The 143,372-nt window shown below is 48.4% G+C and overlaps 3 protein-coding genes across 18 annotated transcripts; 2 read left to right on the top strand and 1 right to left on the bottom strand.

The window, feature by feature from the left end:
- The first annotated feature begins 27,969 nt into the window (after window positions 1–27,969).
- GJA5 (gap junction protein alpha 5) lies at window positions 27,970–41,997 on the top strand. Its single transcript, XM_030471615.1, has 2 exons — window positions 27,970–28,390; window positions 39,126–41,997. The coding sequence occupies exon 2, from the start codon at window positions 39,179–39,181 to the stop codon at window positions 40,286–40,288; it is 1,110 nt and encodes a 369-aa protein (XP_030327475.1). The 5' UTR covers window positions 27,970–28,390; window positions 39,126–39,178; the 3' UTR covers window positions 40,289–41,997.
- Window positions 41,998–55,842: 13,845 nt separating this feature from the next.
- ACP6 (acid phosphatase 6, lysophosphatidic) lies at window positions 55,843–63,472 on the top strand. 7 transcript variants are annotated; one of them, XM_030471609.2, is made up of 10 exons: window positions 55,843–56,080; window positions 56,802–56,930; window positions 57,024–57,154; window positions 57,707–57,786; window positions 58,624–58,711; window positions 60,267–60,399; window positions 61,093–61,193; window positions 62,518–62,613; window positions 62,812–62,977; window positions 63,294–63,472. In XM_030471609.2, the coding sequence occupies exons 1-10, from the start codon at window positions 55,907–55,909 to the stop codon at window positions 63,432–63,434; spliced, it is 1,239 nt and encodes a 412-aa protein (XP_030327469.1). In that variant the 5' UTR covers window positions 55,843–55,906; the 3' UTR covers window positions 63,435–63,472. The 7 variants fall into 7 exon arrangements, with proteins under 7 accessions (XP_030327469.1, XP_030327470.1, XP_030327472.1 ...); XM_030471612.1 differs by lacking the exon at window positions 57,707–57,786 and adding an exon at window positions 57,981–58,045 and having other exon boundaries at window positions 55,883–56,080; XM_030471611.1 differs by lacking the exon at window positions 57,707–57,786 and adding an exon at window positions 57,981–58,045 and having other exon boundaries at window positions 55,936–56,080; window positions 57,024–57,304.
- Window positions 63,473–69,275: 5,803 nt separating this feature from the next.
- Window positions 69,276–129,064, bottom strand: BCL9 (BCL9 transcription coactivator). Of its 10 annotated transcripts, XM_030471604.1 has the most exons (10): window positions 98,106–98,260; window positions 97,432–97,525; window positions 84,432–84,514; window positions 81,181–81,486; window positions 79,286–79,602; window positions 78,217–78,406; window positions 77,629–77,728; window positions 74,988–77,217; window positions 72,917–73,177; window positions 69,286–71,568 (listed from the first exon to the last, which is right to left on the bottom strand). In XM_030471604.1, the coding sequence occupies exons 4-10, from the start codon at window positions 81,231–81,233 to the stop codon at window positions 70,451–70,453; spliced, it is 4,269 nt and encodes a 1,422-aa protein (XP_030327464.1). In that variant the 5' UTR covers window positions 81,234–81,486; window positions 84,432–84,514; window positions 97,432–97,525; window positions 98,106–98,260; the 3' UTR covers window positions 69,286–70,450. The 10 variants fall into 10 exon arrangements, with proteins under 10 accessions (XP_030327458.1, XP_030327464.1, XP_030327459.1 ...); XM_030471599.1 differs by lacking the exons at window positions 97,432–97,525; window positions 98,106–98,260 and adding an exon at window positions 128,785–129,064; XM_030471606.1 differs by lacking the exons at window positions 97,432–97,525; window positions 98,106–98,260 and adding an exon at window positions 100,779–100,951.
- Between the last annotated feature and the right edge of the window lie 14,308 nt (window positions 129,065–143,372).

Genomic DNA, 143,372 nt, shown 5'->3' with positions numbered 1-143,372 from the left:
CCACCTACTAAAATCAGCCATTTTAAATCAGCAGGATTGCATATCCTGCACTGAAAGTTGTTTTGGGGTTTGTTGGGGGTTTTTTTGGTTGGGGGGGGAGATGTTGTTTTGGGGTTTTGTTTATTTTAAATAAGCTGCACAGGATGTCTCCGCACTATTTCTGTTGATTTTCTTTCATTCTTGACGCAATGGCTAAGTCCTGGAGGAGAAGAAGAAAACCCATAGTCTGGCATTTTGTAAAGACTATGTAGAAGGGCATAATTACTCTATAATTATCTCATAACTGTAATTACTCACAGGTAACTACAGACCTGTGATAGGATCTCAGTCCTGAACTAAATAATGAAATGGCTAACACAGAACACAGGGAATAAAAGGAGAGAAATATAACTAGGGGCAATCAAGATGGGTTTATAGAAAATTCACCCTACTGAACTGGGGTAATACTTTTCTCTGAGGAAATTGCATGTACCGTTGTTAAATATAACAAAGCTGGTACAATATACTTAGGATCCTGGAAGGCAGTTTCCCCTCTATCACCTGGCAATTCAATTAAACAACTAGCTTGACATAAAAATAAGATAGCAGTCATTAAACAGACTATAAATGACCTATCAGGCTGGTCCCAAGATATAACTGAGAACTAGAAGTGATTGTTTATAGCATGTTTGTACCAAGATCCTGGAGGGTGTTTGGCATCACGGTATTTTTAGTCAATAACCTGGAAGAAAACATCAAACGTTTTGCAAATGTCACTAAGTCCAGGAGAGGGACAAATCATGAAAAAGGGGACCGCTGATCCAGAGTTCCCCCAATGGCACAGTCAGGCAAACACAGAAAGGATTTGCTGTAGCACAAGGAAGGTCATGTCTTGCACGTCCGCAAGGAGATCCGCTGTAGCTCTGCTATGGGGAACTTTGTCCTGGGAAGCAGTGACTCCGGGGTGGACTCTGGGCTCAGGGTAGTTGAGGAGCTGCATATGAGCTCACAGTGCAACGCTGTGCTTGATGGGGCTAACGTGATCCTTGGATGTACACGTAGAGGCAAGGTGTGTAAATACATCACCTCAGTCCTGCCTGATTTATTCTCCAATTTTCATGACAGCCCTCTGCTGTCAAAATCTCCCTGTTACGTGTTCTCCATGACCCCTAATTCAGCAAGTTAGAAAAAAGAGTGCTTATTTTCTGATTCAAAAAGCAGCTTGCTATCTGCCAGCTTGAATGAAGAAGTTACTCCCTGGACTATCTTCTCACCTTGTACTGATCATATGTGATCTTAGATCTACACATGAGCTGCTAGTATGTAATTTTAAGGGCTTAAATATCCTCATCTCTAGTCCAGCTCCCAAAAATAATTTATGACCTGTGAGGTACACCAGAAAGCAGCATCACGAGCAGAAAGTACACCAGAAAGCAGCATCAGTGGGGATGTACAGCATCATCTTGAGCGTTCTTGCTCATAAATTCCAAAGCTGGTCCCATCTATGAGCAATGTGTCATCTCTCAGTCCTGGAAAGATAAGCGCCTGTCTTTGCTGTCCATACAAGGGAATCAGTTCAAAGGATACAGGCAAGACCATGTCGGAAGCAAATGTGAAGTGAGAAGAACTATAATTACTGCAAAGCAGAATGAGAATAGCAAAGAACGCTCAGCAGAAAACAAAGCACTAAAGACACTGCCAGAGCACAATCCACATGTGGCAAAGGAAAGCTCACAGACTTTCCTTTGGAGCCTGCCTCCTTCAAGCTTAATACATATGATGCCCCACAAAGCACTGAGTGCCTTTGTATCAAAAGGTGCCATGCCTCAGCTCTTGAGCTGCTTATAGATTTGGACCTGTCCAGCATGAGGGTGCCAGCAGCCTCCTTTTTGTTACTGAACTGTTTCAACTCTATTGGAGGACAAACACCAACCCCGTCAAGCTGTCAATAAACCTACAAAGACTTGAACAACCAGCCACCAAACACATACCCAGAACAGCCCCCCCCAAAATACAGAGAATCCTGCAAATTCTCATGGATCCTATTTGCTCTGTACATTGTCATGCCTGTCAGAAGCCATGTGACTGTCCTATGACCAGATTTTAATTTAGCTGGAAATTGACAATTGCATTAACAGGTCTCCCTGATGCCAAAGACTTTAGTCACTGATGAATCTCGGGTTCCAAAGGTTGGAACCACTTCATCTCCCGCAAACTATTCCAGTGCTGTTACACTTTTTGAATGTATTGGCTATCCTCCTAAAGCATGGAAAACTGGAACTGTCCTAGAAAACATCTGTCCTGGGAAGACTAAAGGCTGCCCATGAATTAAAGAAAGGGTATTGATTTCTTCTTTTCAAATAAAGATGCCTGGGCAAAAAAAAAAAGCAAGGGGCAATAAAAGCCTTATTCATGGAGCAATAGAACAAAATAAATAATGTAGGATCTCTGTTAGTGCAGGGAAGAGGGCAGGCTCGGGCTGGGACTTCTAGAGACAGTATTTAATCTAGCTTAGAGAGAAGATAAAACTTCTGTAGACTGCCATGGAAGGAGATCTGTGAAAATGCCAAGTGCTTCTGATGATCCAGGCTCGACTCTCCCTTTTTAGGCATGATGTTTAACAGTGACAAAACATGATTGTGCACAGACCACACATCCCTGGCCTGTGGAAACCACTACCACAGACTGGGCCTGAGCTCTGAAGGACTGTGTTTAACCAAGAGCGCTCATGGTTTCAGAAGCTGTGTGTTTGTTACAGAAAGGGGAATGGGTTTCTCGAGAAGGATTTCTATCCAGGCAGCACAGCCTTCATGCACCAGGGAGTGAGTGTTGTTTCTGAGTCATTAACTCAGCTGTTTTGCACAGCAATAAACCCTAGATAAGGAAACAGCCGAGAGCAGCACAGATTGCCAGAGAGGGGTGGGGTAGAGCAGAGGTCCTTGCTTCAGTTCCTGACAAAACTCTTCACTTTTACTTCACACGACTAGATATCCAAATCAGTGCACAGGTCATCCGTGACCAGAGGCAGTCCTGGTACCGTTGGACACAAACCCAGGGAGTAGTGTCGTGGCATGTTTCTGGTAAGGGCCATCAAAGCCAAAAGCTATAAGGACTGGAAAAAACTCTCCTGAGGCGCGACTGTGTGAGCACAGCCACCCCGACCATGTGCTGGCCCGCAGTGATAACATTGTGTGCTGAGGTTGGCATGCAATCCAGGTGAAATCACAAGAGGAAAAGCCTCCCACCCCACACAGCCTCGGCGGTCACATCCACAGCTCCTCACCCACTTACTGCCCCTCGCCACACTCCACCCAGCCAGTCCCGATGTGCCGCCCGGGACACGCTTCCCTGCCTGGCTTTCTTCCACTGTGTTGGGGTAGGGCTGGCTCACAAGTGGCCATTGTGTTTCCAAGGAAGTACTGTTACAGCAAGTACCTGCTCACACCGGCTGCGTACAAAGGCTCGGAGCCTCTGCTGGCACCTATTGCCCAACCGCCATGTGCATCAGCTCTCATCTTTCCCAGCGCTGTTCTCAGAAGTTTCTAATGATATGTTGCACCACTGACTCTTCTACATGCCCGTTCTTGGCCTCTGCCAAAGTCTAAGTCTGTGAGGAATAAGGTGAGAAATTAAATAAAATCCCAGCATCATGGGAATATAGCCTTTCCGCCAAAAAAAAAAGAAAATGTCCATTGAGGGGGGAAGGAAAGAACTCATTCTTGTTTGGCTCAGAAATATAGCAGAATAATTGTTCAAAGTTTAAAGCTTGAAATACATGACAAAGCCATAGACAATGGTATGGCTTGGCTTGGCCAGAGGATAATTAAAGCAACACTGACAAACAATGGTAATTCCTGCTATCGTTGAGCACCTCAGTGGACACTAATGAAGCCTCATCTACTTTGGGATACCACTGCAGCACAATCCAATAAAAAGGTGAACCAGACCCTCGAAGTTCAGGTGGAAGCCTGCATCTAACCCATGCCCTCTTCTCCGTGGGAAGATGGTGCCTCGTTGCTCTCAGTGGGGACTCTGACTTGTCCCACGCTGTACCACCAGATAGCCACTCATGTGTGCCACCACAGACAGTGGAACAGTGCTCTGAGATGAGGGACTAGCGGCAGCTCCTCTTTGAAACGTTGGTGCTCACCTCCACCCACCATCCTCAGTGGTCTTTCAGTGGTGGAGGTGGCTGCCAATGTCCTGGAATGGGAACAAGGTAGATGGTTACATGGGAAACAGGAATGAAAGGGGAGCAATGCTGCTTACTGGAGCAATAGCACTTGAAACTTAAAAGAGGGAGAGTGATGTGGTTTGGCTGTTTGCAGACTGTTTGCACAGGGCAGGGTGAAAATGAGTAATGCCTTGGGTTGCGAGGGGATGCCTTCTGCTCTCACCCTGAGGTCCCAGCTCTCAACCTCATAGCTGCCAACAGTGAGCCATCCTCCAACCGTAATGCCAGAAACAACTGCTGTGATCATCTAGACCCACACCTTCGAAAACTTGGGCCAGAAGGCTCGGCAGAATACATCCCATCTCTGCAAGGGTCCACTTTCTGACAAGAATCCAGCCACAATTTAAAAGCCTCCTGTGGAGGACCTTCCGCAACCCTCAGTGAGTTTTTCTAGTGGTTAATTACAGACAATGTTAAAAACTAATGCTTTCTCTCATATGACTTTTTCTTCCCCCCGTTCCAAATTCCAGTTTTTGGATCTTGTTATCCTTCAAGCCTGCTAGACCACAGAAAATTTGTTCCCCATGTAAGTATATGTAGACAGTGAAAAAAGTTAGCCTTCAGCTTTCCCTTTTCCCTTCAACTCTTCAACCTCTTTCACTGGAAGGCACACTTCCAATTCTGTAACTCCCTCTGGCATTGTCCCTGAAACCTCTCCCATCCAGGAACCACCAACAAAAGCACTAAATAGAGTACATGGGAAGTGACCACGTTAGTGCTAAATGACACGCGTGCTCAGCCTCTCCTAGAGCTATTCATCTTGAAGTTATTTACCGAAAGCTGCATGAATTCCCCCAGCTACAGCATCATCCTGGAATTCTGTCGTCAGATGGTGAGCTGCACACCAGCCCCCACTTCTTCCCTGTCGATGCTTTCTGAGACAATCTTGCCAGCTGATAAACACTGCCTGTATTCCTTATTCTTTGACATGTGACTTACAGCAGTTAATGTTATGCTTGGCCCCTGCTTTCTGAGTGATCCAGACTATTGCAGTAATGTTTGGGGCTTTTGCTAGCTTACTGATTTTTGAGTCATCCCTAACAATCAATGACTATTTTGCAGTCTTTCAGATCATTGATAGTAGAATTCAATAGCATACAGCCACAAATGACCAACTTTACAATGCTTATTCCCCCGTGCAATTACACATCTCTATCCATTTTGAGGATCGACATTTCTTCCTGAAAAATTCTCATGTCTGCATTGCAAGAAACTGGAACAAGAAACATCTCTAAAAGCACTATACCTGCACTATCTATTCCTGGCTCAGCCTACCTTGGGTGATCTGGCCGTAAGTGCTTTAAGGTAAGGTTACCATTTGATACATGTTTCTGTAGGGCCTACCATAAGTGGGCCCCTAATTAAGAAAGAGTAGTCTTCCTCTCTGTCCAGGACAAAAGCAAGCTTACACGCATGCCTAACTTCATCCTGTGTCATGGGAGGTAGTATCAATGCACGCTAAAACACAGGCTTTCTGGTTTTGCAGGGCTGGGCACCAAGAAGATGCACAGCATGCAACAGGGAAGGTGAAATAGGAGGTTAGACAGTCAAAGCTTCTCTTTATACTGTTGTATATATAATATATAAACATATATATACTGTATATACATATTCTTTTAAATTGTTAAACACACAAATATGGGATTGAATTCCCATGCCTGGTTGTGTCAGGGGTAGTACACAAATAAGCAAATATACGGATTCTCCACTTCCAAGGGATTTTTTGAAGATTAACTACTTAACCCCTAATTATAGTGACACTGGCTGGCTGATGAATGAGTTGAGGCAACATCCTTGGCTGTTAAGATTCATGATGAAAAAAGGTGGGTTATTCCATCCCAGGGAGGAGAAGGGCTCGTGGGTCTCACATCTTACTGTGCAGATTTCCCATCTGGGATGAGAGACCCAATTGTCTTTTTCTACAGGAGTGTCTGATCTTTCCTGGTTTATTGTAGGATCACTGTAGGAGAAGGTATGAAATCCAATGGCTTTGCTCAGTGTAAACCAAGGGTCCAAGTGACACAGACCCTTCCTGGAGAGGCACTTTCCTCCACTGTCATAGCTGACTAATGTGAGAACAACCTACTTCCTAGAAAATTTCACTTTAGCTATGAGGACACTTTGGTTTCCTGCATAATCCAAGCAGTTTGCCCATCCATGTCAGATACACACCAGCGAGGAAGCTAGCACACTCCAGCCTGCTCAGGTTTGGTGTTTCTGACTGGAAGCAGAGATGTGGCTATAGGGTGATAGGTTTATAGTCACTGCTGTCAGGAAACACCAGCTCTTGCAACACGCTACTGGATATTAAACTTTTAGTAACCTTCACTTTAGTCTCTTGACTAGGACCAGGAAATAGAGAGCAGTGTCTTACAAACGCTTCCAAAAATCAACAGCCTGCATACTCTCCACCCCAAGGTATAGCTGTGGCCAATGGTGACAGAACATGAAGATATGTAACCCAAAGAACCTCTCCTTCAGAGACCCAAGCTGCAGTACCATTGCATTCAAGCTAGCAAGAGAGGAGGGAATAAACAGCATCCATGACTATTGCATACGGCACTTGCCCGGTGATCCATAAAGTAAAATAGCAAATACATTCCTTTGATCATACTTTCCCTCACATTGCTTTTGGGAATATAGACTTACTCAGACATCTGATACAGAGGATCCAGACCATGCTAGAGGCACAGCTCCCAGATAAATTCAGGATAGTTATCTAGGGGATAAATTCTGCTCTCATTGGATTTGGAGGACCATCAGGACTTGGGAACCCATCATTTGTGTACCTGACCCCACAGAAGCCCTCGGCCTAGCTAGCTGAAAAAAATACAGTATTTATGGAGTGTATTCAATGGTAAGGACACTCCTCCACTGTACAACACGCTGCCAATACTTCTCCAGCCTTTTCCTAATTATTTTCTTCTTTCCATCTTTCTTTTTGTTTTTGACTCTTTCACCTTTCTGCCTTCCCCTGCTTCGGCTTGTCTGGGCTTTCATTTCTTCTTTACCCCATGACTCTTATCTTCAATACCATCTTCCTGGATGATCCACATCAGTAGCACTGGGCACTCCTGTCACTCCTGACTGATGGGCTTCACTCCCCTCACAAGGGCATATACCAGTAGTATTAGGCCTGTATGGAAAAGCAGACATCTCATGATGACTGTTAGATCCTTACTGCTTCATACAGGAAGAGCCTGTTTATAGCCTGGAGCCTATGAAGACTTCTGGAATTTCAAATGCTTTCTCCTTCCATTTTGAGGGCAAGCAGCTGAGGAGACCAAGAATCTTGCCTCCCCTCACAAATATCTTGGCATTCCAGATATCAATCTTACCTTTAGATCCTGCAGCTCAGCAAATGTACTATCATATATCCCAATGTTTACCCAGCCTATGCAATCTGATAGGCCACCTATACTGAAAGGGGTGATTAATGTCTAAGAATGGATGAGAGGTGACCTTCCACATAGCCATGATATATTTTTGGAAGGGCAAGGCAAAGTCAGAAGGGCTTACTAAACCTCTTTGATCATTTAAGCTCCTGGTTACCAAATAACCACCAGTATCCTTTCCATAATCTCATTTATTCTTAGCTACATGAATCCCCATCCCCCTTTCCAGAACATTTGCATCTACTCCTAAGCTACATCTTTCTCCGAGCTACACCATCATCCTTCAGCAGTTCCAGTAACCCATTCTTCAAGTGCTTCCCCTTTCCTGATTGAAGACACATCATGCATCTTGCTTGCTGTACCCTTCTCCCACCTTCCACAGCATCCCAATTGCTTGATATGAGCAACCAGTAGGCCACAGTTTGAAAACTGCTACTTCTAAGCCCCCCGCAAAAGATCTTTAAGAGAATCTACGTAATTCATGGCTTTCTCATAGCTTCTCTCATTCCCCTGTCAGTTGTTACATTCACATCTGCTGCTGCTAACTAGCCTCATTTTTAACAAAGCCCAGATGCAGCTAGAGAATCCTAAGTCTGATACAATATGGAAGTTACAATATCAGAAGTACTCCCCCACTTTCATTATCTCCATGTCTTGCTTTTTATTTTCTCTGTTCTCTTTTTCTTCTCCTCCTTTCTATTTTGCTGGCACAATGAACTGTTACACTAGGTCTGCAGCAAAGGCGAGCTGGTTAGTGCTGACTGCAGGAGCAGCTCAGCTAGTAGTTCACATCCCCTCATTGCTGCACACTGGACAAAGAGTGGAAGTGGCTGGCGCTGGGTGCCTCAGAAGAGCATCAGCAAATACCAGCACCCTTAAGGGAACACCATGTAGGATGCCTTTGGGAAAACACTGACAGTGGGCATGACTTCAGGAGCACATGGATGTCTATATTTTACTAGAATGTGGGCAAAAAAGAAGAAAAAAAGAAAGAAAGAAATCAAGTTCAACACTTTATCCCTTTGACCTACTGGTTTTGGGCAAACTGCTCTGACCTTCAGGCTGGATCACATTCTAGGATGAAATTCACTCAAATCTGACAAGGAAGCTACTTAAAATTTCAAAGAACGACAACCAGACAGCTAGATAAAGTGTGAATGTTAGGTCTTGGTCTTACATGGGGAGACTACCACGAAGACATAAAGGAAACACAGTCCCACTTTTTACCGCCATGACAGTTTAGCCTAAAATTACATACGCTTTATTTCATACACTCCACTGATAGACTGAGCAAGATTCAACATCACAGCTGCCTCCATTTCTACAAACAGTGTATTTAAGAGGTGAGGGTCTAGGTTCTGTTTCTCATCTTCCAAGAAAAGAAGGAAGTTAAATCTGATCATTTAATTCCTGGTCTTAGACACTGATCACAACACGTTCTCCACCAGCCCTGCATTGTGCACCAATTGATCTGGGATGCCTTCTCTGAAAACCTGTACGAGATCAGGCCCTGACAGAGAGATAGGCAGAGGGACAGCTTGCTTATGGATCCCAGTGGACTGAAGCAAGAACTAGATATCAAGTTCCTCAGGCTGTTACCAAATGCAGACTCTGGGGACATTACTGACAGAAACCACAGACCTCCAGGGTGAGGTGGCATTAGCAGTGTAGGCAATATAAGTACTGGTCTCAAGCGCAAACAGTGGGTGCACACTGATACACAAATACCTTAACAGTATTCAGCTGCCTGACTCCCAGCTGGGCGGATAACCAGTATTCATTTCAAGGGGAATTAGGTGTTCACTGTCTTCAAGTTGCGCTCCTGATCCCACCTAGTATGAACAGGGCCAAGAGAGAGAAAAAGAAAAAATGTGGAAAAAATGCAGGAAAATTAATTTTTAAGGCTTTGAAAGAAGCATAAAGGTGAGCAAAGAAATGCAGAAAGAGTCAGTAAGTGCAGTAAGTGGTTAAACACCACTTAGGAGGATGGCAAGCATGAGGGGATAGCAGACAGCCACAAAATGGGGACATACAGGCTCCATATGGGGTGGCTGAAACCTGACAGAGAAGCCATGGAAGGAATATGAAGGTGAAGAATGATAAAGGTGAGGGAGCAGGACTTGGGAGGCAGGGGACTGCAAGCAGCACTGCAGTAACTGAGAACTGAGCCTTTCACTTAAGCAGCATAGGAAAGAAGTCAGGTTTTAGAGGAAAAAATGGTGAGATTTGACAGGACCATATGCAAGACAGAGCTCGGATACAGTAAAATGTGCAGTAATCTGGATGTCACTGTCAGGAAGAATAGCGGAAGCGCTGGGGTGATGAAGAGAGATGGCCTTGGGAAAAGGCCTGGGTTTCCCACACATCAGATTCCAGATGTTGGCAGGGGATGATGGAAGACTGGAGAAATGGGGAGATGCTGGAATAAAGAGATGGTAGTACAAGATGTTGGGCAGAAACAAGAGATGAGAGCAGAGGGGCAGAGCAGTTCAAAAGCACAAGAAAGATCAAAGCTGGGGGGGTGAAAAGTAAGAGACTCCTAAAGGTGGCTGGGACAACACTAGATATTCCTATGAGAACAACTTTGGGATTCTGATATTGAAAATAAACTTCAAGGTATCCAAGCAAGTACTGAAGAGGAAGAATTTGGCAAAGATAATGTGAATACAGGGAATGAGGAAGGAGTTTGTTCCATTCATCAAGTTTGCAGCATGTGGAAGTGATTACAGAAATGATTACAAGATTACTGCTACATAAGGGATACAGGGTAATAACATTCAATGAATAACATAGTATTGAGAAGAACTGTAGCCAAAGAATAAAAAAATACACTGAGAACTGCGTAAGCCTATTTTCTGACGAAGATGGAAAAATAAAACAGCAAGTCAAATTGAAACTGTTCCTAGATTTCACTGGAAGTTTCTGTTGTTAATGATAATTCCTTCCTCTGAGGAAGTCCCTTGTTTCACCTTTCATCATTTGAAATAGTTGAACCAGTGAAGCTGAAATCAAATCTTCAGCCATGAAAAAAGTGAAGGACTTTAGCCCCAAGTTCTTTTGATAAAGCCTTCAGAAGTTTTTCTCCAGCAAGGAATTTTAGCATCAGGAGTTTTCTCTCTGAATGAGGAAGAAAGACACTAAGTCTGGGATTCAGAAGAGAGAAAAAAAACCAACCTAAAAACATTCCTAAACATCCAGATTTCTCACTCAGAAGGAAAATTCTTCCTCCCAGACAGTTCCATGACAAGTTTTGTTGTTCTCCTGTAGTGGCGAGATACTGTACACCATTTTGGCACCGGTTACAGGTTCCAAAAATAACATACCTGCTCAGTAGTTGCTTATTGTTTTATATTCAGGGGTCCTTAGCTCACAGCCATAAAGAGGACCCTCCCAAAGGTATCCCTGCAAGTTGCTTGCCTGTAAAAAACAAAAATAATAATAATTAAAAATAGCTTTAAAGATTGCTGTGGGCCTACAGGTAGCAGTTACATGTTGAAAAATAATACTCTCTTTTAGCGATAATTAAGATTTGCACAAGAACTACTTAGGTGTTTAATACCCCAAGAGAGAGAAATTAGTTATTTCTGGGAAAAAAGAAAGACAACAAAACCCCCGTGCATTCCTTCCCATTATCATAACTCTATTGTTTATAGCTCTGGGTACTAACATACTGCAATCACTTCAGATGGCTTTTATTTCCAACTCCACTAGGTACAGAAAAGTAACAGCTATCCCAACTTCTGCAAACTCCTGCTCTAACACAGAATTCATGTGCTGCTGTGCCAGTCACAACAGCACACCTGGTGCTCCACAGAACTGCATTACTCTGCCCTCACTTTGTCTCAGGTTGGGGCCATTCCTTTGTTACCTTGCTCTGGACCGGAGTCCCACGCTGGTTACTGGCTGCAGGCGATCCAGCCTCCCATGCTCTGCAACGCTTTCTGCAGAGCTGCTCAGGAGATTACACCAGCGATGGCATTTTATCAGCACTGCTACGAGGTGAGCGCAGACATGATAAGGAAGCGTTAAAAGTCAACGAGGTGCCATTGACAAGGATTGAAGCTGGGCTCACGCTTCCCCACCCATCATGTGTGCGCTGATGCTGTGCAGCCCAGTCGCCTTCTCACCAACTGCTGCTTTGGCGGGCAGCATCCTTCACCCTCTCTTTCCTGTAGGCAGCCTCCTGTCTAGCCAGCCAGCTCATCTCCACTGGAAGCTGTCACAGCATCAGGCCTACAGGGAACAAATCTTTTCTTATGAAAGCACCACAGGTTCTCCATAGCAAGCATTAAAGAGATTTTTCGCTGCTCAAACACGCTGATGGAGGGTCAGGCTGGTTGCTTCAGTTCCTCCACACCATTCCCTTCCAGAGAGGAAAGGTCTGTTCCCTGAAGTTACTGCTTTCCCAGGCAAGCATTCACACATGCTACCTGGAGCAAAGCAGAGCCCCCAGCAGCATGCCTGTCATACAGCGCACAGAGATTAGCCCCCTGCACAGGCAAGCACCAAGGCTTGGGAAACTTGCTGTGACTAACAGCTTGATTAGGACCTAAGTCTTTTCCCACCAAGTTTTCAAGGGCAGGCGAAGAAGCTCATAAGAAATGTATAATTTCTTTTGTGCAACTGCAGTCCCTAAGCTGGAACCACAAAAGCAGCCAGCAAGCTGTAGGCTTAACCACATCACAGGGCAATACATGCTGTTAGAGCCAAAACATCCCGGCTCCATCCCTCCTGCCACAGTGACCATTAACTCCACATAGCAACAGCAGAGAGAGCCTAAGTTACCACAGACTTATCAGAGTGTTTCAAAAGAACCTGAAACTCAGGAATCTCTTTCACAACCTACATGACAAGGATCCATACATGTACCAAGGATGCTCCCACTGCCTGAGCAACCACAGCTGAGGCCCAGTAGCCCAAGCAATGCTGCTCTGGAGAGCAACCAACTCACCAGAGCACCACTAACAGACAACCATTACGATAGCTGAAGGACTCCATTATATTCCCATGGGGGCAGGTGTGGTTGTCACAGCTACTCCTTCTCCCAGCTGGTGCTAATGAAGTCCTTGCCAGCAGCCTCAGCGCAGAAGCCTGGGTTTGAAAGAAATTCCCAGATCACCTCCAGAGAGGCCCTGCCTGCACGAGGTTGTGATGCACCAACCATTTAACCGGGTGAGCTGCATCTCACTGTTCTTTCTGGCACCGTGAATTTACATTCAGAGAGAGAGAAGAGAGAGCTGCTGCTTCCTGGTGTACGCTCGCTGGAGAACAGCTTCTGAGATATCCATGCTTTCTGTTTCCCAGTCTTCATAAAGACACCAGGGGCAAGAAGACTCTCTCCCTACTGGTTGAGGCTCAATATGAAACCACATCCCACTGATGCACCTTGCAAGCGGTAGGCAGCACAGACAGAGCTCCCCGCTCGCTCCCGGGAGAGCAACCACATAGGGTTTAGTGCTGAGAGAACAACCTCGGGGCCAGGCCAACCCTCACCATGCCATACCATGCTTTCATTGGCAGGCACTGCTTCCTGTGCTGCGCAAAACGGATCCGAGGCTCCCAAGAGACGCAGGAATACCGTTATAGGGAGATGTTTCTTTCCCAGAAGAAACAGACTGCCAGTACAGGAACTCCACCTAAGGCCACTTAGCTGTGGATGTTGCCCTGTTTATATTTGCACAGGGAGAAAACGTTGTGACAGTATCTGTAATGTGTGTTCCTGTAGGGATGTCTGAAAGCAACAGTCACAGGCTATGTGACTAAGGCCCCACTCAAGTATCTAGTAGATGATATTTCTACACAACCCACTTAATCAGAAGTTATTTCATCATTGTCTGTAATTTCTCTTTCTCCCTCTACCTCTACACCTCTCAGGACAAAGCCTGGGGCAAGGCCATCCTCACCCTTGCTCCTGACAGGCATCCTCAGCTCCTGATTCCTCTGTGCCACCAGTCCCCAAGTGTCTCCGTCACATACCTAGCAAGCTCTTCACAGACCTCATGGATGGTTGTTCAGTGTCTGCTCCCAGCCCTAGGCGAGAGCAGCAAATTTGCTGGTCTGGCAGGCTTCCCCCCAGCATTTTCACAAGCAGGCTCCTTACCTTGTGTGAGCTTGAGGGAGTTCAGTTTGGGGTGACGGGTAGGTCAGCTCTTATCTCATATCTACACACACAAATGTAACCCTTACCAGTTCCCTTTCCAGCTCCAGGAGTTCCTGCCCGGTGGCACAGCAAGGTTCCCCCCCCGCTGAGGCCTTCTAGCAGGAGGCAATCAGTCCCAAAGAACCACAAAGATTTCCTAGGGACCCCCCAGCCTTGACGAAAACCCTGCGGGCATCTCTGACCTTTCTCTTCTGCATCCTTTGATGCAGGTCTCATGGCTAGGGGAAGGAGCAGAGCTACAGCCTCCCCGTGGTGGAGTGGAGCTCTGGGGTGATGCTCAGGGATGACAGGAGCTGAATGAAACCCCCCCACAGACCCTCTAAGATTCAGAGATTATGGAAAGCCACCCTGGCCCCCTTCTCCTTCTGGAAAACATTTTGAGTGCAGCTGGGGCGGATCTTGCTATAGGATCTTGCAGTTTGTTTAAGCAAATATCACTTTTGTCAGTTTTCCAAATGCCTGTTCGCACACAGGCTGTCCTAGCATCTTGCCACGGCTTTAAACACTCGTCTGTGGAGAAATTTTCTGGGAACCTGCGCCTGCATCCTTGCCTTCTGACCACTTTAAGACTAATCACGTAAATATGAACATAAATCTTTCACACCTATGAAGACGTAGGTGTGAAAGATTTTGTTCTCCAAAGCCTTGCAGATGTATGTGACTTAGGGAGCCCTAAGACCACTGCCACCATGTCCCAACCACAGCACATCACACTCAGCTCGAAGTCCAAACTAGCACATCGTATCTATATCCCTCACTGCTGGAGGCTACCACAGGACAAAGACACCAAAACTGAGTGCAGGAGGGTGGGAAGGGACCAGTGGAGAATATAACCGGCAGAGGCAGTTGGTCCCATGTGTTTTCTTTCCTTAAAGATAAAAATTTACCCCAGTCAAATGAAAAATACAGGAACAATGCAGGAATTTTAAAGAGGCACAAGCTGCCACCTGACTCAGCGTCTAGGCAGGATATCGATTAGTGAGGCTATTCTTTATTCCTCTGCTATTGTTTAAGACTGGCCTCCCTCATGACAGCAACAGGCGTGGGAACACAGCAGCTTTGGTGTTAAAAAGCACTTTTATCACCGAGCTGAGTAGAGGGGTCTCTGGGAACCAGAGATGCTGTGTCTGATAGTCGAGGAAACACATTCAAACCAAGAGCCTTATTCTGAGATCTATAAGGCCCTGCTAACAAGTCTGTAGCACACAAACCTGATGCAGCGCATTCCCCAGTCCAGCATTTCTTCTGATTTGTATTCAGGCTCTGGTGAGTTCAGAGAGGTGCAGAAAGAAGACATCTCTGCCTGCTGAAAATTCTTGGATCTTTTCTTGAGCCCCAGTAACTGCTGTGATGGCTGCTCCTAGAGACATACCCACCCTGGTTTTAAACAAGCCAGACTGGATTCTGTAAACGGTGTGGCACTGCACAGAGAACAGGCTCATCGCCCATGTCCTTACCTCTCCTCTTGAGCAGGTTTTGTTAGCCAGGTTGGGCTCCAGCCTGCAACAGCTACCATAATAATGCCAGTAGATGAGGGCATCTCTTCCTTGTTCAACAGAACCGTTTGCTCTCAAGACCAGCAGAAGAGTCTCTTACCAATCATAAGACATCGTCTTTTTGCCCTGTGTTGATCAAACCCCAGAACCTCTCTTTGCAGCAATAAGCCCATGTTTGGGAGATCATGCCTCTCTTGTCAGGGAGCCGGAATGCTTCCTACAACTTTTTCTATGAGGAGTTACATTTAGTTAGGAGCTTGGAGTACTGAATGACCAATATGCCAATGCAGCAGCTTGTACTCCTCCCATGAATTTCACCTGCTGCCACACTGATCAGTCTCCTGGCCATTTCACACTACTCCATCACATGAGTCCAGGCTACCATACCCACATGGCATGGTGCCTCACTGAGCAGGAGAGATGGCTTTTCAGGACTGCCTCAGAAATCCCCTGGCACATGAAAAGAAAGATGTCAATTTAAGAAGCACTTCAACAATTGTTGCCGAACTGGAATGGGAACTCGGAGTCGAGTATCCTCTCAGGAGTCCCAGTCACGGCATAATCTTCCAGAAGGAAGCAAACAAATCCAGAATGCATTTGCCCAGTTTTTAGGAGTCTTTCTTGTTCAGAAAAGCTGTTGTAAGTAAGTGTTGATGCACTTTTCTACCAGGCAAATTCAAGCAACCAAAACCAAAAAAGCTATTCTGACAGACCTGCACCTAGAAAAACAAATAACATGACTTTTTAAACATAGAAGACTCTTCCTCAGTGAGCAACCTGACCCCCCAAATTAGGAATATTATTGATGCCATGGGGCATTTGCACCAATGTATATAATATTACTCACCTAATACATACATAGATACATTTGTGCTAGTTGTGGATTTGGTCGTGTTCTTGTTGCTATCCAGGTCACTACTATATATTTTAAACAGCATCTGTGTTACAATATGCTTTGGGTTATGTCCTTTTATTCATTTTATTCTGTGCTAGACTGGCAAACTACTTTAGTAATTTCCTTCTTTTTACTTGTTCATGATCTTTAACAAAGCTTCCTCCTCAAACCAAGGCCACTTGGCCTCTTATATAGCTTCATCTGAGGAATTCTTGAAAAATACTATGAAAATTTTCTCCTTTTACTACTTTTCTTGATTTGCTGAAGAAATCCTGTGCACTGATATGATTTGCCTGTATAGAAGCTGCTGCACTGCCCTTGACCTGCTACAGACCATCTTCTCCCAGCAACTTATAATCACAGCATAATTCAGGTAGGAAGGAACATCAGGAGGTTTGAATTTCTTGTACTTTAATTTCAACAGCAGAGACCAGCCTTCCTTTTTGACCCCAGTTTCCCCAGCAGTTACTACCAGTAACTTTACTACCAGTACTAGACAGACTAGGAGTCTAGCCCGGGTTGTGGCAAAGCTGAGAAGTGGTATAGCTCAGAGGACAGCCTGTTTTCAGATAGAGCAATTTGGAGGCTGCTGTATGTAATGCAAGAAGCCTGAAACAGACTCAGAGCTCAGAGGGCTTTAAGATGGCCTATGGTATGAGTTTTCTCTGCTGTGTCCCCATTCTCCTTCACTGCAGCTTACAACCTAATCCAGAATTAATTTCTCCATATTAATCACACTTACCACGTCACCACCTATTCCAACAACCAGAAAAGCTGCAGGGCATTTCTGACCATCACCAGCTGGGTTCAGCAACTTGGACAGGAGGTAATAGCAGAAGACTAAAGGAAGGAGGGATCTCAGAAATTTCCATCTTTGGAGATCAATAGCCATCACCAAGGCCAGATGATATTAATGTTGGCATTGCAGAAAATTTCTTCGGCTCCATCTTCTTTTTTCATAGCTGAGCCATCTCACAGCTATGATGTGAGTTCCCATCCAGTCCAGCACCAAGCAGATTGCCTGCACAACGCAGGCCAGATACCACTCCACAGATCACCACTGACCTGTGCATGGATTCCTATAATGTTGTTCAATTTGCTTACACAGCTGCAGGCTATTTCACATTACTTTGGTAATGTGAAAGATCATCTTGTGTCATTCCTGTGCTGGAGTTCCCATGTGAGCCCACTTTTCAGAGTAGAAAATAGTGCTTTTTAACTATATGAAGTGATTTCTCATGGTATCTTTTTTTAATGCAAGGATGATCACACAGTTCTGAGCAGAGAAGGAAAAATTGAAAGGATCACTCAGGTGAAAGGAAAGTTGTATGACCTGGATTGGAAAGAATCTGACTGGAAGGAAAGAGTGGCTTGGGTTTGCCCAGACCTATGAGATAGCAATGGGGAAGAACTTCTCTCAAAGGTTTTGGGGATGGGGCTGTAGGCAGTGCAAGAGAAAGCACTTCATGTGACCAGTACGGGCAGCTACAGGAGCTCCAGGAGAAAGTAACGTTTAAGTCAGGTTTAGATTTACCCTGGATTGTGGCATTTGGGGAGTTCTGCAGCTCTTAGGAACCCGATGCATTAAAGCACCAGCAACTACTCTCAAGGCAACGTTCCTCATGTTTTCCGAACAATTTGGGAGCTGCAAATCAGTGCAGATTTCTCAGCTCAGTAATTGTGATGTTGCTTCAGCATTCTTCCATCAGCATACTTCAAAGCCCTTTAGATTTTCTCCCCAGATGTAGCCATCCATCCTCCTCCAACAAATCTCAGACCTCACTGATTATTACCAATAAAATTATTGATGCTAGAAAGGCTGATGCAGGAAGATGAGGCTATTTAAGAACGCTTTACCATATGTTAGTTGAGTGATACTGCATCATTTCATGCAGCACATCGCAAAACCTCTTTCATCCCTGCTGTGTTAAATTGTTACTTTCCCTGAGAGACAAATGTGGTTCTTCACAAAGCCGTCCTGAGAGGAAAGTAGGGAAAGACTGTGAGAACAGCAGACATCAAGGCTTCCCATTTCCCTATTCTATGCTTCTTGTGAGAGATTTTGCATGGCTTTTAACCATCGCGATTCATATTCTCAAGCGCTCTTTCAGTGGGAACATTCAGTGGTATCACTGGTTGGGTGACAACACTCCTAAATACTGAATTCATTGTCAACAAATGAGTCTTGGGTTCCTCTTGGTCTGAAAGAACCAATTTACTTTTCTCCTCCAACAGGCATAGGATAATTATAGGAAGCCCCCACATCATACCAAGTGAGTATCACATGCAAAAAACATCTATCCTACTAACATGCATTGCTTAGGCATCTCTGTTTCTCACACACACAGAAAACCAATACCCATCATGCCCGACCAGGGGAAAAAAAAAAAAGTGTATTATTTTAATAGCTATTTTTGTCATATCTGAATTGGGGGCAGGGGTAGTTTTTAAAGAAAATAAACTTCTGTTTTCTCATCAAGAAGCCAAACTCTGAGTACAAAACTGCAAGATTCAGCTCAAAGCCAGTGAATTCACAGATACTTCAACTTGTTTCAATCAAGTTTAAATACCTCTTCCTTTTCCACTGTTTTAAGGATAACAATAAACATTAGCAAGCATACACAAACCTGATGACATGACTTACTCAGTCAGATTTTATTTGACCAGGTTTCTGCATGAGCTTACACAAGGGCCTTAGCACAGTGCAAGCCCACATCGGTACCTGCCAATCGCCAAATCAGAGACATGAAACAACATCAACCCACAACTGAAATATCTCGGTACAGGCTGGCAATTTTGCACAATTCATCTTTGCCTCCACTAGCACTAAAAAGAAGAAGCTGCAGCATGTGAAGGACCCAGTGAGAATGCAGGGCCTGCATTTATAGGGAGCGGTCAGCGGTTAGGATCAGAGCCGAGTGCATTACGCTATATATGAGGGGCAGAGGGTGAGAATTTAAATGGAATGAAACGGGAAGCAAAGTGGGGAAAGCCCTATGTTAGGCTATCAGCAGGAACTTCAGTGCTCAGAGAATTTCCTAGTCTCCTTTCTCCATCCCTCATAGCTTTAAACATGAGCATTGACTGCATGGCCTCAGTCGGGAAGCCAGGGCATTGGCTTCCTTGCCTTTGTGGCAGTAGGTGACTAACACACACACCTGCTTCCTCTGCAGGCTGTCACCTCTTCTGGGCAGCGGTGGGCTGTTGGGAGAAGTCAAGCAGGCAGCATCTTACCAGGAAACCCAGGTGTCCAGAAACACAATTGAGATTTGAATCGATCAAATCCTTCACTCTTCCAACAAAACTGAATATAAACCGTTTCCAAGCTTTCCCCTAACAAATAACTCAGGATACCAGGCTGACAAGCGTAGGTGGCCTAATGCATCCCTGTGAGCCTATTTGCCTTTCTGCTGCCACACAGAAGGTGCACCACGAAGGAGCAGGGCTGCCTGCTTCCCTTGTGCTGCTGAAGCTGACTTCATGGCACACTCTGGAAAGGGAAGCCCTTTGTAAGGCACGTTCCCTGCACGCTGCGCACCACAACGTTGCTGGGAGTTAGTCTAGCTTGTGACTTCTCGCAGCAAAAGAAATGTAGTTTTACTCTATGTGCATGTCTGTGCATGCATGTATGCATGCTGAGCACATGGGTATTTGGTCTTCTAATATAAAATGTACCCTTCTGATCTGCTTGGGCCAGCAGTGTCCCTCTGCCCCCTCCATTTGCTGTAATTTGCATTGCTTACAGAAGGCTTCTGAACCCAGCCAACACACATCACAAAACTGGTGAGAAGAACCATTACTCATAAATTTGTGCAATTAATTAAGTTCTTAATTTTAGCCGGGAGGTCGTATCTCAAAATGCTTTCAGACCATCACAAAAGAGAACAAGCTGGCTGAGAGCAGTAAGCACCATCTGAGAATCCTCCCATAGCTCAGGCTGTTTATTTTTCAGTTTCACTCACTATCATCTAAACACATGTCTTTCTTTCCTCAAATCTTTTTACTGTTTCTTCCTTTGAAGCTGACTTCCAGGGAAAGCTCTAGAGATCCTGGCCTTCAGAGCAGATTCAAGTCCTGATTCAAGTCCTGCTCCAGCTATGGAGCAGGCTGAGGTCCTTCTACCCCACAGCAAAGCTAGCTCGCTTTATGATGAGATATGTGCCTGTGCTTCTTTCCACACTGGCAATATTGCTTAAGCAGCCTTTTCCTAAAGCCTCAAGCTTTAGAGCTGGGAGATCTCACAGCAGCACAGCTACCTAACCCCACCATGGGACAGCGAGAGCACATCCCAGGAACTGGGTGCTGGCAGTGGCACTACACAGAATCACAGAGTCATAGAATGGTTTGGGTTGGAAAGGACCTTAAGATCACCCAGTTCCAACCCCCTGCCATGGGCAGGGACACCTCACACTAGACCATGTCGCCCAAGGCTCTGTCCAACCTGGCCTTGAACACTGCCAGGGATGGAGCATTTGCCACTTCTCTGGGCACCCTGTGCCAGCGCCTCAGCACCCTCACAGTAAAGAACTTCTTCCTTATATCTAACCTGAACTTCCCCTGTTTAAGTTTAAACCCATTACCCCTTGTCCATGGCAGCATGTCACAACCTTCTGGGGTGAGAGGTCTCCCAGCATCCGTGTGTCCAGGCTGCTAGTAACCTCTGCCACCCCAAACCATACTGGCTGTTGGTAATAAAAACAGGAGCTTCAACAATCTACAACATTTTCCAGTCTATGACATTTATACACAGAGGGACCTTTACGCACACAAATGGCCCCAAGCCGTATCTATATCAATTTACTCACATGATCAAGTCTTTGCAGGATCCCAGCCTCAGGGACTACCGAGAGTCCAACAAAAGGCTCTCACAGCATACATCTGGGGTTGAAACACTGCTTACTAGAACAAAGTGTGAATTGATACATCGTACAGATGACAGAGATTCCAAATAAGTACAAATAAAATCTCTTCCTTTGCCACACCACCATCGTGTGATTTGCATGTGGCATCCCTTACGGCAGAGGCAACTGAGAGGTATATCAACTAGCTGCCTATGCCTTGGAATTCCCCCAGCAAAGCTGGCCTGGCTGGCAATGGAGGGTGCTTAAGTTCCAGGCTATTAAATCTCATTGAATTCAATGCAACACAAGAATGTAAGTGAAATTAAGTAAATACCTACGGACTCTAATGAACTAGGATGCTGCACTGCTCTGTATGCTGCTTTGGCTGATTTGTTTGCCAAAGATGTATGTGAGAGGGACAAAAATTAGAGAAACCACCTAAAAGCTGTAAGAATACCTTAAATAAATGCAAAATCGTTGCATTTACATTAAAACTGCCAATTTAAGACCCAGTTTCTTAGGCCATCCTGGAGACCGTGCACTCACTTTGACCCTCTTACAAGGATCTAAGCTGGGTAAATTAAAAAGAGATTTTCTACCACTTGCCAATACAAGAGGCATTTTTGCCCTAGGCCTCAGAGAAAACTGTAGCTTTGCATTCCCACTTTTAGTTAAGTTAATGAGGAGAAGGAAGATAATTTTTGAGGTGGGTTCTTCTTCCTTTCATCTGAAAAGCAGTTACTGAGTTGTTCAAAGCTTGTGCGCATAGCTGTGTGGGATCAGCACCTCTCAGCGCCTGACTTTCTAAAGACTCCTACTGCACTATCGAAAGGAGTGCAGTGAGTTCTTCCTATATGCTCCCTGGAAGCAGGTTAGGCAGTTAGCAGAGAGCCCTATGAAAAAGGGATATGGCTTTGCATTAAGCAGAGTTTGTAAATGCTTCTCAGTTACTTGGTTTATTCTCTCCTTGTCTCCTTGCAAACAGTGAAACTCCTTAGGCTCGGGCTGCATGGACACTGTCTGCTTGTGAGTCTAATAGTTTGGCTGTCCATTCTTCTCACCAGACGCATGCCAGCATGTTCTCAGTGACTTAATGGTGCTGCTACTTTGGGGTAGCTGAACGGGGAAGCAGACTGCAGCTGCTTCTGAAGGATATAAATACTTTCTACAGTCAGGGGGCTCCAGCGGTCCTACAGGATCAGGGACACCTGGGCTCTATTCCTGACTCTTCTGCAGACCTGCTGTATTGTTTTGCTCTTTTCAGTAGCTCTAAATTAAGACCTTTTCCTGCCAAATTTGTAATCCTAGGTGCAAGGCTTCCATTTGAAAATCTGAGCCACAATAAAGAATTTGGGGTGCTGGGGCTAGCCTATGAATGCAAGCCCAGGCATTCATTCAATAACAAAATCACACAAAACCCACTGCACTGGTGAACACCACGAATGGCTCACAAGTCCACCTTACTTACACCATTTACCAGTTGGCCATCTGCTCCTTTCAGATATTATTTTATGGCTTTCCTTTGTTTTCACCAAGGCCTAAACAGGAATGAAATTGTGAGTCTTGTCGCTAGCCCTTTTAAATAAATAGCTCTGCCATCGCTCTAATAAGTTTGACAAGTTGGTCCCAGGCCCTGGGCAGGAAGCTAATAAACTTCAAGTTGCTTTTCTATTGTTTTCCTAAAACAATTTGACTTCCTTTCTGATAGCCTCAAATTCCTTCAATAAAAATAGAGTAGCTGGGAGCCAGAGGAAGAGCTGAACTGGAGCCAAGTTGTGCTTACAATGCCGCCTGCGTAAGATCACATTTTTATCCTGATCCACGAAGACTCTTTAAAAGAATAGCAGGCAGACAGCTGCCAGTGCATGTCAGGAGCAGCTCGGGAGCTAGTCTCCCCTAGCATCGGTCCTCCAGGCTTGAGGGAATCTCCAGCCAGAGAGCCAGTGTCAGAGGCTGAGCTCCTGGAAGCTTTACCCTGTCCAGAGTGTCCTCCCTCAGACACGGATCTCTTCTGGGAGCCGAACACTGACAGAGAAGTGAGCTCCACCAAGACCAAGAGGCTGTGCTAAAGCTCACCCTTCAGTCAACGTCACCTGCTCCTCCCTCTACCTGTGCAGGCTCAGCAAAAAGAGGTAAAGGTCTGTTCTTTCTTTCCTTCTCACTTTGGGAAACATATGTATGTATATATGTATACACACATATTTTTGTAAAGCATCAATTCATGTAGCTGGAAGTTTACGGGACAAGATGAATGTCTGGTGATTGGGTAGATGAGGACTCCTTGCTTGAAAATGACTTGCTGATTCTTTGGACAAATCCTTTATGCTCTCCATGGTTTGGTTCCTCCACCTGTAAGGCAAGGAGAGTGTTTATAGGAGCTGTAATTGCATTATCATTTACAAAGCACTTCTCAACTACTCAAGAGATGCTGCAGAGTTGAGAAGTGGAAGCAGTAGCAGTGAGAGAGCCGTGCTGTATTTCCAGCAACATAAAGCTGACAACTAAACGTTTTCTTTGGGATAGATGGTCATTTCTCCTCAGTGAGATGGAATCCTTTTCTTGCTGAAAATTTTATTGGCAAATGAGGCTGACATGCAGTGACATTTCATGCCTTCTTGTTTCTTGTTTCCTCTTTTCTCACTCTGCTGGTTTGGTACTCTGAGCTGGGAAGTGTAAAACATCCATCAATAATGGAATTATTTGGGACTGTTCACTAAATAAGGAACTGTGACTATAAAACTGTTCCCCCTCATTCAGGGGCCCATCGTCATATGCTACTCCTGTTCCCTTGGGCCCAGCCTGTCCTTGGGAATCTGTCTCCTGCTGGAGGATGCCTGGAAGCTGTCTCCAGAGACCTAATGCATAGCAGAGAACTTCCCTCTCCTTCCTGTCTTTCAATCATATCCACGCACTGGGATTTTAGCTAAAACGTTTCACCAGGAAGGTAGCATCCATTGGTGCTTTAAAGAAGGTACTAAAGGTGCCTGCTCAGCACAGGACAATATGAAGAATCAGAGTAAGTACAATGCTGTGGCCAGGCACCAGAGATTAAATACATGCAAGAAGTTTCTATCTATCTCAACTGCTGTTGGGTGGTGTTTTTTTCCAACATTTCCCAATGCGATAAATCTCATATCCTCCCAAAGCACAAAGTCCTCAGTAATGGCAGGAAAGTACAACACATTTTCCCTTCAGACAGCCTCTTGAAGTTCTCAAATCTCAGGACAGCACCTACCTGCATTAGAAACATCCTTCCAGCAAAGCCAGAGGCTCCAAGAACATCTGTTTTATGTGAAGAAGCTCTTTCACATGTGGGCTCTCATCTATACTACTGCATATTTGCAGACCTTCTCTATGCATTGTGTTGGCTTGCTTTTTTTATTTAAATCTCTGACACAGAATGAATCTTCCATTAAATATCCATAGGATCAATGCAAAAAAACTCATCACACAAACTGTGTTTGGGATTTACCTGACTTCTGTGTGAAAGGGAGCAGCTCTGATAAGGCAATAAGGCAAGTACAGGAAATAGAATGAAAAAGGGACCTCTTGGCTTATCGGGTTCAATCCCTTTGAATAACAGGCAAGTACAAAACAAATGGCCTTTTCTAAACTTACTAAGCTCTGTTCTAAATCTCATTAGGTTTCCACTGTCACTTGTGCTACTAGAATGCTCTTCCAGCACCTCCTTCCCTGCTCTGTTGCTTAGAAACCTTCTGATTTCCAACCTAAATTCATTCATGGCCAATTTATATCTATTTATTCTTTTCATTGTCCTTTAGCTTATGTAGCTATCCTCTCTCCCTAGCACTTAGTTTCCCAACCCCCAGTTCCTAAAAGCATTTATAGGCAGCAACTCTCTCCTCTCTTAACCTTTGTTCTGCCACTAAGTAACTAAGCTCCCTTATATTATTCACCCTGCAGGCACATCACACCATGTTTTAATTACTTTGGGTAGCTGCACTAGCATGAAGTTCAGTGCAAAACAATTAAGGCAGAAAAGCTCAAACTGATACTGCATCTATTTTCCAGTCGGCTCATGCATCTCTCTGCAGTCGTTTCTGTGGCTGATAACTAAACATACTCTTGGGCAAGAGACACCCTTCGTCCCTCTGATCACCCTGTTGCCTTTCTCTGCACCTGTTCCAGGCTGAATATCTTGAATGTGGGTGAGCAGCGCTGCACACACTATTCTGGCGGAATCTCACATCCTCTTGGATCACATTCATCTCACTCGCTGCAACTGAAAATACTGCTACGTCCTGAAAGCTCACTTGCCTTTTTCACCCCTGCATAGCATCGCTGGTATCTCCTCCTTTGGCGACCTTCACCCGGGGCTCTTCCCTGTCTCAGTCCTGCCAGCTAGGAACCCCCAGTTGCTAAGAGAGATTTCTGATACTCTCTGAGCAGTAAGTTCCCCTAGCGTGTGACTTTGTGCTTTCCCATTTAACCCCACCTTGATCACCCCAGTTCCACTCTCCTGGTGCTGGAATCCACCTCTGCCCTGACAACACCTCCTGGCTCTGTTCCCTCAGCAGATTTCATCAGCATTTCTACTTTCCGTGCCAAGGTAATTAACACAAATATTAAAAAGATCAGTCCTAAGAGCAATCTTTGAGCAACCTCAGAGATCATTTCCCCTCAACCCATTAGGGAACTGGTGTCTCAATCCTGTCAGCCTCTTACCCGCTTGAGGATTTCTCTAATAATCCCTGTCTTCTTCTTCACCTGAATCTTCTCCACTCATTTGCTTCTTCTGGGACACTTCTGGGACACCTTACCATATGCCTTACTGAAGTCCAGGTAGATAAGGTCCGCTATGTTTCCTTTACCTAGAGGGTCAGGGATCTTACCCCAAGAAAGGTATTTACCTTTAATCGAAAGATGGTACATGTTGCCTTATTTTCCCCTTACCTCCTGGCTTTATTTCTCCTTTCTCTCAAAATCTGTTCCACAGCATCATAAACTGCTGAGATCTGCAAGCTGCACATGGCAAGCTGTCAGCTGTTCTCATTCCCACTGTCTGCGGGAGCATTCTCTTCCACTTGCTCTCCTCACTCAAGTCATACAAGTTTTGCATAGCAGTCTCTTGGGAGGGGAGGAAAAATCCTTCTTCCCAGTTTACCAGTGAGAAAACAGCTATTTCTCTAGCTGTGGAGCTGGAGAAGCTGCCATGACACCTTTGTTTTCCCTTGAAAGGGGTGCAGTAGCAAAGACAAGGGATGGCACATTGAGGGGCTGGCTGAAGTACCCATATAATATCTCTGCTCACCTTTCTATCTTCTGCCTCCCTGTCTGCCTTCACCCATTTCCTTTCTGTGCATCAAAATTCAAACAGTTACCACCATCACCAAAAAAAAGCTTGTAACGGTTACCTCCCGTGCACGATGCATATATCGGACAGAAACCTTCTCCCCTCCCTCATTCATTCAACAGAACTAGACTGTATCTGCTGGATTCAGAGATTAACTCTGTAGGAGAATGAGTATGCCGCACAGGAACAATACCAGCAGAGGAAACACAAAGGAGTGAGCAGTGAGAATCAGACCTGATTACCCTGAGCATACTGCAAAGTGTCAGCCATGCAGGGAGGGATTACATTTCAGACAGCTCACTCGCAGGACCTGCTTCTCTATAGCACGTGAGAAACACTTGACAAGCCTTAGCTAGCCTATCGCAAAGCCATCTGTGAGATAGATCTGTATTATTAACACTTTTTTTTTGGACACTTTATCATGAAGTCCTTGGCAATTTCACTGGCACAAAATCAACAGGACTTTACAAAATAATGCCTTATGGAAATTACTCCAGAAAGATAAAAGAGCACAGCGATATTCTCCTTCCCATGAAACTCCATCACGGATATGCAATTGCGAGGCAGGAGAGAGAGAAATGACTCCAAAAACATTCCCGTTTTCTTTGAAGTCAGAGAAGGCCTTTCATTGAAGTTAGAAATGAAGCAAATGACTGGGGGTTTCTCCATACCAGAAGCTCATTAAGCTGCTATGGGAATTTGCTGTGAACTGTATGTCCTGCACTAACCATCAGCAAGGATTCAGGCCTCTTGAAAAGGAGTTGCAGTCTTAGCTTCAAAGTGAAAGTGTCCACATAGGACAGACCTCCAGAGGTAGCCTCTGCCCAGCACTGTCCCTGCATAGGCTGCCTTTCAATCTTGAGACTAAAGGGGCTAATAAATTAGTGAGAGAACAATGATTACATTAGAAGAGTTGCCAGCCCCATGTTTTAGTCTCTGAACTGCTTTTGCTTCATGATCTACGCTAGCATAGGGGCCACTGGGCAATTTTGTTCTGGATGGAAGATATCTAGCCCAGGAAGGATTGCTGGAAGGACACCCATGAAAGCTTGTGCACAGCAAGCCAGTCCTCAGAGTAGCAGAGTCTTCTGTGCAAATCTCATTCTCCTGACACTGGTTCTTTGAGACCAGCCTTTATCAAACCAGAACGCATCTCTGAATCACCCTCCTCTCTCGGGCCTGATGTGCCGAGATGTGCCTGATGTGCCGAGGAGTCAGAGGCTCGACTTGACACATACATGAGATACAAGGCCTTCAGACAGTGTGCCAAAAGCATTTTTTAGAAAGGCCCAAATGCCCATTTGTGTAGGTGTGGGGAGGTGGTGGTAGGTTGGTGTGTCAAAAACACCTCTCTTGACAGGCAGGTTATTCTCTATTTATCAGTAAAACCCTCTTGGGAAGCATCCAGTGCCCTGTGGGATAAGGCTGCAGCTGTGCTGGTACCCTGACCCAGGCCAGTAGAGCAAGTCCTATGTTATTTGAAGAGGTGGAGGTCTCTGCTCCACATGAACTGGGCTTTGCCAGACTAAGAGCGAATGAGTCAGAAAAATGTCGTTCATTGACGTCTTGCATGCAAAAAGCTTCCCAGGGTCTGGCCGGTGTAACTGTGGGGCAACCCTGTCTCTTTTCATTTAAGGAAGGCTTAGACCACAGCATGTTATCTGGGGGAGGAGGTGCGAGGAACAGTGGTAGCGGCAACTGGAAGGGACAACGCAAAGCCGGCAGCGAGTGAATCCTGTCGGCATGGGGAGGGTGGCACGGAGAGAGACTGGGAATGGAGAGGGTGGTCTTTAAAGGGAAAACAACAGGAAACTAGGTTTGAAAATAGAAAGATTAAGCTGGAGGGTGTGGGAGAGGCAAGAAAATTAGGTGAAGAATGAAGAGGGGGAAAGGCAGAGAGGCAGTGGGGAAGACAAAGTGACACAGAAAGGGGGTGGAGAAAGACAGGGGAAGAGAGAGAACCTACTAAAGGAATAAAACCAAGCAACTGAGAAGAACGAGGAGTCCAACTCAACTGCAGAAAGGAAAAGTGCTAAAGGAAGGAGAGGAGACAGAAGACAAGATACTGGAAATCAGGTAAGTAACCATGAGGGGGAAATAACAGAACTGCAGAAGCATCGATGGCAGATCAAGCTGTTACACTCAAGGGGAAAACAGCATGAGGGGAGAGGAGGACTTGATGAGGCAGGAAAAGAAGGATGGACAAAAATAACTTTAGAAATTTACTTTTTCTTTCAATTTCCCTCCCAAGCATTCCCACTAGTAATGAGATGGGCTTGGGACATTTCAGGAATTAAACTCTTTTTGCCACAGGCAGCTACAGAAATTATGAGGAAGCCTCCCTGCAATGAACATGGATACCGATACATTTCAAAGTACAGGAAAGCAGGATAAGAGCCCCACGTATCCTCAGACAGTATAATGTGCAAATTGCAGTTTCTGTCAGATCCCATTTCAGCATGTTGTCAGGCTGCTCAGGGGAGAGTGGTGAAGGGAACTCTTACCTATGAGAGGCTCTCAGGGTATAAACACTTTATCAAGTGTCTGCGTGAGCTGCCTATATTCCAAAGCATGCAGGATGGTTTCAAAATATTGCAGTTTCTTTCCCTTGAAAGTGTTGCGTCCTGGCTGGTGTGTGACAACGGAGCCTGGGAGTGTAACTCAAACGTAGAGAAGTGCCTTGCTCCTATCTCCCTGTCACCCGTACTGCATGCGCCACGGGGGGAATGCCTTTCTTCTCCATCCCAACACTGCCCAGGGCAGCCTCAAATTGGCACGCAGACCTAAAGGAGCAAACGCCCTCTCCCTCTAGCAGCTGCTGCTTCTTTTCATTTGCCTCATAACTCTTTTTTCCCCTTTTTGCACTTGGAATAATTATTCAATTACATTTCCATAATTTAATACTTTCAGCTTTGCCACCGCATGTTTCAAAGAACAGCCCAGCTTGAAAACACAGTACCCCTATACACGCACCTGGAAGGAAGCAATCACAATGAGTGTAGAGGTTGCCTGCTAATTGTCACCTCTGATCTGTGGTGGCTCCTTCGATTTCCTAAAGGGTCGTTTTACTGGTCATTTGTCATGTCTAATGAGCTTTGTGGCGCACTGATTTTAATGGCTTCGGTAAACTGAGGCAGCGCCTCTGTCCTTGAAATACTGTATAAACCATCAGAGGATCACGTATGAAGCACTTCTGGACAAACCTCATCTAAAAAAGTCATGGGCTGAATAAGCCTTAATCTTTGAACAATTCCTCCATGCTAATAAACCCCTCAAAATACCTTGGTGAAGCAGTATGTGTGAGAGTTTTTCCCTATTGCTGCCTGTGTAATCCTCTCTTTAAGGCTAAAGAATGCATATAACGTGTGCAGATGCATGTGCAGCTAGGAAAGGGTTAACCTGTTATGCAGAAGTCTCACAGTATTCAGTATTTGCACCAGAAGCCATAAAAATCTGCATCTGCTGGTCCCTCCAGAATCTACTCTGAGAAGAGCGCAGGTTTCTAACTTTCTTCCTCCTTTCCTTGGGAGCAGAACAGTAGTTTAGGAGAATTCACGAGGCTTCAGGGTTTAAAATACTCATCAGGTTCCAGTCGCTTGGGAACTATGTTAAGTATTTGTGCTACTATAACTATTTGGGGTTGTTGGGTTTTTTCCACTCAACAGTATATATTATCATAATATTTTAGTATTACGGGCTTTCACATGAAATATTTAAGGCTTGCCTGAAAACAGAGAACTCCATACCCCAGCCTCTCTTCTCTTGTTGACCTTCAGACAGATTTCACACATCCTGCACGTTTGCCCTTGTTTTCTGACTTATCTCGCAGCATTGAAAATAGACGAGAAGGAATGAGTAATTCAGCACTATACTGTGTCATTAGGGAGCACATTTCAGACACTGCTCCACACCTCGGGTGCCGTTGTATGAGGCACAAGGACAGAGGCTTAAAATTAGAAATAGTTCCTGGAAGGCACCAGAGAAACTTCACTCTTTGGGATAATAATTCATAAAGAGGGAGGGGGGAAAATATGAATTTTATGTCTATTGATAAGCAACAGAGAGATCTCTATGAACAATACTCCAGCATGCCAGCTCTTTCCTGAAACAAAGAAATATTCATACCACACAGTAAGTAATGAGCATAGAGATGCACACTTCTAAGTCTCTAGTGTATCTTTAAAGAGGGACCAGTTGTTTTTAATATAAGAACTAAGGGGTTTACACTTACATTTCAGTCTTTCTTCACTATCTTTGTCATTACGGGCATGCCTTGAGAATGGCTGAGAGTTTCCACATGAAACTCCTCTCCCTTAGAAGCAGAAAAGCTGACAGATGCCTTGGTCAGGGCACAGGGTCGCTCGGGAAGTGAAGCAGTCCAGCAGGGTGACTGCTGCAGAGCTCCAGGGTCTTGGGCTGCATTCAGATGTCTGGTGAAGAAAGGAGGGAATAGTGGAATGGGAGAAAAACTGTCTCCAGTTTACAATGAGATAAAGATATCCAAGGGGACCAGGGTTAATTCTTGCTTCTTACTCCAGTTTCCCGGAGTCATGACGGGGCAAATGACTTAAGCCGTGTTTCCTCACAAATGCCCCCTCAGTGGTACCTCTTGCCTTCTGGATATCTGACTTCTACATGTGGTTCAACTGGTGGAAGTGATAAACTCTCCCACTCCAGCATTAACCAGACAGAGCTCTGCTTTGAACATACATATATAGTTCTAAGCAGACTGGAAAGAAAAACCAACCGAGATTAGCAATATCACCAAACAGCTTCCAAAATTAATGAACTTTTTTTTATCCTAATCTCTCATTGCCTTAGTTCCTCAGCTGTGAAGTTGATCTAATACAATCTCCTCACTTCTGTGTGGTAACGATAATAAGTCAGTTAATAATTGTGAAGCAATCAGATACTGTTGTGATGAAAGCCATAGGAAAACCCATGAGGAAACTAATAATTCTCTCTTTAGAACTGGACTTGAATAATGTACAGTAAATGGGGCACAGGCCACCCACTGAACAATGAGGAGAAAACAAAACATTGAATAGTTGCTGTTCAAGAAAGCCCCAGCCAGGCTGGCACAGAACAAGGCAAGCATCCTGTGCAAAGAATGAGGTGACAATGTGAGGATGTGGTTAAAGACTCATAGCTATGAGGCACAGGCACAAAGAGATCGAGTTAAGATTACTGAGAACAGTAACGCTGGCATTTCCTAACTCTCTGCTTCTGGGTTTTGCAAATTTAATATTAGTTGCTTTTAAAGGAGGGGGAAGGGGTGTGCACATATATATATATATACATACACACATTGAGTATATAAAATAATCCACTCACAAGCTACAGCCAGACTTCACCCTGGATGAGAAATTAAATACTTGAGGCAAGGACGCAGCAATGGGGCTGGAGTGTGAAGAGAATCCTACAGATTTATTGAAAGAAGGAAGAAATTACATTTGACAAGGTGGTACTAAGTGGGAAGCAGATAGTCACTGAAAATTTCCCCTTTCTAAAGCTGAAAGCATTAGCAGTCTTGGTGCTGTAGAGAGTTAAGTGGTCAAAACTGCCAAAAAACTTCGGCAAGGCTCTGCAGGGGGAGCTTGACTGTAGGAGAGCAATGGGAAAGCGACAGGCAGGGAGACGCTAGGCAGGGAGGAGGGAAGAAAGGATGTGAAAAGTGAATGAGAGCCCTCTCCCTCTCCCACTACCTCTCCAGTCTGTTTTGTTTCAACACTATAACAAGTTGTATCTCATGCGACGTCTACTACCCAGCCTAAATTCACATGGGCAGGCTTTTTCCTGCTATATCGGGCCCAACGTGATGCCTGCCATCACTGCCACATCTCCTCATACCAGCCTCCCCCACTGACGAAGCAGTGCTTAAGATCAGCTTCTCTCAGCATTGCTCAGGAACAGCTTTACTACAGCACCCCCCAAATTTCTCAGTATGTTTCTGTTTTCCAGAGCTCCCTCTGCCCTGCATGGCTGTTCCCTTTCCCATGTACAGCACTGCCCAATTTATCATCATCTGCACATTCATATAGGATAGCCTCTCCCTGAAAAGATAAAGAAAATGGAAAGAGCACCAAGCTCTGTACTCCTGAACTGGATGCTCTTTATCTTGTTAGTAAAGAAGTAATATCCATTAGCTTCTTTGCAACATTTACATCAGAGAGAGAACTGATGTTTTTTTCCTAGCAAAAGCACATCTGAGCCTTCATTTAGCTTATCCCAAGTTCAGTTTTGTCACGTTTGTTGGGCTCTATAAGGACTCACTTTTCTCTAAGGCAAAGATAGAGAATCCAAAGAGAATTAACGCTCCCTGCATGCTAAGCATAAGCCTGGATACCCCTATCATGTAACTATTTGCTTCAGGCTTTCCAAACACAAGGGGACAAATTCATTCCTCAGCTTGATTTATCTGAGTTCGAGGTCTTTTCTGTTCTTAGTGTCTTGCATCTACATCAGGCAGAGCTTGGCCCTAATATTTGAATATATGAAAGCACAATTTGACCCTGGCCAAGGACAGGGGCAGAAAATAGCATTAGAAATCCTGGATAGACAAATAATAAAAATTCAGCTAACCAGAGTCTGCAGCTTCCACCACCACTTCAGGTGAAAATATTCTACATAATACTGTCATCCGTGTGTGTAACACATCCCTGATGTACACACTTGGAGGTGCTGAGTGATTTCCCTCTGCCTGTGTCTCTGTGTGTCAGGGTTGTGTGTGTGTGCTCAGGAGGTGACAGGTCATTCAACTCCCTTATCTTCTCACCCACTCTCTTTTTTGTGAACGCTGAGATTTTCCACATTTGGAGAGGAGGGGGAGAGCACACCTCGTCAGGGAATAACAAGCTGTCTGCAACTGCAAGCAGGGCCAGTGGTCTGGATACCAGTGTGACCTGTTCAGAAATGACAGTGAACTCAGGAGGAGCAGAGAGATGAGAAGCACTGGATGTCTGTCTTCTAGGACATGAGCTGTTAACACAGAGCTCTGCCTCTCCTGTGAGGTTTGAGCACTGGAGACAGTCACTCTCCCTAATACTGGTTCAGCACAAGACTTTGAATCTGGGGAACTAGAAGGGAACCTATGCAAACATGTCAGGTTTGTTTGGGGTTTTTTTTTTTGTTAAAGCCTATTTAGTCCAGATCCATGTGCAGATCAGAGTTACTAATTTGGCTAAAGAACGGGCCTATTTGAGGCAGAAACTTACCATGAGCACATACACGAATATATATGAAGCCAGAGGGATAGTGCTTGGACAAAATTCCTAACAGGTCATTACTTGCCTGTTGTATACACATATAAAAGAGCCAATTCAGGCTGAGGTGCGCTTCAGCATCGATCTATGTCACAAAGCTGTGAAAAGCCTCTGGAATTCAAAGCATTGCACCCATGCTGGACAGTGTGTTTCTAACTTTATTCATCTTTTAACACTGTAAGCCATGTGCCCCCACAATGTGCTTCTTGACCAGGTCCTGGCAAGAAAAGAGCACTGTATGTGTATGTTGAAAAGGCTGCTTCTTCCTTTTGGGCACTGACTATGGCTGCGGGTTTTGCCAGCAATAACAAGATGTTTGTCCCTTAGAAAAGCACAAAAAAACCCCAAGCAAGAGAACTTCTGGTTCTTCCAGCTGTACCTGCTGTAGAAGGCTAGCAAAACAAGAGGGATTTTGTTCAGGTTACCAAGACAGCACTGTCTTGGGGCACAAGAGAGAAGGGCAGCAGTCTGTAGAAACAAATGTTCTTGTGCTGTAGAACCAGTGTTGTGTCACTATCACCAAGTCCAAGAGGCAGTACTGCATTCAAAAAAGGACACCAGTTTGCAACTTGCAACCCCTGAGCTCTGTCCCCAGACTGCCACTAAAACAGTGACCTTGAACAAGGCGTTTGCCCTTCCTGTACCCCAGAGATCACCATCTGCAAGATAAAGATGGCAGCATCTACTGCTAACAGGGCACTGGAGGTCCTTAAGTGAAGGTAGAGCTGTGTAGCAAAGCAGCATTAAACTAACCTCCACCACAGAGCTGAAAGCATCCTTCCTAAGCACCTACAGACGCAAGTGGCCAGTTTTGCAGTGTAGGGACCACTTGGGTCTGGCTGCAGCCTGACAGTTGTCAGCACAGGGGGAAAGACCTCAGCCCCCATATCGCCCACGGCAGCAGTCTGTTGTGCCACACACTGGCCTGGACCTGGTATGAGGTGACACAGCTGGAGGAAGGCAGGCCACAAGCGATTCTGGGTACTTCACTACACAGGGCTGCCACTTCTCATGTGCCCTATACCTAAAGGAGATGGTTACTTCCCCATTCAGTAGCTCAGAGATGATGGACTTGTTGCATGTCCTCCACACACAGCCCTGTGTCTGGTGTGTAAGCCTCTTCAAAACACCTTGGGCCCCAGACTTCCAGTTCACTGGGACATCCCGTTAACTTTCAGGTACACACTTCCGTGCCCAATTGAGAAAATCACACGTATCAACTGAGCAAAAATAAAATGGCTTTGACTTTGTTTTTTGCCCTCTCCCCGGAAAGCGCACTTCACCACACAAAGGAGCCTTCCTCAGGGACCCTCTCCACACACCCCTGGGACCTGCCAAGAGGTCAGCCCTGTGAGGGAGAGCAAAACCAGTGTCATAATCAGGCTCTCCACTTCATTTTAGAAACATCCTGCAGAGATGGCGACCTCCTGTCACCTTCCTTGTGGGAAAAGTTAGCATGAAGTGTCGAGCTCAGTTATTTATATCACTGCTGATAGTCTTGCCTGCCTTCTGAAGAGGGGAAAAATTTCTTCCTAACAATCCCTGGGGAAATAAACTCATATAAAGAAGATGATTGCACAGGAACAGCCCTCCTGGCTCTCTGCAGTGAATTTCCTCGGTGTTTGTCAATGCACCAGAGAGTCCCACCACACTGAGCACACCGGCCAGAGCAAGCAGCAGCGATGTGAAATGCTCACATGTCCTTCAGAGCATGTGGCATCACCAAGAGGATGATGAGAGCAGCCTCGAGAGCAGCAGATGCTTCCCCTCCCACAGAAAAAGGTAGCTCAAAAAGGGACTGGTGGAGAGCAGCCCGTGGCTGGCACACCAGCGGGTGCCGACCCCGCTGAGGTATTTTTATCATGGAATTTGGCAGTCACAAGGCAGCCTGGAGCTGAGCGGAGTGCACGCCTGGCCTGCAGTGTGATGCTCTGTTTTCCACAGCTTTAGTAGCGTTCCAGGTGATGATTAAGCCAGGAGGGCCACGTCGATGGATTAGTGCCAGGCTGCACTGGGCTTTGTCACATACGCATTTCCCAGTGCCAAGATCCCATGACTGCGCACATCCAGCAGAAAGCTCTCTAGCCAGAAGCACGGCCAGGCAGTGGCACAGCCCACAACTCCGCATGAATATGCATGGCTGCTGTCAAGACAGTGCTGAGACCCCACAAAGATACCCAGAGGTGTTTTTTGCCAAGTCACACCAGAGTGAGACAAGATTTGTCTGATTGAGTCCAAAGAAGGAAAACAAAAGGCCGCAGATGCTCACATGCTGAGAGGTCAAAGCATGTGAGGACAACAGTAGTCTGGGAATGAGGAAAGGGAACTATATGGAAAATTCCCAAGACTAGTAAAGCCATGAGGAGAAAGGCTAGGTCAGAGGCAGTCCTGCATAGCCAGAAAAAGCTGTTGGGAGATGACAACAATCTTTCTTTGCTTGCTGGCAGCAGAGAGAGATGCTTTCTTCTGTTGCTCTAGAAGGCCCTTGGTCTGGCATTGCAAGAACAGATCGCTAATAACTAAATATGTGCAAGCCAAAAAACACTGCTCTAGGAGAGAAACTCCTTCTCCTGGTTTGCAAAAGCTATTCTCCTATGGCCACCTACCCCCTTGTGGCAGCCACCTCAGCTCTCTATCGAGCTGCTGCAGGATGATCAGGAGGCACCTTTGGGCAGCCCCTCCTTTAAACAGCTTGCGCAGGGCAACAGCCAGCAGCGAAGGGCAGAGGAAATGGCCCTATTATCTGGCTGTAGGTGGCTGCCAACCTTGGATCTTTATGATTTACACCCTCTTGGAAAAAAACACTGTGCATGTTTAAGGCAGGTGAATTACCATTATTCTCAGATCCATTAACATTTTTTATTTCTGGACTCCTCTTGCACTTGTATTTTCTTTACTTTGTGTTCTGTACACACTGATTTTTACAATTTGCAAGTGTCTTGGTTTAGTAGCCTTCCCTAGGGAAAACAAGCCATAGTAAAGCCCCAGACTACCTGACCATGGTAGAACTGATGGAAAGAGGTGCTCAGTTTGTGACTGCACATGCCCATGGCAGGAAGGAAGGCTCAGCCTGGGCACAGCCAGGGAGAACTGTGTTCATTTTTACCCTAACAAGCAGAGTGAAAAGGCAGCCATCAGCTAACAACAGCAGGAGCAACAGGGGCACCTGCAAACAACATAAACTCACCTGGGAAAATGAGGACACTCACCACTGGTCATGCTGCCTTGGAAGGAATATTCCACATGTACAGTTGTGCTACAGCATATCGACGTTGGACGCATCTGTACACTGAGCCACAGGTAGATGGTGCCTTGTCTGCACCCTGGGTCTGGGGCAAAAAACCCAAAAAAACTTATTTCAGTGCAACAGTCTGTAAATATTTCCCCATCGCTAATTTATCTGCTTGCATCGAATCCCCTGGTGCTCACAGGGTGAAACCATATGCTAATTTCTCCAGAATGCAATAACTGCACTAAAGCCATTTCGGAAGATAAGACAGACCCACACATTTGCCAGTGCAGACAAGAGGAGTCAGAAAAGACTAGCTCATTTTCTGTGTTACTGCTCCTCCAGTTCTGGGCTAGCAGCAGATGAGAGCTTTTGCATATACCAAGCAGCCACCAGGATGTACATCAGCACAACTGCAGTATGCCTGCCAAAGCAGGAGAGAGCCAAAGCACATCCTTTGCACCCTCGTACGCCCCTTCTCCCTCCTCACACGGCTTCTGACAAGCAGTAGGGCAGCAAGTGGTCACCTCTCCGTCTCCTCACCTGAGCAATCCTCACCTTTCCTCACCTCAGCAGCACCAGGAGTTGAAGGATTCAACTTCTGATCTTTTGCCGTCCACCCTTGCAGATGGACACCACATAGAAACAATAGATGGCATAAACCATCGTGTGCGCTGCTACATTAAATTATATCACTTACATGAGCAGAGGAGGGGATATTGTTCCCCCAACAAGGATATCTCTCTGTTGTCCAGCTTTTGCTCACAGCAAAATCTACACAATATTGCTGCAGTAAATTTTTAGCTTTTAACAGTGTCTACTCTCTACAGACACTCTTTGCCCAGTAAAAATAATTGGCTCTTAAAGACAAGACAAGGGACAATAAAGAAGGCGAGTTAACAACTTGATCCCTACAGCTTTGGGATTTACATAGTCCAGTGCTTTTACTATTTCATTATGATGATTATTAAGTTTTTCATTTACTTATGAAAATTATATTTTCAAAAAGAGTGACTGTGGGAGAATATTATCTGCAAGGTAATACTGCATACTTTATAGCACCTTGCCCTTAACTCATGCACAAGGGAGAGCTTTGCTGTGCCCTGGGAAGGTAAGTATGGCCAGTATAACTGGATCAAATGATTGCTCAAGCACTCCCACAGAGCTCCACAAAAAAAGGATTAAACTCATCATTCTCTTTTTATCCATGAGGTTAAGCGACTTCGCCAGAAACAGTCCATCAGAGACAGAAACAAGATTAAAATGGGCTCTCCTACATCTTCACTTTGCAATCTTACTACCAGCCCACCAAACCTTTCCTCTTATCAGACCACCTACCAAACAGCACTTCCCAGGAGCTAATGGTCCTTGGGAGGGACTTCAAAGGAGGCTTTTTTCTTTGCCTGTGTCACTTGAACTGTGAATTTCATCTCAGAGCTTAAGAAAAGAGGAGGGAGCAAGATCCGCCACTTAGATTGTGCAGCAGTTCCTCCTCAGAGAGGTGTGACAGGGTGGCAGCAGGTTAGGTTTACAGGACTGGCACAGCTCACCAAAGTCTTTACACTCCCCAAAACATTTGGCATGTGTAAATGAAACACTTGCAACTGGTGACACTGCAAAATCAAAGCAAAAGCTACGGCAAGGGTGGGCAACAGAAAGGTTTTCTCTGCATTTCTTTCGGTGGTGGCATTGAGCTCAGAAATGAAGCCCAGAGCTGCACGCACTTCATGGGAACTAGATGATCTTAAGGAACTTTCCAAGCTAACTATCCTATGATTCTATGTTCCAGGTGTCAGTGCAGGTACCACACAAAGGCAGCATATGAAAGTGCCAAGGCACTGCTCAGACCAACCCGCAGACTCCAGTCTTCTCTCCCAGGGGATCAGCCCGTTAAGGAATCCCCAGAGCGCAGTTTGCAGACATATGATTTAATTACACAGTCCACAGAGGATGCAATAGGCAGACCACAGTGAAAGAGCTTTCTGAACCAAGAATAGATGTGGCTCACCCTCAAAGTTTTGGCAGCCCATTTAACAGGTTGTAGCTGGGTTATGCAAAAAAAGATCACTCTTTGTTTCAGTAGCTGAATTCAAATAATAATAAAAGAAACCCCAACACATTGTTTTCAGTGGACGTGAAACAAAGTTTTCAGCAAACCAGACCTCACTCATTTCATGTCAAATGAAAATATTTCCTTTGAAAATATTTGCCTCCTATTTCTATTTTCCTTATTGAAAAACGAATAATTTCCACCCATGCATTCCCAGTCGAGCATTTCCTAACCCTCCTTAGAACCACTATCTTCTGTTTTCTCCCACAGAGGCTGTGTCCAATTCCCCCTTCAAGAGCTCTCACCCCTCCTGGTGAGCAGAAATGGGGGACTGGAGTTTCTTGGGAGAGTTCCTCGAGGAGGTTCACAAACACTCCACAGTGGTGGGGAAAGTCTGGTTGACTGTGCTTTTCATCTTCCGGATGCTGGTGCTGGGCACAGCAGCGGAGTCCTCCTGGGGGGACGAGCAGTCTGACTTCATGTGCGACACCCAGCAGCCTGGCTGCGAGAACGTCTGCTACGACAAGGCTTTCCCCATCTCTCACGTGCGGTTTTGGGTCCTCCAGATCATCTTTGTCTCCACCCCATCTCTGGTGTACATGGGCCATGCGATGCACACAGTGCGCATGGAGGAGAAGAGGAAGATGAAGGAGGCAGAGCTAGAGGCCCGTGAGATGAAGAACAACGGTGACGCATACTACCAGCAGAAGTGCGCTGCGGTGGAGAAAGCTGAGCTATCTTGCTGGGATGAATCAGGAGGCAAAATCATACTCAGGGGCAGTCTGTTGAACACCTATGTCTACAGCATTTTGATTCGCACGGCCATGGAAGTGGCCTTCATTGTGGGACAGTACATCTTGTACGGCATCTTCCTGGAGACCCTGTATATCTGCCAGCGGGCACCTTGCCCCCACCCCGTCAACTGCTACGTTTCCCGTCCCACAGAGAAGAACGTGTTCATTGTCTTCATGCTGGCTGTGGCAGTGCTCTCCCTATTCCTCAGTCTGGCCGAGCTGTACCACTTGGGCTGGAAGAAAGCCAAAGAGAGATGCTCCCGATCCTACAAGCCCAGCCCCAGCACAGCCCATGGCAGGTTGGAGTCTGCCCCGCAAGCAGAGAGGGCCCAGATGTACACTCCTCCACCAGATTTTAACCAATGCTTGTCGAGTCCCAACGGGAAGTTCATCAGCCCCTTCAGCAACAAGATGGCATCCCAGCAGAACACCGCCAACTTTGCCACCGAGAGGGTCCATGGCCAAGACGATGCTGCTGGTGAAGGGCCCTTCATGAAGTCCAGCTACGCGGAGAGTCCAGAGGTGGCCAACGAGTGTGCAGCACCCGCCTTCCCCGAGAACTACTTCAATGACAAACGCCGGTTCAGCAAGACCAGCCGTGCCAGCAGCAAGGCGAGGTCGGATGACTTATCTGTGTGACCTGGCTCCAGGAGGGAGGAGAAGAAGGAGCAGTCTCAGCACTTAGTAGACCTTCTGCAAAGTGCACTCCAGATTCTTGCCACTAACCTCGCTCTGTTTTAACACCCTCTTGCTCCTTTCCAGCGAACATCATTGTCATATCGCAGACAGCGCCTGTCACAGCTTAAGGCAGGGACAGCCACTGAGAGACACACACCAAAGAGAGGCACCAATCTCAAGATGTGAAGCTCTCAGCCATATTTTCACCATGGGACCCACAGGGATCCGAGACTCACCATCCTCAGCCTGGTAGAGCACAGGCCAGCAGACTCCTGAGGCTGACCAGCAAGTATCTGTTGCGACACCATATTCAACAGACTGAACCTCAACCCCCTTACATCTTTGGTGTCTATTCAACATTTGCTACATCAGCTTGGCAGTTATACTGAGCTGAAGCTTTTCTCAGCTGCAGGGAGCAGAAACACACTGGTAGGCTTTCTGAAAGACTTTCTCATCTGCTTTGTTCTCAGCCTTTCTAACCCTCCTTTTCTCCTCCTGAGCCCAGATATTTTATACCAGTTTACCTATACAATAAAGCCTACTTGAATTTTTTGACATTGTGTATATAACTCTTCCCCATAAATGAGGATGTCCGTGGCCCCACGCACAGCTGCCTCGTGTCTAACGTTGGAATCCCTTCCTCATTCCTAAGTCAGCACAGCAGGCTGGCCCCGGGGATATCACTTAGATGACCGGTTGATGAAGACTAGGGAATTTTCCCAAGACACTTATGCCATCGATTCTAAGCAAGACATCCACTAACAGAAATAGAAAGTCTCCTGTGAGAACAGATATCTCACTAGTAAAAAAGAGCAATTATCATGTGGAAACAAAGAGGGGTTTTCCCTTTTTAAACTCATCTTTCAAGCAACTTGAATGCTGCTGAAAGGCTGCTGCCAGCTGCCAACTTGAGAGAAAAACATCCTCTGTTTATCTGCAGAAGAGGTACGGCCTGTGTCTTCTCCTCACTAACCTACCAATACACTTCAGCATCTTTTGCCAGGAGCAAGAGTCCTCTTCACATCCTGCACATCGCTCAGCTCTTGGCTGCTCTCTCAAGCCTGCAAGCCAAGACATTTGTCCTCGTATCAAGCCCCTGTTCTGCCATCAAGTCACTTTCATCTCCACTTCATCCCATAGTGCATGTCATGTAAGAAACCACCCATGGACCAGCTTTTCCCACCTCTGTAACCACTCAGAGCAGTCACTGGGGCCCAACACTGCACAGTGGGTCTAGTAGGTGAGATCTGTAGATAGCTCTCACTCCAGATACCCCAGTGCAGAGCTGACATCCCTCTTTTAAAGAGATTTGCTAAACCGAGTTAAGCTGCTCCCTGCACTGCGCTTTCAGACATGGGACACAGCTTCCCAACACTGGACTGTGTGAGTGAATGGCCAGGGACCAGGACCAGGGACTGAGCCATTCCCTCTCTTAGGGCCACTGAAAGGGATTGTGAATCCTTGCTCCTGATACATAGTTAGTTTTGGTACAGATCCCTGTACATATACACACACATTCACACACAGAGGGGGGAAACCATTTCTTTTGTTTGTAAGGTGTTTTATATATGTGTATTTTTTAATCCTGGAAAGACCTGCGTGCTCTCCTTAACATGAGACTTTAGTAAACCATGCCTAAGTAAGTTTCTCCTAATAAAGTTCTAACTTTATCTCTCCTTGTTGAAGTTCCTCCTCTCACGTGGCTGAGAATGAGCTGCTAGCATCGGCCAGGCTGCCCCCCAGCCTCTGCTGCTCAGAGATCACAGAAATTCCCATTGCCGGAGTGGCAGGGATGAGGGGAGGGCTCAGCCAGGGTGATAAATAACAAACATGGGGAAATGATTGATCGACTGGCTAACAGAAACCCCCTCCAGCTCTCCTGCCTGCCTCTGCATTACCAAGGAAGACTGGGAAGAGCTGGCCAGATTGCAGAGCTTCCATCCTTTTGCAGTGGAAATGCTCCCTCCTTGCATTCCCTCTGCACCCAGATTGGCCACCTGCAACGTGAAGCCAACTCAGCAGTGAAAGGGTAGCAAAACTTGTCCCCTGAGCATCCAACTGTTTGTCCATGCAGCCACTGAGCCCCAAATACTTTTTAAGAGGAAAGGTCTTAAAGAGACATTGAGAATCCACTGCTACCCATCTCTGAAGAGAGCTCCTGTGGGTACTCAGCTCTCTTAAGATGTAGTTGCCCAGCACAAAGAAAATCCTTTCTTCCCCCAGCTGATGCCCCTCCTCTGAACTTAATCCCCTGCTCCCACTTTCTAACTTTCACAGGCTCCCTCCTTCTGACCCTGGTTCCCCCTGTCCACCCAAAGGAAGTGCCCTTCCTTCCTTTCTCCACGCAGTCTCCCACCCCATGGGACTCTGCAGGATGGGAAGCTGGAGACCAGTAAAGTACTGGGTCCCAACAAGGACCCTGAGAGGGGGCATAAGGAATGAAACTGGAATTCAGTGAGGACACCTTCAACTGTGTTAGAAACTGCAGAAACCCTTTAAGATTAAAGGAGCCTTGGTTTGTGGATTTTCAGACCAGAAAAGAGGATGCCACCTGAGCACCCACAGCCACACAATGCAGCAAGGAGGCAGGATTAGCCCTGCAGGCCTGGGGTTTTTAACTGGCATGTGCCCAGCCCTGAGCACGCCTGCCCCTTAGGGTGACATTTGCTGGGAGAGATAAGCAATGAGTAAGTCAGGATCACTCTCCTTGGAAAACTTATCTATTGAATGATACTACTGTTTCATAGAGCGACTCAAGAACTAACCCAGGTCTTGCTTAATAAACTGTTCTTGGTTTATAACAAGCAATAGCCCAAACTTTAAAAACTCCAAGCTACAGTCTCTCCTGGAGAGCAAAGTACAACCGAAAAATGAGGATAAGGATCTCCTCTATGCCATTTAAGACCCAAGCAGGTTCACAGGTGGTGTTTTGGTGATCTTTTGAGACCACAGGAATACAACCACCCCAGCTCTCTGTCTCCCAGCCTAGAGAATACATGTATCAAAGCAGATAAACTCCTTTTGCCGCTCATTTCTTAATGCCTCCCTGGTTCTGTCTTATAGGTATAGCAAGAGGGGAATAGTTGATGGATGGATTTTTGCACTGTGGAATACACTGCTAAGGCTGGCCAGGTTATCACACCACAGTAGGAACACATTTGCTTTAGCCAGTGAGCAGAGAGGCTGGCTTGTCATTTCAGACAGATTTTGTATTTATGGCTTTGTATCGGATGGATGGACGGACAGTTTTATAGTTATGACCTAAATCAACATTATATATTAAATTCAGTCCTTGGACAGGCATTCAGTCTTTAAATGGCAGCATTATAAAGACAAGGGTCGGGGAGTAGGATAATGCAAAAGCTTTTCATTCTGCGCTTGTCCCTCTCTTCTCCAGAGTCTGGATCCAGTCAGCCTCTAAAACCTGAATTCTCCAGCAACAGCTGGAACCAACATTGAACAGAAACACCATCCCCAGTCATCTCCTTGGTCAGCACCTCAAACCATTCCAGCATTGCCCCCTCTAACTGGTGCCTGAAGGAGCCAGAAGTCAGTTCTGATCTACAGCCTTGTGCTGGTCAGCTGCCAAGCCTAAGATAGAAGAACAGGGAAACGTATGTTTCAACAAGCTCTTAAACAGAAATACTTAATCCTATAAAAGGAAAAGCTATATTTAAAAATACATAGAATGCCAAAACTAACAAAGTAGTGAATCGAGACAAGGTCAGGCCTTTAAGTCCCTCTCCCCAAACTGCACAGTGGGACAGCCGAGCAGGGTAAGAGACAAATGAGGGAGAAACTGAGAGAGAGACTTAAAAGTACTGCCTGATGTAGAGCACAAGTCGAGTAAGTTGTTTCCTCTTTCAGAATATGTGAACAAGGCAACACTCAAGCAAACTCAGAGCTGATAACACTTCAGACTGTTAAAGCAAACAGGTAAGAAGATGCCAGACTACACAATCCCCCCTCAAACACTTTTCCACAAAATGTCACAATTAGGAAGATCCAAAACGCAAAGAACAAAAGCACAGTGTGTCCATAGCAATGAGAAGAACATGCTTGACTGGGCTGCAAATAGCCCGAGTATGAAGAATGCAGAAATTCACAATTCAGAAAGCCAGCATAGCACAGCAGAGGGCCCAACCCGCAGCAATGCCAAGTGCTCCGAACCTCCAGCACCAGCAGGAGCCATGGAGGAGCAGCTCTCCTTCCAGCGCTGCTGCTTCCCAGGAAGCCTGGCGCTAACAAAGGCAGGAGGGGAACTGCGGTCCCCAGGGGATCCCCCTCTGCTGCTGCTGCTCCCCTGGGAGGCTCTCAGCAACACTGCGGTCTGGCCAAAAGGATGCCAGGGCTCTTCATGAGCCTGGCTCAGCAGGCTCTAACTGCCCCAAGGGATTTTGGCACCTCAGCAGGGCTTACAGGAAGGCATCCTGTACAGGGCTGATGCCCATTTTTGCACACATTTGTGAATAAGGAGCAACATTTCGGTACTTAGGTTACCAGCTGCAGCAGAGGTGCAGATAGACCAAGAATCGGGATGGAGAGCAGCAGCTTATCTTAAGATATACTTTTCAGGGGGAAAAACTGTGACTTTGAAGGATAAAATTAATAGCTTTGCTTTTGCCTTAAGTGTTTGCTGCTTATACAGTCTGGATGATTAAAGATCTTTCTGGGGTCCACAGGAATTGTAACACCATATAGATAGATATAGATTAGATATATAGATATAGATACAGATACAGATGTAGATGTAGGTATAGATAAAACATTGCCATGCAAATATGATGACAGAAAGAGGATCAAATGAGCTTATAACACTCATTCTAGAAAAAAAACAATAAAATGCAGAAATGCTTATTTTTTCCTCCAGTGAACACTGGTTTTAAAATTAATTTGCCAAGACCACATTCACATACCACCACCGGTTTCCCACAGACGTTTGAGCAATTGAGTTTAACGGGCAACAGAGTTCTCAGAAAGCAAACCTCAGTCATGGAAACTAAACTTTAAATTCATACTGGCCAATATCCACCCCAGAGGCAGCTGCGTGTTCCTCCAGCCATCGGGAAGCACAAACAGTATTGTGCAACCACCCCTGCCAGTCACAAACCAAACAGCACACCACCACCAGAGAGTACGTGCAATAAATACACACCAAAAGGTGTTTTAAAGACAGTTACACATTAGATCAATAATAGCAAACATCTGAGAACCGTGATGTACTGGCTGGTAGAAATGATGGTTACTTCAAAAGCATTTTTAGCTCCCTTCCACCAGTCCCCAGGAGTTGCCCAAGACATCACTGGGATGCCCACGCAGGAATCCCACAGAAGGATGGATGTGGATAAGGGGCAGAGAAGACCTTTGCTTGGCTGCTCACAAAGTTGCCACAGGAAGGTCCGAGTCCTCGAGCAGCTTCTCCACATGGACACCAGCTTTCCCCATTCTGTGCTCCTGCACAGAGGGTTTCATCACTCCCTTGCAGGACCCTACACTTCCCAAGCACACATGTAGCAAAAGCACCATGAAGGCGCTACAGCACCAGCATAAAACACACTCCCCCATCCTCTAAAGCACTTTGCCATGCTGAGCTTCATAGCCTACCTGTTGATGCAAAACCACCAGTCTCTGGATGAATAAAAGCTCTAATACCACATTTGCTGGCAAAAAGTATTCCCCCAGAGCAAGCAAGGAAGCTAAACTCGGAAAAGGTACAATATTTATGTATTCCTTTAAAATTGCTTCTGGACCAAGGCCTGTAGGATTGCTACATTAAGCCACTTTCCTCCCTCGAGGTCACTGCATCATATTAAGGGATTAGGCACTTTTTTCCTTGTTTGATTTCTGTATTAGAAACTCCATTTGGCTGGCCCGTGACAAACTCTTGCAAGGCAGCAGTCTTTGCAGGAGCAAAACCAAGCCCCCTGCAGACCACCATTATTTTTTGAGAGGACATCTCCATCTCTCAGGGCTGTATCATAGCAGGAAGGTGCTTGGGGAATACTCAGAGTTGGGTTTTCTGACTCAGTATTCATATTCAGAAGCTCTTCTTTATCACAAGGTGAATTTAGATGGGAAGGGGTAGGACAGATGGGACCAAGCTAGAGATCAAAATGAACTGTTAGGGACCCATGAGAGAGTTAAACTTTCTTGTTGATATTGGACATGAACCTAACCTTAAAAAGGCATGTCAGCAATGCTCAGCTCTATGGCAATATAAAGAAAGCAAAAGACACATCAAGAGATTTTTCTAGAAAGTGGATATGGGCTGGTAGGACACGACCAGCAAAACTCAACACTCTCATACTCAGCTCCGCACAGGGTTTCACTAGGAATCACATTAAACACCAGCTCCTACCCTTAAAAGGAATCAGATTAGCAGGGAGAGGCAAGCCTGAGGTCAGAAACTTGCTGCTGTTTGTTTGGGTTTGTTTTTTAAGTAAATGCCGTGCCAGCTCCTCAGCCTGGGAACACAGTTTGAGGCTGAAAAGTGCTCCTGACAGAACAAGCTTGATGGGTGCCAGGCTGCGGGCAGGATGCTTCAGAAACAAGTGTCTAAAATTAGCCATTGCTCAATCACGTAGCCCAGTGGAGCCATGTTGGGTTCCCACCTTGCTTCTCTTCCACTTCAGCCCAGATTTGGGAAAGCAGGTACATGTGTATAGAACTTACCACCACCTTCACTGCACAGCATGAACTGTCAACCCAAGAGCCTATGTAGTAGCTGATATTCCAATGAAAAATGTCCTTCCCTCCCTCACCCCCAGTTCATTTCCCCCTTAGAGATCATGAGAACTCTTTTCTCACCCTTTTTTCCTCTGAAATCAGGCTTCAGATTATTTTTCCCCTCTGCGGTCTTGTATTTTCTTAGGATACAGTTACACTTTCCATATTTCTAGTTTCTCCAGATTCCTTCAATCTCTGGCATTGCTAGAGAAATGCCAAATTTGAGGACCTTCTGAAGAGTTTATTGAAGTACCCAGTCCTAAATCAGCAGACAAGACATTAATAAAATGGAAGAGTAGAAACAATAATCCTCACGGATTCCTGATGGATATTTCTAACCACACGAGCACATCACAGCTCCCATCACAGAGACTGGCAAAGGAAAACACCCACTGAGATATATTAGCCCTTTTCCTCCCCTAGTGCATACCTGGGGTAAGGTGATCAGCCTGCCTTCTATGGTTCAAAGCACTCCTCCCCACAACTCAAATCAGAGCTGTCACCACCCCATGTGTATTTCTAAGCAAGCAGCAAGGCTGTAGCACACACACATACACACACCACATCACAGCACCACACATCCGCACCATCTCAGACCCAGAAACACAAATACAGCCTGGCTGCACCATACTTGCACACTATACCAGCTCCAATGTTACCCCCAGCACCTCTGTGCCATAGGTTGGCCTTCAATGGTAGTCTACAGCTCGGTCTATTTTGCTTAACGTGATAAAGTTAAGAGGGATTTTAATCCTGATACACAAGTATTTGCAATGGGGACAACGTTTCTGACAACCGATTGCTCTTCTAACAGAAGAACACTTATGAAAACTATTAGAATCACAGAGTCAACCAGGTTGGAAAAGACCTTTAAGATCACCAATTCCAACCGTTCTCCAGCACTGCCAAGGCCACCACTAACCCATATCACTGAGGGCATCATCTACGTGGGTTTTGAACACTTGCAGGGACGGTGACTCCAGCACTGCCCTGGGCAGCCTGTTCCAATGCCTGAGCACCCTCTGGGGAAGGAATTGTTCCTCATCTCCATCTAAACCTCCCCCTGGTGCAGCTTGAAGCCGTTTCCTCTTGTCCCATCCCTTGTTCCTTGGGAGCAGAGACCAGCCCCTCCTGGCTCCATCCTCCTGTCAGGCAGTTGCAGAGAGCAATAAGGTCCCCCCTGAGCCTTCTCTTCTCCAGACTAAATGTTTTAATTAACAGTTGGAAAGCACAGCCTAAGGATGAGGTAATTTCTAATGATTGCAATGGGGTTTGAAAAGGCATGCACTGCTACTAATAGAAGTTACTGACCCCATCAGAAATTGCTGGTTAAGGTCCTCTCCCCCTGCACTAAGCACACAGTCAGAGCAGCCACCCCAGGATTAAAACCTACAAGTGTGTGAAAAATCCACTGCGGTCGATACGCCGCAGTTGATAGTGATTACTTTTTGTCCACAGTGCTGCTGTTTGTTTCAATCCATTTAGCAATATTCATTAGCTCCCCACTTCAAATTAGGGTAATTGAGAGTAAGAGAACATGCAGTAAAGTTTTTTACGGAGGCAGACGTGCCCCATTCCCTTCTCTGATTCATTTGTTGACTCTGTTGGCTTGCAGTCATGTTTTACCAGGAACCTTTCGTCATGAAATGCCAAATGCCTCGTGAAAAACATTGTGCTGTCCCTTCCTTATGGTCTCGCTATCACTGAAGAGTTTAAATCATATGTTTCTCTTCCCATTTATTCTATTATCTTAGAAGGGAAGGATATTAAACTCTAATACCAAGACCATTTTGCCTCTGACCCTTTTCCGTGGCTGAAATCACAGATAGTAAAGCCCTAGAAAAACTTTTGTGTGTCAACAATCCTTAAAATACACACTAAAAAAGCCTTAAAACCAGACCAATATTAACCATACCATTGTCTGGGATACTTTGAATTCTTCCTCTCAAGGAATCTCAGTCACCCGCATTAAGTGACTCCCAATTGAGACATGAGAACTGGCAGCAGCGTAAATACCCACGGACCCGTGGCTGGTGCAGCTGACAGCCAGATGGGATCGGAACGGCAGCAAGAGATAACACTGAGCCTGGACAAGCAGCTCAGGCTGAACCTTTGGAGAGTGCCCTCAGGTTCCTGCTCCTGCAGGTTTTGGGTCTGACAACAAGCACGTCACCCGAGCCTGTCTTTGCCCAAAACTGCCACCTGGAAAATGAACACAGTGGCCCTTGCCTCCTGCCAAGATGGTGCTGAGGTCCTACAGGAATGAAGTGCCCTGAGATAGACAAGAGATGGACAGGGGAACCAGAACAAAAAACACCCCCACATAAAATGTAAAAATAAAAATTAAAATTAAAATTTAAAAATAAATAATATAATAATAAAATAAATTTATCCCCACCCAATAAACCAACTGTATGTCCAAAGGAAAATCAGTTGCAGAGGAACACAAATCAGGATAAAGAAGTGTCTGTTATACATCTGGAGCTACAGTAAAACACAGACATGGCGCTGTGTATGTCCCCATGCAACATGCACAAAAGCAACACAGGACTATTTCCATTTTGTAACAGCAGTGTTTTTGTAACCATGAAGGTCCAGAGCCGTCAGGCAAGACCTGAAGGAAAGGTCGTATCTGTCATTCAAACAGCTAATATAGATTGAAAAACAGCTGAGCTCTTGCATATCCAAAGCCTTCTGCATGTGCTGTACCTCATAGCCTTCCTGGTGAGCCAGGGAATAAGTGTTATTCCCATCTGCCAAAAGATAATCTGAGTTTCAATGGCCTGCTGAACGCTGCATGTGAAATTACACTGACTTTGATTCAGCTCAAGCTCCCAGCGCTCCCGCCACAGTTCTCACTGTGTATCAGGACCCAGTTTCAAGTTCATTACCTTCATTTTCTGAATTAGCACCTACCATCTGCATACAAATGTAGTTTTGCAGCTAACATTTCAGGAGCTTTCCAAAAACACGAATGTTCTCAGAAGAGATGCAGCTCAGTCCTTCCAGCACTGCTGCACCACTCGGGTTCTGTGTGCTGTTCTCTGTTACACCATGGATCCACATCATTCAACCTCCTCATAACACCATCTCTTCTGGGTGTGCACCAGAAATCACAATGATGCGTGTACAACTTCAATGGGGAATGGTACAGATTAATGCCTGTGAGCTGCTTTGCACCACATGGATGGAAGACGCAATGGACATATGAATCATGAAGTTAATAAGGGATATGTATGCGTTCATTAAAATCATTAGCTGCTGATTTGTCCTGGATTCCTCTTGCTGTAAGAGCAATATGCATGCCCTTTGTTTGTGAATGTAAAAAAACCCATGGTATGTCTCATCTCTCTGCTAGTTCTTCATACGAGGAGCATTCACCACAGGGTGATATTCAAGGCCAGGTTGGACAGAGCCTTGGGCAACATGGTCTAGGGTGAGGTGTCCCTGCCCATGGCAGGAGGTTGGAACTGGATGATCTTAAGGTCCTTTCCAACCCGAACCATTCAGTGATTCTATGAAGTGGAATTACACCAAACCTGGAGACTGCCCAGCCGCTGCCATAATTGAGGCGGGTTTGTGCTTCCTCGTAGCTGGTGGTGGGGAGCTGCTGCCTGCTGTTGGCTCCCTACTGATTTAAACCATCCAGTGTCTGTGCCAGTCTGATACGCAAAAGAGGTTTTCCATTTGACCATATGAAACATATAAAGAGATCTGCCACATATTTGCAATTAGGCCCTGAAAAATAAAGCGACAAGACTCAACATCTGCTTTGAAAAAGCCCTGGTTTAGGCCAACAAAAATGATTTTCACAAACCTGTGGGGAAAATGCAGTTTTAAAGTGGATTTTTTCCCAGTATATAGGAGCTGCAGGACCCAGAATAGAAGGATGAGTTATAAGCCTTTCAAAGCAGAGATTTATCATGGAAATTCTGACAACCATCAATGTGAGCAATGCCGCCAGGCACCACTCACAATCCACAGCATCTTTCAAACCTGTCGGGGGTTTTTAGAAAGGGCTAAAAATAAATGCAGAAATGCAGCAATATACACACACACACACATATATATATTGTTCAGAAACATCCTGCCAGCAGTGTAAAAACAGAGGACTCCTGAAAATAGCTAACACCCAGCTGAGCAGCCTTTCCTAGCCACACAAGCAGCACATTCAGAGCTCTCCTTGAGTTCTCCCAGTCTGCAAGCCATAATCATCTGGGATCCTGACTCCCTGTCATGACAAGGCCTGAGGACTTCCAAGCGTCTTGATCTCCTTCACCCGATGTATTCACACAATTCCACCCTCCTGACCTCCCGCGGATTATTGCCCTTCTGAAAATAACACGCATGGAACAGCTGGTGGGGCCAGAAATGTATTGAATGTAAATAGCATGGGTCCCTGAGATGAGATTGATGTCCTCTCCTCCAGCTCCCCACCATTTGATCTGACACTTATCCTCATATAAAAAAAGAGTATATAGTGAAGGGGGAAAAGGATCAGGGCACCGTGGACAGCCAGAAGGACTCAAACAGCAAGCCTGGATTGAAACTGTGTTGAAACCACCAGGTCCACCACCTGCATGGAAGGCAAAGAAGAAAACTGGAAGCAGCCCTGGAGTCTCAAAACTGATCCTAATCCTGCAGCAAAATAAAAGGATAACATTTTACCCCAAATTCCAGTTATGTCTCCCCAGAAGATGATTGAGGTCACAGGTTGTATCACATACATAAATTCTACTGCTTGGTCACTTCTGTGTGAGTATGAAAGTGTAATGAAACAACTGTGCTGGGAAGCCACTGTAAGGCTCAATGTGATCACTCTGTAGCCCTTCTCCCCTGGGGGCTTAGAAAAGCGTAACCATAATTGACACTTGCACCATCTCTTTAATATGACATCCTAAACCACTTGGTGTAATGTATATTCACAAAAAGCAAAGGAGCTGGTAAAGACTGAAGTTGCTGAATGGTTAAATGCTGCCAGAGGGGAGCACATCTGCCACCACATCCGAGCGCCAAGCCCCAGGATGCAGCATCTCAAGCACGGTGAAAGACTGGCAGCTCTGCTGGCAGCACCCGGACATGGAGAGTCTACCTGACGTGGCTTGGAAACAGCTTATCCAGCTTGTTTCTGTGGGCTCCTACTTATGTCAGCCTTCATTTGTGCAGGAAAAACACTTTTTCAAAGTCGAAGAGAAAACTGGCCTGCTGTTATCCCAGAGAGGCGCATAATTGAGTCGGCAGGATGCCACAGACTACCAAATGCAGCAGATGGCTGCAGGCATCATCCAGTTTAGGATGACAAAGTTCGCACAAAAGGGAAACAGAAGGCAGGGAGCGCATCTTCTGCGCTGGGTTACGGGGCAGGGGATGAACCTTCACACAATGGCCCAGCACACAGCCAGCTTCCAGGGCTCCCGCTGCCACGCCGACAATGACCAAATGCCCAGGTCTGTAATTGAAAAGGAAAAGAGGGACGATCATGCAGTACCAGGCAAAAGGGACAGGAAACAACTGTTTGGTGTACTGCTTCTAAAATCCATAGAAGCAAACCTCACTACACCAAGCCTACGTGCCATGACTGACTTCCAGGACTGCCCCATATAACCTGCAGAAATAAAAGTATGACCTGCAAGTATTGACACACACCATTTCACTGCTAGAAGGTAAACAGCTGATGTGAAAGCATGCAGAAAAGGAGATGAAATGCACAGACCTATACACTGCCCTGTGAATGGTGCCTCACGGGGAGGGCTCTGCAGTGGCATTTAGGAGTTTATTTTTGCCAATTCCACCCCAAAGGATCACAGAAATTAGGAGTGGAAACATTCCTTCCATTTCCCCAGGCGCCTTGCTCACAAAGCAGCTGGCTACTAGGTTCGCGACGACAGACAGACTGGATAGACAAGAGTGACACAGTTCCACGGGAAGCAATATAGCACACTGGAACAATTTATAAATACATTTCTGCTCTTTGTGAACGCAACACAGCTTTACATGCCCAGACTGACTAGTTTATAATAGCCACTGTGGTCACTGATCCTTGCAGGGCACAAAGACATCATCGTTAGCTCTACAGCTGGGAATGGTGAAAGTCTGTGATTCTGAACACGAGTACTGCGTGTGTTCTTGCCCATGATCCAAGAGTGAGACCAGTTACAACACCTGAGATTTCAGCAGCCATAGTCACATCAAGGGAGCAGAGTGAAGGCACCTTAATTGCACTCAGAGAGCCACGCATGGGGACACTTTAGGATGGAAGGGGTATTTAGAAGGGCAGGAAAACACTGTGCCTCTGGCAAGCAAAGTACCTGTCCATTAAGACATATTCCAAAGAAGTGGAAGTCTATTGGAATGGAAGCCCTACCATTCAAGGCGAAAAAACACCACCTACCTAAGGGGGTATCCAAATGCTATTTGTGTCTCTACTACACAAATGTTTCACAGTACATCTCTGATTCACCACAATGAGCTATAGTACTCTCTCAGGGATAAAGTGTTCACCTAATCCAAGAAACAATAAAACACTGGAACTCATCAGGCGAAATTGTTTCGTTGGTGGGTACTTTTTAAACGCTACTTAATTTCAGTCCACGCCATGGAACAAAAATCTAATCATGATAGCTGGTTGCATACCTATTCAATGTATCAGCCACACAGTGACCGCATGGCTTGGTCAAACTACAAAACTCACTATAACTCAATTTCCTCTCCAAGAAAATGAGGGTGTAAATGCAAACTTATCATACAGGAGCATGCTGAGGTGCGATACACGCATGAAGCACCTTAAAATAGCAACTGATAGCAATAGTAATATTTTGCAGATAGTAAGCATTGTAACGGGTTAAATTCCAGCCAGGAGGAAATGTGCACCCTGCTTTCAGAGTGGAAGGTTTCCTGAAACTTGCTTGTTTGACAGAGTTCATTAACTTCCCTCAGTGGAACAAAACTCACCCACAGTGGCCATTAGATCGGCCTTCTGCTCCTCGTCTGGTCACAGAAAGCAACAGAAGGGTAAAAATAACAGGTCCTTCGAAAACGTTTCTGTAAAGATGATGTATCTTAGAATAAATTTCTACACATTTGGACAAAGGGAAAAAGGGGCAGCACCATTTGCTAAAACACTGACAGCCGCTGCTATTCTGGAGTGCTCTCCTCTAATGGCACCCACCTGCTGCGGCACAAGGTATTCCAAATACATCTCAACAGTAAAGCTGTTGGCAGCAGCCACGTCCCCCGGAGGGACCCTGTGGTCCCACCCTTCACAGGAACTGGGGTTCTCTTCCAGGGTAACATTTGAATGGCAATTCAAATAAATTCACTGTGACCCTCTTCCCTTGTCCCGCCTCTGCTTGTTTCTTTCGCATCACCTCTCACTCTTTTCCTACTTCCCTCAACTACATTTTCCTACTCCCTCTCCCCCTCAGCATCCTTGCCCCTCTCACCCTCCCACAGCACAAGGTTCAGGCTTGCTTCCTCCATTTGTTATTTTCTTGGCTTATGAAACATTTTCTTTTCCTTCTCTCTCTGCTCTTGCCATGCCTCTGCGCTTCACATGCTCTAAAGTCAGAAACCTGAGGTAACCCTTTCAGAACAGCACTGCTTTAAGAGACACAAGGAGATCACCAAATCCCTCCACCTGCACATCCTGGTGGCTGTGCCAACCTGTCACAACCTCCAATTCTCCCTCTGGCTTTTGTGCAGGTCACCATCCTCTCCATCCTATTGCTCCTTCACCCTTGTCCTGCTCCCTATATGCACCAGCTGCCTGTGACAGTCTGGTGCTTCCAGCCACCACCCCTCCAACCAGAAGTCCTGTGAGCTACACTTGAACCAATGCTGGGTCATGCAGATAAAGACATCCTCAGAACTGACACTCAGTGAACTTGGTTGCTACCCCCAGGTCTTCCTGCCAACACAAGGCAAATGATTCAGTTTTCTTTGCCACAGATTTCTGTCTATAACACGGCATTTGTACTCCAGAATGGTTTGGGGATACTTGCTTTTAAAGCCTGGCAAGCACTGAGCCGCGCTGGTGACACAGGCCATGGATGAGTTTCCAGCGGGTCCCCCTGGGAGCAGGAGACACCGGGTCTGCCAAGTGGACACTTACAGACATGTGCAGTCATCCTGCACTGAGCTTCCTTCCCAACCGAGCTATCGGCTTGGCACCCATGCCATCTGTATCCACACAGGGCTCCTCTCTTCTTCAGGGGGCAACCTCATGGGAAACAATCTTTGTCTTTCTTTTCAGGATGTCTTTAATTGGGAAGTGGTGCAGCTGGGAACCAGGGAGAGGTAAATGGGATAGGAGGGTATGCCCTGCCATTGGTAACAGCCCGAAAGCAAAGCAGCAGGAAGTCTACAGGTACCACAAAGCGCGGAGCCCTCTCCCTTTCCTCTTTCCTCGCCACCAAACACTTTAAGCACAACCGCGGACTCTTCAGGCGCGCCTTCAGAGGGAGAAGCTGGAAGGAGAAAGAGCCAACCCAGAAGGGCTTCTCCCTCCCGGAGAGCCGCAGCCCTGCGCTAGAGAGTTAGCCCGGAGGGACCCTTCTCCCCACAGAACAACTAATAAAGACCGAGAGAAGAGGCAGCACGGGCCGGCTGCGGGGGGACGGCGCTGCCCCATCGCTGCCGCCTTACACCGCACCCCCCCCGGCCCGGCGCCTGCCCACGGCGGGGTCCCGTTGAGCCCGCCCCCCGCGGCACCGTGCCCGCTGGGGGCTGTAGTCCGCCGCCGGGCTCTCGCCACCAGAAGTAGCCAGCGAGAGACTCCGCTTCCCGTCGGCCCCGCGCCGGCGCGGTGCGGTGCCGGTGCCGCGGGGTGCCGGTAGTGGCAGCGCCGCCGCCGCCATGGGCAGCGGAGCGCGGCTGTGCCTCCTGGGAGGCCTGGGCCTATGGGCGCAGCGGCGGCGGGCAGCGGCGGCCGCGGCCCCCGAGCGGCGGGAGCTGGAGCTGAAGCTGGTGCAGGTGGTGTTCCGGCACGGGGCGCGCACCCCGCTGCGGCCGCTCCCGGGCGCAGCGCCGGTGAGGAGCGGAGCGGGGCGGGCGCGGGGCCGGGCCGGGGGGATGCTCGCTGCTGAGCGGCTGCCTTGTCTCCATCAGCACCGTAAATGGGGTTTTTCCCCCCCATCCCAAGGCACCAGCGAGAGTAAATATGGGAGAAACGCGGGGATTTGGGAGTTGGAACGGGACGGGGATGGCGCGGTGCCGATGCTGTCCGCAGGACGGGTGGTGGCGGAGGGAACAACCTCCGCTGCGGCTGCAGGGAGGCTTCGGAGGAAGGACACGGGGATGGGCATCCCGGGCCGCAGCCACGGCTCCCCCCCCGTTGCCCTTTAGCGCTGAGCCATCCCCACGCGTTGGTGCTCAGCCAACGTGCGCCGGCATGCCCCGGTGTTAGAGCGGCTGAGCCGCCCCGCAGCCACGGACGAGGCAGCCTGGTGAGCCGGTGGTGCGCTAAAGCAGCTTTTCGGTGTGTAAATAACAGCAGCAATAGCGATTTCCGACAGCTCCTTCTCCTGGAAGGGGAGGGAAGCAGGGATGGCGTCTCCTGCGCTTCATCTATGCACCGTGCACAGCACATCCGGGATGCAGCACTGCTGTCGCTTCTGCGTGCGCTGTACAAAGAGATCTTCTTGGCAAGATCCTGTTGGCAAGGCAGCACAGAACAACAGCCCAGCCTTGGTTTAATGCTCTTGAAAGTCCAACAAACTGAAGCGCTGTTTGGTTGGTTGGTTTGAAACAGGTGGAATGGCATCCCACACTTTTAAATGTGCCGGCTCAGACTAAGTTTGATTACATGGTGACTGACCTACGTGGAGGGCCTCAACCTCCCTCGCCCTATGATGAGCATTACAAAACGATCACATTTAAGGTAAGGCTGTATTTCGTGGTGGTTTCATGTTCTCTCTGTAGACTGGTTTATTTCCATATTCCGCTGGAGACCTTTCCTTTTCTTTGCACTTAGGGTGGTGTGATTGCAGGACAGCTGACAACAGTAGGGATGCAGCAGATGTTTGCCTTAGGGGAAAGGCTGAGGAGAAGCTATGTGGAAGAAGCCAAATTTCTCTCACCAACGTTTAAGCCTTCTGAGGTCTTGTGAGTCTCTCAGTTCCCTCCTGGACCTTCTCTTGCTTCCTCCCTCCGAACATGTAGCCCTGGGCTAGGAAATCTTTGTGAGCAGCAAACCCTTCTCCATCCTACAGCAGACTGGCTGGCCCCTTCATCTTGCTCAGTCTGCTGATCCAGGTACTAGGACTCACTCTCAACACAAAGCATCTAATGCCCCAGCAGTCCTGAGAGCGATGCCAGGGACAAATTCACCTCACCTAGGTTTAGCCATTGACTGTGGTATGACGACCTTTATGGTGAGTGATGAGAAGCAGGCATTTCTGAAGCACGGTTTAACTCGCTGTAGATTAAATAGCTAAAGCTCAGTGAGATGAAGCACACCCCTGCTGCTCACATCAGTAATGCTGGGAGCGAATGGTTTAGGATGAGATAAAAATTACACCAGGGAAGTGCCGATTTATCTCCACTGTCTCTGAAGGGAAGTTAAAGGGCAGAACCCTCAGTTCCAGCAAGCCCTCCCCAGCTGCAGCTCACGTGAAGGAGAAAGTGCTGCCTCACAAACTGCTTTCTCTCTTTCAGCATCCGTTCCACTAATATTTTCCGGAATCTGGAGTCCACACGGTGCCTGCTAGCGGGGTTGTACCAACAGCAGAAAGAAGGTTGGGGAGACTTTTGACCAGTGCCTTCCCTTTCTCAGTCTTCCCTAGATGTAGATGCCTCGCATATCCCGCCTCTTTCTGGCTCCTAGTTGTTAAGTTCTTCCCTGGTTGTTTGCGCCTGCCCCTCTTCCCCATAGTCTTCTGGTCCTCTGTGTTCTTTATCAACTTGTCACTTGCTCCCTCTCTTTGTGTAGCTTTCTGCTGGTGCTCAGCTTGGATCTGTTGCCATGAATGCTGCAGTTTCAGATCTACTGAGGAGGTTAGCATTAACCCACTTCAGAATCAAGAGGGCAAAAAGGTCTAGGTCCAGTGTTCAGATGCACATCTGAAAAAGTTTCTCGGAGAAACTCAAGTATCTCAGCCAAGACCCTTTACAAGTTTGGTATCTGGAGTAACTCTCAACTGTATCCTACAGTTGACAACTACTTGTATGTCCTAGAAATACACTGTGGGTTTTGAAGATCTTACCTCTGCTCCCTCCCTATTCTGTTCTAGGAGCAAAACGAAGTGACTTGCCAGAGCTCCTTATGCTTCATGACACAGAAACTGATTTTGGCACATACAAACACTAGAAAAAATGAACACACAACTAGAAAACTTTATAAGGTGCACAGCAGACATCCCTGTGGAATTAAATGCTGTGTGCACAAAACAAGCACAGGGGCTTGTGCTGCAGGTGATAGATGGCTCAGGGGGGATTGCTAGTTGACAACAACGGACTTGAGCACAAAGGCTGTGAGAGCGATTAAAGCAGTCTAAAGATACAAGATGCAGTGGTGAAGCAGTCTAAAGATACAAGATGCAGTGGTGATCAGAGACTTCCTTCTTGTTCCACAGGATCTGTTGTCATTGTCACTGACGAAGCAAGCTCTGAAATCCTCTACCCCAATTACCGCAGCTGCCAGCGCCTGAAATGCTTGAGCAGGTAATTGCCAGCCATACCTCCCTGTACGAGTTTATTGCTGCTCCATTTCAGCAGCAGTAATTTAAAACAGCACATTTTCTTCCCATTTCCCAATTTCTTCCCCTGCCACTTACTGTTACTTGGGAACGGTTAGCTAGTTGTATAAAATACTTAGTGAGCAGTATACCAAGCAGTGGCACCAGAAGGGAAAAAAAAATACTTTTAGAAAGACCAATTTAATTTAGTCTGTGTCTAGCAAACACTCATTGCTAGCTAATGTACAGCTATTCTGTGGCATTGCTGCAGGGCAGAATTAATGTCATCTACCTCGCTTAACAAGCCTTTTAAGTACAAACATATTGGGCCTCCTTTTTATATGCAGCTTCAGGTTTGGGGGTTATTACAACATTCCTGTCACATTTATACCTCAAAGAAACTGAAATATACTCAGCCTCGACACATTTAACAAAGACTAATGAAGTAAAATAAGGAACATCCTGCATAGAAAGAACACTCATGTTTGCAGAGCCAAGTACTCCAAACGTCTGTGCCAGGTTGGGCATGGGGTGGAAACTGAGCAAGAGAGGCAGTTTGGTTGGATTATACATCAGCGTATTTTTGTCCAAAACCTCAAGAGTTGTCAGAATTCACTCGCAAAAGCTCAGTATATAATCCTTTGCCTGCAGAGTCAAGCGTTGCTCTTGACAGTGCAGAGGTGACAGCCCATAGAAGCAGTACATTCAGCCTCCTCTAGTAACATCAACTGACCAACAAGGGAGTAAACTGCAAGCTCTTCTGCTCCCCTCTCTTCAGCCCACCCAGAACATTTTGTGACCATGCCAAGGTGGATTTAAGCTGCAGTTAAGAAGCAGTGCCCCAGCTTACAGGCTGCCTATGCCAGAACTTCCAGCGTATTTGATTTCAAACAGAAACTAGAGTTGTTCCTAAAAAAAGTAAAAAGCAAACAAACTTTTTACACCTCGTCCCCAGCACATCAGGCTCAGAAAAAACAAAACCTATGCAACAGATTTAAAACCTTTGCAGCATTTTTGGAGGACATGGCCAGCACTGATATTCTGAGCTAAACTTTTAAAAATGGAATTTAAAACAGTGTAAAGAAGCAAATGGCTTCTAACAAAGCGAGAGGTAAATTTAAGCTACAAGTATCTAGGTGTTTCCCTTTTCCCACACCATATAGCAATCAGTTCAAAGCTCTTCTTTCATGAGGCAGTTCAAGGCTACTCCCTGAAGACACAGACTTCCACTGTTCCAGTATGACCAGATCTGTTAACTGATACACAGCCCCTGCTTATGGGAACCACTCCTGAGGTGTTCACAGCTCTTTTTCTTTCCGCCTCTGCGACAGCAGATAGCTTCGATCCTTGACATCTAGACAATGTGTCTGCTCTGCAATTTAAGGCTCCCAACATCAGGAATCCCTCAGTATCCTGTGGTGCTTCTCTTCTGTCCCTCGCTGAAGCAAGATAACTCCACTGGGCTGGGGTCACAAAAAACCCCACAAAAGGTACACAGGTTTATGTGTGAAGTTTGCTTTGTTTTCTTACTTCACTGACAGGTATAAGTTGAAGGATGCTCTGCGACAGCCAGCTATCTCTGATGACTTGAAAACAATTACAGAGAAGATGGGTATTGATGGTGATACATCTGTGGATTTTTTTCTCCTCCTTGATAACATTCTTGCTGAGCAGGTGAGCTGGGCACTTCTGTCACAGAAAGAAACATCCCTTTATCAGGCACAAGAAACCACGGGGTGCCAACACCCTCTGATACCAGTGGTACCCCAGTACCTTTCTACACAAGTTAATAGAAATAATGGGACCCTTTTAAAAACAACCTGCAGAGTCAGCCTTGCTCTAGAATGGATGAAGACTCATCTCCAGCATTTATGTTCTTACATTGAAATCCACTATCTCTTTCAAGTGTAATGAAGTAAAACTAAGAGAGCGGTTGGGCCTTGCTTAACAAAATGCTTTCCTTTTTATTTTGGCAGTCAGCACCTAACAGAGTCATCTTAATACTGGCTCCAGCATACTACACATGAGCCAGATTGCTTCTGCTACTGGAAGGGAGTTGGACACGTTTGCATCCCCCTTAGTACCTCTTTTTTTCCCTGGAGCTAATGGTAATTGGTCTGGCTGTCGGTTGAATAGCTCATGGCACTAAAGTATTCTCAAGAACAAGCATCCATCCTCTTGGTACACGGAGCAAGTCTGTGTGTTTAAAACCATCCTAGAACTCCTCACATGAATACCACAGCACAACACCGTAGTACAGATGCTGTGACATGAACAGCTGTTTTCTGTAGCCAGTCATCCATGTGTCTTCAGGCTGGGCTCAGGAAGGGTCAAGCCCTGTTGTTATGCTACACCTTCTCCTTCCAGGTGCATAATTTGCCAAGCTGCCCCGTGCTGAAGAAGTTCCAGCAGACAGTTGAGCGTCGATCTATCGACTCACTGCTTTTCCTTCTGGAGGATGGCTCGAGGTGAATGCTTGTATCCACAGCCTTAGGGGTTGTCTTAGGCTTGGATGAGCTACACCAGCTTATTTTGGCAGATGGAAGTCCTTTCTGATCTGGTGCATTCCCCCACCAGAGGCTACTGCCCCCTCATGAGGTTTGTAGTGTAAAGTCCAGTGCCTTGAGTCAGGAATATGAGCTAGGAGAGAGTGTGTCCACGCTGAGGAGGCCAAGATGTGGGCTTACGTCCTGTCTTGCTGACAGTTGCACAGAGTAGTCTCCAAGGAACAGCACTAAGCCATGGGATAGGCAGTGAATGCTCAGTTGCCATTTTGTTACGTGAACCTGTGTCAAAAGCAAAAGAGAGTAGGAGATGCTTCCAGCCTGAGCACTGAGGCTGCACAGAGGAGGCTGCCCTTGCAGATCCACAAGTACACGATAAATTCCAGCCTAGGAAGTTCATCCCAGGGGTGGCACCTGCACAGCGAGGCTGAGAAGTGGTGGTGCTAGTGGAAAAGGTGATGCCAGGCCCTGCACACATGTAACTGCTTGTAAAAGAATCTGCTGCTACCTGCAGTTAATTACCTCCTCCACAGTTGTTTGCAAAGGTGGCTGAGTTGCCAGCCTGGCAGCTGTTTTCTTTTCACATTCATTTGCAGCTGCCCTATTAACCAGCTCTTCTCAGGTTGTGGCATAAGACTTGCCTTTTCTGTTAGGGCAGTTGCCCTTAGACTCTTCTTTAACTTGTATTGGAGATCTTGGGTACTGGAAGACTGATTTCCCCCACTCCCACACCACCTGGGAAAGCCATAGTCACGCTCACCCTCCATTTCCACTTGTATTCATTAGGTAGAGGGAGTTTATTCACACCAGAAGTTATCTAAAGATCTCCTTTTTGTTCAATACTGGGATTAAAAAACTTATTTTTCAATACAGTCACCACTTTCTTGAATCCCACCCCTCCCCACCAAAGGCCCAAATCACTTCGGTTGCTGTTTTGCAGTTAACTACAGTCAGCCTAGCTGAAAACCATGCATCCAAAAATCACAGCTAAGGATACAACATAGCATAGAGCACATCAAGGAGTTTCTAGGTTTCCCTTTGTGTGGGCCACGCCTCAGGAGATGGCTTGTTAACACCTCTCCCCTCCCAATCTGCAAACACATTAGAATCGCTGTGGTGACTATGCAACTGCTGAAATAAAAAGTATCCACAGGAATTGCATTTAATAGTTCTTAACGATACTCGATACACATTATCAATTTGTAAGAGAAAAACAGGTTCCCAAGTATTGGTTTGATTTAATCGGAAAGTTTAAAAACTAGTAGATTTATTTCTGCTTCTTTTATAGAGAAGTTCTTCAGATGAGTGTCGGTCTCCTCTTTTATACCCTAAGGAAGAACATTACAGAAGCAGTAGATTCCTCATCTCCAGCTGAAAAGGCCAGGTACGAAGCAGATCTCTTCCTCTAATTGTTTAGAAATTCTCACTTGCTATCAGGGTGAAAAGCTGGTTCAGAAAGAGGTTGAATGTGTGGGGTAAAGAGAATGAATGCTCATCTGCTAGCAAAAGCGTGAGTGCTACTGGCTATCCATGGAGAGACAGAGCCAACATTTTAGGTTTGTTTTGTCTTCCTTTTTACCAGAAAGCTCATTCTTTATGCTTCTCATGACACTACCCTGATTCCTCTCATGGTGGCACTGGGCACCTTTGATCACAAGTGGCCACCTTATGCTGCAGATGTGACCCTGGAACTGTATCAGCACCAGCAGTCCAAAGAGTGGTTTGTTCGCGTGTCTTACCATGGAGAGGTAAGATCCGAGGGGAAGTCTCTCACACACATCTTGGGCTTCTGGTTTTGCCATGTATGCATTAAAAGCTGTGGAACAAGACTTGTTCTGGGCATGCCATCCAGCCAGATAACAGAGTAGGACTCCTACAGCACATCCATGGTAGCCAAGATCTGTTGAGCTGGCAGTTAATCAAGGGAGTTTAGGCAAAGACTTTGAACCTCTCTGTGTCTTTGCCTCAACTAGCATATTCCCCTGCCGCAGAATATATCAGTATCAGCAAAAAAGGGCTTTGGCAGTGCACGACACGGGTGATTTTGTCTCTTTGCCTTTGCAGGAGCAAGTGGTGAAAGGATGTCGAGCGGGTCTCTGCCCACTCCAAGAATTTCTACAAGTTCTTTCACAGTACTCCGTCAGTCCCGAGGAGTACAATAGCCTGTGCTCCCAAATGGAAGGGAATCAGCAAACCGACTCATGATGAAGTGGACCTAAATTAAAATCAGTTTATTGCCACAATCTTTGCCTATTTTTTTCTTTTATATTCCTGCCAGCCTTCCCTATTCTAAAGGCGTTTTAGATGAGGGGACTTTTCCTTACTAGACACAGGGTGGCACAGTGTCACTTTTCACTGTTAGCAGCAAGATGAAAGAAGCCGTGCAATAGAATGGCTTGAGTTCACTTCTGAGGTAGCCACACAAAAGCACAGAGAGGCTGAAAACAGCAAGGGAGAGAACAGACCTTTTTAAATTGCCCTGCTGCTTCAGGAATACGAGAGAAAACCTGTTCCTTGTACGCTGGGGCTGTGGGATAAAGCCCAGCTTGCTCTGTGCTACCAGACTGGAGAGCTTTGACATAACAATTGCTTTTATGCATGGCGAACTGCAGAAGCCACTGTGCCTTTCCCTTTCTTTTGTCATTTTGGAGGTTTTGCTCTGCAGACAGATGAACCTCCCAAATTGCATAGCATTTAGCTACCCCATCTTCTTGATGGCATTTTTGTGCACACAAAACCTCTCCAAAGGGACAGAAAGCCTCCAAACCTATTCCCTGCACTCCTTTAATTATGGAAATTCTGCTGCGAACAAGCAAAACAACCACAGTGGGCCAAGTACAAGAACATGCACTCTTGGTGAACTCTGCTTAATGTGCTTTAAGCAAGAAAGTCTGGGGAGCTGCTACTGACTTCAGCTTTGAGCGGCGTTGCATCTATTCTGCGCTTGTTGGAACAGGAACACAACCAACAGAAGTGCTTCTCTCTGAGGTGATAACACTTTTCCTCTGTAAGACGGTACTAAGGATCGCTATGTTGTCAAAATCCCCATTTTTCAGTCAGTAAATAAAACTCGGCTCCTGACCTACTTTCTTTGGGATATGCAAAGGCTAAAATAGGGGAACCGCTTCCTAAAATGGCCCTGCAGTTTTGGTTCTGTGTTACCCTTTTTCACTCAGCCAAACCAGGCTGCAGTGATGTTAATGTAAGTCATTGACAGATACGTGACTGGAGGCACTACAGTGCCTTCTCCATGAGAAGTGTGGGCTGGATTTACCTCTACTCTTTCATTAGCCTGCCCCCACCACAATTACATGTTGACACCACTCACAGTGAACAGAATAATTTGACTCCTAAATACATTGCTGGAGGTCTCACTGAACTGCTATTAGCAGCAGTCAAAAAAAGCAAACAAAACATTGTTCTTTTCCACCAAGTTTTTATACAGCCTAAAAACAATGCCATTATATAAAAATCAATGCCCTACCCTTGCATAAGAACAGTGTGTTCTGCTCTCATCAGCTCTCTCTTATGCATGGTATAAATCATTTGGAGAACACTGATGGAAATATTAGGCATACAACTGCAAGTTACTTGAGAGGCATGGACTGCTTGGGAAAGAGGTATCAGAGACCACCATGAGAAGCTTTGGCCATACCAGTAGACAAGGGGCATTCACACACCTTCTCGTAAAGAAGATCTAGGAGCATCTCTCAGCAAAACTGACCAGCAACCAGGTTAGAAACTGCAACACAGAACTCAGCAGCACAAGCTGTCCTAGTGCATGTAAGATAGTTACAGGGTAGTGCATTCACACTGTTAAGACAATCATACCACTCCAGACAGGGTAACAGACACTTCAGGAACAGCAGAAGACCAAATACAGGCCAGCTTCTTGGCAGTAGCCAGGAAGAAGCCTCCACTGGGAACAGGTTACTTCTTCATCTCCTGCAGGCTTTGTGCTGCAGCATTACCCTTCCTCTTGGTACTGAAGTGGTTGGACCATGAATTGGTCTCATCCTACTGAGAGACTCCACGGTAGCCATGGTCCACAGTATGAAAGAGAAGTTATTTCTGACCACAACTAACATAAATAATGTTTTCAGTGGAGGACTGGTGGGACGGTAGGAGAGTTATAAGACACAGGTAAGTGGGAAGCACTGAACTGCAAACACAGCATGGAAGAGCTGAGGCACTTCTGAGAACATGGAATAAACATCTACGGAAATAAACGATTTTCATAAGGAACCAGTGCATTTACATGAATAGGCAGACTCTGCAAGAACTGGGAAAGACAAATCCCAGGGTACACAAAAAGAAATCCAAAACTTTCTTACCCTGTTGATACGAGAACTGCTGCTGACATGAGCAGATAACATGTTCAGCCTCAGGTTCCCTCAAACCTCCAGGCTCAAGCTGGAGCTGCTATCCCCAGTTAGTCTGCCTCCCTTGCCATTTTAGTACAACGCAGTTAACGTGGGTCAACTTAAACATACAAGACTTTTTGTCCATTTTGCATTGCAAACCTATCCTCATATAGTACGTTTCATTTAAGGCAGTTGTAGTATAGTAGGCAATCGTCAGGAAAGATGACAACTTAAATTTAGGGGTTTGTTTTCTCATGTAAAACGTCCTCTTTTAAAGTTTCCAGTACACCAGACAACATAGCATCACTTTTCTTTCCTGACTCATGCTCTGGCTCAAACAAGAACAATGGCAAGCTTAAAACCTGAGGTGTAATCAGTCCTGAGGACCTACATCTCTCTGCACAAAAGGTTTGCCGGTTGGAAGTCAAAAGGAGATCAAGAGGATAGAGACAGCTTGTTATACTTGTCAATAAGCCCAACATAATAAAGCTAGAAGTTTGAGTTTGGGTCTTTTTAAGGCCTGAAGAACACTCCTGCTAATGCACTTCAACCTTAAGCGGAAAGAGCATGATAAAGGTAGGTGTTACATAGAAACAGAAATGACTGGAAACTATGTGGACTGACTCAAAACTGAAAAATCTTTCAATTAGAGGTCACCTCACCAGGAAGATGACACAGCACATATGCAAGACAACTTACCTTTTTTTAGGTTAAGAATTGCTACCAATCGATACAGTGAAGTACACTCTACTAAATACAGGCCTGTATCAATCATGGATCATTTCTCCTCAAGTAGCATCAAAATAGGGACCAGGTTTCAGCCAACAGCCTGCCAAGGCTGTGAGAGGAAAGCATTCACCATTGGGAGTGCAGAAGAGCACCACCAGTGAAACGCAGCCTCTTCTGCCACCATAAATGAAACCCAGCATAGCAGACAGTCAGCATACCAAGCATCACAAAAACCAAGCCCTCTGTATACGACATTTGTAGTAGCCCCAACAAATGTTGTGTTCCAACAGTCTAAGAAGCATGCTTAGGGTTACACACCCCCAGGAAGAGTTGGGTACCCACATCTGTTCCGAGTCAGGATACGTAAATCGTACTAGAAGCACCACCAGCATTCGAATCCCAGCCAAGGCTGATGCAGATTAGATCTCCACATCCTCGTCTGTCTTCTGAAATGCTCCCCATTAGATACCACCAGGAGGTCAGGACTAAACTCTTACGGCTGGCTACTCGTTTGTCATGTTCTTTGGTAGATTAGCTAGCCCAGGTACGAAGGTACGAAGCTCGAATTTATTTGGCCAGTGCTTAAACCTGTCAGTGTACTTCACAGATGACCTGTTTGCAACAGTCTAGTACTTTAAAACAAACAGATTTCAAATATTTTAAACTTTTGATTTAGCAGGCGCATTACTTTGCGTTTCAGAAGTTCACCATCTGCTGGGTTTACCTTTTAAGTCTCTCCGCGCTCCGGCTGCGCAGCCATCTGGGATGAGATAATTTGAACAGCAGACTGTTTCCTCCCATGTTACTAGAGAGGAAGAGCAGCCAAGCATGTATGAATAAAGTCTATTTCATTCTTTCAAACAAAGGTGGAGGAGGAGGATTTGGAAGTTTAAAGGAAAAAAAAAAAGGAAGAGGAGGAGGAGGAGGGGAAGGAAACTAAAAATGGTAACCCCACTTTCCATCTCAACTGCACCATGACTACCAGAGCTGAGTCACAGTTACTATTGATTATAAATAAGCAGGAGAGAACAGAGCCTGACTTACAGATCCCAAGGTGAATTTGCAAGGCTGGCAGCTAGAAAGCTTTTGCATTTGCAAAGCAAAAAGGGGAGAAGTAAAATCAGAGCAAAACAAAGACTTTCAGTCTACACCTACCGAGTCGTTTCTCTGACCGGAGGCAGGTAAGGCATTAGCATCTCTTGTCCATCAGCTGCTGCAAACCAGGTAACAGCCCTAAGGTTAAGTGCACCAACATGGACTCAGGAGAATCCGTGACTTTTGTTAAGATACCAAATGCATCTTAAGTTAGACAGACACAGAAGGAGTTTTACTTATCCAGCATCTTTAAAATGTATTGTTTCACTATCAAATGGCTTTGAAACAGTGAATCCCCTGTGCTAATTTTTCTAAAGTCAGAGCCACCTCAAATCTTTTGCTATTCAAAACACCAGATCAGGCAGAAGAGGCAGTGAGAAAGGCTGTTAAAAACCCAACCAAACAAAATAGAACAACAACAAAACCCCCACCGCACACACAAAAACCAAATCCTCCAGGTTATTTCTATGTCAATCAAGAGCTTTGCTTTGCTCAACATGGTAAAAATCAGTCAGGAGTCATGGCAGAACACTTAAAAAGGTTGCCCTGTGACAATTCCCATGCAAGGTCCTCAAAAGGGAGCTGTGCAACCATTTAAAGAAGAGGCAACTCCACTCTGCAGACATAACACTTACTGTGTCATTGTCAGCTCTCTCTAAAATCTTGACAAGTCCCTGCTTCAGGCACGCTGCTTGTCTTGTTAGAGGGAAGCACCACAACATACATCCTACACTTTGTCAAAAGAGTAATTCTCACCCAAAATCATTGTAAATTTGCATGACAGCACAAAGGTAAATTGGGAAGCAGGCAACAGAAGGCTCTGAGGCTTGCATGCCTCCGACAGTGCACGGCTCCATTCACTTTGTAACACTAGCAATGAAATTTTGGCAAGCACCGACAGCAATTCCTTTTCCACCTGTTAAGGATCAGTTAGCTCTGCAAAACTCTCACATTCCAGCATATTAAAGGTATTCATTCTCCACATGAAGTTTCACACTAATAGCCAGCCCTCTGAGGAAACTATTCATTGAAATCATTTCGAGTAGCAGTAAGTGGAAGGAAGAACAGAGATTACACACTCCGTATACAGTGCTGGGGGACCAGAGAGCAGCCAGCCACAGAGCCCACACCCTGCCCTGCAGATCCGCGGCTGGCTCACCCTGGTCTTCTCCAGGAGTGGGGCTCAGCTCCCAGTTCATGTTTCCTCATCTAGTCTTTCACTCCTCATAGACAAAACCGTAAGAGGTTTTTGCTGAAATCCTCTCAAGAGGCAGGTTTGAAAAGACAAGGGATTAGGAAGCGATCAATGAGAGCTGCGGCAAAGCAACAATTTACCCAGCAGGGCTGTCTTCATAAAAACCTGCTCACTGACGATTTCTCTCTCACCTTTGTTGCTGTTTAAGTTCATCCCCACTCTCTCAGCCTCTGAGAGACCCTACCCAATGCAAAGCCCCCATGGGGACACACAACCCCAGTGCCCTGCACAGCGCTGGACTCTGGGGAAGCTCAAACCCACGTACCTTATAGTGCTGCAAACCCTCGTCAGGAGGGAGTGATGGAGACAAGTTTCATCCACTCCTTGACCCTCAGCAAGCTGAGGAAGACAGACGGTAACTATCATCCCTGAGGCATTCTGAAACAAGACCTCACTCCAAGGAAAAACCAGCTCAGTTCAGGATTAAGCAAACAGAAGTGCCTGGCAAGGAGTGTGTGCTGCTGCCCACACCACCACACCTTTAGGTGCCAAAACTTGCCCCAGCTGGCCTCTAGGCTGGCTGTGATGATAAGGAAGAGCAAGCAGTCACCTGGCCAGCTGTGCGATGTACATAGAAACAAGTGGAGTGCATAAAGAAGACAGTTCATTTTTGTAAGAAACAATATATTTTATTTTTCTGACACCACAGCCCTGGCGAGTGGTTTTGTACCAAATTTAATGGAGGTTACACAGAACGTTTTACGCTGGGGAGGAAAAAAAAAAAAACCAAACAAAAAAAATAACCACAAAAAAAATCCTGGATAACTTTTAGTGTCTGTTCCACTCCCACATTAATAAAATCACTTGGGGCTTCTAAGAAAAGGAGAATAGGAAACAGTGAGAGAGACTACTGTAGGATGTAACAGTGTCCAAGTCCAGACCCTTCCTAAAAGCGGGAAGGGTCCCCACATGAGGAGAGGCTCTCCGAGATTTACTCCCCAAAATAACACAATGTATTGCAGCTGCCATAGGAGGAGACAGAAGGGGGACGGAGAGAGAGAGAAGCCTATTTAATAAAGAGTGGGAGGGAGAGACAGAAGGTGCTGGACAGCACGCCATAATTTGAAAAATATGTCCTTAACTTATTATTTATTTCTTTTAAAAGATTCCCCTCACTGAACTTAAGTTCCTTTTTTGTGCTTTTCATTAATACTCTGCTCTGAGGTCGTAGTTTGGTTTTTCTATACATTGGAGTCGAAGGAAAATAGTCCGAAGTTCTGAAGATGGATTCTCCACCTAAAGTAAACAGCCTAGAATCCCATTCTCCTCTCACCCCAAAGACTAAAGTCTCTGCTAAAATCCCTTTTACAATATAGTACAGTACACAAAAAAAAAAAAACAAACCCCAAAAATAACCGAGAGTCCTGGGAGAAGCCAGTCCGAAGGACGTAAACATACAGAGAATGGTGCAACTTGTGACAAATGGCAATTCTCAAAATACAGCTACAGATTCTCAAAGCAGGTGCCTCACGGGATACCCAAGTCCACAAAAATAATTTTTAAAAAATAAATCTAAAAAAAAAAAAAAAAAAAAAAAACCAACCTGTTAAAATGAATAATTTTTTTTTTTCCTTTTTTTTTTTTTTTTTTTGTTTGTTTTTGTTTTGTTTTGTTTTTTCCTCAGGTAATTCCATACATTCGAGATTTCCCAAAGCGTCCTCTGGTCTCTTTTCACCTATTGCATGGCCAAACTGTACTCCTGAAGCTCCCAAAAAAGCCCTCAGGACTTGGAATCTCATCTTGACAAGGATCAGAACATCCAGTCTTATGGTAGCAGCTTAAAACATCATGTTCCCTGGGTTTCCAGGGCCTTGGCTAAATCCTCCCATGCCAACGTCAGCAGCCATCCCTCGGGGCCTCATCTGGGGGGGAATCATGATGTTTTGTTGGGGTCCCATCATGCCCTGCATTGACATCATCATGCCGGGTGACCCGACGGGCCCCGGGTGGCTGTACAGCCCCGCGGGGGCTCGGTCCTTGCCTGGGATCATGCCCACGGCGGCCACGGGGTTGCTCATGAGCGCGGGCTGCCCGGGCATCGCCGTCTGTGCTGGTGACATCATGCGGTGGTGCGGCCCCATCATGCCCTGCTGCAGGAAGGCAGGCGGCCTCATCGGGTTGTGACCTGGCATGGATGGAGCCGTCCCAAGAGGGATATCCGGAGTTCCCACTGGCCCGGGGCCCCCCATGCCGGGCAACGTTAGTCCCATCCTCGGGGTCTGCTCTCCTATCATCCCCTGCATGTGGGAGAAGCCAGGCCCAGGACCCTGCGGCTGCTTGCGGCCTGGCACCTCCCCACGAGGGAAATACTGTAGTGTCTGGCTGGGCTTCTCCGACGGGATAATCCTGGACAGGTCAAACTCAGGTATTCCCGTGGCTCCCGGACGGATCACCTCCTGCAGCTCTGGATCGGTGAAAACCGAAGGCATATTGTTTCCAAGAACCGTGAAGGAGTCTGGACCGCCAGGGCCTCCAGTCTTGCAAAGTGCTGGATCTGTGGAACTTTGGGGCAGGTTGGTAGGACGCCCCAGAGGTCCTTCTCCGTGGAAGCCCATTCCCGCTGGGAAGTTGCCTTGTCCACCGCTGGGCCCGTTGTGTGGAAATGGCACCTGCTGTGGAGGGGACTGTACGGGAGGGAACCCCTGTGGGAAGCCCAGGCGTCCTTGAGGTACCATTGGAGACTCCTGGGAACCGTGCCCCATCATCGGGTTGTGTGACATCAGGCCGGGTCCCACGGGGACCCCATGAGGAGGTATATTGGGTCCCATAGCATTTGGAGAGGGCATCTGGTTGTTATGGGAAAGAGGCTGGGTCATTCCCATTGGGCTAAGGGTTGGCATTGGACCCACTGGGTTTGGACCTGAAATTCGAGGATTCTGAGAATTAATGCCCATTCCTAGGGGAGAAATAAGGAATCACATTTAGAGAACAGCCAATAATAAGCAATAAAGCTACCAGCGAGCTTTCTGCAAGGTTACCAAGTCTGCACACACACACACACATACACAAAAAATTAGTGCTAGCAAAAAAACCATCCCAGTAGCAGCTCTGGAAAATGTTATTTTAATGAGAGAATTGATGCCACCTGCACAGCTGCCTCCCTGAGCAAGACGTGCCTAAAGCCTGCTCTGTAAGCAGGATCTCAGGCCAATCCATCCCTCTACTACTTCCCTGGCCATCTAGATGAGGCAGGCAGATAACAAACATGTCTGTGCCAGATTATCAGCATATGGATGCTTGTCCACTGGGAAGCGACTGAATGTCCTTTCAGAACTTCAGAAGTGATAAATGAGGTAACCCTTGTAAGACAAGGAGGAGCGATCAATGAGGTTAATGAGCTGTCATCAGGAACTTTTTCAATTAGGCAGCTTCCCCAGGTATATCCAGTCATGCTGATCATTACTGCGTGAAGCACACACGGCAAAGCTACAGGTAAACTCATCAAGAATTCATTACCAAGTGCCACTCTCATGACACAGCCGCTCATCCCCTCTTTCATCTACGTTAATTCAGTGGGTAGAGGGGCTACAGCTTACTTTGTATAAAATATGTACCCTACAAACACGAAGCTACCAGCAGGGATTGGATTTCTCCTCTCAACAGGCTTACCCACACCACAAGGCAGCCCCAAAGGACGATGTTTTATTTTACTTGTCCTTTAATTCTCTCAGGCAGGGAGCAGGAGAGTTTCCTCAGTGCTGGCTGAGGTCACCTGCCATTACACATTGCCTATGTGAAAAGATGCATGTTTTGAGAAAGCACTCTGACACCCTCTTCTGTAACAAAGGCAATCCACAAAACCCAGGAACAGACCAGATGATGCAGTGTCATTAAGCACAACCTCTTGGGGCTTCACCACAAATTGTGAAGCTTCTGTGACACTGCCTCTTGAGACAGTGGAAGAATGGTTTCCTCTCAGTAACACATTGTAGGGCTGACCCTTCTCCCACGAGCAGCCTTCACTCACACAAGTAATTCCAGTCCGCCTGAGGGAAGTCTCTCCCATACAGACTGGTTTTCCAGACTAGCCATTTTCTGAAGAACAGACAGAGAAAACTGGTCGGAAGGAGAACTTCTGTCTCCCCGCTTCAGAGAACTGCAACTGCCTTCCTCAAAACTAACCCATGGCTATATATTCTTCAAGTTTTTTCCCCTCTCACCATTTTCATTTGATGAAGCCTCCACAGAGACACCCTCACGGTATTGCCTGATAGCTTGGGCTTATGTTTCTTTGAGTTTCTTACCTGGTACGCTGTTCATAGGTGGCAAATTTGGGGAGCGTGCTGGAGGGGAGTCATCATCCGAGCTGGCCACAGTTTTGATGGCATCATGATAAAGTGGAGTAGAGCTGGGCATGGCAAATTTGGACATCCTGGACATCATAATGGAGAGGGGATTCTGGGAGAGGGTCGGCTCTGGAGGCATTGTGTAAGGACTGCTAGAGGGAAGGTTTCCAGGGAGAGTCACAGGAGCAGACTGGCTGACCGTGGAAGGAGGTGGGCCACCTTAGTGGGGGGAAAGAAAAGAAAATAAAGACTATTTTTTACCCCATCTTACCATATTATTTTTTTCTTAAATCCACCCTTTTCTCTTATACATCTCAAAACCTAGAAATCCCTTTTATTGCAAGAGACCATCTGACTAATGCAGTCAGTGCTTGTGAAAGGTAACCAGGAAAATAAGCCTGTTAACATCTGTTATCCTGGATTCTGCACTTCTACTGGAACTATCCTGAGCCTCTGCAAAACTACATGAAGAATTCTCAGGTAAACCTGAAAATCCTACTATTCAACTGCCATGCACTGAAGACAGACCTAGGTACCAGGTCCAGCCATAAAAACCAAAATCTACAGTCAATTAAGTGTTCCTACATACACCAAATGTCAACTGTAGCTCCTTTCCTCTTTTCTTGAGGAGGCATCGAACCAGAACAAAAGACACAGCACAAGGAAAGCTGTAGCAGATATTATGCTGAGACATGTGAGCAGATTTCTGACAAGCTGTACCTGCAGCTACAAGTGAAACTCCCCTGTTTATGTTTTATTTCAGGTTTCATATATACATATTTACTGCTTATTCCAGTTAAAGAAGAATTCTCTGCACATTTTAGCTTAACATTTTCCTTTGCTCTCCCAATAATAGAAATAACTTCACTGCACTTCCAGTCCCCTTTGTCCTTCGCTGAGGAGTTTCACGCCACCCAGACCACATTTGAAGGGAAGGTGCTAAACTGAAGCTGTACTGCCACTGACAATGAACTGCATGTTCCTCAGCACCCAGCCCCCCAAAAAACCCAGAAAGGAGAATAGAGAATATGGAAATCTTTCAATGCCAAAGCATTTATGCCTTGGAAGAACTGCACGTGAAAGTACTCATTAAGCACACCATCAGGCACAGCCTAAAGTGATCGGTTCTGGCTTGTAGATGCGCGAGCTCACACCAGGCACGGCTTCAGCAGCCATGATGGACACCAACACCCAGGCTCCGTTCCCGAGCACCGAGACTCGGCCCCCGCCGGTCCCGCTGCCCCGCAGGCGCGTCCCGGCCGCCGCCGCGCTGTTACCGGGAGCGGCACTAGAGGGCAACGTGGGCAAACGGCTCCGCCGCCGGCAGCCCCGACTGGACCCAGGGGTGGCCGGAGCGGCGAGAGGGCTCCGAGATGAGCCCACCGGGAGGGTTTGGGGGCGGTGAAGAGAGGGCAGCAGCGCTGAGCCGTTCAGGAGCAGGCAAGGGAGCGCCAGCATCTGCACCGCGGCTCCAACATGCCACCGGGTGCTCCATGGTTAGCGCTCTCCAAAATGGTTGAAGCCTGAACAAATGTTAGGACACCTCCGTGTCTGTGGTGGTAAATGTACAAAGCACTTACCATACCTGAACCATACCTAGATACATACTGGCTAACTGTGCCCGGCACAGTCTTTGTAGGAGCCTTTTCTCTCAAAGAGCTTTCCTCCACAAAGCTGTGATCACCAGGAGCTATGGCAGAACGGCCACAAACCCCTCTGAGGAGAGGCTTCTCCCATCAACACCCATCATCTTTTCACACTTCTCGGCTCCACCCTTTCACTTTCATGTCCTCCAAGTGAGCACATGCTTGAGCAAACCCACAAATACAAGGAGGGAGGAGGAGGAGAAGCACTTGCACTCCGCTCGCACAGCCACCCCCCGGACCCATAGCACAGCCTCCCTTCACATGGGCGAAAGGCTGTCTAGCTTCTGCCACCCTGCAAAAAACCTCCTTCCCCACCTCGCTGCACACCTGAGGGTGACCCAACACCAACCAAAGAGCCAAAATTGCTATCAGAGGGCACTCACCCGATTCCACGTTCCCCAGCATGGCTGGAGAGGACATCGTGAGAGACGCCTTGTGGTTCGGGGGAATCCCAGGGCTCTGCAAAGGAGGCTTTGGAGATGAAGTCCATCCGGGAGAAGGTGCAGGGAGAGACGGAGACTTGAGGTGGACAGGAGAAGCAGCAGCAGACCCCAAGACAGGGGGGGACTTAATGGAGGCAGCGGCAGCTGCGGCAGTGGGGCCCGCGAGCATTCCTGCCAGCTGGGAGGGCGTCTGAGGGGACTTGAGGTTCCCGGAGGGAGACCCCATCATGGGAGACTGGACCTGGCGCATCGTGGGGGACTTGAGGGGGTTGATTCCTGGCGAATGCACCTGACCGGCTGCAGAGATATCCAAGGGCTTGCGGCCGAGGCTGCGCTGCGCAGGGGGAGCAGTGTTGAGGCTATTAGGGTTACTGGTGGGATTGAGAGGTAGTGGCGGCATGTGGCTGAGCCGGTTGTTAGTCCTTTGGTCAGGCCCGATCTGTTCTCTGAGATTTCGGAGACCGACTCCTGGGCCCTGAGACATGGGGAGGAAAGGCCGGGGACCCATGCCATACTCCTGCTGCGGGTGCTCTCCGAACGGCAGCGGCACCATTTTCTGCTGAGAGGAGAGCATCTCCGGGACGCCGGGGCGCAGCTTCATCATCTCTTCCGGCCCGACTCCTGCCTCCCTCAGCTTCTGAGGGACCAGGGGTGGATTGGAGCCCATGCTGACATTCATGCCCATGTCCCCCTTCATGCTGCCAGGGCCCATCCCAAACTCGAGCTCCCTGCCAGAGGCCATTTGCGGGGGTATTCCTTTTGGGAAGTCGCCCCTGGAGGGGCTCATCGGCCCTTCCACCGGCATGCGAGGGAAGATGGGGTTGTTCCCAGGCTCCATGTGTCTCTGGGAGGGAATCATTCTGTTTATCTCCATGCCGGGCCTGATACCTTCCATGTTGAGGCCAGGAGGGAGGCCCATCTGCTTCTCGGCCAGCTGCTGCTGATAGAGCTCTTCGGGCAGACCTTGTGGATTGGGGAACCGCTCCCCTCGGCCAGGGCCGCTGAAGACACCCTGGCCAGGAGGGAAGTTTCGGCCATCTGGGATTTTTGGCACGTCATCTGGCCAACTAACTCCCGAAAGCCCCGGCCGCGAGGCAGGATTCGGGACACTGGGGCCCTCCATGTCAGGGTTCATCATTCCTGCAAAACCAGGCAGGCGCATCTGGCTCCCAGGCACGTTGGGATGCGGGGCCATGCCCCTGGGGGGCAGAGAGTGCGACATGTTCATGCCTTCAGGAAAGGGCTCTGGACCCCCAGGTCCCCAGCCCTCCCCAGGGGTCATCTGGTAGGGAGGAGGAGGGCCTCGGACCACTCCACGTGGCCCGTGCTGATGGACCATCATGTCCTGCAGGGAACACTGCTGCACGACCACCTGCTCCTGCTTCCTTCTCTTCTCCTCGTAGAACTCCTGCTGCAGCTTGAGCCAGGCCACTTGCTCAGGAGTCATGTGGTCCAGGTGGTCCGGCCCTATAGGTCCTGACTGGGAGTTCATTGGTGGTGGCCCCATTTCATCTGGGGAAAAAGGCATGTCCCTGTGTCCTTGAGGGCCAAACGGAGCCCCTCCGTCTGTCCGAGACCCTGACCCTTTGCCTAAACTTTGGGATTGAGCCATCATGGCCTGTATCGGCCCTTCAGGTTTCTTTTGGGGACCATCCAGCACCCCAGCATTCGGAGGTGGCCCCCCACTTTGCCCTCCCGCAAACTCCTTCTCATCAGGGAAGAGCATGCGCTGTATGTCTCTCAGGGTCTGCAACGAGCGCTCTCGATGCTCCAGCTGCTCCTGGGACAGTCCATCTGGATTCTCACCCAAACTGGATGGGTCCCCACCAGACACCTGCTGGGGAGGACCTTTGGGGTCTGCAGTGGAGCTATTGCTACCTTGGGAAACCGGGCTAACCGCTCGATTATTGGGGGTCGAACTCTGCCCAAATCCTTCTGTCTGCAACGGGGTAGAGTTGGCAGGGCTGCCCACAGACATCACTTTGCTTTCCACGCTGGGACTGTCCTGATCTATGGGGCACGGGGGGCCAGTGGATTTGGATACTGGCGCTGACACGGGTGGAGTCGGCTGCATTTTGGTGTTCTGGGGAGGGTTCTGGTCCTGGGCAGCAGGAGGCTGAGGCTGCGGCAGGGGCTTGGGGTCAGTCCGAAGTGCAGTGATCTGGGGGTTCTGCAAGAGAAAGCCACACGCTGTCACCTGCTCTTCTTACAGCCGTGGCACGTAAGCAGCAGTGCAAACGGAACATCAACCCCCCCAGCCCACACCTTGCAAGGAAGGGTAGCCTGCATGCAACGATTTACAGAGCAGCACCTTGGCCATGCAGAAACCTATTTTGCTCAAGCATTACAGTAGGTGCCCCCTGCTTCTGTGCTAGCTCTGCATGAGCAGTGGGTTGGATATATACTACCCAAATACTGCAAGACTCAAGCTCTTCTTTGGATGATCCAAGACATTTATTCGAAGAAGGATGGAATAACACCTGTCTCTCTCTTTCCCACCCTAACTCTTGTTTCAGAGTGTAAGAAACCATCCATCTCTCAAGAATCAAGCACTTCCCACCCACACGCAGGTATTCCCTACCAAGGGTACAGTGTTTCGTTCCGCCTTGCTGTTTGAGATGTTCTGGATATGAAAGGACACAATGGTTTCCACCTGTCCCTTCAGCACAGCTTCTGCAGCCCTGCGAAGACAGACACACACACATACCCCATTGAAGCTAAGAAGCAATTTTTCTTAACCACCCTCCTTTCCAACCTTCAGCTGGCAGAGGGGAGAAAGACTTAACCACACATATTTCACTCCAGATGAGTAGCAAAAGAGAAACGCTTACATCTACAAACTCATCAGCATTCAGGGTTCATGCCTGAGTTTAAGCCATCCTGGCTGCTACTCACGGCATGGACTGCAAAACAGTATCCACCAGCACTTGCCAAAAACACAAAACCCAAAAAACCAAACCACACCTCAGAGGAATAAATAATCACTTCTCGGAGAGCAAGAGGTAGTGAGTGAGCCTCCTCTCCAGCCCCTTGGGGATCCCCAAAACAAGGAATGACTTTTTGCTACAAGAATGCACTTGATGGAGAAAGTGCGCTTGAGAATCTCTTCAAAAGGGAGCCCAAATGTAAGCCCTGCTCCCTGGAGACATTCAAGCATCTACCTACTTACTTGTTGGCCATCTCAGTAGAAAAGACATAAACCACTTTAGACGGAGTCTTCTGCCCACTTGCTGGCTCCAAAGTGGCAGTCAGGCCATGGGAAGGTGTGGAAGACCTTGGGGCTGAAGCGTTTGAAGGTGTCATGGAGTGTGGTGTGTGCTGAGACTCCTGGGATTTCACATGATCAGCAGAATTGCAGTCTGGAAGAGAAGGAAGAGGAAAAGAAGGGAATCACTACCTTGGGAGCTTTATGGAAACCATTTCTGGAAACTGATGAGAACTTTTCCTCCTCTGAAACTTCCTGCTTCTCCTTCAAGCATCATTAAAGGCAGTTCTATTACACTATGCATCTTCCCTCTAACGCTATGCTGCCCTTCAGGCACCACTGGGAGGAAGTTCATCTTGTCCCTTTCCAAGGGAAGGGGCAGGTCCCAGAGCTGATCCCCTTGAACTCTCTAATGGCCACACAGAATAGAAGCAAAACCACACACCAAAATGAATAAATATGTCTGGAGACCACTCTGTGTGAACCTCCACCACCAACCCCCTCAGCCAGGGGACCTAGCAAATGGCCAAAGGAAAGATGGACAACTGCACATCTAGTCTGGTTTTGCACTGCCTTACAGGGCAATGTTGGAGCCAGGAAGAGCACACAGAAATCCCAGCTCTCTGGCTTGTGTTACCAGTCAGGGTGCTACAGGTTATGTATGCGTGTTGACAAAACAGGCTTGCATATTGTTCAAAATCCCAGTTACAACAGAGCAGTTCCTGAAAGGCCAAAGGCCAGAAGGAAACCAACAGGTTCCATTTGTACTTTCAAATTCTCTGGAGGAGTTTCAAAGTTACAAAGGAACTTTCCCACCAGACTCAGGTCTGCACTTTGAGTGTGAACAGGACGTTTACCAACGCCAGCTATGACAACCTCTCCTCCTTGCCTGCTCTCAAGACCTTTAGACTTCGTTGGCTGGAACTTACAGAACACAAATAAATGTTTCTCTAACACTCGCACAGCGATGCTGCACCTCAGAGAAGATTCAGACTAATTGTCTGCACTTGCACATGGATCCTAACAAACATACCTTTGATTTCAGGGTCGTCATTGGGAGTCCCGGCTTCTCTCTGTTCAAAGGAGTCTGCTGAAATGCTCCTCTCTCTCTTCCCCTTCCCCTTGGCACCATTTCCAGCCCCATTCTTCAGCCCCATGCTCCCTCCTGGGCCAGGGAGCACTTTGGGGGGGTGACCTCCACTTTTGGGGTCACAGGGAGAGGGCTGGGATTGGCTGGTTGAGCCCCCTTGTTTGCCCTGGTTGGAAAATTTGGAATCCAGCTGGGGGTTGCCAGACGGGGACATCACTGTAGGGGGACGGACCATCACCTCCTGCTTTGATTTGGGGCTACTGGGGACAGAGCAAGAGAAGGAAAAGGAAACAAATCGTGACAAATCACACCATTGATTCATTCCACTCTGTAGGAACAGATGAAGAGGGGGGCAGAAACGACCACTGCCACCTTCTTTGCAAGCTAAGACAATTGCTGACAAATAAAAAGTGCCTGCAAGCTTCGAGCCATGCAGGTGCTTTTTTGGACATGCCCTGAAAGGGTTATTATCCAAGATGGGATCTCGCTGCTCAAGAAGGCACCGGGGTAAGCTACAGACCTGCCAGATCCCAGGAACTGCTGTCACATGAGGACCTACCTCTGGGGCTTCTGTCAATAAGGACAACGGTTTCTATGTGCACAGAGAAGCGCCTCACACCAAGAGCAGCTCAGAGTAAACAAACAAGGCACCATAAAGCTCACCTCGCCACTCTCCGGGACCCCGACTGCACACTGCAGCTGATGAGAGCGGACCCTAACACCCCCTTCCTCCCCCCTTGCACTTCCCTATCCAGTTCTACAGGGAGCACAAGGAAAACCCAGCATTACTGCAGCATTCGTCATACATTGGGGCGAGCTGCCAGGAAAACACAAACCTCTGACCGTGAAAACAATTAAACCAGCTACAACCTGCCTCTGAATAAGGAAAGAGAAGGATACCATCTCCCTGCACGCTCCTGCAGAATGGGGCAGATGAAGCTGCTTTAGCTTGCCAAAGGAGGTTCAGAGTCTTTCCTCCTCTCTTCCATTCAGCAAACTGCATCCTAAAAATACTTTGCTTCTCTGGGTTTTACAGACATATTAGCCACCCCCTCCTCCTCAACCTCCACTTACTCCATTGCTATTGGATCTTCTGCATTGTGTTTTCCCATCACCACTATCACTTCCAACAGGCAGTGTTTACTAGCATCCTCACTGTGGGACTCCCACAAGCCGTTTCCTCCTTTGGACACATATCTGACTCAGAAACATTCCCTCTGAATTACTCTCAACCTCCAGATGACCCCTAGGAGTAAATAATCCAACTCGAAAATGCTGTCAATCACACCCTTCTAAGTCCCTGGGCACTGCTTCGCTTCCATATTCTTCCCATTCCAAATGAGCAGAGGAGAGATGCTGACCTGCTGCACTGACAGGTGAACGATGTAGAGGATCTCAGTGCACAGTTGATCAGCTTTCCAGGCTGTTCAGGTCAATAATAGGGAGGAAGCCTTTTGTGTGAAAGTACAGACAGAAAGACCTGCTGCTGCCCAACTCCCCCTTAGGGGAAACAGGTAATTAGAAGAGGGGGAAGAAAAACAAACCCCAAACCCCCCCAGATAGAAACAGCACATTTACTCTCCTACAGCCTATTCAGATACCTGATGGGAGAGAGGAGGGGGCACAGAATGGAGAACCTGCACCTCATGTGTTCACAGCTTTCAGCTCATCCCGAGCCTAGCACACATGGAAGCCCACTAGAACTGCACAGCCAGTGCTCAGGTAAGCCCAATGGGAGCACAAAGTCAGACAGAGCAGCACTTGGCTAATCCTGCAGCAGAGCAGGGCCAGCATCACGCACCCAGCCAGAGCAGCTGACTGCAGGCTCCTCTCCTTACCTCTGTGTGTTGCCTGACGGGGAGTTCCTCACTTTGGGGTTACTGGAATGCATTGACAGGAATCCTGAGCTCACAGTCTCACACGCACGCAGATGGGCTCTCGTCAAGTTCCTCTGGGAGCGTGCCGCCAGAGGCAGCGTTGCAGCACTTTCTGCCACCCGCTTCTCTCAATGCCGGCTCTCTGCTTGCCTTTTTTCTCTTTGCTCCTCTCTGGTTTTGCACTGGGTGCTTCCCTCCTGCAGCTCCAGCATTCTCTAGATGCGTGCCTCCTGCTGCCCAGGGGAAGTCTCGCATCTCCAGGGCACACTGTTAAACCACCCCACCAGAAGAGAAGAGAAAACCAGTGAGGAACTTCCCAAGCAGACGTGTCTGGTGTGAAGCAGTAAACGGCAATTCTTCCCCCGTTACTGAGAAGACACAGGAGAAGAGCTGTCAGACAGCTCAGTACAGATGTGGGTATCAAACCAGAGGCAGCCCTGGCTGGCCATTCGGTTTACAGCCAGCAAGGCCATCTTCCCTTCATCCAAAGCAAACCATTCTGGAGTCAACTAAACAGGGAAGCACCTCATATCTGGATGCTTTGCTTCCATATCTGTGCTCAGCTTGAAGACACCTCACGGCAAGTCAGTAGGAGGCCCAAATTACAAATCCCCACCATGATTTAGCTATCCAGAATTCCCTTGTGAACGGCTGTAACCTGGTATTTCTTAAGAACATAAACTCTGCTCAAATCTTTTGTCTCCTTGGTCCAATATAACTAGAAGCATGGTCAATGATGTGTGCCAAGGCTTGCACAAGGGGAGGAAAATAAACCAAAATGCCTTCCTGACCACCTGTGAGCAACCAGCTATGTTGTGATTACTCCAAAAGCACCAGAGGTTAGTCACTCGTGATAGGTATTAGAAAGGCCAAAAGAGCACTAGACAACTACCCCTCTAAATTTGCTCAGCAGCACTATACAGATATTGAGGATTTAAGAAAAACAACCAACACCACCTAAAGCCAAGCACTTTTTCACCTTCTTTCTAACAACCAGTATGCATAACCCATGCACTAAGGCAACTGTTTCTGGATGAGGAAACTATTGAACATTGCTGTATGTCCTTTGGGCTACGTTATTTTGGAACAAATTTCTGTCTTGTTTATGTTTCAACAAAATCTCTTCTGTTCATCTCACCTACTCAGATGCAAATCACTTAATTTAGAATCTAACCAAGATTTATTGTTAATGTATTAAGCATTACTGGTTAAATATTATTCAAATGTAAATATTCCCGATACTCCTTCTCAGCACCAAAGCAACAGTTCCTACTGGTGCATAGCAAATGAAACAACATAAATCTCACCAGACTGAGTGTGACCGAGTGAATTTTAGGAAGAAACTGCTGTGCAAATTGCATTTAGAAAACAAAAATTGGCTTGCTTATGTGCTGGCAACAGAGGATTCAGAAACATGGGCACTATATGACCATGTCTGGTCAAGGAGATCTATCACTAACTTGGTTTTCCAGTTCCACAAATTCATATCCTTGTGAGGTGTGCCATTAAACCTTTCAGTGACTTTGCATTGCTGCACTTTAACATGACAGTGCTCCATAGTGCAGCTTGTTCCCTGAAGCTCTGCATCAGCTCCAGAGTCTCCTCTCTACCACATGCCTCCTTCATGAGCCAGAGAAATAATCCTGCTCCCTACTCTCACCTGCACAAACCCATTAATGTGGGGAATGCTTCTGCAATAAAGGTCTCATATTTAATACCTCCTATTAGGCACAATCAGATTAACTCCACCGGATCCACATGCCTCTGTGGGGCTATCAGATGGTTATCCCACTGATCTTGAGAACAATGTTGGACTTACTGTATTACTACTGTTACTATTATCACGCTGTAGTTAGAGCTGGTGCTACAAAGATACATTAAAGACAAGAGAGCACATCTTCACAAGTATCTAAATTGCACCATCTTTGCATGCAAATTTTACTCCTATGTATGTTTTGACAACAAAACCGTAACATTATCAACAGCATCCAACTCCACTTTCCAAAAGAGATTAATTTATCTGTAAAAGTCAGAGGAACTCAGTGATACTTCAGGGTCCCCACTTAAGGTGAAGCGTATGACTGAAAATACGGTGAATTTCGTGTCAAAAATAACAAGGGAACAATAGCATTAAAGTGAGCAGAGGTCAATGCTAAAAGCAGGATGCAGATGCCTGTGATGAACTTAAGTATTCTAGTCTTTCATCCTCTGCTCTTCCACTTCTGATATCTCCGCGTTATCATGTTACTTTTTATTACAAGATTAGAAGGTTTTGAGACTCCCAGTCTTGGACAGTGCAATGAGAAAACATGAGGAACAAGATCAGGATCACACTGGCTGCACAGTATTTCTGACATCACTTCAAGTACTTCAAGGGGAGAGGAAAAAGTTTCAGGTTTTTTAACCCTACTTTTTTATTACCCTAATACATGTATCTCCCATCTACTAAAATTGATGTGCTCTGCAAGGAAACTGTATTTTCCAATCTCAGTTTAAATTTCTTCTTACCAGAGAGAGCTATAAAGGATACATCAACACACTCATTGGTGGGCAAATGGCAACTCAACTTCCTCAGCTTCTCATTTCTGCACCCTGGGAACGTAGGATCTTTTATCATGTGAAATGGAATTCCTCATGATTTTTCTAAATGCACTTCTAACATATGTATGTCTGGGAATCCAGGGTTCAATAATGGAAAAGCTCTAGAGAAATGTATTTTTGCAGCTGCAGTCTGCCTGCCATAGCAAAGCCTTTATCATTGCTCTAGAATTATAGAGGTAGGGTCACTGTGAATGGTCAAGCTGCTTTTCAAGCCATTTTGGCAAGCTACATCCAAGGCTGTATTTTCAGGGTTGCTTTAAGGCAACGGCTGCAGGGAAAAGGGATGGTTCCACTGGCTACTCATTCTCGTCACCTCTCTCCTGACCACATCAGGGAAAGATCTAAATGGGAACTAACCCAAGGGCAACAGCAGAAATCTCTCTTCAGCTGAATTAGCTCCCTGATCTGGTTGCTCACGTAACCACATCAGTGCCACTGCAAGCTGAAAGGAGGAGGTGAGAACAGGTGAAAAGCAGCCTCACCCCGCTTGGTTGCGGTTTACGATTTGGATGGCTTAAAATGACTTCAAACCTCAACTGCAGAGACAAAAAGAGCTGGACCTGCACTTGTGGAGATAGGCTAGGTGCTCCCCTTTCCAACCAGTAGCTTACCAAGACCCCTGGTGTCACGACACGGCAGTACTCATTGTGGAGGCCATGAGCTGCGAACCACTCGTCTCACAAGAAATGATCACCTGGGTAAAGGAGAGAGAGGAAGAGTTTCACCAACAAGAATGCACCCCCAAACTGTGCGTCCCTCCCATGCATCCAGCCACAGCAGCACAGGAATAAAACCTGCTCTGAGCCACTGGCAAGAAGCAGCCTCTGCTCAGACCGGCAAGATATGTCAGCACTGAAAAAGCCACCATCAGACTGGAAGAGTCTGAAGATGGATGCTGCACATGCGGGGGAAATAGGTCAGATCTGCTTCAGCACTCCCACACTCGAGCTAGCTGGATTCCCATGAGCTCATCTGTCCTTAGAGAAGCTGGCACAAGGTTTGGACGTGTAACCTCCCCTTCTCTGCACCCATCTCTCTTCAAAGGCTCACCTTCCCCTCACTGTGCCCAGCAACGTCTGCCAAACCCCTGTGCTTCGTATACACAGCCTCCTCCACAGTCAGACAATGCATAAATAGAAACACCAAGTATCAGGTAAAGCCAGGCAATCAGATCTAGGGGAAAACCAGGCAGCTTTTGGAAGGAAGAAGCACTACTGTTGTGGCAGCTCCTACTTCACATCATTGTGCTACACTACAGGGAGAAGGTAACCCAACTGCAAACCTTCCCAAGTAAGACATGCTGCGAGTTTGCCTGCGAGAGAGGGGATAACCACACCTTGCACTAAGGTTATTTCCTATGAGGCCAAAAGAGTCCATGGCCCAGGAACTGATCAGCCACACTTTCAGGAGCGGAGACAGCCCTGCAGCAATGCTCATTCACACGTTAAAGCAAGTTTAAGTGCAAGTTCAGTAATACAAGGAAACGGGTACTCTGAGGAATAGCTCGATGGTAAATTTGAGGTCAGTAAAGACAGAGAGAGCAGCTACCTGCCAGCTTCAGCCTCACCGGAACACTATGAACACTGGAGAGGCTGCAAGAATTGAATGCAGACAACGTTCCCACTGCTGGGGCCAGCACGGGCTTTTGGAGCACTCTCAGCTATTTACACAGCACAGCCAGCCTTGCAGTTAAAGAACAACTGCAAACTGAAATCACTACCAGAGGTTTTCATAATCCCAACGCATTCTGCTGACCAGATCTTCCAGCAGGAACACAGGAGCTGTTGCGAGGCTCAATTAGTTACACATTGTGAAAGCCTGGGCATATTCTCTTCCCTCCAACGTTCTCCAACTATTATCTACTGCAGCTTCACCTAATAATGTAGCAATGCGTTGCCATGTAATCCACTTCAACAAAACCAAACTACAAAGCTAGTCCCAAACAATGCAACTACATTCTCCACCCAGTCCAGCCAAATCAAACAATGAAATCATCGCGACAGAGCATCCTTATCTAGCCAAGTCACACCTGCACACAGAACCTGAAACAAACACCTATCGCAACAAGCTGCTTCATCCAGCAAAACCTACCACAGCAGCACAATCATCCCTGAATCCAATTACCCACTTGTATCTCCTCTCCTCTTTCTCCCACCCCACCCAACTAAACAATAGAGGCTAAGCCATGCCAGGACTGACACACCTCTATCAACGCAGTGACAGAAATCACCTTTTCCCTTGAAAGGGAAAACATGTGAACACCAGGACACATCAGGATGGAGAGAACCTATCACAGTTGGAGCTTGGAACATTCAAATCCAACTTGGCAAAGCACTGGAGCAGGGCAGCCTTACAGACCATAGCTCAGGACTGCAGGAGGGACACGAATGATCAAACACGATCCATTTTTAAGGCTACCCAGACAGTTATTGCAGCCTAATTCCATCCCCTAGTTTACCATCTCTGCTGCTCACCTGCACAGTCTTATCTCACCGCTGGCACAAGACAGCTTCAGAGGGAATTTGAAAGCAAAAGGGTGGAAACATAAACACAAGCAGCTACTACCACAGAGTAACTAACAAGACACAAATGCACATCTTAATTTACCTGGTGGTAAAGTATTCACAAACCATCCCTGTACTTCTATGAAGTAGCCACCCATTATCCTACTGCTAACGGAAGGGTTAAAAACCATCCAGACTAACTTATTCCTACTTTATGTCCTTAAACTGCAAAAGCTTGAGAGTGACAAGTGGTCAGATACTTGGAGGTGTATAGCATTACAGCTGCTTCAGCAGGAACAGTTGCAGTTATCACTGAATCACTTCAGTCTTTTCTTCCTCTTTGAGAAGGAGAATGTGGAGAGATGAAATAAAGGCATACCAAGTAGATAAAAGTATCGAACTTGTGGCCTTACTGTGACACGAAGCATTAAAGGAGAGAAACCTCTTTCTGTGTGTACAAGAAAGAGCACACTTCTCTTTTCCCCCCTGCGGCCCGAGACTGTCAGTATGTGCTGGACTGAGGGTGGCGAGAGCCCAGAACCAGCATGGAAAAAGAAAACAGGCTAGAGACCTGCTGCTACAGAAAATAAACAACAACTGAACACAAGCTGAGCCAGCACCCTGAACTGTAGCTGTGACAGTGGAGCGGGCAAGGAAGGAGACAGAGAGCGGAGTAAGAGACTGCTCTGGGAAGAGCAGCAGCTTCCAGAGGGACCAGTCACGGCAGCACCAGCAGCAGGAGCGGTTTGAACAATGGCTCATCCTGAAGCCAACCCCTGCGTGTGCATCCAGGAGTGGATTCCCTGTGTGACCCGAGGGGTGGGGTAAGGCAATGAATCAGCCCACACGCTCCCTCAGTGCAATCTTACTGGGAAGGGCACATCCTATTCCTCCGACCCTTATTCAACCATGTAAGAGGGAGAACAGCTGCACTGGGAAAAGGTGACTCCACTACCCCCAGGACACCTCAAGAGTTACCACAGGTTTTCACCATATGCTGCATTTACCAGTTTTGTTGAGCACGGAACTGCACGTGTCACTTTTTAATAAGCTGCTGTTTACTAAAGTACTTGATTACAACACCTCATTGATAAAGAGTGCAACTGGGAAACAAGGAGGACGCAGGAAGTGTTACTCAGGGCTTTTATTGAATTGTCAGACTCTCTTAAGATCATGTAAAAGCAAAGGATAAATGGACGTGAGTACTCTCACCCCAAACATCTCCCCATGACACTTGAGGATACAAGGGCACAGGACACTCTTCAATCCCTTGAATCAGCCCCGATTTCTAGATATGGCCCTTACTAATGGCTTTTAATGACACCTTTACATCTGCCTCTACCTCTTAGCAAAAGCTGTCCTCCTCATCCTTTCCCAGGAATGTGTACAGCATGTGCCTGTAATACAACTACTATGGGACCAATCAGCATTCCAACAGGTTTGTTACAAATGCCACCTTACCTTCTGCACACCAAGGGTGTGCTGGACAGACCCAGGAAAGCAGCTCCAGCCAGCCTAAGTCTATCCAACTCTATCCCTTCCAGCCATCGCTGGCACTTGTGACCCAGCTGAAAACTAACTCCAGATAAGCTACGACCCATTTTGAGGGGACAAGCTCCCTGTTTCAGCCTACCAAGTGACCACGCACTCACTGGCATCGGCACAAAGGAGGCAGCAGTGACTGATGGCACAGGCATGGATAGGCATCAGCAGGTTGTTTCAATACACTTGCATCCTGCTTCTGCCAGGTCCCACTGCCCTCATTCTCAAACAAGGTCAGAAAGCACATGGGTACCTGAAGAACTGCTAGGGCTGAAGACACAGTATCAATAAGCATGTCATCTGGCCACAATATAACTGCTTTTACAAGCACATCTGACTACCTGCCCTAGTTCTTTCCATTGCAGGGTTTTCAGACGTCATTCTTTAATCAAACCACACCATCATCAGTAGACCTTGAGCGGATGTACTCATGCTCCTTCTGCCAGAAAGGCAGTGGCCACTTGTACCAGGGGCTATACTCTGCCCAGAACAGCTGCTGATTTGGGCAAAATACCATGTTCTGTCATTCCCTACTAAGCCACAAATCCCTTTTTCTAATAAACTACTATCTCAACATCAAGAGCTAACATATTAACATTAAACTGACAAGACAGCAACTTACAGCCAGTGATCAATTTCTAGGTGGTTCTAACTTATCCCGAAACAGGATGGACTTGTCTACTTTACATCTTGGCAATAAAAATCAATGGCATATATGGAGCCCTCACTGTTTTCCAAAGCCAAGAATTCCTCCTGATGAACCTCAGAGAAATCACTGCTAATCCCAAGCCTGCAGAGCATTACCTCTTTGATCATAGTCTTATACCAGAAATGACTCCCAATCAAAAGAAGAATCAAGAACTTGTCACTTACACTCATTTTGCTGCATGAATGTGGGAACTATTGGTTTTAAGTGTTTATAAAAAAATCATTGTAAGAGCCTTTTACAAGAGCTGTTGCCCGCTACTCTCATAACGATCATTTTCAAGAGTTGTAACACTAACACTTTTTGCCAAAAGACAATAACATGTCCGTTAAATTTCATTTCCAGTGCATCTATCAACGCTTCAGTGTGTTATCAATACCATGGGCATTAATGGCTGTCTTAAACAGCTCCTGATTTTGTACACCCCTTTCCACAACTCCTTCCCCAAAGTAACGGAGCAGACAGACACGCAGGGATGCTGGTGAGCAGACTCAAGCTGTATGCCACCAGTCCCTTTGAATTTCCCAGCTGCTATTATGTAAAAATACTTGGAAATACTTGGTCCACCTTGAAATACTCGGTCCACCGGGGACTAGAACCGTCTCTTGGCAGATTGACACAATTCCAGAAACCAGTGTGGGGAAAAAAGGCAGGAGAAAAACCCTACAAACCCCCCAAAGCCTAAGCTACAACTATTCCTTTCTGTTGAGGAATGCTATGGATGCCTCTCCTTGCTGTTCGCACCATCCCAGCCCTGCCAGCACCGGGGGCACTTGCAGGTGGAGGTGGCCCAGAGCGCTGCGAGGGCTTTAGGCTCGCTGCCGTGCCATGCCGTCACACTGACCTCACCTCGGCATTCTCCTGCTCAGCTCCCAGCACCGGCTCAGCTCCACCTATGTTAGCAATGCTGGGAGCAGTCTATGTACATTACAGCTGGAGTTCTAAACACTTTACATAGAGCATCACATACCTGAGCAGCAGCCTGCCTGCTCTATAGAGTTCCTGCTATTGTTAACATGGATACGGATCAAAAGCTCTAGCAATAAGGGATTCTACAATAAATGTTTTAACAGTACTCCCCTTATATATAGAATGATAGAACCATAGAACAGTTAGGGTTGGAAAGGACCTTAAGATCATCCAGTTCCAACCAACAGGCTTCTGCAGCTTCCTACACCACGTTAGCAGCTAACAGCCCCAGCATCAGTCAGCAGTACAGGCAGGAGTCCAGTGGATAACGCTAGAGCTTTCCTAGCTTCACCTTCCATTCTCACCTCATCTACTTAGCAGGAAGCAGGCAGTGTGTTTGGAGCCAGAGGCAAGCTCTTTGCTCTTATTTCTCTGGGTTTATTTTTTCTCAAATTTAAATAGAGACATCAGCACAAAGGGTCATAGGTAAAAGACACCTGTATCAAGCTCATCTGCAGCCTGTTCTTCAGTAACTAATCTGTGGAGAGGGGAGAGAAAAAAAGATGTGGAAATAACGGATGGGAAGACACGATTGAGGAGACACCAGTTTGTTCTTCAACATGTAGTAACACCCCACTGTTTAAGCAGAAGGCTTGGGAGAAATAACCACTGATAGTTGAACATGGAAAAAACCCAAGCTCTTTTTCTTTTCATTTTGGCATCCCTTCGCCAGGCTTCCAGAATGAAAGACAAGAAACAATCCTCAGGCATAACTCCTCGGGCTGCAATCTTGTCAGTTTTCATAAGCCAAGTGTGGCTGGGCTGGGTCAGCACAGGACAGACCTCTGAGGAGAGCCCAGCGCTACAGCGAGCAGTAATCCCCAGCATGCTGCAAGGGGACATCACACACGATGCCTCTCAGAATTGCTGGGGGCAACCCACACACCTTCCCTCATGTTAACCTTCATCTTCACAGCTATCTGGTGTCTCTCTCATCCCAAATGAGCAGTTTCCCAAGGCTCCCCCGAGCATCGCTACCTTTCGGCACTGCCAGCAAGCCCAGTTCTCATTCAGGACTGCTGCCACCAGCCTTCCCTCTGCTCCTCTCCCTCACACAAGCCCTCCTGCTGCTTCACAGCACCAGGCGCTCACACGCGGGGAGCTCGGAGCTGCAAAGCAGCATTCCCACAGGGACAAAGCTGCCGAGAGACTGTATCCCTGGCAGTTTACCGCTGGGCAAGATGCGCATCGAGGGGTTCCTGGTGCCCTGAACCTCTCATTTCTTTGCTTTTAGACTCACGATTAGGCATGTTAGATACAGCACAACCTTTAGTGACACAGTGCAGTTCTGCTCTACGCTGGCTTCCTGGTCGTTAAATGTAGGATCTTTGACAGAGCAATGACTCTTTGAGGGAGTAAAGCACTTCAAAGAACTCCAGCAAGCAAAGGCTGCATGAACACAGTACTCCACGATGCTACACGATTATATCAAAGCTGCTGGGATGAAAAACTGACATTTGATAAATAACATGAGGTCACCTAAATGATCTCACAACACTGCATGTAAAAATGTTACTCTGACAAGAAATTAAGCAATTGTTATAATCAGGTCTATTATCCCATCTACTGCTTTGCCACGATCTTATGGAAGCATGAAAAGCACGCACTTGCAACTGCTGCAGGATCCTCCCTCCCTCAACACAAGATGTACATCTTTAATACTTGCCTATTTAGCCACAAATGGACAGCACAGCCTAAAGTGCTTCAAAGTATTTACTGTACTGGATAAACAGAGCACTATTTTCAAAGGCTCACAACTGTCAAATCCAAGCTGGCTTTCACAAGACCATTCAGAAGCATTTCTGCTGGATGGTGGCTATTTGCCTGACAGTTTCAACTTTCTATCCCCAACCACAAGAAGGTTAAATACTTTTTTCTATTAAGAGGCAGAAGAAAAGATTTTCTTGCTAACAAGCTGTCAACCCATTCTGGCCTGAAGTTCTTTACTCCTTGCTCATACATATAAAACATGGTGGAAAACCTCAGCCCCGCTAACAAAAGCTCTGAGAAGTTTCTCCATACCTAAGACTGCCTAAACCCTCCATTGGAACAGCTCTGGCTGCAGAAGCTGGGGCTGCTCACCTCAACGGGCTGCAGCTTTGTTTTATATTACACTGCAAATACATTTCTAATCAATCCTCAAACAAAACCAGACTGGCACACAGATACAACGCTGCCATTTCACAGGCAGTGGAACAGCGATAGCAAGACGCCTGAAGAAGTCAGTTTAGCAAAGAGCAGAGAGCACAGCTCTGAGCAACCTGGAAAAGGGTCTAGTACTTGTTCGTACCCAGTGTTTTTAATCAGTGAACCACTAAACCCGAATTTTCCTTCAGGTTTGGCATTATTCCATCCACACTGAAGAGGCGGCAACGATAGCCTCATGCAACAGGCACAAGCAGACTCACAGGTTTGAAGGATTTTGTAGAGCATAAGTAACGTGGTCGAGTAAATAAATCGCAGGCACATCAAGAGCCAGGTTCTGTTCTCAAGTTCACCACTAAATCCAACCTAACCTGGTTTTAAAAGAGCCCATGGGCCCCAGCCATGCTACTGATAAGGTAAAGCAGATATCTGCACCCTTTGTTCAGAAGGCATAGAGGACAACAGGCGGCACATGGGGACCATCCGGTGACAAGAGGGGTCAGCAATTTGAAGCTGCCTTGCTCTGGTGCTATGCAGACAGCCCCACCACAGAGCTAAGCAGCAAGAATACAGTGGCACGCTTTCTTAAGAGGCCAAACAGCCACGAAAACAGGACAACCGGCTCAGGGTAACTGCAAATGCTAGGAGTCCATCAGGCAGCTGTAGGGCTCTCTGTGCCCAAATCACAGCTCTTCTGAAGCCACTACAGAAAGCCACAAGCTCTCCCTCCTTCCCATATGCACCTAAATCAGTGAGTACCACAGACTCTTTTTGCCATACACCACCAAAGAGCACTTAAACCCAGTATTGTTTTCAAGACTACAGCACCCAGTTTTCAGTTGAGTGTCTCAGAGGACATTCATTGCTCCAGCACCTCTCAGCCAGTGTTGCTCTACCACCTCTCAACCCTACTTTGTTGAAAGGAATTATGTCACTGGTAAAGCATACTTTCCATTTTCCTGCCTTCAAAAGGATTTAATGGATTCTACCGAGGCTTTAAAAACAAATAAACAAGCCAAGCACCTTACAGTTCCACTTTTCATCTCCTTTCCCTATTCCATAAGCTCCTTCTCAGATACCAAACAAGGAAAAGCTCACCTCTACTTTTAAGTCTGCCTGAAAAACAAGGATCTTGGAGAATGTCTATCTCTACTCTAAAGAGATAACATTCATTTCTTCAGATATAGTAAACTGCAATTTCGTAACAGTCTTTAAAATGAATGCAGTGAGTGTTGTCAAGTACATCAAAACCTGTGCTGAGAGCAGGTAAGAACAGCCCACAGAATTAGGAGTAAACAAATGCCCAAAGTCAGGTAGCAGCAGTTCACTTTGCAACAGCCCCAGTCTGGTGGCTCAGACAGGTGACCTGTTTCAGGATCCAGCCAGAAGCATGTACAGTTTAATGGCACATCTCACACACTGGAAACAATCAAGTTTCACTTTCCCTTGCACACAAGGGAAGTGTGCAAGAACCTGGCAGCAAACCCAGGCACAACAAGCTGTTCCCTCCCTCTCTTTCCCAATATAGGAGCACATCTGTTAGAGCAGAATGAAAATCAAGGTTTAGACCACAGGCTTAATACCTCTTCCAAGATTTCTACTGTCACCGATTATGATAATTGAATATTCTTCATACTCGTACAGACATCTGATCCTTTTTAACTCTTGTTGAATTCTTGCTCCCGATGATTCTCACAGCGTGAGTTTCACTGCATAATTGCAACCATACTAAATAGTCTATCGTCAATTTACACTACATCTTCTGTACCATCAGACAAGTCTTCCAGCAGCAGAAACTTTTCCATAGCTGAGCTACCATCCTCTTCTTTTTGCCCGGTTTAAAGCTTCTTAAAGACTGTTTCTCTTTTTATACGTTGCACACATATTCAGAGATGAGAAACATTTTTGGCAAAAAGAACAAGGTAAGCTGAAGGAACTGTTCTCAGGCAAGGAAAGCTGTAACAAATAGGTGTAAATAACACTTAGCAAGTTTAGCAGACTCTTAGGGGTATAGTTAGATGAGCATTCCTTTGGCAGAAACGTCAGCTTAAAGAACTGCTGCTACCAATATTTACTTCCACCCCTGCACCACACTGTCTGATGTGCCCGTACAGCCGTTTGCATGGCCAAACTGTGAACCAGTTTGGCAAACTGATGCAGGCTGAGTATAATCATTTCTTTTTTGCCAGGCTCCTCAGAATCCAGATGAGTTTCTCGACCCGTTTCAGCATCAAGCTGCTCCGGCGGCAGTACCAGCACACGCAGAAGGGTGGTACAGAGTCAAAAGGGGCAAAAGCCAAGGTCTCCTCAAAAGCCAGTCTCTAGCACCAAAAGAAATGCCATAGGCATGCTGCCAGGGAGGTAAAGGGGGCAGGCCAATAGGTAAAGGTGTGCAACGAAAGTACAACCCCACTTCAGAAACATAAAGCACAGCCAATATTGGTACAGTTCATCTGGCTTCAGCACACATTCAAATGTCACCTTAGGGTTTGTTATTGTTGTTAACCAGCATCTGCGTGGTCTTAAAGGCGACTCTTCAGGAACTTCCCCCAACAGATGGGTTTTTTTGCTTGAGTTCTTCAAGATTAACTGGAACTCCTATTATGAGCAAGGTTCCTGTTCTGCACTTGCACAGTCCCTACCCCAAAGGAGGTCCAGCTCCAAAATCACTAAACTTTTAAAGAAGAAAAAACAACCAAACCTCTCTGACAAGTAAAGGTACAGGGAGAAAGCAGTTTTAAATGTGATAGGCAAAGCAGACAGAAATTCATCCCTGAAATCTCCTTCCATTCACAAGTTGCTCCGAAAACCTACGTTAACACCTTCATTTTGCCAGCAGGAAGGCTAGAGGGACTCCAGCAGAGCTTGTAAGCAGGAAATCCAAGCCCACAGCAAATCTTCCTGGGTTAAAGGACTTCATATCTATGTAAACAGACCACAGACCTTAGCGAGGCACTGAGATTTCTGTGAAGTCCAAGGCCATGCAGACTAGACAGAAGGATTTTATGAAGGCTGTGTGCATCACTCTAAAGAAAGTCTGGTAAACTTCTAGAAAGCAGAAGAGATCAAACTCTGCTAGTTAACACAGCTCACATTTAAGGTGGGAATTAGTTTGAATAATCACTTTAGCATAAATTGCTCCACAGGATAAAGTTGTTGTAGTTTTGGGGAGGGGTTTCATCTGAATTTGTAAGAGATCCAACAAAATTTCTAAGCCGTTGGCACAGTTTGTAAGGCAACAGAATTGACACACCACATCAGGAACTCAAGAGCCAAAACAGTCTAGAAACAAACAAGTAGAAACAGTTGTGAAAAGTCAAGATATTACAGAGCAGCAAGGCTTTGAAGAGCTAGGACATATGGATCAGAGGTACTCCATTCCTATCCACCTCGGGTGCACAAACTGCTCAGAGAAGCTGCTGTATGTGAATATTTTAGCCTTGTGGCTTATAGTTGCCCTTAGTTTCTATATTTGGGTATTTAGTGACAAATGCAGTTTCTCTGGCTGAGGACTAACCCTAACTGAAAACAATCCAAGTACATGGCTGTAAAGATGAAATGCAAGATGGGGGGGGGAGGGAGAGGGGGAAGCACAGGGAAGAACGAGCCCACACCCTTTGTATTCATAATATACAGAAGAGATCTATAAAGTTTCTGGTAGTACGAACAGAAACCTACTTATTTTCTTCCACATTAAAACTGAGGTCCCACCTAGCTCAGCAGACTGTGTTGACTGATAAACAAGTTAACTGATCACAAGAGAGGAAAGCAAAATACTCCCTCCCAAAAAACCTCAACGCCAAAACTCAGAAGGCACCTCTGCACACCCACCCCGAGCCCACAAAAAGATGGTTACGACAGCGCTGTCATAGCGCAGCTACTCCCCTCACACCAGAGCAGACTGCAGTTGCTCCCAAAACATCTTTATTGCATCTACGAGCTCAATAATCTGCAGTAGGAAAACTACGCTGGTGAATCAGCAACAGGACTTTTACCAAACGTCGCCAAACCCAAGTACATCCCCACGCACAAAATCTACCCCCCGAAAGAATCTCTGGTGTTCTCCTGACCAAAGATGAGCAGCTGAAGGGGAGGGGGACTGAGACAAAAACTTGTTTAGGGTGGGGTTTTTTTTGTTTGGTTTTGTTCACACTTATTTAACGTCAATGATTGATTAACATTTTGGATAAAGGAGCTCTTTGTTAGTGATTCAGCATCTCCACCCCTTCAATTAAGGTGTTAAAGAGTTCACAACAGCGCAGAGACCCGAGGATCCACAGACCCCACTCCACAAAAAAGAGACTCCAACATCCCCCCAAAAAAGAGATTTAAGATTAAAAAAAAGAGAAGCCCAAAATCCCCAAAGTGACATCGTTGCTAACTCCAAGTTAAAAAAAGAAAGATGCCTTTCTTTTGTTGTTTAAGGAGGGGCCAGCAAGGGAGACGGGGAAAGAATATGAGCCCTTGAGCCATTTTTATGCTGCGAGTAAGGAAAAAAGAAGGACACATTCATTAAAAATAATCTCTTTGGAGATCACTGGTGAAAAAAAAAACAAACCCCAAAAAACCAAACCAAAACCCCCCACCCCAAGCAGCACCCCACAGAGCCATCATGCCAACTTGTCCAAAATGGGTATAAAATCCCACCATCCCGCCGTGATGCCTAAGAGAAAGCTGCTCGGTCTGTAGGACATGGGCATGTGCTCCGCTGGGGTGAACGCAGCACAACCGTGTGCTTTTAGCCTCTGTTCAGCCCCCCCAGTGCAGCACCGTAACACCCCCCTGCACACAGCACCACAGCCCCAACACACAGCGGGAAGAGGTAACCGAGAAGACAGGAATAAAGCTGTTTAGGTGTGTTAATTCATCCCTTACCCTGTGATCACTCTTACTTTGATTCCATGCAATGCCTTGCCTAGCTTTCCACACTTGGTTTTGTTATATTTTGAGCAATCACTGACCAAATATTATCTTCCAACAGAACAGAAAGGGGAAAAATATCTACATTACTTTTTTTTTCCCCCCCTCCTGCTTTTCAAGCTTGGTATATTTAAGGATGCTTCAGAGCATCCTAAGAGATGTGTGTGGGCTTCTCACAGAGAAATTGAGGACAAAATACTTTGAAGGAAAATAAAAACGTTTCTGGAACCCCTCAAAACTGGAAGGACTGTCTCCCCCGCTTCCTCCAACTGTGTTTTGACAGTAGAGCAACTAGTCACCAACAGGGAGGCTTAATGAGACAAACGTGGCTTTGGCCCAACCTTTTCTCCTCTGCCCCAGAGTCAGCGAGGCTAATGCCCAAACTAACGGGAAGATGTTACTTTACAAGCTAAGAGCTACAAGACTTGAGGGTCCTCACGCAGAAAAGCAACCACGAGTTTCATGGTTATTTCCAGAGCAGTTTCAGAGCCCCAAGTTAGGTTTGGCACCTGGAGAATAAAGGCACCTTCCCTTCCATGCTGGTGGGCTCTCCACCGCTCCGCAGCCCTGTGCCACTTCTCACACTTCCTTTGCTGCCTGCCAGCCTCCTGATGTCTCATTTTGTTTACTATTAAAGCACTAACCATGTCATCATCCCACCTTAATATTTCATACCCAAATAACAACCCACAATTGACTGTCACATTGGATTCTTCCCATCTGTGTCCTCATGCTTTTCCTACCCGCCCAGAGTAACACCCACCATGCACATCCCAAACATTCAACTATCAGAGGCCTTTTTAGTCCCATCATCCCGTCACCTACACAGTGGCCCAGGGACATCGAGCTGGACAACACAGAAACACAGGGTGCTCGCTCTCATCCTAGAAGTGGAGCCTTGCTGCTTGCATGCATCCACCTGTTCCATCATTTCCCTAAGCATCCGAAGTCTCCAGTGTTGGGGGTTTTTCCCCACTGCCATCCAGCCCTTAACCTGATGAGGTTAAGCACCTCTGCAGAATGAGCCCCTCATCCCACTGACAGCCCCCATACGCCCCTCCGCAGCAGGCCAGGGCTCAGACTGCCTCTCACGCACACACACACAGTGCCTCTACCTACCAAACACTTCCAAATACACCTATTTCCCCTGCTCTTCCCCATGATCCCTACATACGAGACCTTCTCCCACAAGCTCCTCTTGCACAACTGTCCCACATACCAGTTCAACACCACATGCTTTGCTTCCCTGGATTCCTGCTCCCCTGAACGATCTACACTGCTTCCCAGCTCTGGACCCCTATAATTCCCTTTACAGCCATGTGCACCACCTCCTTTGAGCTGAAAGCACTTCCTAGCCCCCATTCAGGCACCCAGTGCTTCGCAACACCACAGTCCCACTCTCCTACCTCTTTCTCCCAACCACTCAAGTCTTAGCTCCTCACATCCTCCCATCACTACACCCATTCCCTCGTGTACCAACTTACTTCTTCCCAGCATACCTCATAATCCACATTTCTTCATCCACCTCTCCGCATCCCTTCCTGCGGCCACCCGTATTTCAGTTCTTCCTGCAACAAAGCCCCTCAATCCCTCCCTCACAGCACAGCCCGGATGATCTAATGTTCCAGGTACCATCTCGCACCCCTCACTCCATGCGTCACCTCGTACCCCGCTCCCTGCACCCTTACCATAGACTTTTGTCCCCCAGCCCCTCACTTCAGCCCCACTGCAGATTCCACACATGCAGCTCTCACCCCACTTGCACCCCATTCTTTTTGCTAGGACAGCCTGCACACCCAGCCCCAACAGCCCTGGTGTTGCAGCCCCTCCTATCCTATGTCCCTATCCTTTGCTGGGACTAAAAACTCAGACCTACCTCTCTAGCCCACCCAGTGCTGCCCTCCTCTCCATCCAGCACAGCCCCATCAGCGCATTTTGGTGCAGCACAGAGTACTCCACACACCTAGTCGCACAGCAGGGCCTGCAGAGCACCCCAGTGCTGCACCCCACACCCCTCCATGCAGCACAGCCACGCAGGCACCCAGTACCCCCAGCACAGCCTAGGGCACCCTACATAGCACAGCCACATGGCCACCCCATGCACCCCAGTGTGACCCCGAGCACCCCACACATCCCTCCATGCAGCAGGGCATCCCCTGCACCACAGAGAATCCCATGAACACCTCCACGTAGCACAGCTCTTAGGGCACCCCACACACCACAGAGCAACCTGGGACACCCCACACATCCCTTCACACAGCAGCACCTCTATGGGCATCCCCTGCAAGCCAGAGCAACCCATACACCCCTCAGTACAGCACGGCCTCAGGGTATCCCCTGCACCACAATGCAATGAGCTCCATACGGCACAAGCTCCAGGGCTTCCCATGTACCCCAAAGCACCCCACACATCCCTCCACAGAGCACAGCCTTAAAGCACCCCCTGCACCCCACACATCCCTCCACAGAGCACAGCCTTAAAGCATCTCCTGTACCCCACACATCCCTCCACAGAGCAAAGCCTTAAAGCACCCCCTGGTCCCCACATATCCCTCCACAGAGCACAGGCCCCGGGCACCCCCTTAAGCATCCCTTAAAGCACCCCCTGCACCCCACACATCCCTCCACAGAGCACAGCCTTAAAGCACTCCCTGCACCCCACACATCCCTCCACAGAGCACAGCCTTAAAGCACCCCCTGCACCCCACACATCCCTCCACAGAGCACAGCCTTAAAGCACCCCCTGTACCCCACATATCCCTCCACAGAGCACAGCCTTAAAGCATCTCCTGTACCCCACACATCCCTCCACAGAGCAAAGCCTTAAAGCACCCCCTGGTCCCCACATATCCCTCCACAGAGCACAGGCCCCGGGCACCCCCTGCGCCCCATACATCTCTCCACAGAGCAAAGCCTTAAAGCACCCCCCGGTCCCCACACATCCCTTCACAGAGCATGGCCCCAGGGCACCCCTGCACCCCACACATCCCTCCACAGAGCACAGTCTTAAAGCATCCCCTGGTCCCCACACATCCCTCCACAGAGCACAGCCCTTAAAGCACCCCCTGTACCCCACACATCTCTCCACAGAGCACAGCCTTAAAGCACCCCCTGGTCCCCACACATCCCTCCACAGAGCACAGCCCTTAAAGCACCCCCTGTACCCCACACATCTCTCCACAGAGCACAGCCTTAAAGCACCCCCTGGTCCCCACACATCCCTCCACAGAGCATGGTCTCAGGGCACCCCTGCACCCCACATATCCCTGCAGAGCACAGCCTTAAAGCACCCCCTGTACCCCACATATCCCTCCATAGAGCACAGCCCCCGGGCACCCCCTGCACCCCACTCATCCCTCCACAGAGCACAACCCTTAAAGCACCCCCTGGTCCCCACACATCCCTCCACAGAGCATGGCCCCAGGGCACCCCTGCACCCCACACATCCCTCCACAGAGCACAAACCTTAAAGCACCCCCTGCACCCCACACATCCCTCCACCGCACACAGCCCCCTCAGCGCACCCTCAGCACCACGGCTCCCCCCGTCCCTTCTCTCGGGGCACCCCCGCGCACGGCCCTCCGCAGAGCGCAGCCCCGGGGGCACCCCACGCACCTCGGAGCATCACCCCCCCCCTCCCCGCCCCGGAGCACCCCGCACCCCGGGGGCAGCGCTGCCCTCCGCCGCCGCTCCCCTCGGCGCCCCCCAACTCTCAAACTTCGGGCGGGCGGGCGGCGGCGGCCGGTGCCGGTGGTCGCGCGGTGCCCGCCGCGCCGCCTCCCCCCTCACTCACCGCCGGGCCGTGGGGGAGGGCGCGGGGGCCGAGGCTCTCCTCTCAGCCCCGGGCGGGAGGGGGCGGCGCAGCGTCTCCCCCCGGCGACGGCGGGTCCTTCCCCCTCCCGCAAACACACACAGGCTCCATTGTCCGCCAGCGCCTCCCCCCCTCTCCTTCCCGCACACATGGTACCGCCCATCGCAGCCCCTCTCGCATGCTCCCCCCCCGCCCGCTCTCCCACCCCCCCCCACACCTCCTTTTTCCTCACACCATTCCCCCCCCTCTTCAATACGCCTCCCCCCCCCCCCCTTCCCGCCGCGTCCCGCAACCAGGAGAGAGGAATGGTACCGCCCGTCGCGCGCGCCCCGCCCCGGGAATGGTACCGTCCCCTACTCACTCTGCCGGCGGGACCGCCTCTTACTCCCCGTTCCGGGCAGTGGTCTCGCCCGCCCCCCCTCTTCTTCCCCAGCGAGAGGGCGGAGATTGTGTCCCGTCCCTTCTTCCCCCCCCCTCTCCCGCCTATCGGTGGTAGCAGCCGCGCTCTTAAAGGAACAGGCCCCGCCGCGGCGAGCGCCCCCCGTGCCCTCGGGAAGCGCCACCCACCCCACCCCGCTCAGCCGCGGCACCGCCCCGGCCATTAACATAGCCTGTGTGTCCGTCCCCCCGCAACAGCCGCGGGGCGGCCCCGCCTCTTCCCCCCCGCACCCCCTCTTTTAAAGAGACCGCGCGCCCAGGGCGCTTCTTAAAGGGACCGCAGGGGAGGGGCGCCCCGCACCGCCCCGCACCTCGCGCTCCCCTGAGGCGGCGCGCGCGGCCCGCCCCCTAACGGCACCCCTAACGGAAACGGCGCGGGGACACGGCGGGAAGGGGGGGTGCCCGTTCGCCACCACCACCGCCAAGCCGCGAGGCCTCCCGCACGGCCCCCGCGGGAGGAGGCGCACGCAGGGGCCGGGTGCGCTGCCAGCCCTCCCCGCAGCACCGTCCTGCTCGGCGCCGCTGCGGCTGGCCGGGCAGATCGCGCCATGCCACTTCCACCGGGCACCGCCTCGGCCTCCCGGCAGCGCCAGCCGCCCGCGGAAGGGCTTCGATGCGTTGGGGAGGCGGGCGCTGCAAGCAGCCCCCGAGGGGCCCGGCTGGTAGGGGGAGGCAGCGCGGGGGTTCGGCCCCTCGCCACCAGCCAGGCGCGGAGTGCGTCCTGCCACAGGAGCAGGAAGGGGACGGCTGGCCACCGGCACGGCGGGAGGAAAGCGGGAGGGAGCTCCTGCAGGAGAAGCGTGTTTCTCCTACCTGATGGCTGAGGGAACTTGCCTGCCCACCCGCTGCCGGCGGGTTGATGGAGCCGCCCCGAGAGATCTGAGGGCCTTTTTCCGATGGGAGAAAGCCCTGGGTTAAGCAGCAGCTTGCAACTAAACAGGGAGGAACCAGGCTGTAATGACAAACAGACACAACCTATCAACTCCTAAATATGCTCAAGGGCCCTATCCTGAACGAACGCTCCGTGTTTGGGGGGATTAAACATCCGTGTAGCCTGAAAGCGGCTGGCAGTTAAGAGTTTTGAGGATCTGTAGCAATCCCCCGCCCTTTTCAGCCTGCGACTTACTCCGTGAAAAGAGCGCTTTCAACGTCCACTAATCCTTCTCCTTCACCTCCACAAAATGTTCTTAAAATGGGCGATCTCGTGGGTTGGGAGAAGAGCTTTCCGAACCACCCGTGGCACACATGCACAGAACCGCTGCAGCCTAACCAGAGAAAGCAGGCTGATGGGTTTTGCATATCCACGGTGCCTGAATAACCTGTTTTGCCAATACAACAGAAGTGAATGGAAATGCGGAGTGCGTTCTCCCTCTCCCTTTATCCTCAGGCGACCCGCTCTTTACCCTGTCCAACTCCCACTTCTGAGTAACCCGGCTCTTTGGAAGAAGACCCTTTCACACTAAGCATTCACACTGGGTGTTGCTCTGGCACATAAAGCCTCCTCCTCTTTCCGCTCAGCCTTTAGTCCCTAAGGGGCTTTTTCTCTTTTTGTCCCGCTCTGCTCCTCCCCTTGTCCGTGCCCGCTTGGAAACATCCTTGATGAACTCTGTGTGGCTTCCTGATCACTACAACAGTAGCTAATTCGCACCTCTTACCCTAGACAGATACTCTTCCTTGAGGCAGGGCAGGGGGATGCTTCTCAACAGCAGGTTTTCAACCCCTTCTGATGCACTGACCAGAGCCCCCCGAACACTTCCCACTGGACAGACCACTGCTGCCTCTTGCCTCCTTTCCCCTACCTTTTCTAGACAAGTCCCTCGGGCTACAAGCTCCCAGGATCCATGACCCAAAGGCAGAAACCGTTGGTCTCTGGACAGTCTTTCCAACTCATCCGCAAACACTAGCTCTGCCTGTACCCTTCCAGGGGTGGCAGCGGCACTTGCTAAAGCTGAAGTGTTGGTGAAACCAAACTGATCAGCTCCACTTGACCCACCACCTTTGCCACCATCGATTCAGCCTGCTCTTTTACCCCACATATAAGCCTTCTCTGGTTTGCCATCGATACATGTCTTTTTCAATGTAACACCTACCACTCCTCCTCCCCCTTATGCATCCCACAGCAGAGCGGGTTCAGAGCACCGAGCCCAGGAACGGTTGCAACAGCAGGAGCAGCACAGACTGGACTGGCCAGGCAGCAAACCAGGGTGTAAGGAACCAACATGCCTCGGGGTGCTTTAAACAGAAGACCTGGTTCTGCTGTCACCGACGCCAGGGACCCATCGTGGTTTGCTTACAAGAAGTTTGTTTCCCCGGAGCAGCAGAGGCTGGGATTTTTCTGAGGAGCCTAAGGAAGGCAGGCACCCAACCTCTGCTTCCTGAAGGTACCTTTGAAAACCCTGTCCCGTGCTTCAATCCTGACACACACAAGAGCAGTGATAAAATACGAGGTGTTAGCGGACTTTTTGTTTTTTGTTCTCTCCCCTCTTCAGAGCCGGGACTTCGCTGTCTTGTCCCTTGAGGAGTTAGACAAGGGAAAAGGAGCACAGAATGCTACTAGTTCGCAGATGCTGTGGTTCCTCCAACCCCCCTCCCATCCCCCCGACCCCATCCCCCCACATTTCAAGCAGTTATAAATGACTGTGCAACTCTGCAGGCAGCAGTCTCAAATAACCACACCAAGCCTCTCCCCTCCAACGGCTTTATGTCTCTTCCTTCCTCTCTTTGGGGCTCCGGATAGCAGCTATCAAGGTGTTTTGCTTCACTCTCAAGAGTTAAGTTGCTACTTCACCCACCACCTTTGGGAATCTGCCACAGCAAACTGCCACCAGCACTGAATTCCCAAGGGAGGGATTCTCAGCTGAGAAATCCCTCCTGCTGCCGCCCTTGAAGGGCTTTACCATGGGAACTGACAACAACAGGCTCCCAAATGATCTCAACTGTGATGACAGGTTGCGAGGCAGGATTTCAGGTAGAAGAGCCCCAGACCCCAGGGCGGCCACTGCCAACCTCAAGAGCATCGCCCCATCGTGCCCTCCCTCAGCCACACTCATAGAAGGTGCCCAGAGAAGCCAGCTGTCCCGGCTCTTCAGAGCACTCCAGCAAATCCAGAACGTCTTGGAGACGTTACAGCCTGCGTTCTCCCCTCACAACTCCCTGGCCGCAGCAAGGACACAAGATCAGCAGGGTCCTCTTCCACCAGCGCAAACCAAGCCTAAGGAAAGGTGCTACAGGAGCTCCAGTTCTGCAGAGCAGACAGATCAGACAAGACAGGCCAGCCAGCAAAATGGATTTGCATCATGCTTTCTGTACATGGTTCAGAGCATGGCACACCCCAACCGCGGCTTTTATGCTCTTTAAGTGGCCGGTCGTGCAAGCACTTAATTTTACATGTGTAAGTAGAGTCCCACTGAAACACGATGGAGCTACTCACACAAATAATGTGAACAGTGTGTAGGGCTATGGCCCTATTGCACTGTTCACCTGCAGCAGAGCCAGTTCAGTCAGTGCCACTCACTTGTGCCACACTCACAGGTGAGCTGTTTAAATGGCCCAACTTCTTTCTAAAGGTCCTACTAACAAGAACAAATCCTTAACGTCAGACCAGCTCCGATGTAGATTTCATCCTCGCAAGCGGTTGAACTGGCACAACTGGAGGAGGTGGAAACATCTGAGGAACAGGCACTTTTGAAGAAGGGATTGAGGACAGGCAAAATGGTGACACGGAGCTGCAGCGTGTGAAGGCTGGAGGCACTGCTCTCTTCTGAAGTCCTGCCCTGCTCCTGACCATCCGCTCTCTGAAGTGGAGCCTCTTCCCCAACCACACAGTCGTTCCACTGTTCCGCCTCAAATGCAACAGCAAATCGAGCCTTTTCAGTCATTCATGCTTAAAAACCTTCCCTCAAGAAAACCGGTCACCATCAAGAAGAATCTGCCATACACACAGGACCAGTGATGGGTGCTCCTCCTTGCAGGTAACAGATGTAGCCACTGTGCACATCTGTAGCCTGTCCACCACTTCTTCTGCAGCCAAAGCTATGAGCTTTGACATGGCACATCTGGACAATGCTAAGTGTCCCCTACATTTATAATTCTTTTTATTTATCTTTTTTTTCCAGTTTATGGGCTATTTTATCTCCGGCAACTCTGTGCTGAAATTGCTTCACAGATTTCCTGTCTGCAGAGGCAAGATTTCCCTCTTTCAGTGTGATTATAACCTTCCAGCAGAGAAACTCCACTAACTCCTTAAGAGCTTTGCTCTCTGTACTGCCTCCCGACTTCCCCATTCATGCACACCTGCACAAAGTGGGTGTAAAACGCTGTCACTGCTGGAAGCGAAGAGCACACATCATTAGGAGGATGTTTTGCTTTGTTTGTTTGCTTTAGGTTTGGGGGGTTTTGCCCTCTTTTTGCTCTGGTGTAAATGATCAGAGGAGCTGCAGGACAAGAGAGAGATCAGGCTCTACGAAATCTCTTTCTCCTGAGCTTTGAGTTTTCCGTGGCTGCATGCTCTAATGAGCCTTCTCGAAAGGAAACAGCCCATTTCTGTAAGGAATCCAGGTGATTACAGTTCGCATACCCGCCGCGATCTCTCTGCATGGGCACGGGGGAGCTGCCTTCATGAATCTCTCTGCAGGGTGAAGCCTAAAGCTGGACAGTGTGAAAGAGATGGGAAAGGACCACAGGGAAGGGCAGTTTAACATCCATTGTTAACTTGCAGAAAAAAAAAAAACCCAACAACCCTTCTTTCAGAAAGCCTTTTATTTATTGTAAATCATTCCTAAAAGATTAGGAAATCAGGCCTGGGGGAGGGGGAGAGACTGCTGTGGCTTTTTTTCGAGTCCAGTGTCTTTTGGAATTAGACATTGCCCTGAGTTTCCCCAGTTTTTGCTGAACATCAGTGCTGCAAACACCGGAGAACATTCCTAACTTGGCTTGCGTGAAGAGTCCCTCTGCACCCTGACTTGGGTGAGACTTCACAGACTTACAGAGAAGGGAAAGGCACATGTACCCGCATCAATGTCAGTATCCATACACACACACCCCTCCCTCTGTCCCCACTGCTGGCATAAGACCACTTGCAGCTCCCCCGTACCGATTACTACTGCCCTGCCAGCCGCACAGTGCACAGAGCTCTCCGTCAGGAAGGACACTGGCTCATGGATCTGGCTGCACCACATCACCCTGTGACAACAGCGTACAGGTGATGGCAAATTCAGGTGGGCAAGAAAGGCTTTGCTCTCTCTTTTCCTAGCTACACCAAAAAGAGAGGAACAGTTGGTTTGTGCTTTCCTATTCGCACCTGAACAGCCAAACAATCTGAGCCTTAATCAAGTTTGGGCTGGAGCACAGAACTGGGCCTACAGTGAAAATACTCCTAGGGATCTCCAGAGAGCCTTCTAATTGGTCTGCCCCCCTTCAAGACATTATCCCCCATCAAAACTCTAACGTGATGAACAAATCCCAGGTTTTATAACATTCCAATTGCAGGAAGCTCTTGCCCTATTTAGAAAGTCATCTCTCAAGTCAATAAGCAGGTATGAGGCAAATACCACACAGCCACAGAGATAAATGCTCAGCATTACCTCCTATGATTAAAAAAAAAAAAAGGGAGAAAAAGGAGAGAAGAGATACTGAATCAGAAGGGAAATCAGGTAAACAGAATCTGGAGAAACATATGTCTGTGAAGCACAAGGAAAAATACGAACTCATACTAAACAAGGGTGGGAAATTTTGGCATACAGGAGACTCCAAAATCAACGTTTGCCCAGGAACACTGCTCCCGGTACACTGTCGCTGTGTTTCACAGAGAACTGCTAACACACACTGCGTACTGCGGTGCTGCCAGGAGAACCTGGCTGTGGAATTGCCTGGCCCTCGAGCCTTTTGAGATTCTCAGCCATGACTGTGCGCTCCCTTTGACCATCTCTGACCCCAATGAGAAGAGACACGGCAGCAGCTCAGAAAATTGCCAAACTCACCTCCTGCTCCCATTGAGCCGCCTGCTGAGCCTAGTCCAAGACAGCAAGCACCCTTGCACAGCTACCAGCCATGTTCTCTGTCACTGGGCTACACACGTGTGTGCTTTCGTGGCGTAAAACCAATCAAAGGAAATTTCATAGAACCACAGAATCCCACAGCGGTTTGGGCTGGAAGGGACCTTAAAGCTCATCCAGTTCCAACCCCCTGCCACAGGCAGGGACACCTTCCACTAGAGCAGGTTGCTCCAAGCCCCTGTGTCCAACCTGCCCTTGAACACTGCCAGGGATGGGGCAGCCACAGCTTCTCTGGGCACCCTGTGCCAGCGCCTCAGCACCCTCACAGGGAAGAACTTCTGCACAAGAGCTCATCTCAGTCTCCCCTCTTTCAGCTTAAAGCCTTTCCCCTTGTCCTGTCACTATCTGCCCTTGTAAAAAGTCTGTCTCCAGGTTTCTTGTAGTCCCCCTTTAGGTACTGGAAGACTGCTATAAGATCTTCCTGGATCCTTCTCCAGGCTGATTTCATTCCCAAAGGTATATTTCTGAGAAATCCATGACCAGCTGAAGAAAGCACCTTTCATTAGGAGCATCCTTCTCGCGGGATAAATAGAAGGAAGCCAAGTCTGCCCTCAGACAGACAGAAGTCATCTGTCGCCAACACATACAACAGCTCTCTTGGCATAACGGGCTTTTTGTGCTTCCCAGTGCTGCTCCTTCACCTTCCGGCTGCTCAGGGTACCCGCCGGCCGCACAACAACTGCGGGCAGGTTACACTCACAGAGCACAGCTGCCCCTGCAGCCAGCGCACACGTGTCTGAGGGTGAAATTCTGTTCATGTCTCTCCCTACAATAAAATACAAACAACTTCAGCATGGTTTCCCCTCGAGATTGCACACAAAGAAGAAACCAAGCCCCCACAGTACTGCAGACTGGCCCATTAAAGCGAATGGTTAAATTCTTGCTATGAAAAAGTAGGCGTTGTTGTCTGTTTTGTGAGGCAGAAATCAATATTCCCGCCTCCTCTCCTTCTGTTATTTCACCTTGAGATACTCATGCTCAGATAGATGAGATCTGAATCTTACTCACTGCTACTGCAACTTTTCTCTCTCCAGCACTTCACAGGGTCACAGATGTTCTTGCAGCCCTAACCTGCCTGTAATTTACCACTCGGCTCCCTAAACTGAGCACCACTGGTGACTGAAGTAGTGACTGATTTTCCTTCCAAATCACACCACTGTGGCTATTTCCAACTATTTATCTACACCCTCTATCTCAGTCATTTTGCTCCCTGTGTCCTCCAATAACAACCCTCTCTCTGCCACAGCCTCTTTCTTCCCTGGCCCCCTATAATTCACTCCCTGGTGCTAGCCTCTTCCACACCACAGCCATCTCATCTAAATGATGTTTTATTGTGAAAAGCCCCTTCTGCTCTCTGTCTCCCTTTAATCTAACTGTGGGGGGCAGCTTGGTTAAGTCTATGAATTCGGGGGGGTGAGAGGGAAGGACGCAGGTGACTGACGCTCAGCCCAGGCAAGCCTGAAGCAATGTTGGCTGGGGAGGGAACAGTGGCTCCTTCAGCTAGGTTCAGAACCAGGGACCTAGACCGGCTCCCCGCGATCAGGGAGCAATAATGCCAGGCTGACTGGGCTGTTCTGATGAGCCCTCTCGGAGGCAGCTCTGCCTACTATCACGCCTGCCTCTGTCACCTATGGATTAGACAACTGCAATATGCTCTGTTTGGCACCACGCTTTACATCCATTCATAAACCAAAGGCATCGCAGAACTCAGCGCTCTGTTGAATAAGCCGCATCTCTCGCCCACCATCACTCACGCGTTTGTGCTCCCTGTTTATGCCATCTGACCACTGGTTTCCAGACAGATTTTAACATGTTCCTGTTGACCTCTAGCACCTCGCACATCAGGACACTTCCTCCCACCTGAGAAATCACCTCTTCTATTTCCTAGAAGCTGTAGAAAAGACATCGGGTATTCTCACACGCATACCTCGGAGAGTAGAGTTGAGGGTTGTTCAGTCTTTAATTTGCCATTGTTTGCTGGTGACAGTCTGATGAAATTGCTTGAGTAATAATGAAGACAGTTTTCATTATCTGTCATTTAAAAACGTCAAGGGAGCTTAGACTGAATGGATAGGTGCTACCTGTTGTTTCAAATAGCTTTTGATGAAGGAAATACATTTCAAAAGTACCAGTCACTGATTTGCGGGTGCTGTACAAAGATTACATAAAACAGTGAGATCCTTCCAAAGAAAACAAGCAGATTTCCCCCTTGCTCTTCAGATATTGGCTTATCATCAGCGTGGTGCTGACTTTCTTCTGCAATAATCATCGGCAGCTCTCAGATCTGCAAGGTCATAGATGATAGAGGACAACACCAAGAAAACCAGGACTCTTCATTATTAAAGGACACTTGAGAGTTGTGGCTTAGCTCTTCACTCACTGGAAATGCTTCACTCTCCCTCTTTTGCATTTTCGCTTGTGCACTTTTACGGTGCAAACTCTGGCCCACTTTAGCAACAGATGTCATGGCTGGACATACTTCTGCCCAAACATTTTGCTAGTCCTCTCACAGCTGAACTGCAATAACAGACTGCGTGAATGTTCCTGCTCCATCTGAGCACAAAATCTGCCAGCTTATTTTAAATTGTATCTGTTTATTCCCTAGCATGAATACATCTGCTTACAATACCTGCCTTGCAGGTCCTGGGAGACACCTAGGACAGCATGTTTCTTTTCTATCTGTATCCTTGTATTTTAGAGCATCCATTTAACATGTGAGACGGCGTTGCACAGGGGACCTGCCTCGGTAACGCAACTGTGATGAGATACACCCTCTGTGCCTTGGCTTGCTCACAAGATGGGCTGTTCCTACACACAACCTGTACCTTTTGCCTGTCCTTTCTCTCAAACCACGACAAAACGAATGCCAGCAGCCCAGCCAGCATGCAAGGAATGCAGGTAATAGACTGGCTACAGTGTCTTTAAGACCCACTTGCATTTTTGGTAATTGTTTTTATATGAGTATCCAGTATCAAAGGCTGTAGCACTAATCTCTTGTAAGCATTTCAATGCTGAAGCACGGGTACCTTCCATGTAAGAACCAGCTAACCAGGATTTCTGCCGTTTTGTCTACTAACACAACCCCAGCCTGCCTGGCTGCCACCGAGTCCCCATTTCCCCCAAGGGCAGAGACTGCAGTGTCCCCCGTCGTGTCACAGCTCCTGGTGGTATATATGAGCTTTAAAACTAAGATTTGACGGTAATGAGGAAGGAAAGAAGGACTGAACCTTAGGATGGTGGACTCTGAAAGTCACAGATGTGGGGAAGAAATAAGAGTTGTTCTGAGACCCGATCATTCCCATGTCTTGTTTCCATTAGGACAATGTTCCCCAGGCACTTGCTTGAGCCATCCTTACAAAGCATTTCCCAAGGAAAAGGGTTTAAGTTCCTGGCAACACATTCCAAAAACCCATGTCCCCAGCTCCCTGCTGCCATAAGCAAGCACCACTCCAATGATTTCAATAAAGCTGCACTTTCTGTGGCCCTAAGGCTATAACACTACAGCAAACAAAGCCAAATACCGTCAGCCAGATGCTTTAAGGTCTGAATCCAAGTCTTCAATGACTTACACATATGATCCACCAAAGGATGGCTGAACCCACACGAGGTGGGACACAGCTGGCTGTCACAGAGCTCTGTAACCCACCAGCAGAACACGGGCCACAGGGCCTCATCCTGGGGCAGAGCGATGCTGGTGGACCTCAGCCTGCTCCTCATGGGCACTTGCCCTTCAAAGGGCAGTGGTACCTCACTCCTCTGTGCTGCGCTGGCACTCCAGCCTCCCTGCTGAGCCCTCTGCCCTCGCCAAAAATAAACCCCGCACCCCGCTCTAATGGCCACAAGGATGAGATCAGGCAACATAATACTGATACCAAAACCAAATGACCTTACAATTTCAGCTGCTTACCACTCCAGCTTCTTCACCTCCCCATCATAGAGTTTGTTTTACATCTAAAACATCCAAACGAACTCTGCTCACTCCAAGCAAGGGGTAGCTCAAGGCTGCTGCCAGGCTGGGTTTGGGACCCACTGAAGCACATGCTGAAAGCAGGACCATGGCTCAGCAAGACAACAGCGTACATCCTGGAGTAAGGAGGGTGCAACGCTGGATAGTTGCTCAGGACTGAGTGAACGCTGCAAATGAATGGTCTTTCCAGCTTCAGAAGTGGTCCCTGAAGGCCAACAGTAAGGGAATTTGGCTGGATAATATAGTCTGGGGAACATACTGCACACAGATCCAGTAAGTAATGTTGAAAATCCATAGGCAAAGGAAATGTTTTAAAACAGAGGAGGAAAATCTACTTGCAATCAATACCGTGAAGGTCTCTAAAAGGAAACACTCTGAAAAAAAAGGACACGTTTGCCACACTTTAATCTTTAATGATATCTTGTAGTTCTAACAAAGCCTTCAAAAAAGAAAAATCCAACAAAAACCCCCAAACAGACACTGTAACACACCTGACAGAGCAATCATCCTCACACGGCAAAACACGATTGTCACACCTGGTAAATGAAATGACCGTGCTGCACCCTGAGGCCAGGGTGAGAGGCTAAGGTGAGCTGGTAATGGAAGGTCAGAGATCATGTACCGGCTCTTCAGGGAGCATCTTTGAGATGCTCTTTTCATGTACAGCAGCGCAGCGGGATCGGAAGGCACTGGTGGCACGTACTGAAGTCGCTGTCACTGGCAGTGCTGGAGCTGTGCAGTCACCAAGTGATAGCTCAGGTTTGCAGGCCAGCGCCCCTCAGGCTCAGGGTAAGGTTTGCTCCCTTGTCAGAGCACTCCTGTACTGTTTCATCTCCTCGCAGATGAAGAGTGAAGCTACAGAGCTGAGACAACAAACTTTTTGACCACATACAGCTACAGCCTCTGAGCCGTTAAAAGAAAAGCAGGCAGTGAAAATCAATGAAAACACTGACCACAGGCCACACTGGTAAGAACCCGATACATTCACAGTCTGCCCTGTATCAGCACACAAGACCACTAAATCCAAGCAGGATAGCTACACAATTTGCTCATCACTGGGGAACAGGAGAGAAGCGAGACCTGTGGGGAGCCAGCAGGCCCTGGAGGTATGGAAACTCACAACAAAATCAGCAATCTTGGAATCAAAGAGGAAGATGCACGGAGAAATACACTATATACTCCAGCACCAGACACATGGCTTAACAAGATGCTTTAGACTATCTGGCTCCATAAATTAGGCTGTGATTCCCAGTTCTTTAGCTCCCAGCTCCTGCTGATTTCTGTGGATAAAGGGGATGTTTGTCACTCCCAAGATCAGACGCCAGACCGAATGCTTTTCAAGAAGTACACAGATGAGTATGTTCCTAGGGAGGAATGAGCTAGAGCTAAGCCTTCAAATGAGCACAAGGAGAACCTCCTGCCCACAGACAGGAAAGTGGTAACCTCCTTCACTTCCTTTGTGGCTTTAACCTAAACCACAACTCCTCCCTTTGGGTTAGGAGTCTCTTCCACTCATTCAGATGTTTGTCAGCTTGTCTCTCTCCAATACCCAGCATCCACCACTGCCACATAGGGGGGAAAAAAAAACCAGCTCTTTTCTCTTTCCTCTCTCCCACACCCTTTTTGCAGTTTCTTTCCTAAACAAGCACGGCTTCGATGCATGGCAAAGCAAGTCTAAACTACAGCTCTTCAGGCACAGGCATAGAAATTAGCAATTGCAACATGAGGGAGCAGGGAGAACGCAGCCGTTGGCATACAGGCTACACCAACATTTGGGAATGCTGGCAGTGAGGAAACACTGCTGCCAGCGGGAAGAGTGATGCCAAACCAACTCACAGGGCTTTTCCATGAGCGCGAGCACTCTTTCCCAGCCTTGGGCGCAACATCCTTCCTTCTCCCCCAGAGAGCTTCAGAGCACGGATGAAAGCAGGGGATAGAGGGGAGCAAGAACAGGGAAGAGCCGTGCTGCCACATAAGAGGCGCTTTGCTGGTGCGTAAGGAGGTGAGAAGTTCAGCCCCATCGTCCTGTGTGTGGGGTGTCAATGAGGAAGAGGCGGCTCCCTCCTCACTCAGATCCCATCATCTGCTGAAGGGAGGTTTAACGATGTGAGAAGCAGTGGCTCCCATCCAAAACCCTCCTGGTCCAAAGGCTTAACCCCACCATACCCAGGTGATAGTGGGGGTTTCAGAGGGAGTCAGGCATTCTGAAAGATTCGAGCAGTACTGCACAGGCATTTTCTTCCGCTTTACAACTGCTCATACTGGGGGTAACCTCTCCCATTGCTCCCACTGCAACCCACGGTGTGAGTGATGCAGTTGCTCCCTTGTCACCCCTCACTTTCAGGACAGTTCAGGACTATGTAGGGTGAAAGAGAAGGGAATTGGTTTTATTCCTTCAAGATTTTAAGAGATTTCAAATGATTTTTCTATATCTGATCAAGGGAAGAGAATCGTTTTCCAAACTTACACCTAGAAACTACGACCAAATTAACGAAATGCAAGATTTCGTTTTATCTTCCTGAAGCGCTTCCTTTTGACAGCTTCAAAACTTTTCTCAGGGCTTTTTTTTTTCCAAGATGGGACACAAAACTGGAATCAACTTTTCCCAAAAATAGCAACAGTTTTGGCAAATCAGCAATTTTCTAAGAAAAACGTATCACTGGAGAAAAATCCGAACAAAACCTACTTCTATTATTTCCTCCCAGCACCGCACAAGAATATGCCTCTGTGGTGTAATTCAGCCTTAAATTTCATAGCAACTCTGATTCAGACATATTGCACACACAGATATTAGAATATGCCTTTGACATCATGAGAGCAATGCAAAACAGTGTATATACAATATGGGCAAGCAATGCTGCTATGGAAACCCTTCCTTTGAATTCCCGTATATGGGGGGGGTTTAAATTCTTAACCCTAATATGCTTTAACAGAATTTTGTGTACTTTTATTCCCTTGCTCAAACGATCTCCCTCCTTCTAGACTTTGCCCATCGGGAAAGAAAGATGGTTTTGTGGGTGAAGCAGAAGAGGGTGAGATCTGCACCGCGTTCCTGGTGCTGCCACACAAATGCCATACACACACCTGCTCCATGAGCTACAGCAAGAGAAGGAACTGATCTGTGCCTCAGCTTCTGCAGCTGTAAAATAGAAATAAGCTGGCATTTTACTTCGGATATGACTCGAATGTGCTCTGAAATCCTTTGTGACAACCAGAAGATACATGCATCCTTATTCCTATTTGTTACTTTCCGTAGGCGAGGAGTTACTGTCCTCTACAGACCTATGCTGATGATCTCTCTATACTGAAGAACCAAATCAGGAAGTACAGTCGCCCACTCATGTAGCGAACAGATAAGTAATAAAGCAGTGCACTTGCCAACTCCTAAGGAGGTGGTTTCTTAAAAAGACATAGGAAGCTTTCATGTTTTGAAGCTGACTAATTTCAGAAAGTTCCCGTTTCGCTCTCTTTTTTCTTCAACTTCTCCAAAAAACCACCTGTTGACCTGCTCTTCTGAAGTGTCTGCTGCCGGGGAGGGTCAGACCGGCTGAGTTAAAGGTAACGGTGCTGCAAGAAAAGAGGCCGCTTTATCTGTCCATCTCCTCCCTTTGCAAGGTGCTCCCGCTGACCCCAGCAGCACCTTTCGGGTCTCACCCTGACACGGAGAGTTGCCCTGAAGCTCTGCCGAATGCATCCCGGGATGCAGAGCACCGCCTCCCACCAAACGTGAGCAGAGTGTGCAATCTAACAATGGTCACCCAGCAGCCAAACAAACTCACCCGTGCGACCCAGCGATCACAAGCGCAGATTAAGTTACTTGCACTCGTCTGACGGTGTAATTGCCAGACTGCACATTCAAATGAGTATTTGTTTAAGTGTGTGATATACAGATAGAGCTTATGCACTTGAGGCCAAATTCACCCCTGTCGTAATTTCCTTAACTCCAGTAGCAATTACTCAAAGGATTAATTTGGCCCACAGTGTTTCCCAGTACATGTGATTCATCATTTCTTTCCTATAACACAGAATAATACGCTGCTTCAATCACTAGTGATAGCCTGGCCTCCTTGAGGCTGCCGGACTCCCCGTTTAATCAGACATAAAACAAATCACTTGCAGAGGCAGAGGCGTACAAGCACGCTTTAATTACAATATTGTAACACCAATTAGAGATCTATCTAATCGAGGACTCAGTACTTCCTACTCGAGTACTACTCCCATGTTGGGATAATTACTGCTAATTAAGCTTGGAACTAATTAGGCCAAATGATCTCATTTATACCAACATAGATGACTTCTAGGAGTTCACACACACACCAAAAAATCCGAGGGTGATTTTATCAGTCCTGGACTCATCAGCACTTTGCTTTCGAAATGGTCTGTCCCTCCCCAATGGATAAGGCTTGTTAAAAACTCAAGTCCCAGATCTCAGGTGATCTTCGATTCTCCCAAGGTAGAGAAACACTCTCTGAAGGCATTTGAGATGGTTGGCCTGAGTCACCTTCTGCTCCATTAGACACAGTGGATTAACAGAGCTGTGTCGATCACAGCCTGGTTCATTCAAAACCTACAGGTTAACCACACAGTTACGATTGTAACTTCTCAGTGCATTTAGCACTACCTACACCACCACGACTGCTGCACAGAATGAGGTTTGCTGTAGGTCGCTGCGCAGTGTTAAGACTTACAATAACTGTAGAACAAAACCCCTTAAACACAGCCAACAGCTGTATGTACTTGTTGCACGTTCTGCATCAATGCTGTATGCAATAAGAAGTTGCATCCCAGCGCTGCTCAGCGGCAGTGGCTCAGCTGTGCTGTACGTGATGGCTGAGGGAAGAGCCTGGCTCTAACTAATGGAGCTCCTCGCAAAGCCCGTCTGTGCTACAAGGCTCCCCGTGTTCACAATCTGACTGTATCTAACAAAGTTGGCTTTACACTGCACTCAGAAAAATGAAGGACAGCCCTTCAAGCTGTGTTTGCGTGGCGGCTTTTCCTCCTCTCCTCCAACCTCAATATTTCTGCACCAGCTCAGCACTGAGATTCTCAGCTAGAAGAGACACCAAGGCAGCGACCATTTAGACCTGCCCTTGGCTTATGGGAACAGTCTCAAGCAGTAAGTAGGGTGTTCCCTGACTAATGCTGACATGGCCAAAGTGGTGGGTAAAATGAAGCTTAAAAAACCACTTTGAGCACTGCATTTTTGTCTGGGTATTCTGGGGACTAGGAGTTGGCCGGTATTTCAGAAGTTCTCACTTCTGCTTCTCACTCTACGATGGTCTGCACCACTCGTGTGACTTCCTCCTGCTGGAGGAAAGCTCCTGGTTTCTGCCATCTAAACCACCGGACTGCAGGTACTTTGGCCAATTTCAGTTTCGTGGCTGAGTGAAAGAATAATGCCACCTCCCAAAATACCAGTCCCACCTCTGAAAAGAGACCGGACATCTTTCAAACGCAAGGAAGGACCAGTACCCATCCTGGGAGCACCCATCCATCCGTGCTGCAAACTTCATAGACCTCCATGGCCTCTTGTCCCTAGGTAGCCAGAGCACCCCAACCCCTCTGCTGAGCCTGTCAGCCCTGCTGAGGCTGCAGACAGGCAGGTCTGTGCTGTCGGGCACTACAGGCAAGTCAAGAACGGTTCAGTCACGTTCACTGCACAGGTCATCTTTTTCTGTACATCCCTTCTTCCAACTCCTGCCTCAAATTCAAGCCTTCCAGGATCCGCTTCGAGGTACAGCGTGTAGTAAACCCTGCTGTCTCTTTACTTTTGGCTTTCTCTCACCAGCTGCCTTTACTACTCCTAAAGCTTCCTCCTAAACACTTAATTTTCTCATGCTTTCTAGTACTTCAGGCTGGAATCTTGAAGCCGCTGAACCAGGAATTCCCTATTGTCTCCACGTCTTCTTCCAGCCTGGCCCTTTATCCTCACAGTGATCATTGTTCCCTGGTGAGTCACAGACACCCCCCTCCTTCCCTCCAAATGCCTCCTGAACAATCTTCTCTTTTCCAAAGCCTGTCAAAACTAAGCCCAGCAGGATTCCCTACACCAACCTGACCTGGTTACAATACCTCCTGGAACTGATCCTCCTGCTGTATGTGAAATTCCTGTACAAGTGCCACTTCTTTATGCAGTACCATTAGCAGAAGATTAATAAATAATGCAGAGGAATAACACAATCCCCAGTAAACAACGTACTACTTCTCCTATCTTCTTAAGTGAGCAACATGGATCCTAAATCTGATCTGCCCCTCCAGTTGTTACCCAAGCCTCATCTCAGCTACCAAACTCCCCCTTCCCTCCCCTGGCAAGCCTGCCATTCCTTTCTTCCCAGCTGCCAAGGCTTTTGCTGCTACCTCCTCCAGCCCAAATACGCTAGAAGACACGGATGCAAGCATCCATACAACACAAATGCCAGCATCCATACACACACTAGGCTGCATGTTGAAAATGCACATGCTTCCATATGCTGCAGTACAGTGCCCATGGGTATTATGCAGGTATCTGCTGGAACCCCTGCAGGAAGAGGTGAGCTGGAGGAGATTTTCTACTGGAAACAAAATCACTGAACCCAAAGTCTGAGCAAGACAGTGGTAGATATACGATCAGGGCAGTGCTCAGCAGAAGCACAGATTGGGCCCAGGGGGCCTCTGAATGGCATCTTTAGCGTTAAAAGGAAGGAATTCAGGAGCTTTAGATCAGAAGTGCATCCCAAACGGGCATTAGACTCTAATAAATAAGATGCTTTACACTGACAGAGTGCCAAAAACCTCCCGACATCCTCCCTGAGCTCTGCATACAGGCGTCTCTTCAGTTGGCAGTGGTCTGGATGGCAGAAACCAAGCAAACAAGCTCCCTGCGTAACAGAGGAAGGAAGGGAAGCAATGTCCTGGTGGAGGAACATCAAGTCACAACCACTACACCATGAATGCTCTAATTTGGGACTACAATAAGTCCTCCAGGACGGGGACTGTCTCTTTCCGGTGCCTGGACAGTACACTGCACAACAGGACCCCAGTCCCACATCAGCACTTCAGCATGCACTGTGCAAACATCTACTGTCACCAGAGGCCTGCAAAGAGAAGCCGTCTCACATGGACCCCCCCAGGGGCATCTGCAGGGGATGGTGGAGGTTTGAGCCACTGAACTAAGACCCAGACCCAGGGAAAACATCCAGGGTCCCAGCAGCGAGATGGCAGGAGATCGGGGACACTGTCCCTGTCCCCTCCCATCCTGAACATCTGGGTTGGTCCAGCTGCATTTCCAGAAGGAAAGCAAAGAGGCTACTGCTTACTGCAGAGAGCTGCCAGGTTCGTATCTTCAACCCTCCCGAGAGCCCTGGCTCAGGCTCTCGTTGCATAAGGCAGGGACACATCCCTGAGTCTGAGGTTTAGAAACAAGACGTATTTATTTGTTATTATTTTCAGTTATCTGAGTGTGGTAAAGGTCAGAACACTTTTCTTTTGGGGTTGGTTCCTGCTCCCACTCATGCGATTCAAAACCAACTGAATGATTTTTTCCGTACTTCTCAGGCAGAAAAAAATCCAGTGGGAATGAAACCTGATACAAGGCATTTTCTAAAGAGGATCTGTGGGAAATGAGGATCCACCGCAATGAGAGGAAGGGGAGGCTTGTTGGCATTCCTGGGTACCTCCTCCCTACTCCCCTTTAGTCACAACAAAACATGAATAGAGATGGTGGGAGGCCACGGCTTTTCACCCAACTTTTAACCTAAGTTGATCTCAAGGACTGGACAGTATCACCCAAGCGATACTCCCAGAGCTGCGCTTTGGGTGACAAGACTCAAGGACATCGCTGCGCGCCCTGTGCCGGGTACACGGGCTGCTCCACCATCTCCAAGATTAATTTATGCAAAACACAGGAAGATGTGCTTTTCCTTTTGCAGTGAATGACTTCATTAACCTTTCAGGAGCTGAAGTAGAAGCAGTGGGAAAATCACTCTTCTGGGGGAAGGGGACTTCTGCTAACAGCACATACCTGAAAGAGACCAAAGACACCAGCAAATGATGGACCCTGATCTAGTTATACTCTGCCTTCCCCCTCTGCTCTCCCAGGCACCTTCCAGTCTCTGCCCTGCTCTTGCAATGGTCCTTCTCCCCTGGAGCTGCTGACAGCTCACAGCATGACCAGAGAGACAAGGAAGCCAGATGGGAGGGCGAACAAGGCAGAGGAACGAGGTTTTGGAAAGAGTCTGGAGAGAGACCTAGCCCAGAGGCAGAGCGGGAGGGAAGGAGCAGGTAAAACAGGTGAGGCAGGTATGGAGAGGGAGAGAAAGGGCTGTGGGAAAAATGGGAAAAGGTATATGGCACCTTGCAAGGAGCCACACAAGGGATACCATCCCAGCACGCTAAGGAAGGGTCGGTCAGTTGCAGAAACAGAAGGGAGAAATCAGGAACTGCCTGGTTAAGAGAGCTGAGGACTTTCATGAGCCCGGGCCTGAGTCACGACTGGCATGGGCAAACATGGTGCTACCCAGGAACAGAGCCAAACTGCACCGGAGGCCACAAAGTGGACACTGGATGAACTTCAGCACATGGCCACCTGCGTGACCTCCTTGTGCCCTGCTGTCAGGGACACCCGATGAACCCTCATTTGCCAGCTTCCCCATCAGCCTAGCTGCAGCCACCTCTCCCTGCCCTGGGGAAAGGACTTCTCCGTGTCCCCATTGTGGGAGGCAGAGTCCATGAAGGGATATCCAAACATGCCACCACCTTTCAACTGTCGCTGCTGGCCAGGATCCTCGCAGGCAAAATCCTGTCCCTGCAGGGAGGTGGTTAAATAGGCTGCATCCACTCTGGCTGACTTGGAGGAAATGCTGTCCCATGCCAGATAGTGGGATAACCTCTTTGTGGCTATCCTTCAGGCAGATAGGAAAGGGGTTCTCCCTCAGGCAGTGACCCTGCTGTTCCAGTCCTGTCCGAAGCACAACTCTCTTCCCTCGCTAAGCACCCAGAACAGAGCACAGCTGTCCTGAAGTGTCCTGATGTCCTGATGCCTCCGAGCAGCCAGGCAGAACACAATCCATGTTTTCAGGGCAGAGTGTCTACAGCCAGGGGGAAGTTGGAGGAACGGGAGTAGGACAATAGTCCAGGACCAGAGCAAAGCACAAGGCCATGTCCAGGGAGGTAAGGTGACATCAGGAGACAAAAACTCAGGACTATAGACTTTATCAGGCTCGCAGGCAGAAACAAAGTACTCAGACATTGAAGTGACAACCGTGCTGCAGCTCACAACAAGGGCCGGGGCAGCCTCATCCAGAGCCGGCGGGACATGAGCAGAGGGAGTCCCACCTTGCTTGGCCAGAGGGCAAGCTACAACCAGGGGGCTGCCCGGCCGACCCCATGCCCTGGCCAGCCCATGCGGCCCGGCTGCAGGGACACGCAGCCAGGGACAACAAAAAGGGGTCTGCGTCAGAGAGACACGTCAAGGAGGAATTTGGGGGATAAACTAGAGAGAGGCGATAGGAAGAGTGTGCGGCGCATGAATAGTGGGGGAGGGTAGGAGATACAGGGTGAGAGAAGAAAATGACATGAACAGAAGGAAGGGAGCTGCAAATAGAAGGGGATATGGAAACAGCAGAGAGAGACAGATTGCAAGAGCGGTGGAAGTAGAGGAGACCTAGAGGGACAGAATATAATAAGAATTCTTAAAATGAGAGGGAAAGGGAGAGAAAAGAGAGGAGAGAGGGGAGAAGAGAGGGATTTATGGTCTCCTGGAGAAGGAAAACAAAAACCCTGCATGTTTTTGTCCTCAGCTTTCAAAGGCTTTGTGGGAGCAGAGCGAAGATTTGTCATCTTCATTTTAAGAAGGGGGGAACTTAAGGTGCAGGGACTGAGAGAGCCAGTGAATGAGTGAGATGGCAGAAAGGAGCTTAGCTACCTGCTTAAGAGTCTTCTTTCAAAGATACAGGTGATGAATCCCAGACTGGTTTGGGCTGAAGGGACCTTAAAGCTCACCCAGTTCCAACCCCCTGCCACGGGCAGGGACACCTTCCACTAGAGCAGGTTGCTCCAAGCCCCTGTGTCCAACCTGGCCTTGAACACTGCCAGGGATGGGGCAGCCACAGCCTCTCTGGGCACCCTGTGCCAGCGCCTCAGCACCCTCACAGGGAAGAGCTTCTGCCTCAGAGCTCATCTCAATCTCCCCTCTGGTGGGTTAAAGCCATTCCCCTTGGCCTGTCAGTACATACCCTTGGCTCTCTCCAGATTTCTTGTAGGCCCTCTTTAGGCACTGGAGCTGCTCTAAGGTCTCCCCTTAGGGAGCCTTCTCTTCTCCAGGCCAAACAAGCCCAACTCTCTCAGCCTGGCTCCATAGCAGAGGAGCTCCAGCCCTCTGATCATCTTTGTGGCCTCCTCTGGACTCGCTCCAACAGGTCCACAGTCTTGACTTGCTTCTCCCGAGCACACCAAAGAGAGCCCACTAACCCAAGATGGCAGAAAGAAGACCTGCTAGAAGAACAGGAGGTAACCCAAAGCAACAGGAAAAAGAGCAGCACTTGCTCTTTTTCACCAGCACCAAAATCTCTGGAGATCTGGATTCAGACATATTCAGAGTAAACTAACCTAGAACACACCAAACGAGCACTATCTGAAGGCTTACATGGAGAATTACCTGCATGGCAAAGATGCTGCAGTGCGGGTTCAGGTGCTTGCCAAGGCTACCAGCCAACAGCAGCACCCAAGGCAGGGTGCAGGAGGCCGCGATGGGGGCTTTGCTCTTGCAACACCCACTAACATCTTTCATCTGCAGCTCCTCTTTTTGTGCCCAATATTTACCCAGTTTAATTTGTACCACCTTTACGTTTCATGGAAGACAGTGCTTTTTGTGCACACAAACAAACACCAAGCCCCAAACCCCACGTACACCCAAGCCAAAGATAGTTTGTAAGAGCCCTGAATAAACCAAATACCCAGTGCCTGCTTGCACTCCCGTACACACATGGGCAAACAGAGCTTCCCAGTTACTCACTGCACACAGGAACCCAAAAGATCCAGTGTTTTCCTAACCTCAAACAACACTACTTTATGGCCTGCTAGCTCTAGGATTCCCTCGTCAGTGAGTGACGAAGGTCTCTCTGCTATAAACTGATGCTAATGGCAGGTTGTGTACCTTGTTTGTTTATTGCTGAGAAGGAATGTTTGTCGTGGCTGTCAAGTTTATAAAAATATTTCCATGACTTCAGACAGCTTGGCATTCTTACATGCAGCTGAGAGACTGGGTGAATGTACAGATGAAAAATGGAAGCAACATTATTAAGGGACGAAAGAGACTATCTCCTACCGCCACCGAGATGGCTAAGAAAGGCCAGGGAGGTCAGAGACATTTCTGAATAAAATGCATTTTTCTTCCCCCAGGGTTTTCTGAAGGGCTGGCAATAATTAAGCATTACAACACCTTTCTGGAGTAGATAAGTCAGCTGAGGCCATCTGAGGTTAAAGGACTTGCCCGTGATCACACACAGCAAATCAGTGGCAGAGAGGAGAATTAAACCCAACAGGCTTAGCTTCCATAACCCAAGTCCTACACACCGGGCTGACATCCAGATGAAAGGATAGGAGCTGTGCCGACCTGACCACCAAGCACGGGTCCTCCAAGGCAGTTACAGCAACCAGGCTTATTGCTGAGCAGGCATCCACCCTCACTTAAAGATGGTAATTGTGAAAACAAGTGACAGAAGGCTGGGAAGCAGTGCCTAGTTACAAACCGTGGTGCCAAGTGGATTAAATATACATCGATAGATTCAATTACAAAGAGCAGCATGCAAAATGGAATTGACTGCAGTCAAGGACCCAGGATGGCAAGAAATAACCCCAAAATATAATCATGGTTTTCAGTAGGAAGGAATCTGCGCTTGCAGACCTCGTGGGGAAGGTGCAGCCTTCAGGCTGCAGGGGACTGTCCCAGGCTACCCGGGGCAGTGAGCGGACAGTGACACCCAAGCCCCAAGGGCTAGTGAGAAGCCTGCAGGACTCGGGTTTAGTGGGTTGAGAGATCCATATCACCTAATGCCGAGCAGCCCTTTGTTATCTCTGTCACCAGAGAAGCTGGAGAGTGAAGCGGTGGAGAAAGTGAGCTGTTCCCCCGTGTGTCCCCCGGGGTGAGACGCACCCACTGAGGGAGAAGAAGGAAACCTGTCCCACACTTTGGGTTCTGCGCTGCCCTGGGCTAGAATATCCAAAGACACCCTCCTTGGTGTCAATATTCAGCCCTGCATCCATCTGCACCCAAATGCACATTCTGGTTTCGGCATGCTGAATGTAGTGGATTTAGCTGAAGGAGAGGCCAGATCCTGACACTGCTGACCAACTCAATGGTTCAATACTTCTTCTCTGTAGCGGGAACAGAAGCTCACTCACCTCTCCTCCTTTGCCCATGCATTTCCCCAGAATTTCAGAGATTATGGTATTATCGCTGCAACCCCCCTCCGCCCAACTTCATCCACAACACATGTGCTACCCTGCTCACTAGTGAGGATTTGATTTTCTCTTTCTTGGAGCAAAAATAGGAAGGATAATCACTCAGTGCTCCGTACACACAGCTGCCACCTGAAAAATGCAGGTGAACGCAGTGAAATGGAAAGGCAAGGACAATCTCAGACCATTTTTTTTTTGTACCTGGAGAACTAGACCAGCAGTATTTTGCATGCGAGATTACAGGTCTGCGTGTAGTTGCGTTTTCACATTCCATTACTGCAATTGCACGCAGCCAGTTACGTGCCTTAGCAGCAGCTTACAAAAGCAATTGCTGCTCGACATACAAAATCCAGCCCCCAGATGCACACGCGCAAGACTGAAAAACTGGTCCTTATTTTTCAGCTCCAGAAAACAACATACATTTGCAAGACGCCTGTCCCCTGCACACACACCACACCAGTGTATTTCCTTGCACTTAGATTTGTGTGTTGATCCACACATTTACTCAAGCTTTGCGATACCCTAAAATGTATCCAGCATTCTGCAACAAGAAGCATCCCAAAAATGCAAAAAAGGCCCCAGTTTTTGCATTCAAAAATTCTTCTCCCGGCAAGCAACTGTAACCACCTCTCCAGCTAGAATGTACTGTCTGTTTAAGGCTCCAGAGAAATGCAGTGCTAACCCTTTAAGACAGTAAGAGATGAATACTTTTTTTCATTTAAACTATAGGGGAGTTTTACCTAGATAGACTGCAATTTCCTGAGCTCCAGTCTGGCAAAGAGCCCGGGGCTAAGACCACCCCCCCCTCTTCTTTTGGCAAAAATTACCATGGCGTCTTTAATAGTCAGAGGAGTTTTCAGGGGGTTGTTTTTACAAAGGATGTTGAGAAAAACCCAGTTGTAAGCAAGCCCGGGCACTGCAGAACTGCTTCCAAGAACTAAACTGATGCGCGTCGTCCTCAGCGTACTATCCCCAAATACCCTACCAAAGGATGGTTCAGTTCTGAGTCAGAAGGAAGCGGACTGAAGCACAAACAGCCATTCCTACAAACCGCTCTCCCCGCTACACACACACAAGTTTACAATCCAAGCAGCAACCAGGTTGAGGTTGGCTTGGGAAAGCTGATGAGATCACAGTCTGGGGAGATAGAGCCTCAGACAGCCTCAAGTTGTTGTTAATCGGCTGCTTGTTTTGCATGAGGACGCGGAGAGCAGTTGTTATACCAGGTTTACCATATGTTTGTAATATTGTTGTTATGGGAATACACGGACAGCCCGTGTCACTGGCAAGTTGTGCTGTTTTCTGCTGGAAGGACAAAACAGACTTCACCGTCCAGCAGAGCCCGAGTGTGCACATACTTGTAGCAGAATCTGTTGTAGCATGAGTCACGCTGGGTGCAAAGCCACAGGCTTTGTTCATGGGATAGCGCACAAGCTCGCTGTGATGTTTGCACAGGAGCACTTCACAACCCTACACCAGCAACACGGTGTGCGGCTCCTTCCCTGGGAGCTGGGCAAGTGCTGCCCCCATTTTACACATTGCAGCAGGAGGATCCATCCGAGCTTCAAAGAAATTTGCCTAAGGCTGCCCATCAGGATCTTGAGTTCTGCAAGACCTCCATGCTTGAGACCTCCATGTTCAAGACCACTAATTCCTCAAAACGGACAAGCGAAGGGGAAAGCAGGGGTGACGTTAACTCAAACAGTTAGGTACATAACTCTGCCCCACATAGCAAAAATATTCGCTTCCTCATGTGTCCCAAAATGGTGTTTAGGTCTGTCAGTTTGCTCATAGGATACAGGAATAATGTGTTTGTGTGTGTGAGACTGTTACCCAAACTACAGCGCCCTTAGGTGTAGGGTAGGGAGCACCAGTGGTGCTCCCATCTCCAGCGGGTAGGAGCTCTGCCATGCAGGAGCAACACTGAGTAACCACTGAAGAGAAATCCTCTCGTGTGACGGGCCCAACGTCACAAAATCCAGGCTGAAGGAGTAGAATACATTTTGTTTACTGCCAGCCTCACCAAGCCCTGAGCCACCACTGAAGATCTCGGAGGCAGGAGCAGCTCTGACCGGAGCAACATGCAACCAGCTCAAAGGAGAACCCATTTACTCACTTAGGCTCCTTCCACACATCAGCAAACAGCATAAGAAATGGCCAAGTCCCCTCCCCGCCTCCTCCCCCCCCCAGCCCTGACACGTTGCCATTTTCTGTCCCTGTCTCCATGCAGCCAGTCACATCCCATGCCGTAGTTGAGGAGCAGCGTGCAGGGTTTAATTGTGCGCACGTTCTCCGGGGAAGGGCAGCATGAGATGCAACCACTGTCCACAAAGGAGCAGAGGCAGGAGGCCAAGGCTGGTTATTGGCCTTGAGTCATACTCGCTGATCAGCGCATCAAGGATTTTAAAGCGCAGAGCTGATCAGATCAGCAGCTTGTCCTAGAAGGAGAAAAGTGACATAAAATATGCACAAGGCTTCCTTCTGTCCTGACAGCAGGTTGAGTTTTCAGATGATGTGGAAACAGCAGCCTGCTCGCCTCCCCCCAACATGGTTTCCTCTCGCGCCTTTGCTGCAGCGCTGCCGTCTTGTTCCCGACTCCGGAGGCTCTGCTACCCCCCCAGCCTCCACGCCGAGGCCCAGGCTCTGGCCAGGGGGCTCCACGCCACTGTTTGTATGCCCGCTCAGCCCTTGGCCTTTCTTCTCAGCATGCCAAGCAGGGGCTCATTAGCGTTCCCTGTTGTTAAGCTTTTGTGGCTCTAGCCCATCCAGCGCCAAGCTGGAACTGAAAGGGCATCATCAAATCCCCATTCAGGGGGGGTGCGAAACTTCCCCAAGCCGCGAGCCCAAGTGGAATTCAAACAGGTGATCCCGGAGAGGAAAGGTGGAGCGTGCACGCCTGTGATCTGCATGTGTTCTGTCTGCAACGAGCAGGCACTGCTTCAGCTCCTTCCCGAAGAGAGCAACTGTCGAGTATGTCTGACCCGAGATCAGTCCTCTCCCTGCATGTGTATGTGCACAACATTTTTATGGCGTCGCTTTCTCGTGCATGTGATGCCTGTGGTATGTGCCTGCTCCATCACGGGAGTGCTGCTGTGAACAGAAAAGCTAAAACATGGCACATACTGGTTTTCAGTCTTAGTCGCCTCACATCGCAATTGGGGCTGTTGCAAAGTTGGCTGTCAAATACTACTGATGATAGAATAAGCTATTATGTAAACTGAGGAAAACACAAGAACTGGGCCGTGTCTGTGTAGGAGCCACGCTTGCAACGTGTGCGTGTTGCCCCTCAGGAGGAAGAACGTGCTGCACAAGGTGTGTTTGCACTAACTTGCTGCTTCTGTGCACACAGAGGGGTGTGCGGGAGCATTCATGACCAAGCTTTACTTCATCCCTACACCTATTTTCACAAGGGACGGGCATTTTGTCTTTGCCATTGCCGAATTCCAATGTAATTAACAGATATTTACAAACACATTTGAACAGAAGGTCCCCCTACCAGAGAAACCACCTATGGAAATGGCCAGCCGCATGCTCTCTCCCCATCCCCTCAGCTGCAATCCTTGCCCAAGTTGCTGCTACCCTTTGAGCTGGCTACAGAGATGTCCTCCCCCTGCCAACTGCCCCAAACTCTACCACATCAGAAAACTCAACCTCCGTTTTCATCCATGCCACAAAGTCCTGCTGCATCACATTCAGCTTTGCTACATTCCATCCTTGCTCGTGTCCTGATCCAGTTCAAAATTCCCCTTCCTTTTAAAGCCCTCTAAGGAGACGGTCCAAGGTTCTCCTTGGACATCCTTCCTCCCCGCTCCCCCATCTGTCTACATCCTCCCTCCACAGGTTTTCCACCCAATACTGGTGCTGGAGCTGTATCCTCCTCCTCCTCCCCAGGCCAACTGCCTGGAACAGACATTTTCTCCCCCTACCTCACTGCTTGACAAGTCTCCTTTCAAACACGATCCGATACTTCTCCCCCCTCCTGTGATGACAAACCCCAGAGTCTTTCTCCCTGCTTCTCACATCCCTCCATCACTGGACTCCCTGACTGTAAAGCATGCAGGATAAAGGTATCATGGAAAACATTACAGCAAATCATGGGGGTTTGCTTTGATTCCTTCCCTGCTTATTTATTTATTTCCTGAAGGGAGGTAACAAGTCAGAGAGAAGCTGGCTGAGATTTCTGCCGTACGTTTTTTTTTTGCAGCAGCAAGATCCTCCATCTTCCTTGCTGAATTGAATAGGGTCTCAGGACAATTTAGACTCCCTCCCCCATCTCCCATTCCTGCTCGTATTCTTCAACACATGATGCTCTCCTCCCAGCCTCGACTGGGAAAGCACATATCCTCACTCTCTCCCCCTCTTTCGGCTCCTGCCTCGCATAGGTTGTGTCAGGACATTAGGATGATGAACATTTGTGCAGCTCAGATCCTTGTAGCTTATTTTTTAACAAAACAACTAGAATCAATGAAACCTGAATGATGGCACACGCCAAACTTAAAAGACCTCGCGAGGATGCACTGAGCGTAGTGGGAGACTTTCTGCTTCTCACGCCAAAAGGGAAAAATAACCCTCCAAATTCTAACCAAACCCAGTGCCGATGCTGTAATGAGGCCGGGCAGGATGATCGAGGTTTCTCTTCCCCTCTGCCTTTTTTTGCTTTCTTTTTTAATTCCTCTCTTGCACATTATCACCTCACCAACAGTCGGTTAACAGCCACAAAACCTCCGGCAGGCAAAGCAAGCAAGCAGGCTTCCCATTGCTGCTCTCACGCCGAGCTAGATATTTACTCGCTGATAAACGGCAATGGTAAATACATCTCATTTAATCTCCCAGCATCCAGAAAGGGGGGAAAAACACCATCTCCCATCCCCGCGGCACACTTCCCGGCCCTGCCCGGGCTCCGGGGGATGCAGGAGCGACAAAAGACCCCGGCTCCGCACCCGGGGCTTCACCCCGGCGCCGGGCAGGGTGCGGGCGGCCGCCGCCGGCTCTCCCCCCGCTCCGCCGCCCCCCGAAGCCGCCGGGACAGAAGCCAACAGGTGGAAGGCGCTTTCCGGCCGGCCCCGGCTCTCTCCCCCCGCGTTAGACCCGGGACCCCCCCACCCCGGCCACCGCGCTCCCTCCCTGCGCGCCGCGGGCGGGCGGGGGGAAACTGAGGCAGGGCGCCCGCGGGGACGGCGAAACTTTCCGCCCCCCGCCGGGTCGAGCCGGGCCGGGGGAGCCGGGCAGCGGGCCGGGGCTGACTGCGGCACTCGCAGCCCGCATGCACACACACACACACACACACACACAGCCCCCCCCGCTGCTGGCAGCCGGGCCGCGCCGAGCCGAGCTGAGCTGAGGGAGCCGGGCGGCGGGGAGGCGGCCCCGGGGGCGGCGGCGCCAGCCATCGGCCCCCCGCCGGCAGCGCGGCGCGCAGGCTGCCCAGCGGCGGCGGGGCCGAGCCGGGTCGGGGCGGCGGGGCCGGCGCTTACCTGCCTCAGGCGGCGAAGGCGCGGGGCGGCATGTCGGGGGGCGGCGGCGGCGGCGGGGAGCGGGACCCAGCCGGCGGCGCGGCCTGCGCTCGCCGGGCGCTAGGGCAGCATCAAGGCAACTTAGGGGGAACCCTTGCGGGGCCTATTGTCTGCGCGGGGCGGCGGGGCGGCGGGGCGGCCTCCCCCCGCGGGCGCCGCGGCGCTTGGTACGGCCCAGGCATTCATGCCAAGCGGCTTTCACACATGGAGGCTTGTCTCCAGCGGCTGCTGACAAGCCACAAACAAGACGTCCCCCTCCCTCCTCCTCCTGCCTCCTCCCTCCTCCTCCTCCTCCTCCTCCATGCGAACTCCAACTCCGCTGACAGGCGGGCGGGCCGGGCCTCGCCGCCGCCTCCCCTCGCACCGCGCTCGCCGGGCAGGGAGGAGGCCGCCGCCTCACCGGCGAAGTGGCGGGCGCCAGCAGGGTGAGGTTACCGGAGCCCCTCGGCCCGCCATGCCGCGCTCCGGCCCCAGAGCTGGCGGTAAACCCGCCAAGTGAACGCTGCCGGTGCCCCGCATCCCTCCCGCGCAAGCACCGCCACTGTGTGTTCTGGCACGCCGGCTCCTCGGGGGTCGTGATCAGCGGAGGAGCCGGGGGAGAACTTAAGCGGGTTCCCCCAAGGTCGTGTAAATATCCACGCACAAGGAATGGTGGAGAGCCGGGCCTGGGGTCAGCCCCATGCTGCAGCCGCCAGCCCACCTCATGGCAGCACGGCAGGAGGAGGGCAAGGGTTGGGGTCACAAAAACAAGCACTTGTGGGCTCGCTCCCAAAATCCTCTGTAGCCCATGGCTCTGCGAGCAGCGGGGGTGAGGGAGCCGAGTTCTTCAGGGGGGAAGTTCGGGTGTCTCCAGGCATGGGTGGCTCTGACAACCCTGCACATCCAAAAAGGGTCTCGCCCAACAGCGGCGCCACGTTGGGTCCGTGTTGACAGAGATTTGGGCAGAGTTTTCCAGTGACTTCAGCTGAGAGGGTTCTTGGACATTCAGGTTTGTACACCCTCCATCCAGCAAAAGCTAAACCCAAACATAGCTGGCGTGAATCATTAAGCTCCGCGCTGCCTCACGTATGGGTTCGGCAGGGTTCGGTCAGGCCAGAAAGCAAACCACACGGCCAATTGTCATACGTTTCATAACGAAACCACAGAATTCAATCTCAAAAAACACATCCCTGTCCAGGGACAACAAAAGCTTTTTTCTGTGAGTCTCAGCGGAAAAGGTCTGCGGAGCCCAGAAGAGTGTTGCACAAGCATCAGCTGGTTTCATTTAATAAAAGTAATTATAATAATCATAATAATCACCAGTTGGATAGCTGGGGCTTTTTTTTTCTTGTTCAATCTCAAAGACGTTTTACTAACCCAGGCAAGTATTTTTATCTAAACTTAACAAGTGGTCAAACAGATTCGGGCAGATGAAGTGACCTGCCCAAGGTGATGTTCTGAAGCTGTAGCAGAAGGAGAATGCACATTTTTGAACTCAAGTGCTCAACAGAGAAGCCACTTCCCAAAAACAGAGCTCCTGCAATCCCCCCCAGACTCCAAAGTTCTATACGAGTCAGGGTTTCACTGTGAGAAGTTTTAACCAGGTCTAGTTTGCACTCAGGTACTAGGACAGATGCAAATGAGGTGCTTCCAAGGAAAGAGAAATAGAGGTCAAGTGAGGAAGGAAGGCTGCAACGAAGAATGCCTGGGGAGAAAGGAGAAGAGCGAGCCCAGGAGGGAAGGTTGGAAAATCAGAGACACTCTTTCAAATTTCCCAGCTGGAAGAGTAGGGTAGCGCCAAGAGATCTAGGTGAAAGGACTGAAGGCAACATGGGGAATGTAAAAAGGTGGGAGAACATACAGTCTAGAATGTGACAGGCAGGAAAACCAAACCAAGGCATTTGTGGTCAGGCACTTGGGAGCTGGTAGAGCGCGCTTTTGCGAAAGCCCTGGCCAAAGGCGTCAGTCAGCCCCCCAGAGCAGGCTGCCCAGGCACTCTCCTCAACAGGACTCTCACCTTAGAATCATAGAATCATCGCATCAACTAGGGTGGGAAAGACCTTTAAGATCATCAAGTCCAACCATTACCCCAGCACTGCCAAGGCCACCCCTAACCCATGGCACTGAGGGCCTCATCTGCATGGGGTTTGTACACTTCCAGGGACGGTGATTCCACCATTGCCCTGGGCAGCCTGTTCCAGTGCCTGACTGCCCTCTCTGTGAAGCAATTTTTCCTAATATCCAGTTTAAACCTCCCCTGGCGCAGCTTGAGGCTGTTTCCTCTTGTCCTATCACTCGTTACTTGTGAGCAGAGCCTAGCCACCTCCTCTCTCCATGCTCCTTTCAGGTAGTTGTAGAGAGCGATAAGGTCCCCCCTAAGCCTTGGCCTAAGCTGGCGCTGCAGGTCCTCAGAAGAGGATGGCCACCACACTCAACCTGTTGAAAGCAAGGCCAGATTGTGTGCAGAGTGATCACCTCATCCAGCTTCCTCTCCTGCAGGCTCCAGAAGGGACACGGGGCAGCAGCCATGCCTACCGGTGAGCAGGGTCTGCAGCAAGGCTCTGACACGTCTCCTGAGCCTAACATCCAGCTCAAGATTGCTGTGTCTTTTAAGGCAGATCAAAAGCCCCTCTGTATTGTCACAGGTGAAGCCTGATCATTTCAAGTATGCACATTCTGCTAATGGGAAAAAACAACCAGGGCTAAACTTACGTTCTCTGGGAATGGCTGTGCCCAATGGATAGCCTTTCTCCACTGCCTTAAGTCTCACTCTTTCAGCTCATTTTTGAACCTTGATGAAGATGACTTGGTCTTCTTTTCCAGCCCCTGGACTTCCTAATGCCTAATCACCTCTGGGTGAGGCCATATCTTCTGCAACTGATGAGAGTTGCTGCTTCTGGCAAGGTGGATTTTCCCTCTTCCTTCATTTCCATAACGTTTCTCTTCTGTTTACTTTCCCATTGGTCTCCTCATGGCCCCAGTTCAGGACAGCATGTAAGCACATGTATAATCTCATTGATCTCATGACAGTCCATGTACGAAGGAAAACATGGGTACCTTTGCCCAGTGCCATTTGTGAATGTTATGTTAAAGATATGTGAGGTAAAAGTCAGAAGTGGTCGCGCAAGAGTGGACTGAAGAGTGGGCTTCCCCCTGCACACCGCTGAAACCCCACATAGCCAGGCTGGTGATTCCTGCAGATCCTTCCTCTCCAGTGTGTGTGTGCCCAGGGAAGCCATAACCCGTTTAAGAAACTCATAATGCCTTTGGCAGAAGAGGTGAGCATGCCCTCCCTCTCCAAAACAGCCGGCAGCTCTGGAGCTGGAGCACATCCATGAGAGACGCAGACAGGAAAGCCCTGCGGCAGAGGAGGCAGCAGTGGGCTGGGTCTTCCCTAATCCTCCATGGGTGCTTTAACCCCTTTGGACACTGCACCTTAAAAAGAGGCAACATCCTCTCTGGGGGCTTGCACAGAGCCCATCCTGGAGCTACGCTCCTTTAGGCAAAGAGGCATTTTGTGTCCATCTCCTCCTGCTGCTGCTGCTGTTGTGCTCAGTCTTGTCAAGCAGGAGGCTTTCCCAGGTAGGTGCAGAGCAGAGCTGCTGAAGCTCTGGGGCTTTGCTGTCAAATCTGGTGGGCCTGAGGGGTCTAGGCATCTCCAGCACCAGGCATGAGACTGAACAAGGGTTTGCAGGATCATAATTTGCTCTCAGATATCTAAAATTCACCTGTGTCCTCCTTTTTCTTGGCTCAACATCTGTCAAGTAGGAATTACAATGCCCGTTTCTTGCACTTCTATTCATTTAGATGATGTGGTGAGGGGTTTGGGGAATGGGGAGCAGGGAAATAGTACCTTTTCACACATAGTCATATCACTTGTATGATATGACCCCAACCTCAGTTATATTGTTTAGGTGGCTGCTGTAAAACAAGTAGCATGTAACAGGATAGTCTAGCCTCCATACATATGAATATGCCTAAGTTTCCTTGTCTACTGCACTGAAGCGTTCAGCTATTCCCTCCTCTACAAATATGTGAAGAATGTGCAAGAAAAAAACCAACCCTATGTTTGTCCTGTTTCCCAAGCAGAAATACATGCACCTGCATCATGTAGATGTTCTCTGTGTGCAGGGTAGACCAGACGCCTTTAGAGCGCGCTGGGCATACTGTACATATGCAGATCATCTGCACAGCATATGCACAGCATGTCTGACAAATTTGGGATTCATTACACACAGTGCGTGCATGCTACACAGTTTACCTCCCCTGTGTGCGGTTGACCTATCCTCAATTGCTGGATGTTCAGCAGCCCGGCTATCTGAAAGGCCCGATGGGCATGTGGAAATTCTGGATAAATGCATGCAGTATTAAGATTTCATCCCAACAAAATTCCCAGATGGAGAGAGACGAGATGTCCAGGGAAATAGGCACACATGGAAGCTCATGATGCTGAAAAAGAAAGGGTGGTTCATGTGTACCTGTGCAGCAACCATCCATTTCTCTTCTGATCTATGCTGCTCTGCCTTACCTAGTGCTTATTCTTCTCAGCCGAGTGCCCAGGCTCTGAATGCTGCGAGTTTTGTGTCTCCTCTGCTACTCTGACCTTGCGTGGCTCCCTGTGGTTGCCCACGCACACGCATCCCATCTCATAATGTGTGGGCTGGTGGTGATTGCTGCCTGTCCTTCTGTCCCCAGGAGTAGATGTTCTGAAATGCACTTCTGGGTCACGTTTTCCAGCACCGTGGAAAGTCTTCTGCTCAGCCCCGTTAGTTTTTCCCATTGTCAATACAGCCCATCTAATTCCCATTGCTATAGACGCTTCATTCTCGGTCAGACCTCAGACAAAATATTCTTAAGAAAATCTCTAGAATCCCATTATTGCCAATTTTCAAGCCATCTGTTACTTTTCTTGAAGTCCTTGATCTTGAATTCATGGGCTTATGCAAGAATCTCAGCCTTCATTAAAAAAGGAAAAGTAACTTTTCTAGCTCATGAAAGGCTCTGACCCTGCAATAGCAGTAAAGGACCCTGAAGTGACTGTACACATATTTTCAGGCCAGATTTCTGAGTTCCTGCCCTGATTTGCAGGTCCTGCCTCTCAGCATTGCTTTCTGGGGGTGACAGGGCACTGCTTGGCTAGCTTTGGACCTTTCTGCTGGAGGCAGAGGATGCACCGTGGAGTGCAGCGAGAGGAGGAGAAGGACGGCTCCGGAGCAGGGCACTGGCGAGGTGTCCCGAAGTGTCCTCAGCCGGAGCGGGGACTGTTGCTGCAGTCGAATTGTTTCATGGTGGTGTCATGCGATGAGATGGTGCCGGTTGTGGTTGTAACCAGCAGGCGGAGCTGAGCTGAATAAACAAGAGCGAGCTATTCATAGCCATGAAGAGGGCAGAGCGCTCCTCTCCTAGCAACACAACCAGAAGAAGAGCAGAAGAGCTCTGCCCAACTGGTGAAGAAACGTGTGTGCAAAATGTTGATGTTCCTCCCTTCCTGAGCAGGTCCCGCTCCACTGCTGTGTAATGCTGGAGACCTCCCACCTTCCCCGTTCCCTTGCTCCAGAACCTCTGTTTGATTCCAGTGATGCGCTCATGCAGGTGGTGGCAGGTCTGTGTTCTGGGGTTTGATCAGTGAAAGCATCCCTTTTCTGGTTTAAAACAGATGAGAGGTGAAAGGTGGGGTGCAGACCTGCACCATGGGCTCCATGTGGCAGCCCGGAGCTCCTCGTGAGGGTAGGAGGAGCAGGGACACTGCTGCGTGTCCCGGGGTGGGTGCTGGACCATCCTTGGTCCAGAGTACCCACAAGCAGCTGAAGAGCTGCTCCATTATGTCACTTCTCTGTTCAGTTCTCCTTATCAGAAGGTCAGTTACATCACCTGCCCATAGGGCCTGTTTCTTTTGTTTTTGGAGGGGGGGGAAGGAAATCCTAGGGCATAGCTCTAGAAGCTTTGGGTGCAGGTATCTGATAAGCCCATGGCAGGGGAATAATAGCAGGTAAATGTGCTGGGAGGTTTTGCAAAGGAAGCTAGCACACCCAGCCGTTGGAAAAATTAGGCATGTAGTAGCAAGGTACTGACAAGTGTTCTACACACCTGTAACACCGCCAGTAAATCAAGCTAAAGCATTTGTCAGCTTGTCATTAGGAGAGTAATGAGGTAAGTCCAACAGAATCTGGGGCAAGCAAAGAGGCCAAGCATCCCTCTGCAGCAGAAATTGCCAGAGACAAAGAAGAGCCAGAGTTTAAAAGAAAACACATAGACTCCAAGCAGAGGAAACCCAGTCCCTAATGAAGAGCGTCCCTTGCTCTGACCTCTGCATGGTGCAGACGTACAGTCGAAGCTCTGGGAAGGACTAAATCTGCCTTTGCACTGCTACTGCCATGTAACCACAGACAGACGACTCAGCGCTCAGGACCACGCGCTTCTGATTTCACCAGTCCATGTGCGTAACAAATGTCCCCAAATCAGCACACAGGTACTTTGATCTCTGGCCCACCCCGATGAGCAGATTGTTCACAGACATTGTAGTTTTCCAGCAAGTTTTCAATGTGTGAATTTAATAAATCATTGGGAGCAAGAAAGGAGGGGGGATAATCATCACAGGCACAATTACAACATCTATCTGAGAGCTGCATACTTGGCTTCCAGATCTCTTGCAAAACATGCCACCACTTGAACTCCAGGAGTAATTATCTTTTATGGAGTCTGGCGAGGAGAGAGGGCCTCAGCTCCTGGTTTGCCATTTGGTTACAAACTATATGCTAAATAGCAGGAGGATGATCAAACCCAGGAATCCTGGGTTCTGCTTCTAGCTGTAGGACAACCTAGAGGTTAGAATAGTAGTGGGGCCAACTGAGTCACATAGGTTTAGCCCATCCAGATGAAAAGCAGAGTAGCCGAAGGGGTAGGAGAACTGTATTCCAGCCTCAATGAATGCCGTACTCTTCAGCTTGTTTCTTCCATTTCTGCATTGCGGGAGGGTCAGATGTGCAAACTGCCACAGACCAAAGCCTTGCCCAGCAAATGAATTTAGGAAATGCCCTGAAAGTGCCCTGAAATGTAAGTGAGACAGCAGCAGGGAAAGCCAGTGATATTGCATGTGCTTCCTCAGTGCAGCCTCCCTGAGTCTGCAGGAAATTCAGCCTAGGACTCTCATTTACTGTACCTGATTCAGCTGAAAAAGCAAAAGCCTGGTACAGCAAACAAGTATGTGATAGAAACAATAAGACAAGAGACAGCAAAGAAAAAGGAACAATTGATTTAATGCTTTCTTCATTTGTATTTAAATACATAAAGATGCCAATAGAAGGCTCTAGGCACCTTACCACACAATTAACACAACCAAAGAGAAACCAAACTATGCACCACTCCCAAGCAGCATGAAATGATTATCCAGAATGCGCTCTGCCACCTCCCAGAGGAAAAAAAAGCCTTGCTCCAGCCCTTCCAGCCTCTCCCTCCAACGGGTGCCGTTTGCAGCACGCTTGCCCTGCAGACTGCTGCTGGGAAACAGGGATAGCATTCCCTGGAGAGCTGCTGCTGCCCTGCCAGGGTCCCCCCTGCACCCTCTGCCTTTCCATGGGCTGAGGAGGCACGCAATGGATGCTCCTAGTGACTGGGCAATGGGAAGGGGATACAAGACGCTGTTCTTCTTCCTCTGGTAGTGCTTAGCAGGAAAAATGTTGTCTCGCCCAAGCTGACACTGAAGAATATCGTTGGCCCCCGTATAACAAGCTGGAAAACTTCTGTGTCCTAATGAAAAGAAGAGGGAAAAAAGGAGTGATTTCACCGGCAGTTATTTCACTAGCAGCACTGTTAAAGGACTCCAAGCCCATAATGTTGTTAGTGTTTCCCCCACCACCATGCAGCTTGAATTGTTTCTGGTTTCCATTAGCATCTCTTGCCCAATGCTGCAGCTGCACACACACACAGCCCCCCTCTCCTCTCGCTGCTCATGGGGCCGGGGCAGGAGCTGACAGTCCTCCTGCTCCCGGCCCTCAGCTCAGCGGGGACAGCCAGACACCCTCCTGCCTGCACCCAGCACCCAGCACTGGCACCTCTGCCTGCACCGGGCTCCACAAGGCAGGGATGCACGTTCCAAGTGTAGCGTCCTCATGCTCGCAGCGTGCCAGCCGCTCGCCCTGCACAGCAGCAGTTGTATACTGCTATATAGAGCTGGGTATAGGGACTGTAGCAATAGGATGAGGGGTGATGGGTTTAAACCTAAACAGGGGAAGTTCAGGTTAGATATAAGGCAGAAGCTCTTCCCTGTCAGGGTGCTGAGGCGCTGGCACAGGGTGCCCAGAGAAGCTGTGGCTGCCCCATCCCTGGCAGTGTTCAAGGCCAGGTTGGACACAGGGGCTTGGAGCAACCTGCTCTAGTGGAAGGTGTCCCTGCCTGTGGTAGGGGGTTGGAGCTGGATGAGCTTTAAGGTCCCTTCAACCCAAACCATTCTGTGATTCTGTGATTCTATGATTCTATACAATGGGCAGAGGTCTGTGCTTGGGTTCTGGTGGATGAACCTGGATTACAGCTGGTAACCGCAGGCCAGTTTTCCAGCAATCGTGCTTAAGCACTCAACCAGTTGCTGCCAGAACTGGAGCAGAGTGCTGCAGAGTGAGTGGTTTATGCTGTCCCACACGTCCCCTCTCACGAGCCCCAGTGATCACCAGCCCAGCCTTTCGCCCAGGAGCCCTGAGAAGGTACAGTGCTCCAGGGTGGGTGCAGGGGCAGGCATCAGGCCAGGACAACGGATCAGGGACTGGGAGACTGGGATGAGATAGAGGAATGGCATGTACCTGTGTGTGTGATGATCCATGGAAACCTAGCAAAGCTGGGGCATACAGCTAGGACCCACAGTAAGAGGGCACAGAGGCTGGGTGCCATGAGTGGGCACAGTAGAGGAATTACAAGTTCAAACTGTGAACTGGTGTTTTGTTGCTGATCTTTTCCTGCCCAAATATCTGTTGCTATTATCAGGCAAATCAACAACCACAGTTGCTGGAAAAAACCTCTGCTGCAGTAATGGCTCTCTGCTGTCATTAGCCTGAGCTGCCTGCTCCAGGTTCAGCATGAGCTGGCATCTAGACCATGTAGGTGACTGCAGAGGTTCGAGGGGGGAAAGCCAGGCTGGCATAATGCGTGGTGCTGTGCACTGCCAGGTCAAAAGGAAGAGCCTACCTGTGTGGGCATAGTAAGGACCAGCACATAGCTCTGGCACATCTGGTGTGAAAAGGAGCACAGACTCTAAGTCATGTGTGAGCCAGGTACAGGAGACTGACATCACCTTGCTAGCCTGGCAGAACTTGAAAACACAAGCAGTCTTGAACCACAGATAGTGGGTTAATCCTTACACCCCCCCAGCTCTGGCTCTGCCCTCGTAGTTGACCTCTAACCATCTGCTCTGACAAACACGTAAAGTCCTGCAGGATGGAATTACAAAGAAGAGGCTTTCAACACTCCAGTTATTGCCATTTGTCTTTGGGTTCTCTACGGATTCACAGTCACGAAGCATAGCAATAACCGGAGTGAACCTTATGAAGCAAGGCAGGGTTGTCAAACCAAGGGCAGGTCCAAAGGTGCTTGGGAATCACAGCAGGATACATCTCTACAGTGATGGGGATGACACCTGGTCACAAGGCAATCCTTATGAAAGCTGCACCTCACTCAAGTGCCAGGTCAGCCAGTGCCCTGAATCTGCATGGTCCTGCGGCGTTTGCCACCCCAGTGGCACAGACACACCTAAGCAGTGCAGAGTTAGCTCTGCTGCTGCTAACTCTGTACCAGAGCACACAGACATAGCAGAGCTGGTGGGACATGAGTCGCTTGGTTCCAGTGCTGGTTCTACTTCCTCAGTTCGGCGGTGTGCTTTCTGTTGCAAGTCTTACCCCTATTACTTTGTGCACAGCTTCGAAAAGGTACCATGCACCATGGGATCAAGGCCAGAGCTCTGAAGTCTACAGGGCTTCATGGTGCTGCACAGGTGCAGTGACTTGAGTCTTCACTGGCACGGACATCCTTGCACCTTTTGCGTCACAGTGTCAAGATGTCTAAGGTATCCAGGAGGAGCAGAATGAGGAATGAGTGACATGAGATTTGTTTCTGATGGGGCAATCCAGAGCGCTCATCTCAAAGTGATCTCAGGAACCTGCCCTAGCACCAGGAATGCCCCAGCACGCACACTCACGTACCCACAGCCTGGCAGCCATCGTCCTGCATCCCCTTGGTGAGCACTGCCTGGCTCCAAGCGTTCCCCTCCACTTTCCATCAGCCGCCAGAAACGCTCCTGCTCTGTTGTTCCTGGTGGCCAGAGCTCGCATTCAGCAAGCTCAGCCCAGCAACCCTGCAGGAAGGCACGCGTAGCTCGAGGAGCTGAACATACATCTCCTCCCTCATCCAGCAATTATTTTGCTTCCTCTCCTCACTCTAGGTCCCCAGCCCGAGTTCCTCTGCTGCCTCGAACGCTGGATGTGGTCCCAGCAGCGCTCAGCCCTGCGCGTCACTGGGAGCGCACACAGCCACAACACCAGGCATGATCCCTCATCCCAAACAGCACCCGCTGTCACCGCCTCGACCCACTGGGACCTCGGTGGGACGGGGCTTTTCTCGTTCACATGTTCTGGCTGCCCCGAGCCCCACAAACCCATCTGAGCTGTGCGTTACATAGCAAGCCCCAGTCCTAACCAGTGTCCCAGCAAGGGAAAGCTGCAGTTACTGTGCCGCCTGCTCGGGGGCAGGCAGTGGGCAGGAGGAGGGGGCCAGGGAAGCTCCTGGCAGGCTCTCAGCAGGCCCCAGTGGCATGCATGGAGGGGAGAGTGAACCAGAGTGGGTAGCAAGGACATACCGAACCTCTCGTATCATGGAGGGAAAGCTCTCCTATCAAACACGTAGCCTTGAAATAGAACGGGTGACCTCATCTGGCTCCCAGTGTACTCTAAACACTGGCGGGTTGATGTCAAAACTATGCTGCTTAGGATAGAAAAGCCTGGTCCACTTCCAGTGTATTTCTGCAGGAATCTCTCCACTGGCTCCAGCGAGGACTGGGTTTGGGCCTGAGGGGAGGAGGAGAGGTAGGATGTGGTGCCACCAGGGAGGAATCAACATGCCCTTGTCATGCAGCCGTGCTCCTGGAGGCAGAGACAGCAAAGGGAAAAAACCCAGAAAGTGACAAACTGACACCTGGAGCTGTCTGGCTGCATAATTCTTTGTCTCTCTGGTATTTATTGTTTCTACAACAGCAGCGATTAGTGCCCCCGCCAATGTCAAGGCCTCCCTGTACAAGGCACTGAATAGGCGTAATGAGAAACAGCTCCTGCCTGGAGCAGCTCAACTGAAGAAGAGAACAAGGGCATGGGGAAGGGAGACAGGGTGGGAAATGACCTGCTTATGGTGGCAGGGGCTGGGGGAAGAGCTGGGATCACAGACGTGGGTCTCTGCCTCCCTTCTCTCCCTCTCCCCCAGCCCAGCACCCTCAGCAATGAAACCACACTGACACTCCTCCTCAGCTCCGCACGGCTGCAGAGCTAATTAGTCAGGTCTGTGAATTAGTTAATTTCCAGGAGCGGCTCTTTCATTACAAACAGCACACAGCAGGCATTTTACATCTACAGCTACTAGAGCAGCCTCTAAGCCCACAACCCTTTGTCAAGGGTAAAAATAGCAAACAGTTAACAGTGGATGGGAAGAGAGTCAGGAATAACGTGAGGGCAGGGAAGGAAGGATGGAAGCACTGCAAGTTCTGCAGAAGAATGGAGGCTTTGAAAATATCCAATTGCCTCCAGAGCCTGACTGTGCTGACCACTTGTTTTGGCACAGCAAGAGGGTAAAGAGGGTGGTTCAGGGCTACGTGAAGCCATCTCTAACAGTTATTTGGATTCAAGCACTTTGGACTCATTACTGAATAATTAGGGAGCCCATCCTAGCCCAGGAGTCACATCTTTACACATTGTCCTATGAAGACAGGCTGAGAGAGTTGGGCTTGTTCAGCCTGGAGAAGAGAAGGATCCGGGGAGATCTTACAGTAGCTTCCAGTGCCTGAAGGGGGCCTAAAGAAATCTGGAGAGAGACTTTTTATGAGGACATGTAGAGACAGGACAAGGGGAATGGCTTTAACCTGCCAGAGGGGAGATTGAGATGAGCTCTTAAGCACAAGCTCTTCCCTGTGAGGGTGCTGAGGTGCTGGCACAGGGTGCCCAGAGAAGCTGTGGCTGCCCCATCCCTGGCAGTGTTCAAGGCCAGGTTGGACACAGGGGCTTGGAGCAACCTGCTCTAGTGGAAGGTGTCCCTGCCCGTGGCAGGGGGTTGGAGCTGGAGGAGCTTTAAGGTCCCTTCAACCCAAACGAGTCTGGGATTCTGTGATTCTATGACTTAAACTGAACAAGGCCCTTCTGTTTCCACCCCACTGGAGTCCAGAGGACCAGCAGGGTGAGAGCTCTAGAAGGGCTTGGGGCCCCAGAGACGAGGAGCAGGCAAGGCAGAGGATGGCAGCTGAGGGAGGGGGCAGTGGAGATGGGCAACAACTGCAGCCCCCAAGAGCCCCTGTGACGGAGCGATTGGGAATACCAGGGCAAATACATGCTTGGGGAAGGGGGATGAGAGGCTGCAGGAGGGACACGCAGAGGAGGGGGCAGCTCTACCCTTAAGCACATCTGTGCTGGGCTGGGTCAAAGCTCAGGGCAGTCCATAGCCTGCCTCTGACTGCTGTGAGCAGGAGATGCTGGAGGAGCAGCAAGCACAGGGTTGGGTGAGTGATGTTGCCACTGCCTGTCCCCAAAGCCTGAGCCGTGGCTGCTCGCCTGCAGCAGGGATGGCAATGGGTGCACAGCGCGTTCATACAGGGTGCTGAGTGAACCCAAGCGGGGCTGCAAAAGGGAGTGTGGCTGTGCAGTGGGGGTGTACGACAGGCATGGAGTGACTGTGAGTTCAGTGGGGGTGTTTCCATGGCAGGGAGATGAGGAGGGATGGATAAAGCATGGGTAAGCTTTGGGAAGTGGGAAAGAGGGAGATGGAGAAGATGTTTTAGAAAGTAATGGGAGAGATTAGGAATGGAGGAAAAGGAGATTGATAGGTGTCTAGAACATAACGCAGTAGGGAAGGAATAGGTGGTGATAGGTGGTGGTGGAAGAACAAAGCAGAATAAGAGAAAGGTGGTGTGATAAAGAGAATGGCTGAAATGAGAGACTGAAACAATGGTCATCCTCCAGAGAACCCTCAGACATCCTCAGAAGGGAAGTGACAAAGAAGAAAAAAGGGAAGGAATGCCAACATAAAACACAAGGGGAAGAAGTGGGTATTGTTTTATCATCAAATGCGAGGTGATGCTGGCATGCAAGAACCCAGTGATTGAAAACCACATGCAGGATGGCGAAATCCACTAACAGTGCTTGCACACCATAGACAAAATAACCAGGGGATGCAAGGACTGCATGTTAAATTGGGGTGATGCCCAGAAGAATGGCCCACCACCTTTTCTGCTGTGTTTTTGTGCAGGGCCTCTTGCCCAGGCATTGATCCACCTCAGGTAAGAAACCCTGTGCCGGTACCCCCCTGGCTTTGCATCCTGCTGGGGGATGCTGCTGCCCTGCATCTGAGGTGCCAGCCTCGGGAAGCACAGGAATCCTGCTGTGGGGACTAGGGCACTGAAAACACTGGGCTGCTTTGAATCTCTTCTCGCCTTGGGTGCTCTGCCTTTCACCTACACTGAAGGCTTAAAACAGCCACAGGGGACAACATGAACACCACTTGGGGTCTAATGGGGCTCCCTAGGATAAGCGCAAGGCTGGCCTCAACGCTTAAAGAGGGGAATCCAAACACCATGTGTCTGTGGTTCCTGCTCCAGTGCTCCAATGCTCCTGTCAGGGTGTTAAAATCAGGTTTTCCCTGTAACTTCCTTTTTAATATTACAAGCTGTTTGGGCTGGGAAACATCATTCGGGAAGAGTCTGTGGGCATCTTGCTGAAGAGAGAGCAGAGCAGCAAACATCAGAGAACAGAAATCATGTCCTTGTCATACAGACACCACCCAGGAAGACCAGCCTGGAGCTGCTCTGGAGGAGGGCTTGGGCAGAGGAGGGTTTGTGTGCTCTGCCACGTGCAGTGGGTTTCTTCATTGAGGGGATCAAATGCATAATTTACAGCTGTCATTATCAAAGCCGGTCTGGTTTTCTTGGTCAAACTGAGGAAATCTCCCAAGTTCGTGTACTGCTAAAATAAGATCTTGTTCACTGGGGGAACATGCAGAGCTGCCTCTTTCCAAGCATATTTTGTTAGCAAGGGATTAACTAGGAATGTTGACATTTCAGTTGTTGTCACTGCGCGTTGGAGGCTGAGTGTACATTAATTACAGGGCAGTATGGCTCCGGGTCTCACAGCTCCTTTGCACCAGGAGGAGGGACAGAGGGCTGTGAGAGGGATTGGACCTACAGCGCGCTCCAGCAGGGATTTCATGGGGGCAGATGAGGGGACAGGAGGAGAGAGTCCTGTGCTACAGAGGCAGCCTCAGCTAAACCCATGTTACAGTGACAGGGGCAGTGTATGATGGTCACAGCTACTGCCATTTCAGGTACTCTGCTGGTGAAG

Source organism: Strigops habroptila, chromosome 2 (assembly GCF_004027225.2).
Source record: "Strigops habroptila isolate Jane chromosome 2, bStrHab1.2.pri, whole genome shotgun sequence".
NCBI lineage: Eukaryota > Metazoa > Chordata > Aves > Psittaciformes > Psittacidae > Strigops > Strigops habroptila.
The sequence above is the reverse complement of the archived record's forward strand: the minus strand, read 5'-3'. Positions and strand labels throughout refer to the sequence as shown.

What these genes read in the sequence shown, in the direction of transcription:
- BCL9 (XM_030471598.2), bottom strand. Translation starts at nt 79,664, where the DNA reads ATGAATCAATGGTGTGATTTGTCACGATTTGTTTCCTTTTCCTTCTCT. An exon ending in TCTACTGAGATGGCCAACAA is followed by an intron (nt 77,729 to 78,216) that starts GTAAGTAGGTAG and finishes CTGTCTTCGCAG; the next exon opens with GGCTGCAGAAGCTGTGCTGA. An exon ending in ACCTATGAACAGCGTACCAG is followed by an intron (nt 71,569 to 72,916) that starts GTAAGAAACTCA and finishes TTTCTCCCCTAG; the next exon opens with GAATGGGCATTAATTCTCAG.
- ACP6 (XM_030471609.2), top strand. Translation starts at nt 55,907, where the DNA reads ATGGGCAGCGGAGCGCGGCTGTGCCTCCTGGGAGGCCTGGGCCTATGG. An exon ending in GTACCAACAGCAGAAAGAAG is followed by an intron (nt 57,787 to 58,623) that starts GTTGGGGAGACT and finishes CTTGTTCCACAG; the next exon opens with GATCTGTTGTCATTGTCACT. An exon ending in CTTCTGGAGGATGGCTCGAG is followed by an intron (nt 61,194 to 62,517) that starts GTGAATGCTTGT and finishes CTTCTTTTATAG; the next exon opens with AGAAGTTCTTCAGATGAGTG.
- GJA5 (XM_030471615.1), top strand. Translation starts at nt 39,179, where the DNA reads ATGGGGGACTGGAGTTTCTTGGGAGAGTTCCTCGAGGAGGTTCACAAA.